We start from the raw sequence: 144,179 nt of genomic DNA, 5'->3' as shown, positions 1-144,179 counted from the left end.
GGTGTTTTCCAAAGCCTGGCAGCAAGGGAATGCTGGGAGTTGAGCTGGAAAGCGGAGCAGAAGAGTACCACCCCATGGTAACTGGAGGTTATAAGACGAAATCTACAACTCTTAGAACACCTGTACACCCAGGACCATGCCTGGTGTGTGTTTTCCTACTCCATCACACATACAAACTATTGTTATGTTATCCTGAGTATGGGGAGTTTCCTACAACTGTCAGCAGGGCCTGGGTTCTAATGGCACCCCTAGATACTTTTCCCTGTGTGTCTTCCAAGACCGGGCTGCGAGTGAATGCTGGGGTTTGGGCTGGAAAGCCAAGAAGCAGCGAGTGCCTCCCCATGGGCTGTGGAGGTAATATTCCGACCTCCCACTACCTACGAACACCTGTACCACATTAAACATGCGTGGAGTTTGTTTACCGATCTCCATCAGACACACAAATTTGTGTTCTGTTATCCTGGATGTGTGGAGGTTCCTGCATTGGTCCACAGTGCCTGGCTTCTTATAAGAACACTAGCTTATTATCCCTGAGTGTTTTCCGAGTCCAGGCTCCGAAGGAATGCTGGGGTTTAGGCTGGAAAGCCAAGTAGCAATGAGTGCCCCTAGATGGACTGTGGAGTTAATCAGCGGAGTTATCCCTAACAGGGTAAACCTGTGCCCCCAACCTTCTGTGTGGAGTGGGGCTCCTCACATCCCCCCAAGCAAAGCCGTGTTCTGCAATCCTGAGTGTTTGGGGGTTCCTAGAACAGACAGCTGCACCCGGGTTCTCATAGAATCACTTATTTTTTAATCCCTGGGTTTTTTTCTAGGCCGGACTGCAAGGGAAAGCTGGGAGTAAGGCTGGATAGTGAAGAAAGGAGTGCCTCTACGTGGGCATTGGAGGTATTAGCAGACATCTCCCACCCTGAGAAATCCTGTACCCCCATGAACATACATGTATTGTGTTTTCTTACTCCATCCCACTCACAAAGTATTGTTCTCTTATCCTCAGCGTGGGGAGGTTTCTACAACTGTTAGCAGCACCTGGGTTCTAATAGCACAAGTAGCTTCTTTTCCCTGTGAGTTTTTCCATGCCCGGCTTCGAGGGAAACATTGGTTTAGCCTGGAAAGCCAAGTAGCAACTAGTGACCCGAGATGGACAATGCAGGTAATTAGCAAACTTCTCCCTAACAGGGAAAATCTTGTGCCCCCAGCCATCTATGTTGAGTGGGGCTCCTGAACTCCCCCCAAACAAAGCTGTGTTCGTGAATCCTGTGTGTGTGGGGTTTTCTCCATCAGACAGCCACGCTTGTTTCTGATAGAATCAGTTTGTTGGTCATCCCGGTTTTTTTACTAGGCCGGGAAGGAAGGGAAACCTGGGACAAGGCCTGGTAAGAGAAGAAGAAGAGAGTGCCTCCTCATGGGAAGTGGAGGTAATTAGCCCACATCTCCAATATGGGAACACTTGTACTCCCATAAATATACCTGGAATGTTTTTTCTTACACCTTCACACACAAAAAGAAGTGTTTAGTTATCGTGGGTGTGGGGTGGTTCCTAGAAACTTCTTCAGTGCCTGGGTTCCAATAGAACCACTTGCTTATTTTCCCTGAGTGTTTTACCAGGCCGGGCTGTGAGGGAAATCTTGGGATTGCTCTGGAAAGCCATGTACCAGCGAGTGATCCAAGATGGACTGTGGAGGTAATTAGCGGACTTCTCCGTAACATGGCAATTCCTGTTCCCCAGGCATCTGTGTAGGGTGGTGTTCCACACCTCACCCCAAGCAAAGCCCTGATCCGGAATCCTGAGTATTTATATGTTCCTCCAAAAGAGAACGGCGCCTTGGTTCGGATAGAAACAGGTAGTTTGTTATCCATGGGTGTTTTCCTAGCCCGGGCTGCTAGGGAATGCTGGGAGTTGGGTTGGAAAGAGAGGAAGAAGAAGAGAGTGCCTTCCAATGGGCAGTGGAAGTAATTAGCCGACATCTCCCACCCTGGGAATACCTGTGCCCAATGAAACATGGCAGGAGTGTGTTTTCTTACTCCATCACACACACAATGAAATGTTCTGTTATCCTGAGTGTGGGGAGGTTCTACATATTTCAGCCACCTTGGTTTTATTAGCTCCATTAGCTCCTATTCCCTGAGTGTTTTCCCATGCTGGGCTGCGAGGGAATCCTGGGGAATTTGCTGGAAAGCCAAGGAGCAGCGAGTGCCTACCAATGGGCATAAGAGGAAATTATCTGAACTCCCACAGCCTAGGAACACCTGTACATACTGAAACATGCGTGTAGTTGTTTACGCAACTGCCTCAGACACACAAAAGACTGCTCTGTTATTCTGGGTGTGGGGAGGTTCCTACAAATTCTGCAGCACCTGGGTTAAAATACAACCACTTGCTTATAATCCCTGAGTGCTTTCATAAGCCGGGCTGCTATGTTAACCTGCGAGTTGGGCTGGAAATCCAAGTAGCAGCGAGTGCCCTGAGATTATCTGTGGAGGTAATTAGCGGACTTCTCCGTAAAAGGGAAAAACCTGTGCCCCCAGTCATGTGTGTGCAATGGGGCTCCACATCTCCCACAAGCAAAGCTGTGTTCCAGAATCCTGAGTGTGTATAAGTTCCTCCAACAGAAAGCAATGCATGTGTTCACATAGAATCACTTAGCTTGTCATCCCTGTTTGTTTTCTTAAGCCCGGAAGCAAGGGAAAGCTGGGAGTTGGGCTGGAAATCGAAGAAGAGAGTGCCTCCCCATGGGCAGTGGAGTTAATTATCCGAGCTCTAACAACCTAGCAACACCTGTACCCCTTGAAACAACAGTGCAGTTTGTTTACCCAACTCCATCTGACACACCAAGAAGTGCTCTGTTATCCTGGCTCTGGTGAGGTTCCTACAAATGTCTGCAGCACCTGGATTCCAATAGAAGCACTAGCTTATTATCCCTGAGTGTTTTCCGAGGCCGGGTTCCGAGGGAAAGCTGGGGGTTGGGCTGGAAATCCAAGTAGCATCGAGTGCCCCGAGAAGGACTGTGGAGGTATTTAGCAGACTTCTCCCTAAAAGAGAAAAACCTGTGCCCCCAGCCATCTGCGTGTAGTGGGCCTCCACACCTCCCCCCAAGCAAAGCGGTGTTCCAGAATCCTGAGTGAGTGGAGGTTCCTCCAACAGACAGCAGTGCCCCCGTTCTCATAGAATCATTTAGTTTGTCATTCCTTGGTGTTTTCCTAGTCTGGGCAGCAAAGGAAAGCTGGGAGTTGGGCTGGAAAGTGAAGAAGAAGAGAGTGCCTCCCCATGAGCAGTGGAGGTGTTTAGCCGACTTCTCCCACCATTGGAACACCTGTACCCCATGAATCATGCCTGGAGTGTTTTTTCCTTCTCCATCACACAAACAAAAATTTTACTGTTATCCTGAACATGGGGAGGTTTTTACAACTCTCATCATTGCTTTGGTTCTAATAGCACCATAGGTTCTTTTCCCTGAATGTTTTCCCAGGCCGGGCTGCGAGGGAAAGCTGTGGTTTGGGCTGGAAAGCCATATAGCTGCGAGTGCCCCGAGATGGACTTTGGAGGTCATTTACAGACTTCTCCCTAACAGGGAAAATCCTGTTCCCCTTCCATCTATGTGGAGTTGGGCTCCAAACCTCCCCACCAGCAAACCTTGTTCTGGAATCCTGAGTGTGTGGAGTTTCCTCCAACTGACAGCAGCGCCGTGGTTCTGAGAGAATCACTTAGTTTGTCATCCCTGGGTGTTTTACTACGCCAGGCAGCAAGAGAAAGCTGGGAGTTAGGCTGAATGGCAAAGAAGAAGTGACTGCCTCCCCATGGGCAGTGGAGTTAAGTAGCTGACATCTCCGAACCTTGTAAATCCTGTACCCCCAGAATCATGCCTAGTGTGTGTTTTCCTACTCCATCACACACACAAAGAATTGTTCTGTTATTCTGAGTGTTGGGAGGTTCCTACAACTTTCAGCATGACCTGGGATCTAATAGCACCACTAGCATTTTTCCCTGTGTGTTTTCCCATGCCAGGCTGTGAGTGAAAACTGGGGCTTGTTCTGGAAAACCAACGGGCAGCGAGTGCATCCCCATGAGCTTTGGAGTTAATTAGCCAACACCCCAGATCCTAGGAACTCCTGTACCCCATGACACATGCTTTGAGATACTTTACCCCACTCCATCAGACACACAAAGAAGTGTTCTGTTATCCTGGGTGTGGGGAGGTACCTACAATGTTCTGCAGCACCTGGATTTAAATAGAACCACTAACTTATTATCCCTGAGTGTTTTACGAGGCTGGGCTCCGAGGGAAAGCTGGGGGTTGGGCTTGAATTCCAAATAGCAGCAAGTGCCCGGAGAGTGACTGTGGATGTAATTAGCGGACTTCTCCTTAACAGGGACAATCCTGTTTCCCCAGCCATCTGTGTGTAGTGGGGCTCCACACCTCCCCCCAAACAATGAAGTGTTCCGGAATCCTGAGTGTGTGGGGGTTCCTCCAAAAAACAGCAGAGCACGTGTTGTCATAGAATCACATATTTTGTCATCACTGGGTGTTTTCCTAGGCCAGGCTACAAGGGAAAGCTGGGAGTATGGCTGGAAGGTGAAGAAGAAGAGAGTGCCTCCCCATCGGCAGTGGAGGTAGTTAGCCGAAATCTCCCACCCTGGGAACACCTGTGCCAACTGAAACATGCCAGGAGTGTGTTTTTTTACTCCATCACACACACAATGTAATGTTCTGTTATCCTGGGTGTGGGGAGGTTCTACATATTTCAGCAGCGCCTGGGTTTTAATTGCTCCATTAGCTCCTATTCCCTGAGTGTTTTCCCATGCTGGGCTGCAAGGGAATCCTGGGGAATTTGCTGGAAAACCAAGGAGCAGCGAGTGCCTACCAATGGGCATAGGAGGAAATTATCCGAACTCCCACAGCTTAGGAATACCTGTTCATCCTGAAACATGCATGGAGTTTGTTTACACAACTGCCTCAGACACACAAAGGACTGCTCTGTTATCCTGGGTGTGGGGAGGTTCCTACAAAAGTCTGCAGCACCTGGGTTCCAAAAGAACCACTTGCTTATAATCCCTGAGTGTTTTCATGAGCCGGGATGCTAGGTTAACCTGTGGGTTGGGCTGGAACTCCAAGTAGCAGCGAGTGCCCTGAGATGGACTGTGGAGGTAATTAGTGGACTTCTCCGTAAAAGGGAAAAGCCTGTGCCCCCAGCCATGTGTGCGGAATGGGGCTTCAGAACTCCCCACAAGCAAAGCCATGTTCCGGAATCCTGAGTGTGTATAGGTTCCTCCAACAGAGAGCAATGCTTGGGTCTGCATAGAATCACTTAGCTTGTCATCCCTGGTTGTTTTCCTAAGCCCAGAGGCAACGGAAAGCTGAGAGTTGGCCTGAAAAGCGAAGAAGAAGAGAGTGCCTCTGCATGGGCAGGGGAGGTAGTTAGCCGACATCTCCCACCATGGGAACACCTGTACACCCAGAAAATTTCATAGAGTGTGTTTTCATACACCATCACACACACAAAGAATTGTTCCGCTTTACTGAGTGTGGGGAGGTTTCTACAACTTTCAGCAGTGCCTGGGTTCTAATAGCAGAAGTAGCATCTTTTCCCTGAGTGTTTTCTGTGGCCGGGCTCCGAGGGAAAGCTTGGGTTTTGGCTGGAAAGCCAACTAGCTTCCAGTGCCCCGAGATGGACTGTGGAGGTAATTAGCGGACTTCTCCCTGACCGGATAAAACATGTGCCCCCAGACATCTGTTTGGAGTGGGGCTCCACACATCCCCGAAAACAAAGCCGTGTTCTGTAATCCTGAATGTGTGAAGGTTCCTCCAAAAGACAGGAGCGACTGGGTTCTGATAGAATGACTTAGTTTGTCATCACTGGGTGTTTTCCTATTCCGGGCAGCAAACAAATGCTGGAAGTTGTGCTGGAAAGCGAAAAAGAAGTGAGTGCCTCCCCATGGGCGGTGGAGGTTATTAGCAGACATCTACCACCCTGGGAACACCTGTACCCCCAAAACATGCCTGGACTGTGTTTTCATACTCCATCACACACACAAATATGTGTTCTGGTATCCTGAGGGTGGGGAGGTTTCTACAACTGTCAGCAGGGCCTGGGTTATAATAGAACCAGTACCTTCTTTTCCCTGAGTGTTTTCCCAGGCCGGGATGCAAGGGAAAGATGGGGGTTGGTCTGGAAAATCAAGGAATAGCGAGTGCCACCCCATGGGCATTGGAGGTAATTAGCCGACCTCACACAGCCTAGGAAACCACTGTACCCCCTGAAACATGCGTGGAGTTTCTTTACCCAACTCCATCAGACACACAATGAAGTGTTCTGTTATTCTGGGTGTGGGAAGGTTCCTACAATACTCTTCAGCTTCTGGGTTCCAATAGAAATACTAGCTTATTTTCCATGAGTGTTTTCACAGGCTAGGCTGCGAGGGAAGGCTGGGGGTTGGGCTGGAAATCCTAGTAGCAGCGAGTGTCCTGAGATGGACTGTGGAGGTAATTAGCAGACTTCTCCCTTACCCTGAAAAACCTGTGCCCCCAGCCATCTGTGTGGAGTGGGGCTCCACACGTCCCCTAAAGCAGAGCCGTGTACAAGAATCCAGAGTTTCGGAGGACCCGCCAACAGACAGCAGCGCCTGGGTACTGACAGAATCACATAGTTTGTCATCCCTGTGTGTTTTGCTACGCCTGGCTGCAAGCAAAAGCTGAGACGTGGGCTGGAAAGCAAAAAAGAAGAGAGTGCCTACCCATGGACAGTGGAGTTAATTAGTCGACATCTCCCACCCTTGGAACCCCTGTACCAGCAGAAACATGCCTGGAGTGTGTTTTCCTAGTAAATCACACACAAAAAGAAGTGTTCTGTTATCCTGAGTGTGTGGAGGTTTCCACAACTGTCAGCAGCGCCTGGGTTCTAATAGCACCAGTAGTATTTTTCCCTGAGTGTTTTCCCAGGCCGGAATGCGAGTGAAAGCTGGGGATTGGCCTGGAAAGCCAAGTAGCAGCGAGTGCCCCGAGATGGTCTGTGGAGGTAATTAGCAGACTTCTCCCTAACAGGGAAAAACCTGTGACCCCAGCCATCTGTGTGGAGTGGGGATCCACAACTCCCCCCAAGCAAAGCTGTGTTCTGGAAACCTGAGTGTGTGGAGGTTCCTCCAACAGATAGCAGTGCCGGAGTTCTGATAGAATGACTTAGTTTGTCATCACTGGGTATTTTCCTAGGCCGGGCAACAAGGGAAAGCTGGGAGTTGGGCTGGAAAGGGAAGAAGAAGAGAGTGCCACCCCATGGGCAGTGGAGTTAATTAGCAGTCACCTCCCATGCTCGGAACACCTGTACCCCCAGAAACATGCCTGGAGTGTGTTTTCCTACTCCATCACTCACACAAAGAAGTGTTCTGTTATCCTGAGTGTTGGGAGATACCTACAACAGTCTGCAGCACGTGGGTTACAAAAGAACCACTAGCTTATTATCCCTGAGTGTTTTCCCAAGCCGGGCTGTGAGGGAATCCTGTGGGTTTGGCTGGAAAGCCAAGCAGCAGAGAGTGCCTCCCCATGGGCAGTGGAGGTAATTAGCCGACATCTTCCACCCTTGGAACACCTGTACACCCAGAAACATGCCTGGAGTGTGTTTTCCTACACCATAACACACACAAAAATGTGTTCTGTTTTCCTTAGCGTGGGGAGTTTTCTACAATTGTCAGCAGCGCCTGGGTTGTCATAGAACCAGAATCTTCTTTTCCCTAAGTGTTTTCACAGGCCGGGCTTCGAGAAAAAGCTGTGGGCGGGGCTGAAATCCCAAGCAGCTGCGAGTGCTTCCCCATGGGCATTGGAGGTAATTTTCCGACCTCCCACAGCCTAGGAACACCTGTGCCCCCTGAAACATGCATGGAGTTTGTTTCCACAAATCCATCAGAAACCGAAAGTTGTGATCTGTTATCCTGGGTGTGGGGAGGTTCCTACAATGGTCTGCAGCAGCTGGTTTCAATATGGACTACAAGATTATTATCCCTGAGTGATATAACAGGCCGGGCAGCGAGTGAAATCTGGGGGTTGGGCTGGAAAGCCAAATAGCATCGAGTGCCCCGAGATGGACAGTGGAGGTAATTAGCGGACTTCTCCCTAACATGGAAAACCTGTGCCCCCAGCTATCTGTGTGGAGTGGGGTTCCACACCTCCGTCCATGCAGAGCCGTGTTCCAGAATCCTGAATGTGTGGAGGTCCCTCCAACAGACAGCAGCACCAGTGTACTGATAGAATCACATTGTTTGGCATCCCTAGGTGTTTTCCTATGCCGGGCTGCAATGGAAAGATGGGAGTTGGGCTGGAAAGCGAAGAATAAGAGAGTGCCTCCCCATGGGCAGTGGAGGTAATTAGCTAACATCTCCCACCCTTGGAACACCTGTACCCACAGAAACATGCCTGGAGTGTGTTTTCTAATCCATAAAACACACAAATAATTTTTCTGTTATCCTGAGTGTGGGGAGGTTCCTAAAACTTCAGCAGTGCCTGGGTTCTTATAGCAGCAGTAGCTTCATTTCTCTGGGTGTTTTCCCAGGCCGGGCTGCAAGACAAAGCTTCGTGTTGGGTTGGAATGTCAAGTAGCTGTGAGTGCCCCTTGATGGAATGTGGAGGTAATTAATGGACTTCTCCCTAACAGGGAAAATCCCGTGCCCCCAGCCATCTGTGTGCAGTGGGGCTCCACACCTCCCCAAAAGCAAAGGTGTGTTCAGGAATCCTGAGTGTGTGGAGGTTCCTCCAACAGACAGCAGCGCCCGGGTTCTGATAGAATCACTTAGATTGTCATCCCTGGGAGTTTTCCTAGGCCGGAGTGCAAGGGAAAGCTGGGAGTAGGGCTGGAAAGTGAAGAAGAAGGGAGTGCCTACCCATTTGAAGTGGAGGTAATTAGCCAACATCTCCAACCCTGGGAAAACCTGTATCCCCAGATACATTCTTGGAGTGTGTTTTCCTGCTCCATCAAACACAAAAATTTGTGTTCTGTTATCCTGAGTGTTGGGAGGATTCTACACTTGTCAGCAGCGCCTGGTTTCTAATAGAACTGGTAGTGCCTTTCCCTGAGTTTTTTCCCAGGCCGGGCTGTGAGGGAAAGCTGGGGCTTGGGCTGGAATGCCAAGCAGAAGCGAGTGCCTCCCCATGGGCATTGGAGGCAATTATACGAACTCCCACAACCTAGGAACACCAGTGACAACTGAAACATGCGTGGAGGTTTTTTACCCATCTCCATCAGACACACAAGTATGTGTTCTCTTATCCTAGGTGTGGGGAGGTTCCTACAATGGTCTGCAGTGCCAGGGTTCCAATAGAACCACAAACTTATTATCACTGAGTGTTTTCCCAGGCCGAGCTGCGAGGGAAAGCTGGGGGATGGGCTCAAAATGTAAGTAACCGCTAGTGCCCTGAGATGGATTTTGCAGGTAATTAGCGGACTACTCCCTTAATGGGAGAAACCTGTGCCCCCAGCAATCTGTGTGGAGTGGGGATCCACACTTCTCCCCAAGCAAAGCTGTGTTCCGGAATCCTGAGAGTGTGGAGTTTCCTCCAAAAGACAGCAGCTCCGGGGTTCTGATAGAATCAGTTAGTTTGTCATCTCTTGGTGTTTTCCTAGGCAGAGCTGCAAGGGAATGCTGGGAGTTGGGCTGGAGAGCGAAGAAGAAGAGAGTGCCTCCCCATGGGCAGTGTAGGTTATTAGCTGACATCCCCCACCCTGGTAATATCTGTACCCCCAGAATCATGCATGGAGTGTGTTTTCCTAGTCTATCACACGCACAAAGAAGTGTTCTGTTATCCTGAGGTTGGGGTGGATTCTACAACTTTCAGCAGTGCCTGGGTTCTAATAGCACCAGTATCTTCAATTCCCTGAGTGTTTGCCCAGGCCGGGCTGCGAGGAAATGCTGGGTGTTGTGATGGAATGCCAAGCAGCAGCAAGTGCCTCCCCATGTGCATTGGAGGTAATTATCTGACCCCCCACAGCCTAGATACACCTGTAGACCCTGAAAAATGTGTGCAGTTTGTTTACCCAAATCCATCAGACACATAAAGAAATGCTCTGTTATCCTGGGTGTGGGGAGGTTCCTACAAAGGTCTGCAGCGCCTGGGTTCCATTAGAACTTCAAGCTTATTTTCACTGAGTGTTTTCCCAGGCCGGGGGGCGAGGGAAAGTTGAGGGTAGGGCTCGAAAACCAAGTAGAATCTAGTGACCCGATATGGACTGTGGAGGAAATTATCGGACTTCTCCCTTACATGGAAAACCTGTGCACCCAGCTATCTGTGTTGAGTGGGGCTCCATACCTCCGTCCAAGCAGGGCCGTGTTCCAGAATCCTGAATGTGTGGAGGTCCCTCCAACAGACAGCAGCGCCTGTGTACAGATAGAATCACTATGTTTGTCATCCGTGGGTGTTTTGCTATGCCAGGCTGCAATGGAAAGCTGAGAGTTGGGCTGGAAAGCGAAGAAGAAGAGAGTGCCTCCCCATTGGAAGTAGAGGTAATTAGCTGACATCTCCCACCCTTGTAACACCTGTATCCCCAAAAACATGCCTGGAGTGTTTTTGGATTCTCCATCACAAACACAAGGATGTGTTATTTTATTCTGAGTTTGGGAAGGTTTCTACAACTGTCAGCAGCACCTGGGTTATAATAGAACCAGTAGCTTCTTTTCCATGAGTGTTTTCCCAGGCCAGGTGGTGAGGGAAAGCTGGGGGTTAAGCTGGAAATCCAAGTAGCACCGGGTGTCCCGAGATGGACTGTGGAGGTAATTAGCGGACTTCTCCCTAACAGGGAAAAACCTGTGCCCCCAGACATCTGTGTGGAGTAGGGCTCCACTCCTCCCAACAATCAGAGCCGTGTTCAAGAATCCAGAGTGTCGGAGGTCCCTCCAAAAGAGAGCAGCGCCTGGGTACTGATAGAATCACATAGTTTGTTATCCCTCGGTGTTTTGCTATGCCTGGCTGCAAGGGAAAGCTGAGAAGTCGTCTGGTAAGCAGAAAAGAATAGAGTGCCTACCCATGGGCAGTGGAGTTAATTAGCCGTCACCTCCGACGCTGGGAACACCTGTACTCGCAGAAACATGCCTGGAGTGTGTTTTCCTACTACTTTACACATAAAAGGAAGTGTTCTGTTATCCTGAGTGTTGCGAGATTCCTACAACTGTCTGCAGCGTGTGGGTTACAATAAAACCACTAGCTTATTATCCCTGAGTGTTTTACCAAGCTGGGCTGCTAGGGAATGCTGGGGGTTGGGCTGGAAAGCCAATCAGCAGAGAGTGCCTCCCCATGGGCTGTGGAGGTCATTAACCGACCTCCCACAACCTAGGAAAACCTTTACCCCCGATACATGCGTGGAGTTTGTTTACACAACTCCATTAGACACACAAAGAATTGTTCTGTTATCCTCTGTGTGGGGAATTTCCTACAACGGTTTGCAGCCCCTGGATTCCAATAGAACTACAAGCTTATTATCCCTGAGTGTTTTCCCAGGCCGGGATGCGAGGGAAAGCTGGGGGTTGGGCTGGAAATCCAAGTAGCAGCGAGTGCCCTGATTTGGATTGTGGAGGTAATTAGCGAACTACCCCCTTATAGGGATAAACCTTTGCTCGAGCCATCTGTGTAGTGTGGGCTCCAAAAATCCCCCAATCAGAGCAGTATTCCAGAATCCTGAGTGTGTGGAGGATCCTCCAACAGATAGCAGCACCGTGGTTCTGATAGAATTACTTAGTTTGTCGTCCCTGGTTGTTTTCATAGGAAGTGCAGCAAGGGAAATCTGGAGGTTGGTCTGGAATGCGAAGAAGAAGAGAGTGCCTCCCCATGGGCAGTGGAGGTAATTAGCTAACATCTCCCACCCTTGGAACACCTGTACCCACAGAAGCAATCCTGGAGTGTGTTTTCCAAATCCATAACACACACAAAGAATTGTTCTGTTATCCTGAGAGTGGGGAGGTTTCTAAAACTGTTCAGCAGTGCCTGCGTTCTTATACCAGTGGTAGCTTCATTTCCAAGAGTGTTATCCCAGGCCGTGCTGCGAGGCAAACCTGGGGGTTCGGCTGGAATACCAAGTAGCAGCGAGTGCCCTGAGATGGACTGTGGAGGTAATTAGTGGACTTCTCCCTAACAGGGAAAAACCTGTGCCCTCAGCCATCTGTGTGGAGTGGTGCTCCAAACCTCCCCCGATCAAAGCCGTGTTCCGGAATCCTGAGTTTGTGGAGGTTTCTCCAACAGTGAGATGCACCGTGATTCTGACAGAATCACTTAGTTTGTCATCCCTGGGTGTTTCCCTAGGCCTGGCAGCAAGGGAAATCTGGAGGTTGGGCTGGAATGCGAAGAAGAAAAGGGTGCCTCCCCATGGGCAGTGGAGGTAATTAGCAAACCTCTCCCACCCTGGGAACACCTGAACCCTAGAAAAATTTCTGGATTTTGTTTTCCTACTCCATCACACACACAAAGATGTGTTGTGTTATCTTGAGCGTGGGGAGTTTTCTGCAACTATCAGCAGCACCTGGATTCTAATAGCACCAGTATTTTTTTTCCGTGAGTGTTTTCACAGGTCTGGCTGCGAGGTAAAGCTGTGGGTTGGGCTGTAACTCGTAGCAGCAGCGAGTCACTCCCCATGGGAATTTGAGGTAATTTTTCGACCTCCCACAGCCTAGGAACACCTGTGCCCCATGAAATATGTGTGGTGGTTATTTACACAAATCCATCAGAAACACAAGGAAGTGTTCTGTTTTCCTGGGTGTGGGGAGGATCCTACAACAGTCTGCAGCACCTGGGTTCCAATAGAACTAATAGATTATTATCCCTGAGTGTTTTACCAGGCCGGGATGCGAGGGAAAGATGGGGGTTGGGCTGGAAACCCAAGTAGCATCGAGTGCCCCGAGATGGATTGAGGAGGTAATTAGCGGACTTCTCCCTCACAGGGAAAAACCTGTGCTGCCAGCCATCTATGTGTAGTGGGGCTCCACACCTCCCCAAAAGCAAAGGCATTTTCCGGAATCCTGAGTGTGTGAAGGTTCCTCCAACACACAGCATCGCCTGGATTCTGATAGAATCACTTAGTTTGTAATCCCTGGGTGTTTTCCTATGCCGGGCTGCATGGGAAAGCTGGGAGATGGGCTGAAATGTGGAAGAAAATAAAGTGCCTCCCCATGGGCAGTAGAGGTAATTATCTGACATCCCCACCCTGGGAACACCTGTACCCCCAGGAACATGCCTGTAGTGTGCTTTCCTACTACATCACACACACAAAGAAGTGTTCTTTTATCATGAGCGTGGGGAGGTTTGTAAATTGTCAGGAGTGCCTGGATTATAATAGCACCAGTAGCTTCATTTCCCTCAGTTATTTCCCAGGCCAGGCTGCGAGGGAATACTGGGGGTTTGGCTGGAAAGCTAAGAAGTAGCAAGTGCATCCCCATGGGGAGTGGAGTTAATTATCTGACCTACCACAGCCTACATACAGCTGTACACACTGAAACAAGCGTGTAGTATGTTAAACGAAATCCATCCTACACACGAATAAGTGTTCTGTTTCCTGGGTGTGGGGAGGTTCCTACAAAGGTCTGCAGCGTCTGGGTTCCAATAGAACTACTTGGTTATTATCCCAGAGTGTTTTCCCAGGCCGGGATGCTAGGGAAAATGGGAGTAGGTCTGGAAGTCCAAGTAGCAGCGAGTGCCCCGAGATGGAATGTGGAGGTAAACAGCGAACTTCTCCCTAAAAGGGATAAACATTTGCTCAAAAATTTGTGTAGAGTGGCGCTCCACAATTCCCCCATAAGAGCAGTATTCCAGAAACCTGAGTGTGGAGGTTCCTACAACGGAGAGTAGCACCGTGGTTCTGACAGAATTAATTAGTTTGTCATCCATGGGTGTTTTCCAAGGCAGGGCTGCAAGGGAAAGCTGGGAGATGGTCTGCAAAGCAAAGAAGTAGAGAGTGCCTCACCGTGGGCAGTGGAGGTAGTTACCCGGCATCTCCAAACCTGCCAAGAGCTGTAACCAAGAAACATGCCTGGAGTGTGTTTTCCTACTCCATCACACACAGAAAGATGTGTTCTGTTATCCTGAGATTGGGGAGGTTTCTACGTCTGTCAACAGCGCCTGGGTTCTAATAACACCGGTTGCTTGTTTCCCCTGAGTGTTTTCCCAGGTGGGGCTGCGAGGGAAAGCTGGAGTTTGGGCTGGTAAGCCAAGCAGCAGAGAGTGCCTCCCCATGGGCAGTGGAGGTAATTATCCGAACTCCCACTACCTAGGAACACCTTAACCCCCTGAAACAAGTGTGGAGACTGTTTACAAAACTGCATGAGACACACAAAAAGAGGTCTCTTATCCTGGGAGTGGGAAGTTTCCTACAATGGTCTGCAGCACCTGGTTTCCAATAGAACCACTGGCTTATTATCCCTGATTGTATTCCCAGGCCGGGCTGCGAGGGAATTCTGCTCTTGCACTGGAAAGCCATGTAGCAGCGAGTGACCCGAGATGGACTGTGGGGTTAATTAGCGGATTTCTCCCTAACAGGGAAAAACCTGTGCCCCCAGCCATCTCTGTGGAGTGGGTCTCCACACCTCCCCCCAAGTATAGCTGTAATCCAGAATCCTGAGTGTTTGGAAGTTCCTAAATCAGACAGCAGTATCCGAGTTCTGATAGAATCAATTAGATTGTCATCCCTGGGTGTATTCCAAGGCTGGGATGCAAGAGAAAGCTTGCAGTTTGGCTGGAAAGTGAAGAAGAACAGAGTGCCTACCCATGGGCATTGGATTTAATTAACCGACATCTCCCAACCTGGGAACACCTGTACCCACAGAAAAATTCCTGGATTGTGTTTTCCTACACCATCACACACACAAAGATGTGTTCTGTTATCCTGAGTTTTGGGAGGTTTCCTCAACTGTCAGCAGCGCCTGGGTTCTAATAGAACAACTAACTTCTTTTCCCTGAGTGTTTTCCCAGGCCGGGCTGAGAGGCAATTCTGGGGTTTGGGCTGGAATGCCATGTAGCAGCGAGTGCCACGAGATAGACTGTGGAGGTAATTAGCGGACTTCTCCCTAACATTGTATATCCTGTGCCCCTAGCAATCTGTGTGGAGTATGCCCCCACACCTGACCCCAAGAATAGCAGTTTTTCAGAATGCTGATTGTGTGGAGGTTCCTCCAAGGGACAGCAGTGACTGGGTTCTGATAGCATCACATAGTTTGTAATCTCTGGGTGCATTCATAGGCCGGGCTGCAAGGGAAAGCTGGGAGCTGGGATGGAAAACGAAGAAGAAGAGAGTGCATCAAAATGGGCAATGGAGGTAATTTGCCGACATCTCCAACTCTGGGAACACATGTACTACCAGAAAAATGCCGGGAGTGTGTTTTCCTACATCATCAAACGCACAAAGAATTGTTGTGTTATCCTGAGCATGGGGAGGGTTCTACAACTGTCATCACTTCATGGGTTCTAATACAAACTGTAGCTTTTTTTTCCTGAGTGTTTTCCCAGGCCGTGCTGTGAGTGAAACCTAGGGGATGGGCTGGAATGCCAAGCAGCTGCAAGTGCCTCCACATGGGCAGTGGAGTTAACTATCCAAACGCCCAAAACCTAGGAAAATCTGAAACCCATGAAACATGCGTGGAGTTTGTTTACACATCTCCATCAGACACACAAATATTTCTTCTGTTATCCTAGGTGTGGAAGGTTCCTACAAGGGTAGGTAGCGACTGGGTTCCAATACAACCAATAGCATAATATCACTGAGTGTTTTCCCAGGCCGGGCTGCGAGGGAATGCTCGGGGTTGGGCTGGAAAGCCAAGTAGCAGCGAGTGCCACGAGATGGAATATGGAGGTAATTAGTGGACTTCTCCCTAACAGGGAAAATCTTGTGCCCCCATCCATGTGTGTGGAGTTGGGCTTCAAAACTCCCACAAGCAAAGCCGTGTTTGGGAATCATGTGTGTGTGGAGGTTCCTCCAACAGACAGCAGCGACGGGGTTCTGATGGAATCACTTAGTTTGTCATCCCTGGGTGTTTTCCTAACCCGGGCTACAAGGGAAAGCTGGGAAGTAACGCTGGAAAATGAAGAAAAACAGAGTGCCTCCCCATGGGCTGTGGAGATAATTAGCCAACGTCTCCCAACCTGGTAAAACCTGCACCCCAGAAACATTCATGGAGTGTTTTTTCCTACTCCATCAAACACACAAAGAAGTGTTCTGGTTACCTGTGTATGGGGAGGTTTCTACAACATTCAGCAGCGCCTGGGTTCTAATAGAACAAGTATTGTATTTTCCGTGAGTGTTTCACAGGCCTGGCTGCGAGGTAAATCTGTGGGTTGGGCTGTAATTCCTAGCAGCAGCGAGATGCTCCCCATGAGAATTTGAGTTAATTTTCGGACGTCCCACAGCCTTGGAACACCTGTGCCCAATGAAACATGCGTGGAGTTGGTTTTCATATAAACATCAGACACACAAAAATTTCTTCTGTTATCCTAGGTGTGGGAATGTACCTAGAAAGGTAGGTAGAGACTGGGTTCCAATAAAATCAATACCATATTATCCCTGAGTGTTTTCCCAGGCTGGGCTGCGAGGGAAATCTGGGGGTTGGACTGGAAACCAAGTAGCATCCAGTGCCCCGAGATGGACTATGTAGGTAATTAGAGGACATCTAGCTAACAGGGAAAATCATGTGCCCCCAGCAATGAGTGTGCAGTGGGGTTCAAAACTCCACACAAGCAAAGACATGTTCCAGAATCCTGAGTGTGTGGAAGTACTCCAACAGACAGCAGCGCCCTTGTTCTGATACAATCACTTAGTTTGTCATCACTGGGGATTTTCCTAACCCGGGCTGCAAGGGAAAGCTGGAAGTAAGGCTGGAAAACGAAGAAAAACAGAGTGCCTCCCCATGGGCTGTGGAGATAATTAGCCAACGTCTCCCAACCTGGTAAAACCTGCACCCCAGTAACATTCATGGAGTGAGTTTTCCTACTCCATCACACACACAAAGAAGTGTTCTGTTACCCTGTGTATGGGGAGGTTTCAACAAAATTCAGCAGTGCCTGGGTACTAATAGAAACTTTAGCTTCATTTCCTGAGTGTTTTCTCAGGCTGGGATGCAAGGGAAACTGGGGGATGGCCTGGAAATCCAAGTAGGAGCGAGTACATCCGCATGGGCAGTAGTGGGAATTATCTGACCTCCCACAACCTAGGAACACCTGTACCACCTGAAACAGGCGTGGAGTTTTTACCATCTCTATCAGACACAAAAAGTGTGTTCTGTTATCCTGCGTGTGCAGAGGTTCCTAAAAAGGTCTGCAGTGCCTTGGTTCCAATAGAACCACTAGCTTATTAACACTGTGTGTTTTCCAGGGCGGGCTGCGAGGAAAAGCTGGGGGTTCGGCTGGTAAGCCAAGTAGGAACGAGTGCCCAGAGATTTATTTTAGAGGTAATTAGTGGACCTTTCCCAAACAGGGAATCCTGTGCACCCAGGCATCTGTGTGGTTTGGGGCCCCACAACACACCCAAAGCAAAGCTTTGTTCCTGAATTTTGAGTGTGTAGGGTACCTCCAAAACACAGCAACCCCGGGGTTCTGATAGAATCAATAGTATTGTCATCCCTAGGGGCTTTCTTAGGCCGGGCTGCAAGGGAATGCTGCGAGTTGGTCTGGAAAGTGAAGTAGTAGAGAGTGCCTCCCCATTGGCAGTGGAGGTAATTAGGCGACATCTCCAAACCTGGGAACAGCTGTACCCCGAGAAACATGCCTGGAGTGTATTTTCCTACACCATCACACACACAAAGATGAGTTCTGCTATCCTGAGTGTGGGGAGGGTTCTACATCTCTCAGCAGCGCCTGGGTCTTAATAGCACCAGTATTTTCTTTTCCAGTCAGAGTTTTCACAAGCCTGGCTGCGAGGTAAAGCTGTGGGTTGGGCTGTAATTCATAGCAGCAGCGAGTTACTCCCCATGAGAATTAGAGTTAATTTTCCGAAGTCCCAAATCCTTGGAACACCTGTGCCCCATGGAACATGCTTGGAGATTGTTTACCCAATTCCATCAGAAACACAAAGAATTGTACTGTTTTCTTGGATGTGCGGAGGTTCCTACAAAGGATGGAGGCGTCTGGGTTAAAATAGTACAACTTGGTTATTATCCCAGAGTGTTTTCCCCGGCCGGGATGCGAGGGAATGCTGGGGTTTGGGCTGGAAATCCAAGTAGCAGCGAGTGCCCAGAGATGGACTGTAGAGGTAATTAGCGGACTTCTCCTTAACAGAGAAAAACTTGTGCACCAGGCTTGTGTGTGGAGTGGGGCTTCACAACTCCCCCAAGCAAAGCCGTGTTTGGGAATCCTGTGTGTGTGTAGATTCCTCCAACAGACAGTAGCGCCTGGTTTCTGATACAATCACTAATATTGTCATCAATAGGTGTTTTCTTAGGCCAGGGTGCAAGGGAAAGCTGGTAGTTTGTCTTCAAAGCGTAGAAGTAGATTGTGCTTGACAATGGGAATTGGAAGTAATTAGTCGACATCTTCAAACCTGGGAACAGCTGTACCCCAGAAACATGCCTGGAGTGTGTTTTCATTCTCCATCACACACATAAAGATGTGTTCTGTTATCCTGAGTGTTGGGAGGTTTCTACAAATTTCAGCACCGCCTGGGTATAAAATAGCACCATTTGCTTGATTTCCCTGAGTGTTTCACCAAGTGGGACTGCGAGGGAAGCTGGGGTTTGCGCTGGAAAGCCAAGCAGCAGTGAGTGCCTCCCCATGGGCAGTGGAGGTTATTATCCGAACTCCCACAACCTAGGAACACCTTAACCCCATTAATCATGCGTGGAGTTTGTTTACAAAAATGCATGAGACACACAAAGAAGTGTTCTCTTATCTGTGTGTTGGGAGTTTCCTACAATTGTCTGCCGCATCTGGGTTCCAATAGAATCTCTGGCTTATTATCCGTATTTGTTTTCCCAGGTTGGGCAGCAAGGGAGTGCTGCACTTGCGCTGGAATGCCATGTAGCAGCGAGTGACCTGAGATGGACTGTGGAGGTAATTAGCGGATTTCTCCCTAAACAGGGAAAAACCTGTGCCCAAGCCACCTCTGTGGAATGGGTCTCCAAACCTCCCACCAAGCATAGCCGTGATCCAGAATCCTGAGTGTGTGCAAGTTCCTAAATCAGACAGCATCATCCGATTTCTGATAGAATCAATTAGATTGTCATCCCTCGGTGTATTCCAAGACCGGGATGGAAGAGAAAGCTTGCAGTTTGGCTGGAAAGCGAAGAAGAACAGAGAGCCTCCCCAACGGCATTGGAGGTAATTAGCCGGCTCTCCCACCCTGGGAACACATGAACTCCCAGAAAAATACCTGGAGTGTGTTTTCCTACATCATCAAACACATAAAAGATTGTTGTGTTATCCTCAGCGTGGGGAGGTTTCTACACTGTCATTAACTTCCTGGGTTCTAATACCACCTGTAGCTTCTTTTCCCTGAGTGTTTTCGCAGGCCATGCTGTGAGGGAAACCTGGGGGATGGGCTGGAATGCCAAGAAGCAGCGAGTGCCTCGCCATGGGCAATGGAGTTAACTATCCAAACGCCCACAAGCTAGAAAATCCTGAACCCCATGAAATATACGTGGAGTTTGTTTACCCATCACCATCAGACACTCAATGATTCCTTCTGTTATCCTAGTTGTGGGAAAGTTCCTACAATGATAGGTAGCGACTCAGTTCCAATACACCCAATAGCATAGTATCCTTGAGTGCTTTCCCAGACCGGGCTGTGAGGGAAACCTGGGGGTTTGGCTGGAAATCCAAGTAGCAGCGAGTGCCCCGAGATGGACTATGGAGGTAATTAGCGGACTTCTCCCTAACAGGGAAAATCATGTGCTCCCAGCAATGAGTGTGAGTTGGGGCTTCACATCTCCCCACAATCAAAGCCGTGTTCCGGAATCCTGAGTGTGTGGAGGTTCCTCCAACAGATAGCAGTGCACTGGTTCTGATAGAATGACTTAGTCAGTCATCCCTGGGTGTTTTCCTAACCCGAGATGCAAGGGATAGCTGGGAGTAGTTCTGGAAAAAGAAGAAATGCAGAGTTCCTCCACATGGCCTGTGGAGATAATGAGCCAACGTCTCCGAACCTGGTAACACCTGCACCCCAGAAACATGCCTTTAGAGTGTTTTCCTACTCCATCACACACACAAAGAAGTGTTCTGTTTTCCTTAGTGTGGGGAGGTTTCTACAACAGTCAGCAGCGCCTGGGTTGTAGTAGAAAATTTGGCTTCATTTCCTGAGTGTTTCCTCAGGCTGGGTTGCAAGGGAAACTGGGGGATGGCCTGGAAATCCAAGCAAGAGCGAGTACATCCGCATGGGCAGTAGTGGGAATTATCTGACCTCCCACAACCTAGGAATACCTGTACGACCTGAAACATGCGTGGAGATTTTAACATCTCTATCAGACACAAATAGTGTGTTCTGTTATACTGCGTGTGCGGAAGTTCCTACAATGGTCTGCAGTGCCTGCATTCCATTAGAACCACTAGCTTATTATCTCTGAGTGTTTTCCAGGGCGGGCTGCAGTGGGAAAGCTGGGGGTTCGAATGGTAAGCCAAAAAGCAATGTGTGCCCAGAGTTTGAATGTAGAGGTAATTAGCGGCCTTCTCCCAAACAGGGAAAACCTGTGCCCCCAGGCATCTGTGTAGTTTGGGGCCCCACAAGAACCCCGAAGCAAAGCCTTGTTACTGAATTTTGAGTGTGTATGGTACCTCCAACACACAGCAATGCAGTAGTTTTTATATAATCAATAGTATTGTCATCCCTATGTGTTTTCTTATTCCGGGCTGCAGAGGAATGCTGGGAGGTGGTCTGGAAAGTGAAGAAGTAGAGAGTGCATCCGCATTGGCAGTGGAGGTAATTAGGCGACATCTCCAAACCTGGGAACAGCTGTACTCCGAGAAACATGCCTGGAGTGTATTTTCCTACACCATCACCCACACAAAGACGTGTTCTGCTATCCTGAGTTTGGGGAGGTTTCTACAACCGTCAGCAGTGCCTGGGTTCTAATAGCACCAGTATTTTCTTTTCCGTGAGATTTTTCACAAGCCTGGATGCGAGGTAAACTGTGGGTTGGTCTGTAATTCGTAGCAGCAGCGATTTACTCCCCTTGAGAATTTAAGTTAGTATTCCGACGTCCCAAAACCTTGCAACACCTGTGCCCCCTGAAACATTCGTGGAGTTTGTTTACCCAATTCCATGAGACACACAAAGTAGTGTACTATTTTCCTGGGTGTGGGGATGTTCCTACAACTGTCTGAGGAGTCTGGGTTCCAATTGTACTACTTGGGAATTATCCCTGAGTGGTTTCCCAGGCTGGGATGCGAGGGAATGCTGGGGTTTGGGCTGGAAATCAAAGTAGCAGCGACTGCCCCGAGATGGACTCTGTAGGTAAATAGCAAACTTCTCCTCACAGGGATAAACCTTTGCTCAAGCCATCTGTGTATTTTGGGGCTCCAAAAATCCCCCAAGCCGACCAGTATTCCAGAATCCTGAGTGTTTGGAAATTCCTCCATCAGATAGCAGCACCGTGGTCCTGACAGTATTACTTAGTTTGACATCCCTGGTTTTTTTCTAACCCCGGCTGAAAGGGAAAACTGGGAGTTGTGCTGGAATGCGAAGAAGAAGAGTGCCTCCCCATGGGATTTGGAGTAAATTATCCGACCTATCACAGCATAGGAATACTTGTACCGCTTGAAATATTTGTGGAGATTTTTTATATATCTCCTTCAGACACACTAATAAGTGTCCTGTTACCCTGTTTATGGGGATGTTTCTACAACTGTCAGCAGCGCCTGGGTTCTAATAGAATATTTAGCTACATTTCCTGAGTGTTTACTCAGGCTGGGATGCAAGGGAAATTGGGGGATGGGCTGGAAAGCCAAGCAGGAGCGAGTAAATCCCCATGGGCAGTAGTGGGAATTATCTGAACTCCCACAACCTAGGAACACCTGTACCCTATGAATCATGCGTGCATTTTTAGCATCTCAATCAGACACAAAATAAGTGTGCTGTTATCCTAGGTGTGCGGAGGATCCTACAACGGTCTGCAGTGCCTGGGTTCCAATAGAACCACTAGCTTATTATCTCAGTGTTATCCAGGGCGGGCTTTGTGGGAAAGCCGGGGGTTCGTCTGGAAAGCCAAATAGCAACGAGTGCCCAGAGATTGACTGTAGATGTTATTAGTGGACTTCTCCCAAACAGGGAAAACCTGTGCCCCCAGGCATCTGTGTGGTTTGGGGCCCCACAACTCCCCCCAAGCAAACCCATGTTCCAGAATTTTGAGTGTGTGTGGTTCCTCAAACAGACAGCAACAACGGGGTTCTGACAGAATCACTTATTAGTCATCCCTGGGTGTTTCAGTAGTTCATGCTGCAAGGTAAAGCTGGGATTTGGGCTTGAAAACGAAGAAGAATACAGTGCCTCCCCATGGGCATTGAAGGAATCTAGCCGACATCTCCCAACCTGGGAAAACCTGGATCCCCAGAAAAATGCCTGGAGTGTGTTTTCCTACTCCATCACACACAGGAAGATGTGTTCTGTTATCCTGAGTGTTCGAAGGTTTCCACAATTGTCAGCAGCACATGGGTTCTAATAGCACCAGTAGCTTCTTTTCCCTGTGTGTTTCCCAAGGCCGGGCTGCAAGGGAAACCTGGGGGATGGGCTGTAAATCCAAGTAGCAGCAAGTGCCTCGAGATGGACTGTAGAGGTAATTAGTGGACTTCTCCTTAACAGGGAAAAACTTGTGCCCCAGACTTGTGTGTGGAATGGGGCTTCACAACTCCTCCAAGCAAAGCCGTGTTTGAGAATCCTGTCTGTGTGTAGATTCCTCCAACAGACAGCAGCGCCAGGTTTCTGATAGGATCACTAATATTGTCATCCCTAGGTGTTTTCTTATGCCGGGCTTCCAGGGAATGCTGGGAGTTGGTCTGGAAAGCGAAGAAGTAGAGAGTGCATCCCCATTGGCAGTGGAGGTAATTAGGCGACATCTCCAAACCTGGGAACAGCTGTACCCCCAGAAACATGCCTGGAGTGTATTTTCCTACACCATCACACACACAAAGATGTGTTCTGCTATCCTGTGTGTGGGGAGGTTTCTACAACTGTCAGCAGCCCCTCAGTTCTAATAGAAACAGTATTTACATTTCCGTGAGAGTTTTCACAGGTCTGGCAATGAGGTAATGCTGTGGGTTGGTCTGTAATTCATAGCAGCAGCGAGATACACCCCATGAGAATTTGAGGTAATTTTCTGAAGTCCCAAAGCGTTGGAAAAACTGTGCCCCCTGAAACATGCTTGGAGTTTGTTTTCCCAGATCCATCAAACACACCAAGATTTGTACTGTTTTCCTGGGTGTGGGGAGGATCCTATAACGGTCTGCAGTGTCTGGGTTCCAATAGTAATACTTGGCTATTATCCCTGAGTGATTTCCCAGGCAGTGTTGCGAGGGATATGTAGGGTTTGTGATGGAAAACCAAGTAGCAGCGACTGCCCCTAAATAGAATTTGGATGTAAATAGCAAACTTCTCCCTAGCAGGGATAAACCTTTGCTCCAGACCTCTGTGTAGTGTGGGGCTTCAAAAATCCCCCAAGCAGAGCAGTATTCCAGAATCCTGAGTGTGTGGAGGTTCCTCCAATAAATAGCAGCCCCGTGGTTCTGATAGAATTATTTAGTTTGTCATCCATGGGTGTTTTCCAAGGCAGGGCTGCAAGGGAAAGCTGGGAGTTGGTCTGCAAAGCAAAGAAGTAGAGAGTGCCTCACCGTGGGCAGTGGAGGTAGTTACCCGGCATCTCCAAACCTGCCAAGAGCTGTAACCAAGAAACATGCCTGGAGTGTGTTTTCCTACTCCATCACACACAGAAAGATGTGTTCTGTTATCCTGAGTTTGGGGAGGTTTCTACGTCTTTCAACAGCGCCTGGGTTCTAATAACACCGGTTGCTTGTTTCCCCTGAGTGTTTTCCCAGGTGGGGCTGCGAGGGGAAGCTGGAGTTTGGGCTGGTAAGCCAAGCAGCAGAGAGTGCCTCCTCATGGGCAGTGGAGGTAATTATCCGAACTCCCACTACCTAGGAACACCTTAACCCCCTGAAACATGTGTGGAGTCTGTTTACCCAACTGCATGAGACACACAAAGAAGTGTTCTCTTATCCTGGGTGTGGGAAGTTTCCTACAATGGTCTGCAGCACCTGGGTTCCAATAGAACCAGTGGCTTCTTATCCCTGATTGCTTTCCCAGGCCGGGCTGCGAGGGAATGCTGCGCTTCCGCTGGAAAGCCATGTAGCAGCGAGTGACCCGAGATGGACTGTGGAGGTAATTAGCGGACTTCTCCCTAACAGGGTATATCCTGTGCCCCCAGCAATCTGTGTGGAGTATGGCTCCACACCTGCCCCCAAGCATAGCCATGTTTCCGAATCCTAATTGTGTGGAGGTTCCTCCAAGAGACAGCAATGACGGTGTTCTGATAGGATCACATAGTTTGTAATCACTGGGTGCATTCCTAGACCAGGCTGCAAGGGAAAGCTGGGAGCTTGGATAGATAGTGAAGAAGAAAAGAATGCATCCCCATGGGCAATGGAGGTAATTTGCCTACATCTCCCACCCTGGGAACACATGTACTCCCCGAAAAATGCCTGGAGTGTGTTTTCCTACACCATCAAACGCACAAAGAATTGTTGTGTTATCCTGAGCATGGGGAGGTTTCTACAACTCTTATCAGTGCCTGGATTCTAATACCAACTGTAGCTTCTTTTCCCTGAGTGTTTTCCCATGCTGGGCTGTGAGGTAAAGCTGGGGGATGAGCTGGAATGCCAAGCAGCAGCGATTGCCTCCCCATGGGCATTGGAGGTAATTATCCAAACTCCCTCATCCTACAAAAACCTGAACAGTATGAAACATGCTTGGAGTTTGTTTACACATCTCCATCAGACACACAAATATTTCTTCTGTTATCCTAGGTGTGGAAAATTTCCTACAAGTGTAGGTAGCTACTGGGTTCCAATACAACCAAAAGCATATTATCCCTGAGTGTTTTCCCAACCCGGGCTGCGAGGGAAAGCTGGGAGTTGGGCTGGAAAGCGAAGAAGAAGAGAGTTCCACCCCTTGGCCAGTGGAGGTAATTAGGCGCCATCTCCAACCCTGGGAACACCTGTATCCCCAGAAACATGCCTGGAGTGTGTTTTCTTGCTGCATCAAACACACAAATAAGTGTTCTGTTATCCGGAGTGTGGGTAGGATTCTACAATTGTCAGCAGCACCTGGGTTCTAATAGTACCAGTAGCTGCCTTTCCCCGAGTTATTTCCCAAACCAGGCTGCTAGGAAAAGCTGGGGCTTGGGCTGGAATTCCATGCAGAAGTGAGTGCCTTCCCATGGGCATAGGAGGTAATTATCCGACCTCCCACAACTAGGAACACAAGTAACACTTGAAACATGCGTGGAGTTTGTTTACACAACTCCATCAGACACACAAAGAAGTGTTCTCTTATTTTAATGAGGGTAGGTTCCTACAACCTTCTACAGTGCCTAGGTCCCAATAGAACCACTAGCTTATTATCACTGAGTGTTTTCCCAGGCCGAGCTGCAAGGGAAAGCAGGGGGATGGGCTGGAATGCTAAGTAGCCACGAGTGCCCTGAGATGGATTTTGGAGGTAATTAGCAGACTTCTCCCTTAAAGGGAAAAATATGTGCCCCCAGCCATCTGTGTTCATTGGAGCTCCACACTTCCCCTGAAGCAAAGCCGTGTTCCGGAATTCTGAGCATGTGGAGGTTCCTCCAACAGACAGCAGCTCCGGGGTTCTGATAGAATCAATTAGTTTGGCATCCCTGGGTGTTTTCCTAGGCCGGCAACAAGGGAATGATGGGAGTTGGGCTGCAAAGACTAGAAGAAGAGGGTGCCACCCCATGGGCATTGGAGGTAATTAGCCGACATCTCCCACTCTGGGAACACCTGTACCCCCAGAACCATGCCTGGAGTGTATTTTCCTAGTCCATCACACACACAAAGATTTGTTCTGTTATCCTGAGCGTGGGGAGATTCCTACAACGTTCTGCAGCGCCTTGATTCCAATAGAAATTCTAGCTTAATTTCCCAGAGTGTTTTCCCAGGACGTGCTGCGAGGGAATGCTGGGGGTTGGGCTGGAAATCCAAGTAGCAGCGCCTGACCCGAGATGGACTGTGGAGATAAACAGAGAACTTATTTCTAACAAGGAAAAACCTTTGCCATAGCCATCTGTGTGGAGTGGGGCTCCACAAATCCCCCAAGCAGTGCCGTATTCTGAATCCTGAGTGTGTGGAGGTTCCTCCAACAGACAGCAATACCTGGGTTCTGATAAAATCACTTAGTTTGTCATCACTGGGTGTTTTCCTAAGCAAGCTGCAAGTGAAAGCTGGGAGTTGGGCTGGAATATGAAGAAGAAGAGAGTGCCTCCCCATGGGGAGTGGAGGTAATTATCCAACATCTCCCACCCTGGGAAAACCTGTATCCCCAGAAACATGCCTGGAGTGTGTTTTCCTTCTCCATCTAACACACAAAGAAGTGTTCCCTTATCCTGAGTGTGGGGAAGTTTCTAAAATTTTCAGCAGTGCCTGGGTTCAAATAGCACCAGTAGCTTCTTTACTTGAGTGTTCTCACAGGCCTTGCTTCGAGGGAATGCTGGGGGATGGGCTAAAATTCCAAGCAGCTGCGAGTGCCTCCCCATTGGCATTGGAGTAATTTTTCCAACCTCCCACAGCCTAGAAACACCTGTGCCCCCTGAACCATGCGTGGAGTTTGCACATATCCATCAGAAACAGAAAGAAGTGTTCTGTTATCCTGGGTGTGGGGAGGTTCCTACAATGGTCTGCAGCACCTGGGTCCCAATAGAAATACTGGATTATTATCACTGAGTGTTTTGCAAGGCCGGGCTGAGAGTGAAAGATGGGGGTTTGGCTGGAAAGCCAAGTAGCATCGAGTGCCCCGAGATGGACTGTGGAGGTAATTAGCGGACTTCTCCCTAACAGGGAAAAACCTGTGCCCCCCGCCATCTGTGTGGAGTGGATGTCCACACCTCCCCAAAAGCAAAGGCGTGTTCCGGAATCCTGAGTGTGTGGAGGTTCCTCCAACAGACAGCAGCAACTGTGTTCTGATAGAATCATTTAGTTGGTCGTCCCTGGGAGTTTTCCTTGGCCGGACTGCAAGGGAAAGCTGGGAGTTGGGCTGGAAAGCGAAGAAGAAGAGAGTTCCACCCCTTGGCTAGTGGAGGTAATTAGCCGACATCTCCAACCTTCAGAACACCTGTATCCGCAGAAACATTCCTGTAGTGTGTTTTCCTACTCCATCAAACACACAAAGAAGTGTTCTGTTATCCTGAGGGTGGGGAGTTTTCTACAACTGTCTGCAGCGCCTGGGTGTTTATAGCACCAGTATCTTCTTTTCCCTGAGTTTTTGCCCAGGCCGGGCTGTGAGGGAAAGCTGTGGGTTGGGCTGTAATTCCACACAGCAGCGAGTGCCTCCCCATGGGCATTGGACGTAATTTTCTGACCTCCCAAGCCTAGGAACACCTGTGCCCCCTGAAACATATGTGGAGTTTGTTTACCCAACTCCATCAGACACAAAAAGAATTGTTCTGTAATCATGGGTGTGGGGAGGTTCCTACAACGTTCTGCATCTCCTGGGTTCCAATAGGACCACTAGCTTAAATTCCTTGATTGTTTTCCCAGGCCGGGCTCGGAGGGTAAGATTGGCTTTTGGCTGGAAGGCAAGTAAGAGCGAGTGACCCGAGATGGACTGTGGAGGTAACTAGCGGACTTCTTCCTAACAGTGTAAAACCTGTGCCCCCAGCCATCTGTGTGGAGTGGGTCTCCACACATCTCCCAAACAAAGCCATGACTCAGAATCCTGAGGGTGTGGATGATCCTCCAAGAGACAGTAGCCTCTGGGTTCTGGTAGAATCACTTAGTTTGTAATCCCTGGGTGCATTACTAGGCCGGGCTGCAAGGGAAAGATGGGAGATTGGCTGGAAAGTGAATAAGAAGAGAGTGCCTCCCCATGGTCATTGTAGGTAATGAGCCGACATCTCCCACCCTGGGAACACCTGTACCCCCAGAAACATGCCTGGAGAATGTTTACCCAACTCCATCAGACACACAAAGAAGAGTTCTGTTATCCCGGGTGTGGGGAGGATTCTACAACGGTATGCAGCACCTCAATTTCAGTACAACCACTAGCTTATTATCGCTGAGTGTCCTCCCAGGCCGGGCTGCGAGGTAAAGCTGGGGGTTGGGCTGGAAAGCCAAGTAGCAGCGAGTGCCCCGAGATGGACTGTGGAGGTAAGTAGTGGACTTCTCCTTAAGAGGGAAAATCCTCAGCCCCAGCCATCTGTGTGGAGTGGTGCTCCACACCTCCCCCAAACAAAGACGTGACTCGGAATCCTGAGTTTCTGGAGGTTCCTCCAAAAGACAGCAGCAAATGTGTTCTGATAGAATTACTTAGTTTGTCATCCCTAGGTGTTTTCCTAGCCCAGGCTGCAAGGGAAAGCTAGGAGTTGGGCTGGAAAGCGCAGAAGTACAGAGTGCCTCCCCATGGGAAGTGGAGGTAATTATCCGACATCTCCCACCATTGGAAAACCTGTACCCCCAGGAAAATGCCTGGAGTGTGCTTCCCTACACCATCACAAACACAAAGAAATGTTCTGTTATCATGAGCCTTGGGAGGACTCAACAAATTTCAGTAGCACCTGGGTTTTAATAGCACCAGTAGCTCCTTTTCACTGAGAGATTTTCCAGGCTGGGCTGCGAGGAAAAGATGGGGGATTGGCTGGAAAGCCAAGCAGCAGCGAGTGCCTCCCCATGGGCAGTGTAGCTAATTATCCGACCTACCACAAACTAGATACACGTGTACCCCCTGAAAAATGCGTGGAGATTGTTTAACAAAATCCATCAGACACACACAGAATTGCTCTGTTTTCCAGGGTTTTGGGAGGTTCCTACAAAGGTCTGCAGGGTCTGGGTTCAAATAGAACTACTAGGTTATTATCCCAGAGTGTTTTCCCAGGCCGGGATGCGAGGGAAAGCTGGGGGTTGGGCTGGAAATCCAAGTAGCAGCGAGTGCCCCAAGATGGACTGTGGAGGTAAATAGCAATCTTCGCCCTAACAGGGATAAACCTTTGCTCCAGAACTCTGTGTAGTGTGGGGCTCCAAAAATCCCCCAAGCAGAGCAGTATTCCGGAATCCTGAGTGTGTGGAGGTTCCTCCAACAGATAGCAGCCCCGTGGTTCTGATAGAATTACTTAGTTTGTCATCCCTGGTTGTTTTCCTAGGCCAGACTGCAAGGGAAAGCTGAGAGTTGGTCTGGAATGTGGAGAAGAAGAGACTGCCTCCCCATGGGCAGTGGAGTAAATTATCCGACCTCCCACAACATAGGAACACCTCTATCCCCTGAAACATTCGTGGAGTTTCTTTACTCAGCTCCATAAGACACACAAAGAAGTTTTCTGTTATCCTATGTGTGGGGAGGTTCCTATAACGGTCTGCAGCGCCTGGGTTCCAATAGAACCACTAGCTTATTATCCCCGAGTGTTTTCCCAGGCCAGGCTGTGAGGGAAAGCTGGGGGTTGTGCTGAAAGCCAAGCAGCAGCGAGCGCATCCCCATGGCCAGTGGGGGTAATTTTCCAACCTCTCACAATCTAGGAACACCTGTACCCCCTAAAACATTAGTGGAGTTTGTTTACCCAACACCATCAAACACACAAAGAAGTGTAATGTTATCCTGGGTGTGGAGAGGTTCCTACAACGGTCTGCACAGCCTTGGTTCCAATAGAACCACTACCATTTTATCCCTGTGTGTTTTCCCAGGCCGTAATTAGAGGGATAATCTGGGGGATGTGCTGCAAAACCAAGCAGCAGTGAGTGCCTACACATGGGCAGTGGAGTTAATTATCCAACATCCCACAACCTAGGAACACCTGTACCCACTGAAACATGCGTGGAGTTTGTTTACCCAAATACATCAGACACACAAAGAAATGTTCTGTTATCATGTTTCAGGGGAGGTTCCTACAATGGTCTGCAGGGCCTGGGTATTAATAGAAGCAACAGCTTATTATCCCTCAGTGTTTTCCCAGGCCAGGCTCAGAGGGCAAACTGGGGGTAGGGCTGGAAATCCAAGTAGAAGCGAGTGCCCCGAAATTGACTGTGGAGGTAATTAGCGGACTTCCCCCTAAAAGGGAAAAAAATGTACCACCAGGCATCTGTGTGGAGAGGGTCTCCCACCTCCCCCAAAGCAAAGCAGAGTTCCGGAATCTTGAGTGTGTGGAGGATCCTCCAACAGAGAGCAGCTCCGGTTTTCTGATAGAAAAAGTTAGTTTGTCATCCCAGGGTGTTTTCCTAGGACAGGCTGCAAGGGAAAGCTGGGAGTAGTCCTGGAAAGCGAAGAAAAATCGAGTGCTTCACCATGGTCAGTGGAGGTAATTAGCCAACATCTCCCAACTTGGGAACAACTGCACTCCAGAAAAATGCCTGGAGTGTTTTTTCCTACTCCATCACACACACAAAGAAGTGTCCTGTTATCTTTAGTGTGGGGAGTTTTATAAAAATGTAGGCAGAGCCTGAGTATTAAAAGCACCAGTAGCTTCTTTTCCCTGAGTGTTTTCCCAGGCCGAGCTGAGAGAGAAATCTGGGGGTTGTGCTGGAAAGCCAAGCTGCATCGAGTGCATCCCAATGGGCATTGGAGGTAATTATCTGAACTTCCACAACCTAGGAACACCTGTACGCCCTGAAAAACGCGTAGAGTATGTTTACACAAAACCATCAGACACACAAAGAAGTGTTCTGTTATCCTGGGTGTGGGGAGGTTCCTACAACATTCTGCAGCCCCTGGGTTCCAATAGAACTTCTAGCTTATATTCACTGAGTGTTTCCCAGGCAGGGCAGCGAGGCAAACCTGGGGGTTGGACTGGAATGCCAAGTAGAAGCGAGTGCCCCTGAGATGGACTGTGTAGGTAATTAGCGGACTTCTCCCTAACAGGGAAAACCTGTGCCCTCAGCCATCTGTGTGGAGTGGTGTTCCAACATCCCAACATAAATGTCATGTTCCGGAATCCTGAGTTTCTGGAGGTATTTCCAACAGTGAGATGCGTTGTGATTCTTATAGAATAACACAGTTTGTCATCCCTGGGTGTTCCCATAGGCCGAGCAGCAAGGGAAATCTGGGAGTAGGGCTGGAAAGCCAATTAGCAACGAGTGCCCAGAGATTCACTGTAGAGGTAATTAGCGGAATTCTCCCAAACAGGGAAAACCTGTGCCCCCAGGCATCTGTGTGGTGTGGGGCCCAAAAACTCCCACCAAGCAAAGCCATGTTCCAGAACATTGAGTGTGTGGGTTTCCTCCAAAACAAAGCAATCCCGGGGTTCTGATACAATCAATAATATTGTCATCCCTAGGTGTTTCCTTAGGCCGGGCTGCAAGGGAAAGCAGGGAGTTGGTCTGGAAAGAGAAGAATTAGAGTGCCTCACCATGGGCAGTGGAGGTAATTACCCGACATCTCCAAACCTGGGAACAGCTGTACCCCAGAGACATGCCTGTAGTGTGTTTTCCTACTCCATCAAACACATAAAGATGTGTTCTGTTATCCTGAGTGTTGGGAGGTTTCTACAAGTTTCAGCAGTGCCTGGGTACAAATAGTACCAGTTGCTTCTTTTCCCTGAGTGTTTTCCCAGGTGGGTCTGCGAGGGAAATCTGGGGATTGGGCTTGAAAGCCAAGCAGCAGCGAGTGCCTCCCCATGGGCAGTGGAGGTAATTATCCAAACTCCCACTACCTAGGAACACCTTAAATCCCTGAAACATTCGTTTGTTTACCCAACTGCATGAGACACACAAAGAAGAGGTCTCTTATACTGCGTGTGGGGAGATTCCTACCATGGTCTGCAGCACCTGGTTTCCAATAGAACCACTGGCTTATTATCCCTGATTGTTTTCCCAGGCCGGGCTGCGAGGGAATGCTGCACTTGCGCTGGAAAGCCATGTAGCAGCGAGTGACCTGAGATGGACTGTGGAGTTAATTAGCGGATTTCTCCCTAACAGGGAAAAACCTGTGCCCCCAGCCATCTCTGTGGAGTGGGTCTCCACACCTCCCCCCAAGTATAGCTGTAATCCAGAATCCTGAGTGTTTGGAAGTTCCTAAATCAGACAGCAGTATCCGAGTTCTGATAGAATCAATTAGATTGTCATCCCTGGGTATATTCCAAGGCCGGGATGCAAGGGAAAGCTTGCAGTTTGGCTGGAAAGCGAAGAAGAACAGAGTGCCTACCCATGGGCATTGGATTTAATTAACCGACATCTCCCAACCTGGGAACACCTGTACCCACAGAAAAATTCCTGGATTGTGTTTTCCTACACCATCACACACACAAAGATGTGTTCTGTTATCCTGAGTTTTGGGAGGTTTCTTCAACTATCAGCAGTGCCTGGGTTCTAATAGAACAACTAACTTCTTTTCCCTGAGTGTTTTCCCAGGCTGGGCTGAGAGGCAATTCTGGGGTTTGGGCTGGAATGCCATGTAGCAGCAAGTGCCACGAGATGTACTGAGGACGTATTTAGAGGACTTCTCCCTAACATTGTATATCCTGTGCCCCTAGCAATCTGTGTGGAGTATGCCCCACACCTGACCCCAAGAATAGCAGTTTTTCAGAATGCTGATTGTGTGGAGGTTCCTCCAAGAGACAGCAGTGACTGGGTTCTGATAGCATCACATAGTATGTAATCTCTGGGTGCATTCATAGGCCGGGCTGCAAGGGAAAGCTGGGAGCTGGGATGGAAAGCGAAGAAGAAGAGAGTGCATCAAAATGGGCAATGGAGGTAATTTGCCGACATCTCCCACCCAGGGAACACATGTACTCCCCGAAAAATGCCTGGAGTGTGTTTTCCTACATCATCAAACGCACAAAGAATTGTTGTGTTATCCTGAGCATGGGGAGGGTTCTACAACTGTCATCACTTCATGGGTTCTAATACAAACTGTAGCTTTTTTTTCCTGAGTGTTTTCCCAGGCCGTGCTGTGAGTGAAACCTAGGGGATGGGCTGGAATGCCAAGCAGCTGCAAGTGCCTCCACATGGGCAGTGGAGTTAACTATCCAAACGCCCAAAACCTAGGAAAATCTGAAACCCATGAAACATGCTTGGAGTTTGTTTACACATCTCCATCAGACACAAAAAATATTTCTTCTGTTATCCTAGGTGTGGAAGGTTCCTACAAGTGTAGGTAGCTACTGGGTTCCAATACAACCAAAAGCATATTATCCCTGAGTGTTTTCCCAGGCCGGGCTGCGAGGGAATGCTGGGGGTTGGGCTGGAAAGCGAAGAAGAAGAGAGTTCCACCCCTTGGCCAGTGGAGGTAATTAGGCGCCATCTCCAACCCTGGGAACACCTGTATCCCCAGAAACATGCCTGGAGTGTGTTTTCTTGCTGCATCAAACACACAAATAAGTGTTCTGTTATCCGGAGTGTGGGTAGGATTCTACAATTGTCAGCAGCACCTGGGTTCTAATAGTACCAGTAGCTGCCTTTCCCCGAGTTATTTCCCAAACCAGGCTGCTAGGAAAAGCTGGGGCTTGGGCTGGAATTCCATGCAGAAGTGAGTGCCTTCCCATGGGCATAGGAGGTAATTATCCGACCTCCCACAACTAGGAACACAAGTAACACTTGAAACATGCGTGGAGTTTGTTTACACAACTCCATCAGACACACAAAGAAGTGTTCTCTTATTTTAACGAGGGTAGGTTCCTACAACCTTCTACAGTGCCTAGGTCCCAATAGAACCACTAGCTTATTATCACTGAGTGTTTTCCCAGGCCGAGCTGCAAGGGAAAGCAGGGGGATGGGCTGGAATGCTAAGTAGCCACGAGTGCCCTGAGATGGATTTTGGAGGTAATTAGCAGACTTCTCCCTTAAAGGGAAAAATATGTGCCCCCAGCCATCTGTGTTCATTGGAGCTCCACACTTCCCCTGAAGCAAAGCCGTGTTCCGGAATTCTGAGCATGTGGAGGTTCCTCCAACAGACAGCAGCTCCGGGGTTCTGATAGAATCAATTAGTTTGGCATCCCTGGGTGTTTTCCTAGGCCGGCAACAAGGGAATGATGGGAGTTGGGCTGCAAAGACTAGAAGAAGAGGGTGCCACCCCATGGGCATTGGAGGTAATTAGCCGACATCTCCCACTCTGGGAACACCTGTACCCCCAGAACCATGCCTGGAGTGTATTTTCCTAGTCCATCACACACACAAAGATTTGTTCTGTTATCCTGAGCGTGGGGAGATTCCTACAACGTTCTGCAGCGCCTTGATTCCAATAGAAATTCTAGCTTAATTTCCCAGAGTGTTTTCCCAGGACGTGCTGCGAGGGAATGCTGGGGGTTGGGCTGGAAATCCAAGTAGCAGCGCCTGACCCGAGATGGACTGTGGAGATAAACAGAGAACTTATTTCTAACAAGGAAAAACCTTTGCCATAGCCATCTGTGTGGAGTGGGGCTCCACAAATCCCCCAAGCAGTGCCGTATTCTGAATCCTGAGTGTGTGGAGGTTCCTCCAACAGACAGCAATACCTGGGTTCTGATAAAATCACTAAGTTTGTCATCACTGGGTGTTTTCCTAAGCAAGCTGCAAGTGAAAGCTGGGAGTTGGGCTGGAATATGAAGAAGAAGAGAGTGCCTCCCCATGGGGAGTGGAGGTAATTATCCAACATCTCCCACCCTGGGAAAACCTGTATCCCCAGAAACATGCCTGGAGTGTGTTTTCCTTCTCCATCTAACACACAAAGAAGTGTTCCCTTATCCTGAGTGTGGGGAAGTTTCTAAAATTTTCAGCAGTGCCTGGGTTCAAATAGCACCAGTAGCTTCTTTACTTGAGTGTTCTCACAGGCCTTGCTTCGAGGGAATGCTGGGGGATGGGCTAAAATTCCAAGCAGCTGCGAGTGCCTCCCCATTGGCATTGGAGTAATTTTTCCAACCTCCCACAGCCTAGAAACACCTGTGCCCCCTGAACCATGCGTGGAGTTTGCACATATCCATCAGAAACAGAAAGAAGTGTTCTGTTATCCTGGGTGTGGGGAGGTTCCTACAATGGTCTGCAGCACCTGGGTCCCAATAGAAATACTGGATTATTATCACTGAGTGTTTTGCAAGGCCGGGCTGAGAGTGAAAGATGGGGGTTTGGCTGGAAAGCCAAGTAGCATCGAGTGCCCCGAGATGGACTGTGGAGGTAATTAGCGGACTTCTCCCTAACAGGGAAAAACCTGTGCCCCCCGCCATCTGTGTGGAGTGGATGTCCACACCTCCCCAAAAGCAAAGGCGTGTTCCGGAATCCTGAGTGTGTGGAGGTTCCTCCAACAGACAGCAGCAACTGTGTTCTGATAGAATCATTTAGTTGGTCGTCCCTGGGAGTTTTCCTTGGCCGGACTGCAAGGGAAAGCTGGGAGTTGGGCTGGAAAGCGAAGAAGAAGAGAGTTCCACCCCTTGGCTAGTGGAGGTAATTAGCCGACATCTCCAACCTTCAGAACACCTGTATCCGCAGAAACATTCCTGTAGTGTGTTTTCCTACTCCATCAAACACACAAAGAAGTGTTCTGTTATCCTGAGGGTGGGGAGTTTTCTACAACTGTCTGCAGCGCCTGGGTCCTAATAGCACCAGTATCTTCTTTTCCCTGAGTTTTTGCCCAGGCCGGGCTGTGAGGGAAAGCTGTGGGTTGGGCTGTAATTCCACACAGCAGCGAGTGCCTCCCCATGGGCATTGGACGTAATTTTCTGACCTCCCAAGCCTAGGAACACCTGTGCCCCCTGAAACATATGTGGAGTTTGTTTACCCAACTCCATCAGACACAAAAAGAATTGTTCTGTAATCATGGGTGTGGGGAGGTTCCTACAACGTTCTGCATCTCCTGGGTTCCAATAGGACCACTAGCTTAAATTCCTTGATTGTTTTCCCAGGCCGGGCTCGGAGGGTAAGATTGGCTTTTGGCTGGAAGGCAAGTAAGAGCGAGTGACCCGAGATGGACTGTGGAGGTAACTAGCGGACTTCTTCCTAACAGTGTAAAACCTGTGCCCCCAGCCATCTGTGTGGAGTGGGTCTCCACACATCTCCCAAACAAAGCCATGACTCAGAATCCTGAGGGTGTGGATGATCCTCCAAGAGACAGTAGCCTCTGGGTTCTGGTAGAATCACTTAGTTTGTAATCCCTGGGTGCATTACTAGGCCGGGCTGCAAGGGAAAGATGGGAGATTGGCTGGAAAGTGAATAAGAAGAGAGTGCCTCCCCATGGTCATTGTAGGTAATGAGCCGACATCTCCCACCCTGGGAACACCTGTACCCCCAGAAACATGCCTGGAGAATGTTTGCCCAACTCCATCAGACACACAAAGAAGAGTTCTGTTATCCCGGGTGTGGGGAGGATTCTACAACGGTATGCAGCACCTCAATTTCAGTACAACCACTAGCTTATTATCGCTGAGTGTCCTCCCAGGCCGGGCTGCGAGGTAAAGCTGGGGGTTGGGCTGGAAAGCCAAGTAGCAGCGAGTGCCCCGAGATGGACTGTGGAGGTAAGTAGTGGACTTCTCCTTAAGAGGGAAAATCCTCAGCCCCAGCCATCTGTGTGGAGTGGTGCTCCACACCTCCCCCAAACAAAGACGTGACTCGGAATCCTGAGTTTCTGGAGGTTCCTCCAAAAGACAGCAGCAAATGTGTTCTGATAGAATTACTTAGTTTGTCATCCCTAGGTGTTTTCCTAGCCCAGGCTGCAAGGGAAAGCTAGGAGTTGGGCTGGAAAGCGCAGAAGTACAGAGTGCCTCCCCATGGGAAGTGGAGGTAATTATCCGACATCTCCCACCATTGGAAAACCTGTACCCCCAGGAAAATGCCTGGAGTGTGCTTCCCTACACCATCACAAACACAAAGAAATGTTCTGTTATCATGAGCCTTGGGAGGACTCAACAAATTTCAGTAGCACCTGGGTTTTAATAGCACCAGTAGCTCCTTTTCACTGAGAGATTTTCCAGGCTGGGCTGCGAGGAAAAGATGGGGGATTGGCTGGAAAGCCAAGCAGCAGCGAGTGCCTCCCCATGGGCAGTGTAGCTAATTATCCGACCTACCACAAACTAGATACACGTGTACCCCCTGAAAAATGCGTGGAGATTGTTTAACAAAATCCATCAGACACACACAGAATTGCTCTGTTTTCCAGGGTTTTGGGAGGTTCCTACAAAGGTCTGCAGGGTCTGGGTTCAAATAGAACTACTAGGTTATTATCCCAGAGTGTTTTCCCAGGCCGGGATGCGAGGGAAAGCTGGGGGTTGGGCTGGAAATCCAAGTAGCAGCGAGTGCCCCAAGATGGACTGTGGAGGTAAATAGCAATCTTCGCCCTAACAGGGATAAACCTTTGCTCCAGAACTCTGTGTAGTGTGGGGCTCCAAAAATCCCCCAAGCAGAGCAGTATTCCGGAATCCTGAGTGTGTGGAGGTTCCTCCAACAGATAGCAGCCCCGTGGTTCTGATAGAATTACTTAGTTTGTCATCCCTGGTTGTTTTCCTAGGCCAGACTGCAAGGGAAAGCTGAGAGTTGGTCTGGAATGTGGAGAAGAAGAGACTGCCTCCCCATGGGCAGTGGAGTAAATTATCCGACCTCCCACAACATAGGAACACCTCTATCCCCTGAAACATTCGTGGAGTTTCTTTACTCAGCTCCATAAGACACACAAAGAAGTTTTCTGTTATCCTATGTGTGGGGAGGTTCCTATAACGGTCTGCAGCGCCTGGGTTCCAATAGAACCACTAGCTTATTATCCCCGAGTGTTTTCCCAGGCCAGGCTGTGAGGGAAAGCTGGGGGTTGTGCTGAAAGCCAAGCAGCAGCGAGCGCATCCCCATGGCCAGTGGGGGTAATTTTCCAACCTCTCACAATCTAGGAACACCTGTACCCCCTAAAACATTAGTGGAGTTTGTTTACCCAACACCATCAAACACACAAAGAAGTGTAATGTTATCCTGGGTGTGGAGAGGTTCCTACAACGGTCTGCACAGCCTTGGTTCCAATAGAACCACTACCATTTTATCCCTGTGTGTTTTCCCAGGCCGTAATTAGAGGGATAATCTGGGGGATGTGCTGCAAAACCAAGCAGCAGTGAGTGCCTACACATGGGCAGTGGAGTTAATTATCCAACATCCCACAACCTAGGAACACCTGTACCCACTGAAACATGCGTGGAGTTTGTTTACCCAACTACATCAGACACACAAAGAAATGTTCTGTTATCATGTTTCAGGGGAGGTTCCTACAATGGTCTGCAGGGCCTGGGTATTAATAGAAGCAACAGCTTATTATCCCTCAGTGTTTTCCCAGGCCAGGCTCGGAGGGCAAACTGGGGGTAGGGCTGGAAATCCAAGTAGAAGCGAGTGCCCCGAAATTGACTGTGGAGGTAATTAGCGGACTTCCCCCTAAAAGGGAAAAAAATGTACCACCAGGCATCTGTGTGGAGAGGGTCTCCCACCTCCCCCAAAGCAAAGCAGAGTTCCGGAATCTTGAGTGTGTGGAGGATCCTCCAACAGAGAGCAGCTCCGGTTTTCTGATAGAAAAAGTTAGTTTGTCATCCCAGGGTGTTTTCCTAGGACAGGCTGCAAGGGAAAGCTGGGAGTAGTCCTGGAAAGCGAAGAAAAATCGAGTGCTTCACCATGGTCAGTGGAGGTAATTAGCCAACATCTCCCAACTTGGGAACAACTGCACTCCAGAAAAATGCCTGGAGTGTTTTTTCCTACTCCATCACACACACAAAGAAGTGTCCTGTTATCTTTAGTGTGGGGAGTTTTATAAAAATGTAGGCAGAGCCTGAGTATTAAAAGCACCAGTAGCTTCTTTTCCCTGAGTGTTTTCCCAGGCCGAGCTGAGAGAGAAATCTGGGGGTTGTGCTGGAAAGCCAAGCTGCATCGAGTGCATCCCAATGGGCATTGGAGGTAATTATCTGAACTTCCACAACCTAGGAACACCTGTACGCCCTGAAAAACGCGTAGAGTATGTTTACACAAAACCATCAGACACACAAAGAAGTGTTCTGTTATCCTGGGTGTGGGGAGGTTCCTACAACATTCTGCAGCCCCTGGGTTCCAATAGAACTTCTAGCTTATATTCACTGAGTGTTTCCCAGGCAGGGCAGCGAGGCAAACCTGGGGGTTGGACTGGAATGCCAAGTAGAAGCGAGTGCCCCGAGATGGACTGTGTAGGTAATTAGCGGACTTCTCCCTAACAGGGAAAACCTGTGCCCTCAGCCATCTGTGTGGAGTGGTGTTCCAACATCCCAACATAAATGTCATGTTCCGGAATCCTGAGTTTCTGGAGGTATTTCCAACAGTGAGATGCGTTGTGATTCTTATAGAATAACACAGTTTGTCATCCCTGGGTGTTCCCATAGGCCGAGCAGCAAGGGAAATCTGGGAGTAGGGCTGGAAAGCCAATTAGCAACGAGTGCCCAGAGATTCACTGTAGAGGTAATTAGCGGAATTCTCCCAAACAGGGAAAACCTGTGCCCCCAGGCATCTGTGTGGTGTGGGGCCCAAAAACTCCCACCAAGCAAAGCCATGTTCCAGAACATTGAGTGTGTGGGTTTCCTCCAAAACAAAGCAATCCCGGGGTTCTGATACAATCAATAATATTGTCATCCCTAGGTGTTTCCTTAGGCCGGGCTGCAAGGGAAAGCAGGGAGTTGGTCTGGAAAGAGAAGAATTAGAGTGCCTCACCATGGGCAGTGGAGGTAATTACCCGACATCTCCAAACCTGGGAACAGCTGTACCCCAGAGACATGCCTGTAGTGTGTTTTCCTACTCCATCAAACACATAAAGATGTGTTCTGTTATCCTGAGTGTTGGGAGGTTTCTACAAGTTTCAGCAGTGCCTGGGTACAAATAGTACCAGTTGCTTCTTTTCCCTGAGTGTTTTCCCAGGTGGGTCTGCGAGGGAAATCTGGGGATTGGGCTTGAAAGCCAAGCAGCAGCGAGTGCCTCCCCATGGGCAGTGGAGGTAATTATCCAAACTCCCACTACCTAGGAACACCTTAAATCCCTGAAACATTCGTTTGTTTACCCAACTGCATGAGACACACAAAGAAGAGGTCTCTTATACTGCGTGTGGGGAGATTCCTACCATGGTCTGCAGCACCTGGTTTCCAATAGAACCACTGGCTTATTATCCCTGATTGTTTTCCCAGGCCGGGCTGCGAGGGAATGCTGCACTTGCGCTGGAAAGCCATGTAGCAGCGAGTGACCTGAGATGGACTGTGGAGTTAATTAGCGGATTTCTCCCTAACAGGGAAAAACCTGTGCCCCCAGCCATCTCTGTGGAGTGGGTCTCCACACCTCCCCCCAAGTATAGCTGTAATCCAGAATCCTGAGTGTTTGGAAGTTCCTAAATCAGACAGCAGTATCCGAGTTCTGATAGAATCAATTAGATTGTCATCCCTGGGTATATTCCAAGGCCGGGATGCAAGGGAAAGCTTGCAGTTTGGCTGGAAAGCGAAGAAGAACAGAGTGCCTACCCATGGGCATTGGATTTAATTAACCGACATCTCCCAACCTGGGAACACCTGTACCCACAGAAAAATTCCTGGATTGTGTTTTCCTACACCATCACACACACAAAGATGTGTTCTGTTATCCTGAGTTTGGGAGGTTTCTTCAACTATCAGCAGTGCCTGGGTTCTAATAGAACAACTAACTTCTTTTCCCTGAGTGTTTTCCCAGGCTGGGCTGAGAGGCAATTCTGGGGTTTGGGCTGGAATGCCATGTAGCAGCAAGTGCCACGAGATGTACTGAGGACGTATTTAGAGGACTTCTCCCTAACATTGTATATCCTGTGCCCCTAGCAATCTGTGTGGAGTATGCCCCACACCTGACCCCAAGAATAGCAGTTTTTCAGAATGCTGATTGTGTGGAGGTTCCTCCAAGAGACAGCAGTGACTGGGTTCTGATAGCATCACATAGTATGTAATCTCTGGGTGCATTCATAGGCCGGGCTGCAAGGGAAAGCTGGGAGCTGGGATGGAAAGCGAAGAAGAAGAGAGTGCATCAAAATGGGCAATGGAGGTAATTTGCCGACATCTCCCACCCAGGGAACACATGTACTCCCCGAAAAATGCCTGGAGTGTGTTTTCCTACATCATCAAACGCACAAAGAATTGTTGTGTTATCCTGAGCATGGGGAGGGTTCTACAACTGTCATCACTTCATGGGTTCTAATACAAACTGTAGCTTTTTTTTCCTGAGTGTTTTCCCAGGCCGTGCTGTGAGTGAAACCTAGGGGATGGGCTGGAATGCCAAGCAGCTGCAAGTGCCTCCACATGGGCAGTGGAGTTAACTATCCAAACGCCCAAAACCTAGGAAAATCTGAAACCCATGAAACATGCTTGGAGTTTGTTTACACATCTCCATCAGACACAAAAAATATTTCTTCTGTTATCCTAGGTGTGGAAGGTTCCTACAAGTGTAGGTAGCTACTGGGTTCCAATACAACCAAAAGCATATTATCCCTGAGTGTTTTCCCAGGCCGGGCTGCGAGGGAATGCTGGGGGTTGGGCTGGAAAGCGAAGAAGAAGAGAGTTCCACCCCTTGGCCAGTGGAGGTAATTAGGCGCCATCTCCAACCCTGGGAACACCTGTATCCCCAGAAACATGCCTGGAGTGTGTTTTCTTGCTGCATCAAACACACAAATAAGTGTTCTGTTATCCGGAGTGTGGGTAGGATTCTACAATTGTCAGCAGCACCTGGGTTCTAATAGTACCAGTAGCTGCCTTTCCCCGAGTTATTTCCCAAACCAGGCTGCTAGGAAAAGCTGGGGCTTGGGCTGGAATTCCATGCAGAAGTGAGTGCCTTCCCATGGGCATAGGAGGTAATTATCCGACCTCCCACAACTAGGAACACAAGTAACACTTGAAACATGCGTGGAGTTTGTTTACACAACTCCATCAGACACACAAAGAAGTGTTCTCTTATTTTAACGAGGGTAGGTTCCTACAACCTTCTACAGTGCCTAGGTCCCAATAGAACCACTAGCTTATTATCACTGAGTGTTTTCCCAGGCCGAGCTGCAAGGGAAAGCAGGGGGATGGGCTGGAATGCTAAGTAGCCACGAGTGCCCTGAGATGGATTTTGGAGGTAATTAGCAGACTTCTCCCTTAAAGGGAAAAATATGTGCCCCCAGCCATCTGTGTTCATTGGAGCTCCACACTTCCCCTGAAGCAAAGCCGTGTTCCGGAATTCTGAGCATGTGGAGGTTCCTCCAACAGACAGCAGCTCCGGGGTTCTGATAGAATCAATTAGTTTGGCATCCCTGGGTGTTTTCCTAGGCCGGCAACAAGGGAATGATGGGAGTTGGGCTGCAAAGACTAGAAGAAGAGGGTGCCACCCCATGGGCATTGGAGGTAATTAGCCGACATCTCCCACTCTGGGAACACCTGTACCCCCAGAACCATGCCTGGAGTGTATTTTCCTAGTCCATCACACACACAAAGATTTGTTCTGTTATCCTGAGCGTGGGGAGATTCCTACAACGTTCTGCAGCGCCTTGATTCCAATAGAAATTCTAGCTTAATTTCCCAGAGTGTTTTCCCAGGACGTGCTGCGAGGGAATGCTGGGGGTTGGGCTGGAAATCCAAGTAGCAGCGCCTGACCCGAGATGGACTGTGGAGATAAACAGAGAACTTATTTCTAACAAGGAAAAACCTTTGCCATAGCCATCTGTGTGGAGTGGGGCTCCACAAATCCCCCAAGCAGTGCCGTATTCTGAATCCTGAGTGTGTGGAGGTTCCTCCAACAGACAGCAATACCTGGGTTCTGATAAAATCACTAAGTTTGTCATCACTGGGTGTTTTCCTAAGCAAGCTGCAAGTGAAAGCTGGGAGTTGGGCTGGAATATGAAGAAGAAGAGAGTGCCTCCCCATGGGGAGTGGAGGTAATTATCCAACATCTCCCACCCTGGGAAAACCTGTATCCCCAGAAACATGCCTGGAGTGTGTTTTCCTTCTCCATCTAACACACAAAGAAGTGTTCCCTTATCCTGAGTGTGGGGAAGTTTCTAAAATTTTCAGCAGTGCCTGGGTTCAAATAGCACCAGTAGCTTCTTTACTTGAGTGTTCTCACAGGCCTTGCTTCGAGGGAATGCTGGGGGATGGGCTAAAATTCCAAGCAGCTGCGAGTGCCTCCCCATTGGCATTGGAGTAATTTTTCCAACCTCCCACAGCCTAGAAACACCTGTGCCCCCTGAACCATGCGTGGAGTTTGCACATATCCATCAGAAACAGAAAGAAGTGTTCTGTTATCCTGGGTGTGGGGAGGTTCCTACAATGGTCTGCAGCACCTGGGTCCCAATAGAAATACTGGATTATTATCACTGAGTGTTTTGCAAGGCCGGGCTGAGAGTGAAAGATGGGGGTTTGGCTGGAAAGCCAAGTAGCATCGAGTGCCCCGAGATGGACTGTGGAGGTAATTAGCGGACTTCTCCCTAACAGGGAAAAACCTGTGCCCCCCGCCATCTGTGTGGAGTGGATGTCCACACCTCCCCAAAAGCAAAGGCGTGTTCCGGAATCCTGAGTGTGTGGAGGTTCCTCCAACAGACAGCAGCAACTGTGTTCTGATAGAATCATTTAGTTGGTCGTCCCTGGGAGTTTTCCTTGGCCGGACTGCAAGGGAAAGCTGGGAGTTGGGCTGGAAAGCGAAGAAGAAGAGAGTTCCACCCCTTGGCTAGTGGAGGTAATTAGCCGACATCTCCAACCTTCAGAACACCTGTATCCGCAGAAACATTCCTGTAGTGTGTTTTCCTACTCCATCAAACACACAAAGAAGTGTTCTGTTATCCTGAGGGTGGGGAGTTTTCTACAACTGTCTGCAGCGCCTGGGTCCTAATAGCACCAGTATCTTCTTTTCCCTGAGTTTTTGCCCAGGCCGGGCTGTGAGGGAAAGCTGTGGGTTGGGCTGTAATTCCACACAGCAGCGAGTGCCTCCCCATGGGCATTGGACGTAATTTTCTGACCTCCCAAGCCTAGGAACACCTGTGCCCCCTGAAACATATGTGGAGTTTGTTTACCCAACTCCATCAGACACAAAAAGAATTGTTCTGTAATCATGGGTGTGGGGAGGTTCCTACAACGTTCTGCATCTCCTGGGTTCCAATAGGACCACTAGCTTAAATTCCTTGATTGTTTTCCCAGGCCGGGCTCGGAGGGTAAGATTGGCTTTTGGCTGGAAGGCAAGTAAGAGCGAGTGACCCGAGATGGACTGTGGAGGTAACTAGCGGACTTCTTCCTAACAGTGTAAAACCTGTGCCCCCAGCCATCTGTGTGGAGTGGGTCTCCACACATCTCCCAAACAAAGCCATGACTCAGAATCCTGAGGGTGTGGATGATCCTCCAAGAGACAGTAGCCTCTGGGTTCTGGTAGAATCACTTAGTTTGTAATCCCTGGGTGCATTACTAGGCCGGGCTGCAAGGGAAAGATGGGAGATTGGCTGGAAAGTGAATAAGAAGAGAGTGCCTCCCCATGGTCATTGTAGGTAATGAGCCGACATCTCCCACCCTGGGAACACCTGTACCCCCAGAAACATGCCTGGAGAATGTTTGCCCAACTCCATCAGACACACAAAGAAGAGTTCTGTTATCCCGGGTGTGGGGAGGATTCTACAACGGTATGCAGCACCTCAATTTCAGTACAACCACTAGCTTATTATCGCTGAGTGTCCTCCCAGGCCGGGCTGCGAGGTAAAGCTGGGGGTTGGGCTGGAAAGCCAAGTAGCAGCGAGTGCCCCGAGATGGACTGTGGAGGTAAGTAGTGGACTTCTCCTTAAGAGGGAAAATCCTCAGCCCCAGCCATCTGTGTGGAGTGGTGCTCCACACCTCCCCCAAACAAAGACGTGACTCGGAATCCTGAGTTTCTGGAGGTTCCTCCAAAAGACAGCAGCAAATGTGTTCTGATAGAATTACTTAGTTTGTCATCCCTAGGTGTTTTCCTAGCCCAGGCTGCAAGGGAAAGCTAGGAGTTGGGCTGGAAAGCGCAGAAGTACAGAGTGCCTCCCCATGGGAAGTGGAGGTAATTATCCGACATCTCCCACCATTGGAAAACCTGTACCCCCAGGAAAATGCCTGGAGTGTGCTTCCCTACACCATCACAAACACAAAGAAATGTTCTGTTATCATGAGCCTTGGGAGGACTCAACAAATTTCAGTAGCACCTGGGTTTTAATAGCACCAGTAGCTCCTTTTCACTGAGAGATTTTCCAGGCTGGGCTGCGAGGAAAAGATGGGGGATTGGCTGGAAAGCCAAGCAGCAGCGAGTGCCTCCCCATGGGCAGTGTAGCTAATTATCCGACCTACCACAAACTAGATACACGTGTACCCCCTGAAAAATGCGTGGAGATTGTTTAACAAAATCCATCAGACACACACAGAATTGCTCTGTTTTCCAGGGTTTTGGGAGGTTCCTACAAAGGTCTGCAGGGTCTGGGTTCAAATAGAACTACTAGGTTATTATCCCAGAGTGTTTTCCCAGGCCGGGATGCGAGGGAAAGCTGGGGGTTGGGCTGGAAATCCAAGTAGCAGCGAGTGCCCCAAGATGGACTGTGGAGGTAAATAGCAATCTTCGCCCTAACAGGGATAAACCTTTGCTCCAGAACTCTGTGTAGTGTGGGGCTCCAAAAATCCCCCAAGCAGAGCAGTATTCCGGAATCCTGAGTGTGTGGAGGTTCCTCCAACAGATAGCAGCCCCGTGGTTCTGATAGAATTACTTAGTTTGTCATCCCTGGTTGTTTTCCTAGGCCAGACTGCAAGGGAAAGCTGAGAGTTGGTCTGGAATGTGGAGAAGAAGAGACTGCCTCCCCATGGGCAGTGGAGTAAATTATCCGACCTCCCACAACATAGGAACACCTCTATCCCCTGAAACATTCGTGGAGTTTCTTTACTCAGCTCCATAAGACACACAAAGAAGTTTTCTGTTATCCTATGTGTGGGGAGGTTCCTATAACGGTCTGCAGCGCCTGGGTTCCAATAGAACCACTAGCTTATTATCCCCGAGTGTTTTCCCAGGCCAGGCTGTGAGGGAAAGCTGGGGGTTGTGCTGAAAGCCAAGCAGCAGCGAGCGCATCCCCATGGCCAGTGGGGGTAATTTTCCAACCTCTCACAATCTAGGAACACCTGTACCCCCTAAAACATTAGTGGAGTTTGTTTACCCAACACCATCAAACACACAAAGAAGTGTAATGTTATCCTGGGTGTGGAGAGGTTCCTACAACGGTCTGCACAGCCTTGGTTCCAATAGAACCACTACCATTTTATCCCTGTGTGTTTTCCCAGGCCGTAATTAGAGGGATAATCTGGGGGATGTGCTGCAAAACCAAGCAGCAGTGAGTGCCTACACATGGGCAGTGGAGTTAATTATCCAACATCCCACAACCTAGGAACACCTGTACCCACTGAAACATGCGTGGAGTTTGTTTACCCAACTACATCAGACACACAAAGAAATGTTCTGTTATCATGTTTCAGGGGAGGTTCCTACAATGGTCTGCAGGGCCTGGGTATTAATAGAAGCAACAGCTTATTATCCCTCAGTGTTTTCCCAGGCCAGGCTCGGAGGGCAAACTGGGGGTAGGGCTGGAAATCCAAGTAGAAGCGAGTGCCCCGAAATTGACTGTGGAGGTAATTAGCGGACTTCCCCCTAAAAGGGAAAAAAATGTACCACCAGGCATCTGTGTGGAGAGGGTCTCCCACCTCCCCCAAAGCAAAGCAGAGTTCCGGAATCTTGAGTGTGTGGAGGATCCTCCAACAGAGAGCAGCTCCGGTTTTCTGATAGAAAAAGTTAGTTTGTCATCCCAGGGTGTTTTCCTAGGACAGGCTGCAAGGGAAAGCTGGGAGTAGTCCTGGAAAGCGAAGAAAAATCGAGTGCTTCACCATGGTCAGTGGAGGTAATTAGCCAACATCTCCCAACTTGGGAACAACTGCACTCCAGAAAAATGCCTGGAGTGTTTTTTCCTACTCCATCACACACACAAAGAAGTGTCCTGTTATCTTTAGTGTGGGGAGTTTTATAAAAATGTAGGCAGAGCCTGAGTATTAAAAGCACCAGTAGCTTCTTTTCCCTGAGTGTTTTCCCAGGCCGAGCTGAGAGAGAAATCTGGGGGTTGTGCTGGAAAGCCAAGCTGCATCGAGTGCATCCCAATGGGCATTGGAGGTAATTATCTGAACTTCCACAACCTAGGAACACCTGTACGCCCTGAAAAACGCGTAGAGTATGTTTACACAAAACCATCAGACACACAAAGAAGTGTTCTGTTATCCTGGGTGTGGGGAGGTTCCTACAACATTCTGCAGCCCCTGGGTTCCAATAGAACTTCTAGCTTATATTCACTGAGTGTTTCCCAGGCAGGGCAGCGAGGCAAACCTGGGGGTTGGACTGGAATGCCAAGTAGAAGCGAGTGCCCCGAGATGGACTGTGTAGGTAATTAGCGGACTTCTCCCTAACAGGGAAAACCTGTGCCCTCAGCCATCTGTGTGGAGTGGTGTTCCAACATCCCAACATAAATGTCATGTTCCGGAATCCTGAGTTTCTGGAGGTATTTCCAACAGTGAGATGCGTTGTGATTCTTATAGAATAACACAGTTTGTCATCCCTGGGTGTTCCCATAGGCCGAGCAGCAAGGGAAATCTGGGAGTAGGGCTGGAAAGCCAATTAGCAACGAGTGCCCAGAGATTCACTGTAGAGGTAATTAGCGGAATTCTCCCAAACAGGGAAAACCTGTGCCCCCAGGCATCTGTGTGGTGTGGGGCCCAAAAACTCCCACCAAGCAAAGCCATGTTCCAGAACATTGAGTGTGTGGGTTTCCTCCAAAACAAAGCAATCCCGGGGTTCTGATACAATCAATAATATTGTCATCCCTAGGTGTTTCCTTAGGCCGGGCTGCAAGGGAAAGCAGGGAGTTGGTCTGGAAAGAGAAGAATTAGAGTGCCTCACCATGGGCAGTGGAGGTAATTACCCGACATCTCCAAACCTGGGAACAGCTGTACCCCAGAGACATGCCTGTAGTGTGTTTTCCTACTCCATCAAACACATAAAGATGTGTTCTGTTATCCTGAGTGTTGGGAGGTTTCTACAAGTTTCAGCAGTGCCTGGGTACAAATAGTACCAGTTGCTTCTTTTCCCTGAGTGTTTTCCCAGGTGGGTCTGCGAGGGAAATCTGGGGATTGGGCTTGAAAGCCAAGCAGCAGCGAGTGCCTCCCCATGGGCAGTGGAGGTAATTATCCAAACTCCCACTACCTAGGAACACCTTAAATCCCTGAAACATTCGTTTGTTTACCCAACTGCATGAGACACACAAAGAAGAGGTCTCTTATACTGCGTGTGGGGAGATTCCTACCATGGTCTGCAGCACCTGGTTTCCAATAGAACCACTGGCTTATTATCCCTGATTGTTTTCCCAGGCCGGGCTGCGAGGGAATGCTGCACTTGCGCTGGAAAGCCATGTAGCAGCGAGTGACCTGAGATGGACTGTGGAGTTAATTAGCGGATTTCTCCCTAACAGGGAAAAACCTGTGCCCCCAGCCATCTCTGTGGAGTGGGTCTCCACACCTCCCCCCCAAGTATAGCTGTAATCCAGAATCCTGAGTGTTTGGAAGTTCCTAAATCAGACAGCAGTATCCGAGTTCTGATAGAATCAATTAGATTGTCATCCCTGGGTATATTCCAAGGCCGGGATGCAAGGGAAAGCTTGCAGTTTGGCTGGAAAGCGAAGAAGAACAGAGTGCCTACCCATGGGCATTGGATTTAATTAACCGACATCTCCCAACCTGGGAACACCTGTACCCACAGAAAAATTCCTGGATTGTGTTTTCCTACACCATCACACACACAAAGATGTGTTCTGTTATCCTGAGTTTGGGAGGTTTCTTCAACTATCAGCAGTGCCTGGGTTCTAATAGAACAACTAACTTCTTTTCCCTGAGTGTTTTCCCAGGCTGGGCTGAGAGGCAATTCTGGGGTTTGGGCTGGAATGCCATGTAGCAGCAAGTGCCACGAGATGTACTGAGGACGTATTTAGAGGACTTCTCCCTAACATTGTATATCCTGTGCCCCTAGCAATCTGTGTGGAGTATGCCCCACACCTGACCCAAGAATAGCAGTTTTCAGAATGCTGATTGTGTGGAGGTTCCTCCAAGAGACAGCAGTGACTGGGTTCTGATAGCATCACATAGTATGTAATCTCTGGGTGCATTCATAGGCCGGGCTGCAAGGGAAAGCTGGGAGCTGGGATGGAAAGCGAAGAAGAAGAGAGTGCATCAAAATGGGCAATGGAGGTAATTTGCCGACATCTCCCACCCAGGGAACACATGTACTCCCCGAAAAATGCCTGGAGTGTGTTTTCCTACATCATCAAACGCACAAAGAATTGTTGTGTTATCCTGAGCATGGGGAGGGTTCTACAACTGTCATCACTTCATGGGTTCTAATACAAACTGTAGCTTTTTTTCCTGAGTGTTTTCCCAGGCCGTGCTGTGAGTGAAACCTAGGGGATGGGCTGGAATGCCAAGCAGCTGCAAGTGCCTCCACATGGGCAGTGGAGTTAACTATCCAAACGCCCAAAACCTAGGAAAATCTGAAACCCATGAAACATGCTTGGAGTTTGTTTACACATCTCCATCAGACACAAAAAATATTTCTTCTGTTATCCTAGGTGTGGAAAGGTTCCTACAAGTGTAGGTAGCTACTGGGTTCCAATACAACCAAAAGCATATTATCCCTGAGTGTTTTCCCAGGCCGGGCTGCGAGGGAAATGCTGGGGGTTGGGCTGGAAAGCGAAGAAGAAGAGAGTTCCACCCCTTGGCCAGTGGAGGTAATTAGGCGCCATCTCCAACCCTGGGAACACCTGTATCCCCAGAAACATGCCTGGAGTGTGTTTTCTTGCTGCATCAAACACACAAATAAGTGTTCTGTTATCCGGAGTGTGGGTAGGATTCTACAATTGTCAGCAGCACCTGGGTTCTAATAGTACCAGTAGCTGCCTTTCCCCGAGTTATTTCCCAAACCAGGCTGCTAGGAAAAGCTGGGGCTTGGGCTGGAATTCCATGCAGAAGTGAGTGCCTTCCCATGGGCATAGGAGGTAATTATCCGACCTCCCACAACTAGGAACACAAGTAACACTTGAAACATGCGTGGAGTTTGTTTACACAACTCCATCAGACACACAAAGAAGTGTTCTCTTATTTTAACGAGGGTAGGTTCCTACAACCTTCTACAGTGCCTAGGTCCCAATAGAACCACTAGCTTATTATCACTGAGTGTTTTCCCAGGCCGAGCTGCAAGGGAAAGCAGGGGGATGGGCTGGAATGCTAAGTAGCCACGAGTGCCCTGAGATGGATTTTGGAGGTAATTAGCAGACTTCTCCCTTAAAGGGAAAAATATGTGCCCCCAGCCATCTGTGTTCATTGGAGCTCCACACTTCCCCTGAAGCAAAGCCGTGTTCCGGAATTCTGAGCATGTGGAGGTTCCTCCAACAGACAGCAGCTCCGGGGTTCTGATAGAATCAATTAGTTTGGCATCCCTGGGTGTTTTCCTAGGCCGGCAACAAGGGAATGATGGGAGTTGGGCTGCAAAGACTAGAAGAAGAGGGTGCCACCCCATGGGCATTGGAGGTAATTAGCCGACATCTCCCACTCTGGGAACACCTGTACCCCCAGAACCATGCCTGGAGTGTATTTTCCTAGTCCATCACACACACAAAGATTTGTTCTGTTATCCTGAGCGTGGGGAGATTCCTACAACGTTCTGCAGCGCCTTGATTCCAATAGAAATTCTAGCTTAATTTCCCAGAGTGTTTTCCCAGGACGTGCTGCGAGGGAATGCTGGGGGTTGGGCTGGAAATCCAAGTAGCAGCGCCTGACCCGAGATGGACTGTGGAGATAAACAGAGAACTTATTTCTAACAAGGAAAAACCTTTGCCATAGCCATCTGTGTGGAGTGGGGCTCCACAAATCCCCCAAGCAGTGCCGTATTCTGAATCCTGAGTGTGTGGAGGTTCCTCCAACAGACAGCAATACCTGGGTTCTGATAAAATCACTTAGTTTGTCATCACTGGGTGTTTTCCTAAGCAAGCTGCAAGTGAAAGCTGGGAGTTGGGCTGGAATATGAAGAAGAAGAGAGTGCCTCCCCATGGGGAGTGGAGGTAATTATCCAACATCTCCCACCCTGGGAAAACCTGTATCCCCAGAAACATGCCTGGAGTGTGTTTTCCTTCTCCATCTAACACACAAAGAAGTGTTCCCTTATCCTGAGTGTGGGGAAGTTTCTAAAATTTTCAGCAGTGCCTGGGTTCAAATAGCACCAGTAGCTTCTTTACTTGAGTGTTCTCACAGGCCTTGCTTCGAGGGAATGCTGGGGGATGGGCTAAAATTCCAAGCAGCTGCGAGTGCCTCCCCATTGGCATTGGAGTAATTTTTCCAACCTCCCACAGCCTAGAAACACCTGTGCCCCCTGAACCATGCGTGGAGTTTGCACATATCCATCAGAAACAGAAAGAAGTGTTCTGTTATCCTGGGTGTGGGGAGGTTCCTACAATGGTCTGCAGCACCTGGGTCCCAATAGAAATACTGGATTATTATCACTGAGTGTTTTGCAAGGCCGGGCTGAGAGTGAAAGATGGGGGTTTGGCTGGAAAGCCAAGTAGCATCGAGTGCCCCGAGATGGACTGTGGAGGTAATTAGCGGACTTCTCCCTAACAGGGAAAAACCTGTGCCCCCCGCCATCTGTGTGGAGTGGATGTCCACACCTCCCCAAAAGCAAAGGCGTGTTCCGGAATCCTGAGTGTGTGGAGGTTCCTCCAACAGACAGCAGCAACTGTGTTCTGATAGAATCATTTAGTTGGTCGTCCCTGGGAGTTTTCCTTGGCCGGACTGCAAGGGAAAGCTGGGAGTTGGGCTGGAAAGCGAAGAAGAAGAGAGTTCCACCCCTTGGCTAGTGGAGGTAATTAGCCGACATCTCCAACCTTCAGAACACCTGTATCCGCAGAAACATTCCTGTAGTGTGTTTTCCTACTCCATCAAACACACAAAGAAGTGTTCTGTTATCCTGAGGGTGGGGAGTTTTCTACAACTCTCTGCAGCGCCTGGGTGTTTATAGCACCAGTATCTTCTTTTCCCTGAGTTTTTGCCCAGGCCGGGCTGTGAGGGAAAGCTGTGGGTTGGGCTGTAATTCCACACAGCAGCGAGTGCCTCCCCATGGGCATTGGACGTAATTTTCTGACCTCCCAAGCCTAGGAACACCTGTGCCCCCTGAAACATATGTGGAGTTTGTTTACCCAACTCCATCAGACACAAAAAGAATTGTTCTGTAATCATGGGTGTGGGGAGGTTCCTACAACGTTCTGCATCTCCTGGGTTCCAATAGGACCACTAGCTTAAATTCCTTGATTGTTTTCCCAGGCCGGGCTCGGAGGGTAAGATTGGCTTTTGGCTGGAAGGCAAGTAAGAGCGAGTGACCCGAGATGGACTGTGGAGGTAACTAGCGGACTTCTTCCTAACAGTGTAAAACCTGTGCCCCCAGCCATCTGTGTGGAGTGGGTCTCCACACATCTCCCAAACAAAGCCATGACTCAGAATCCTGAGGGTGTGGATGATCCTCCAAGAGACAGTAGCCTCTGGGTTCTGGTAGAATCACTTAGTTTGTAATCCCTGGGTGCATTACTAGGCCGGGCTGCAAGGGAAAGATGGGAGATTGGCTGGAAAGTGAATAAGAAGAGAGTGCCTCCCCATGGTCATTGTAGGTAATGAGCCGACATCTCCCACCCTGGGAACACCTGTACCCCCAGAAACATGCCTGGAGAATGTTTGCCCAACTCCATCAGACACACAAAGAAGAGTTCTGTTATCCCGGGTGTGGGGAGGATTCTACAACGGTATGCAGCACCTCAATTTCAGTACAACCACTAGCTTATTATCGCTGAGTGTCCTCCCAGGCCGGGCTGCGAGGTAAAGCTGGGGGTTGGGCTGGAAAGCCAAGTAGCAGCGAGTGCCCCGAGATGGACTGTGGAGGTAAGTAGTGGACTTCTCCTTAAGAGGGAAAATCCTCAGCCCCAGCCATCTGTGTGGAGTGGTGCTCCACACCTCCCCCAAACAAAGACGTGACTCGGAATCCTGAGTTTCTGGAGGTTCCTCCAAAAGACAGCAGCAAATGTGTTCTGATAGAATTACTTAGTTTGTCATCCCTAGGTGTTTTCCTAGCCCAGGCTGCAAGGGAAAGCTAGGAGTTGGGCTGGAAAGCACAGAAGTACAGAGTGCCTCCCCATGGGAAGTGGAGGTAATTATCCGACATCTCCCACCATTGGAAAACCTGTACCCCCAGGAAAATGCCTGGAGTGTGCTTCCCTACACCATCACAAACACAAAGAAATGTTCTGTTATCATGAGCCTTGGGAGGACTCAACAAATTTCAGTAGCACCTGGGTTTTAATAGCACCAGTAGCTCCTTTTCACTGAGAGATTTTCCAGGCTGGGCTGCGAGGAAAAGATGGGGGATTGGCTGGAAAGCCAAGCAGCAGCGAGTGCCTCCCCATGGGCAGTGTAGCTAATTATCCGACCTACCACAAACTAGATACACGTGTACCCCCTGAAAAATGCGTGGAGATTGTTTAACAAAATCCATCAGACACACACAGAATTGCTCTGTTTTCCAGGGTTTTGGGAGGTTCCTACAAAGGTCTGCAGGGTCTGGGTTCAAATAGAACTACTAGGTTATTATCCCAGAGTGTTTTCCCAGGCCGGGATGCGAGGGAAAGCTGGGGGTTGGGCTGGAAATCCAAGTAGCAGCGAGTGCCCCAAGATGGACTGTGGAGGTAAATAGCAATCTTCGCCCTAACAGGGATAAACCTTTGCTCCAGAACTCTGTGTAGTGTGGGGCTCCAAAAATCCCCCAAGCAGAGCAGTATTCCGGAATCCTGAGTGTGTGGAGGTTCCTCCAACAGATAGCAGCCCCGTGGTTCTGATAGAATTACTTAGTTTGTCATCCCTGGTTGTTTTCCTAGGCCAGACTGCAAGGGAAAGCTGAGAGTTGGTCTGGAATGTGGAGAAGAAGAGACTGCCTCCCCATGGGCAGTGGAGTAAATTATCCGACCTCCCACAACATAGGAACACCTCTATCCCCTGAAACATTCGTGGAGTTTCTTTACTCAGCTCCATAAGACACACAAAGAAGTTTTCTGTTATCCTATGTGTGGGGAGGTTCCTATAACGGTCTGCAGCGCCTGGGTTCCAATAGAACCACTAGCTTATTATCCCCGAGTGTTTTCCCAGGCCAGGCTGTGAGGGAAAGCTGGGGGTTGTGCTGAAAGCCAAGCAGCAGCGAGCGCATCCCCATGGCCAGTGGGGGTAATTTTCCAACCTCTCACAATCTAGGAACACCTGTACCCCCTAAAACATTAGTGGAGTTTGTTTACCCAACACCATCAAACACACAAAGAAGTGTAATGTTATCCTGGGTGTGGAGAGGTTCCTACAACGGTCTGCACAGCCTTGGTTCCAATAGAACCACTACCATTTTATCCCTGTGTGTTTTCCCAGGCCGTAATTAGAGGGATAATCTGGGGGATGTGCTGCAAAACCAAGCAGCAGTGAGTGCCTACACATGGGCAGTGGAGTTAATTATCCAACATCCCACAACCTAGGAACACCTGTACCCACTGAAACATGCGTGGAGTTTGTTTACCCAACTACATCAGACACACAAAGAAATGTTCTGTTATCATGTTTCAGGGGAGGTTCCTACAATGGTCTGCAGGGCCTGGGTATTAATAGAAGCAACAGCTTATTATCCCTCAGTGTTTTCCCAGGCCAGGCTCGGAGGGCAAACTGGGGGTAGGGCTGGAAATCCAAGTAGAAGCGAGTGCCCCGAAATTGACTGTGGAGGTAATTAGCGGACTTCCCCCTAAAAGGGAAAAAAATGTACCACCAGGCATCTGTGTGGAGAGGGTCTCCCACCTCCCCCAAAGCAAAGCAGAGTTCCGGAATCTTGAGTGTGTGGAGGATCCTCCAACAGAGAGCAGCTCCGGTTTTCTGATAGAAAAAGTTAGTTTGTCATCCCAGGGTGTTTTCCTAGGACAGGCTGCAAGGGAAAGCTGGGAGTAGTCCTGGAAAGCGAAGAAAAATCGAGTGCTTCACCATGGTCAGTGGAGGTAATTAGCCAACATCTCCCAACTTGGGAACAACTGCACTCCAGAAAAATGCCTGGAGTGTTTTTTCCTACTCCATCACACACACAAAGAAGTGTCCTGTTATCTTTAGTGTGGGGAGTTTTATAAAAATGTAGGCAGAGCCTGAGTATTAAAAGCACCAGTAGCTTCTTTTCCCTGAGTGTTTTCCCAGGCCGAGCTGAGAGAGAAATCTGGGGGTTGTGCTGGAAAGCCAAGCTGCATCGAGTGCATCCCAATGGGCATTGGAGGTAATTATCTGAACTTCCACAACCTAGGAACACCTGTACGCCCTGAAAAACGCGTAGAGTATGTTTACACAAAACCATCAGACACACAAAGAAGTGTTCTGTTATCCTGGGTGTGGGGAGGTTCCTACAACATTCTGCAGCCCCTGGGTTCCAATAGAACTTCTAGCTTATATTCACTGAGTGTTTCCCAGGCAGGGCAGCGAGGCAAACCTGGGGGTTGGACTGGAATGCCAAGTAGAAGCGAGTGCCCCGAGATGGACTGTGTAGGTAATTAGCGGACTTCTCCCTAACAGGGAAAACCTGTGCCCTCAGCCATCTGTGTGGAGTGGTGTTCCAACATCCCAACATAAATGTCATGTTCCGGAATCCTGAGTTTCTGGAGGTATTTCCAACAGTGAGATGCGTTGTGATTCTTATAGAATAACACAGTTTGTCATCCCTGGGTGTTCCCATAGGCCGAGCAGCAAGGGAAATCTGGGAGTAGGGCTGGAAAGCCAATTAGCAACGAGTGCCCAGAGATTCACTGTAGAGGTAATTAGCGGAATTCTCCCAAACAGGGAAAACCTGTGCCCCCAGGCATCTGTGTGGTGTGGGGCCCAAAAACTCCCACCAAGCAAAGCCATGTTCCAGAACATTGAGTGTGTGGGTTTCCTCCAAAACAAAGCAATCCCGGGGTTCTGATACAATCAATAATATTGTCATCCCTAGGTGTTTCCTTAGGCCGGGCTGCAAGGGAAAGCAGGGAGTTGGTCTGGAAAGAGAAGAATTAGAGTGCCTCACCATGGGCAGTGGAGGTAATTACCCGACATCTCCAAACCTGGGAACAGCTGTACCCCAGAGACATGCCTGTAGTGTGTTTTCCTACTCCATCAAACACATAAAGATGTGTTCTGTTATCCTGAGTGTTGGGAGGTTTCTACAAGTTTCAGCAGTGCCTGGGTACAAATAGTACCAGTTGCTTCTTTTCCCTGAGTGTTTTCCCAGGTGGGTCTGCGAGGGAAATCTGGGGATTGGGCTTGAAAGCCAAGCAGCAGCGAGTGCCTCCCCATGGGCAGTGGAGGTAATTATCCAAACTCCCACTACCTAGGAACACCTTAAATCCCTGAAACATTCGTTTGTTTACCCAACTGCATGAGACACACAAAGAAGAGGTCTCTTATACTGGCGTGTGGGGAGATTCCTACCATGGTCTGCAGCACCTGGTTTCCAATAGAACCACTGGCTTATTATCCCTGATTGTTTTCCCAGGCCGGGCTGCGAGGGAATGCTGCACTTGCGCTGGAAAGCCATGTAGCAGCGAGTGACCTGAGATGGACTGTGGAGTTAATTAGCGGATTTCTCCCTAACAGGGAAAAACCTGTGCCCCCAGCCATCTCTGTGGAGTGGGTCTCCACACCTCCCCCCAAGTATAGCTGTAATCCAGAATCCTGAGTGTTTGGAAGTTCCTAAATCAGACAGCAGTATCCGAGTTCTGATAGAATCAATTAGATTGTCATCCCTGGGTATATTCCAAGGCCGGGATGCAAGGGAAAGCTTGCAGTTTGGCTGGAAAGCGAAGAAGAACAGAGTGCCTACCCATGGGCATTGGATTTAATTAACCGACATCTCCCAACCTGGGAACACCTGTACCCACAGAAAAATTCCTGGATTGTGTTTTCCTACACCATCACACACACAAAGATGTGTTCTGTTATCCTGAGTTTTGGGAGGTTTCTTCAACTATCAGCAGTGCCTGGGTTCTAATAGAACAACTAACTTCTTTTCCCTGAGTGTTTTCCCAGGCTGGGCTGAGAGGCAATTCTGGGGTTTGGGCTGGAATGCCATGTAGCAGCAAGTGCCACGAGATGTACTGAGGACGTATTTAGAGGACTTCTCCCTAACATTGTATATCCTGTGCCCCTAGCAATCTGTGTGGAGTATGCCCCACACCTGACCCCAAGAATAGCAGTTTTTCAGAATGCTGATTGTGTGGAGGTTCCTCCAAGAGACAGCAGTGACTGGGTTCTGATAGCATCACATAGTATGTAATCTCTGGGTGCATTCATAGGCCGGGCTGCAAGGGAAAGCTGGGAGCTGGGATGGAAAGCGAAGAAGAAGAGAGTGCATCAAAATGGGCAATGGAGGTAATTTGCCGACATCTCCCACCCAGGGAACACATGTACTCCCCGAAAAATGCCTGGAGTGTGTTTTCCTACATCATCAAACGCACAAAGAATTGTTGTGTTATCCTGAGCATGGGGAGGTTTCTACAACTCTTATCAGTGCCTGGATTCTAATACCAACTGTAGCTTCTTTTCCCTGAGTGTTTTCCCATGCTGGGCTGTGAGGTAAAGCTGGGGGATGAGCTGGAATGCCAAGCAGCAGCGATTGCCTCCCCATGGGCATTGGAGGTAATTATCCAAACTCCCTCATCCTACAAAAACCTGAACAGTATGAAACATGCTTGGAGTTTGTTTACACATCTCCATCAGACACACAAATATTTCTTCTGTTATCCTAGGTGTGGAAAATTTCCTACAAGTGTAGGTAGCTACTGGGTTCCAATACAACCAAAAGCATATTATCCCTGAGTGTTTTCCCAACCCGGGCTGCGAGGGAAAGCTGGGAGTTGGGCTGGAAAGCGAAGAAGAAGAGAGTTCCACCCCTTGGCCAGTGGAGGTAATTAGCTGACATCTCCAACCCTGGGAACACCTGTATCCCCAGAAACATGCCTGGAGTGTGTTTTCTTGCTGCATCAAACACACAAATAAGTGTTCTGTTATCCGGAGTGTGGGTAGGATTCTACAATTGTCAGCAGCACCTGGGTTCTAATAGTACCAGTAGCTGCCTTTCCCCGAGTTATTTCCCAAACCAGGCTGCTAGGAAAAGCTGGGGCTTGGGCTGGAATTCCATGCAGAAGTGAGTGCCTTCCCATGGGCATAGGAGGTAATTATCCGACCTCCCACAACTAGGAACACAAGTAACACTTGAAACATGCGTGGAGTTTGTTTACACAACTCCATCAGACACACAAAGAAGTGTTCTCTTATTTTAATGAGGGTAGGTTCCTACAACCTTCTACAGTGCCTAGGTCCCAATAGAACCACTAGCTTATTATCACTGAGTGTTTTCCCAGGCCGAGCTGCAAGGGAAAGCAGGGGGATGGGCTGGAATGCTAAGTAGCCACGAGTGCCCTGAGATGGATTTTGGAGGTAATTAGCAGACTTCTCCCTTAAAGGGAAAAATATGTGCCCCCAGCCATCTGTGTTCATTGGAGCTCCACACTTCCCCTGAAGCAAAGCCGTGTTCCGGAATTCTGAGCATGTGGAGGTTCCTCCAACAGACAGCAGCTCCGGGGTTCTGATAGAATCAATTAGTTTGGCATCCCTGGGTGTTTTCCTAGGCCGGCAACAAGGGAATGATGGGAGTTGGGCTGCAAAGACTAGAAGAAGAGGGTGCCACCCCATGGGCATTGGAGGTAATTAGCCGACATCTCCCACTCTGGGAACACCTGTACCCCCAGAACCATGCCTGGAGTGTATTTTCCTAGTCCATCACACACACAAAGATTTGTTCTGTTATCCTGAGCGTGGGGAGATTCCTACAACGTTCTGCAGCGCCTTGATTCCAATAGAAATTCTAGCTTAATTTCCCAGAGTGTTTTCCCAGGACGTGCTGCGAGGGAATGCTGGGGGTTGGGCTGGAAATCCAAGTAGCAGCGCCTGACCCGAGATGGACTGTGGAGATAAACAGAGAACTTATTTCTAACAAGGAAAAACCTTTGCCATAGCCATCTGTGTGGAGTGGGGCTCCACAAATCCCCCAAGCAGTGCCGTATTCTGAATCCTGAGTGTGTGGAGGTTCCTCCAACAGACAGCAATACCTGGGTTCTGATAAAATCACTTAGTTTGTCATCACTGGGTGTTTTCCTAAGCAAGCTGCAAGTGAAAGCTGGGAGTTGGGCTGGAATATGAAGAAGAAGAGAGTGCCTCCCCATGGGGAGTGGAGGTAATTATCCAACATCTCCCACCCTGGGAAAACCTGTATCCCCAGAAACATGCCTGGAGTGTGTTTTCCTTCTCCATCTAACACACAAAGAAGTGTTCCCTTATCCTGAGTGTGGGGAAGTTTCTAAAATTTTCAGCAGTGCCTGGGTTCAAATAGCACCAGTAGCTTCTTTACTTGAGTGTTCTCACAGGCCTTGCTTCGAGGGAATGCTGGGGGATGGGCTAAAATTCCAAGCAGCTGCGAGTGCCTCCCCATTGGCATTGGAGTAATTTTTCCAACCTCCCACAGCCTAGAAACACCTGTGCCCCCTGAACCATGCGTGGAGTTTGCACATATCCATCAGAAACAGAAAGAAGTGTTCTGTTATCCTGGGTGTGGGGAGGTTCCTACAATGGTCTGCAGCACCTGGGTCCCAATAGAAATACTGGATTATTATCACTGAGTGTTTTGCAAGGCCGGGCTGAGAGTGAAAGATGGGGGTTTGGCTGGAAAGCCAAGTAGCATCGAGTGCCCCGAGATGGACTGTGGAGGTAATTAGCGGACTTCTCCCTAACAGGGAAAAACCTGTGCCCCCCGCCATCTGTGTGGAGTGGATGTCCACACCTCCCCAAAAGCAAAGGCGTGTTCCGGAATCCTGAGTGTGTGGAGGTTCCTCCAACAGACAGCAGCAACTGTGTTCTGATAGAATCATTTAGTTGGTCGTCCCTGGGAGTTTTCCTTGGCCGGACTGCAAGGGAAAGCTGGGAGTTGGGCTGGAAAGCGAAGAAGAAGAGAGTTCCACCCCTTGGCTAGTGGAGGTAATTAGCCGACATCTCCAACCTTCAGAACACCTGTATCCGCAGAAACATTCCTGTAGTGTGTTTTCCTACTCCATCAAACACACAAAGAAGTGTTCTGTTATCCTGAGTGTGGGGAGGTTTCTACAACTGTCAGCAGCGCCTGGGTCCTAATAGCACCAGTATTTTCTTTTCCGTGAGAGTTTTCACAACCCTGGCTTCGAGGTAAACTGTGGGTTGGGCTGAAATTCGTAGCAGCAGCGATTTACTCCCCTTGAGAATTAAAGGTAATGTTCCGACGTCCCAAAACCTTGCAACACCTGTGCCCTCTTAAACATGCTTGGAGTTTGTTTACCCAATTCCATCAGGCACACAAAGTAGTGTACTATTTTCCTGGGTGTGGGGATGTTCCTACAACTGTCTGAGGCGTCTGGGTTCCAATAGTACTACTTGGTTATTATCCCTGAGTGTTTTCCCAGGCCGGGATGCGAGGGAATGCTGGGGTTTGGGCTGGAAATACAAGTAGCAGCGACTGCCCCGAGATGGACTCTGTAGGTAAATAGCAAACTTCTCCTCACAGGGATAAACCTTTGCTCCAGACATCTGTGTATTTTGGGGCTCCAAAATTCCCCCAAGCAGAGCAGTATTCCAGAATCCTGAGTGTTTGGAAATTCCTCCATCAGACAGCAGCACCGTGGTTCTGATAGAATTACTTAGTTTGACATCCCTGGTTTTTATCCAAACCCAACTGCAAGGGAAAGCTGGGATTTGCGCTGGAATGCGAAGAAGATGAGTGCCTACCCATGGGATTTGGAGTAAATTATCCGACCTATCACAGCATAGGAATACTTGTACCGCTTGAAATATTTGTGGAGATTTTTTACACATCTCCTTCAAACACACTAAGCTGTGTTCTGTTACCTGTGTATGGGTATGTTTCTACAACTGTCAGCAGCGCCTGGGTTCTAATAGAATATTTAGCTACATTTCCTGAGTGTTTACTCAGGCTGGGATGCAAGGGAAATTGGGGGATGGGCTGGAAAGCCAAGCAGGAGCGAGTAAATCCCCATGGGCAGTAGTGGGATTTATCTGACCTCCCACAACCTAGGAACACCTGTACCCTATGAATCATGTGTGGAGTTTTACCATCTCAATCAGACACAAAATAAGTGTGCTGTTATCCTGGGTGTGCGGAGGATCCTACAACGGTCTGCAGTGCCTGGGTTCCAATAGAACCACTAGCTTATTATCTCAGTGTTATCCAGGGCGGGCTTTGTGGGAAAGCCGGGGGTTCGTCTGGAAAGCCAAATAGCAACGAGTGCCCAGAGATTGACTGTAGATGTTATTAGTGGACTTCTCCCAAACAGGGAAAACCTGTGCCCCCAGGCATCTGTGTGGTTTGGGGCCCCACAACTCCCCCCAAGCAAACCCATGTTCCAGAATTTTGAGTGTGTGTGGTTCCTCAAACAGACAGCAACAACGGGGTTCTGACAGAATCACTTATTAGTCATCCCTGGGTGTTTCAGTAGTTCATGCTGCAAGGTAAAGCTGGGATTTGGGCTTGAAAACGAAGAAGAATACAGTGCCTCCCCATGGGCATTGAAGGAATCTAGCCGACATCTCCCAACCTGGGAAAACCTGGATCCCCAGAAAAATGCCTGGAGTGTGTTTTCCTACTCCATCACACACAGGAAGATGTGTTCTGTTATCCTGAGTGTTCGAAGGTTTCCACAATTGTCAGCAGCACATGGGTTCTAATAGCACCAGTAGCTTCTTTTCCCTGTGTGTTTCCCAAGGCCGGGCTGCAAGGGAAACCTGGGGGATGGGCTGTAAATCCAAGTAGCAGCAAGTGCCTCGAGATGGACTGTAGAGGTAATTAGTGGACTTCTCCTTAACAGGGAAAAACTTGTGCCCCAGACTTGTGTGTGGAATGGGGCTTCACAACTCCTCCAAGCAAAGCCGTGTTTGAGAATCCTGTCTGTGTGTAGATTCCTCCAACAGACAGCAGCGCCAGGTTTCTGATAGGATCACTAATATTGTCATCCCTAGGTGTTTTCTTATGCCGGGCTTCCAGGGAATGCTGGGAGTTGGTCTGGAAAGCGAAGAAGTAGAGAGTGCATCCCCATTGGCAGTGGAGGTAATTAGGCGACATCTCCAAACCTGGGAACAGCTGTACCCCCAGAAACATGCCTGGAGTGTATTTTCCTACACCATCACACACACAAAGATGTGTTCTGCTATCCTGTGTGTGGGGAGGTTTCTACAACTGTCAGCAGCCCCTCAGTTCTAATAGAAACAGTATTTACATTTCCGTGAGAGTTTTCACAGGTCTGGCAATGAGGTAATGCTGTGGGTTGGTCTGTAATTCATAGCAGCAGCGAGATACACCCCATGAGAATTTGAGGTAATTTTCTGAAGTCCCAAAGCGTTGGAAAAACTGTGCCCCCTGAAACATGCTTGGAGTTTGTTTTCCCAGATCCATCAAACACACCAAGATTTGTACTGTTTTCCTGGGTGTGGGGAGGATCCTATAACGGTCTGCAGTGTCTGGGTTCCAATAGTAATACTTGGCTATTATCCCTGAGTGATTTCCCAGGCAGTGTTGCGAGGGATATGTAGGGTTTGTGATGGAAAACCAAGTAGCAGCGACTGCCCCTAAATAGAATTTGGATGTAAATAGCAAACTTCTCCCTAGCAGGGATAAACCTTTGCTCCAGACCTCTGTGTAGTGTGGGGCTTCAAAAATCCCCCAAGCAGAGCTGTATTCCAGAATCCTGAGTGTGTGGAGGTTCCTCCAATAAATAGCAGCCCCGTGGTTCTGATAGAATTATTTAGTTTGTCATCCATGGGTGTTTTCCAAGGCAGGGCTGCAAGGGAAAGCTGGGAGTTGGTCTGCAAAGCAAAGAAGTAGAGAGTGCCTCACCGTGGGCAGTGGAGGTAGTTACCCGGCATCTCCAAACCTGCCAAGGAGCTGTAACCAAGAAACATGCCTGGAGTGTGTTTTCCTACTCCATCACACACAGAAAGATGTGTTCTGTTATCCTGAGTTTGGGGAGGTTTCTACGTCTTTCAACAGCGCCTGGGTTCTAATAACACCGGTTGCTTGTTTCCCCTGAGTGTTTTCCCAGGTGGGGCTGCGAGGGGAAGCTGGAGTTTGGGCTGGTAAGCCAAGCAGCAGAGAGTGCCTCCTCATGGGCAGTGGAGGTAATTATCCGAACTCCCACTACCTAGGAACACCTTAACCCCCTGAAACATGTGTGGAGTCTGTTTACCCAACTGCATGAGACACACAAAGAAGTGTTCTCTTATCCTGGGTGTGGGAAGTTTCCTACAATGGTCTGCAGCACCTGGGTTCCAATAGAACCAGTGGCTTCTTATCCCTGATTGCTTTCCCAGGCCGGGCTGCGAGGGAATGCTGCGCTTCCGCTGGAAAGCCATGTAGCAGCGAGTGACCCGAGATGGACTGTGGAGGTAATTAGCGGACTTCTCCCTAACAGGGTATATCCTGTGCCCCCAGCAATCTGTGTGGAGTATGGCTCCACACCTGCCCCCAAGCATAGCCATGTTTCCGAATCCTAATTGTGTGGAGGTTCCTCCAAGAGACAGCAATGACGGTGTTCTGATAGGATCACATAGTTTGTAATCACTGGGTGCATTCCTAGACCAGGCTGCAAGGGAAAGCTGGGAGCTTGGATAGATAGTGAAGAAGAAAAGAATGCATCCCCATGGGCAATGGAGGTAATTTGCCTACATCTCCCACCCTGGGAACACATGTACTCCCCGAAAAATGCCTGGAGTGTGTTTTCCTACACCATCAAACGCACAAAGAATTGTTGTGTTATCCTGAGCATGGGGAGGTTTCTACAACTCTTATCAGTGCCTGGATTCTAATACCAACTGTAGCTTCTTTTCCCTGAGTGTTTTCCCATGCTGGGCTGTGAGGTAAAGCTGGGGGATGAGCTGGAATGCCAAGCAGCAGCGATTGCCTCCCCATGGGCAGTGGAGGTTATTATCCGAACTCCCACAACCTAGGAACACCTTAACCCCATTAATCATGCGTGGAGTTTGTTTACAAAAATGCATGAGACACACAAAGAAGTGTTCTCTTATCTGTGTGTTGGGAGTTTCCTACAATTGTCTGCCGCATCTGGGTTCCAATAGAATCTCTGGCTTATTATCCGTATTTGTTTTCCCAGGTTGGGCAGCAAGGGAGTGCTGCACTTGCGCTGGAATGCCATGTAGCAGCGAGTGACCTGAGATGGACTGTGGAGGTAATTAGCGGATTTCTCCCTAAACAGGGAAAAACCTGTGCCCAAGCCACCTCTGTGGAATGGGTCTCCAAACCTCCCACCAAGCATAGCCGTGATCCAGAATCCTGAGTGTGTGCAAGTTCCTAAATCAGACAGCATCATCCTTTCTGATAGAATCAATTAGATTGTCATCCCTCGGTGTATTCCAAGACCGGGATGGAAGAGAAAGCTTGCAGTTTGGCTGGAAAGCGAAGAAGAACAGAGAGCCTCCCCAACGGCATTGGAGGTAATTAGCCGGCTCTCCCACCCTGGGAACACATGAACTCCCAGAAAAATACCTGGAGTGTGTTTTCCTACATCATCAAACACATAAAAGATTGTTGTGTTATCCTCAGCGTGGGGAGGTTTCTACACTGTCATTAACTTCCTGGGTTCTAATACCACCTGTAGCTTCTTTTCCCTGAGTGTTTTCGCAGGCCATGCTGTGAGGGAAACCTGGGGGATGGGCTGGAATGCCAAGAAGCAGCGAGTGCCTCGCCATGGGCAATGGAGTTAACTATCCAAACGCCCACAAGCTAGAAAATCCTGAACCCCATGAAATATACGTGGAGTTTGTTTACCCATCACCATCAGACACTCAATGATTCCTTCTGTTATCCTAGTTGTGGGAAAGTTCCTACAATGATAGGTAGCGACTCAGTTCCAATACACCCAATAGCATAGTATCCTTGAGTGCTTTCCCAGACCGTGCTGCGAGGGAATGCTGGGGGTTGGGCTGGAAATCCAAGTAGCAGCGCCTGACCCGAGATGGACTGTGGAGATAAACAGAGAACTTATTTCTAACAAGGAAAAACCTTTGCCATAGCCATCTGTGTGGAGTGGGGCTCCACAAATCCCCCAAGCAGTGCGTATTCTGAATCCTGAGTGTGTGGAGGTTCCTCCAACAGACAGCAATACCTGGGTTCTGATAAAATCACTTAGTTTGTCATCACTGGGTGTTTTCCTAAGCAAGCTGCAAGTGAAAGCTGGGAGTTGGGCTGGAATATGAAGAAGAAGAGAGTGCCTCCCCATGGGGAGTGGAGGTAATTATCCAACATCTCCCACCCTGGGAAAACCTGTATCCCCAGAAACATGCCTGGAGTGTGTTTTCCTTCTCCATCTAACACACAAAGAAGTGTTCCCTTATCCTGAGTGTGGGGAAGTTTCTAAAATTTTCAGCAGTGCCTGGGTTCAAATAGCACCAGTAGCTTCTTTACTTGAGTGTTCTCACAGGCCTTGCTTCGAGGGAATGCTGGGGGATGGGCTAAAATTCCAAGCAGCTGCGAGTGCCTCCCCATTGGCATTGGAGTAATTTTTCCAACCTCCCACAGCCTAGAAACACCTGTGCCCCCTGAACCATGCGTGGAGTTTGCACATATCCATCAGAAACAGAAAGAAGTGTTCTGTTATCCTGGGTGTGGGGAGGTTCCTACAATGGTCTGCAGCACCTGGGTCCCAATAGAAATACTGGATTATTATCACTGAGTGTTTTGCAAGGCCGGGCTGAGAGTGAAAGATGGGGGTTTGGCTGGAAAGCCAAGTAGCATCGAGTGCCCCGAGATGGACTGTGGAGGTAATTAGCGGACTTCTCCCTAACAGGGAAAAACCTGTGCCCCCCGCCATCTGTGTGGAGTGGATGTCCACACCTCCCCAAAAGCAAAGGCGTGTTCCGGAATCCTGAGTGTGTGGAGGTTCCTCCAACAGACAGCAGCAACTGTGTTCTGATAGAATCATTTAGTTGGTCGTCCCTGGGAGTTTTCCTTGGCCGGACTGCAAGGGAAAGCTGGGAGTTGGGCTGGAAAGCGAAGAAGAAGAGAGTTCCACCCCTTGGCTAGTGGAGGTAATTAGCCGACATCTCCAACCTTCAGAACACCTGTATCCGCAGAAACATTCCTGTAGTGTGTTTTCCTACTCCATCAAACACACAAAGAAGTGTTCTGTTATCCTGAGTGTGGGGAGGTTTCTACAACTGTCAGCAGCGCCTGGGTCCTAATAGCACCAGTATTTTCTTTTCCGTGAGAGTTTTCACAACCCTGGCTTCGAGGTAAACTGTGGGTTGGGCTGAAATTCGTAGCAGCAGCGATTTACTCCCCTTGAGAATTAAAGGTAATGTTCCGACGTCCCAAAACCTTGCAACACCTGTGCCCTCTTAAACATGCTTGGAGTTTGTTTACCCAATTCCATCAGGCACACAAAGTAGTGTACTATTTTCCTGGGTGTGGGGATGTTCCTACAACTGTCTGAGGCGTCTGGGTTCCAATAGTACTACTTGGTTATTATCCCTGAGTGTTTTCCCAGGCCGGGATGCGAGGGAATGCTGGGGTTTGGGCTGGAAATACAAGTAGCAGCGACTGCCCCGAGATGGACTCTGTAGGTAAATAGCAAACTTCTCCTCACAGGGATAAACCTTTGCTCCAGACATCTGTGTATTTTGGGGCTCCAAAATTCCCCCAAGCAGAGCAGTATTCCAGAATCCTGAGTGTTTGGAAATTCCTCCATCAGACAGCAGCACCGTGGTTCTGATAGAATTACTTAGTTTGACATCCCTGGTTTTTATCCAAACCCAACTGCAAGGGAAAGCTGGGATTTGCGCTGGAATGCGAAGAAGATGAGTGCCTACCCATGGGATTTGGAGTAAATTATCCGACCTATCACAGCATAGGAATACTTGTACCGCTTGAAATATTTGTGGAGATTTTTTACACATCTCCTTCAAACACACTAAGCTGTGTTCTGTTACCTGTGTATGGGTATGTTTCTACAACTGTCAGCAGCGCCTGGGTTCTAATAGAATATTTAGCTACATTTCCTGAGTGTTTACTCAGGCTGGGATGCAAGGGAAATTGGGGGATGGGCTGGAAAGCCAAGCAGGAGCGAGTAAATCCCCATGGGCAGTAGTGGGATTTATCTGACCTCCCACAACCTAGGAACACCTGTACCCTATGAATCATGTGTGGAGTTTTACCATCTCAATCAGACACAAAATAAGTGTGCTGTTATCCTGGGTGTGCGGAGGATCCTACAACGGTCTGCAGTGCCTGGGTTCCAATAGAACCACTAGCTTATTATCTCAGTGTTATCCAGGGCGGGCTTTGTGGGAAAGCCGGGGGTTCGTCTGGAAAGCCAAATAGCAACGAGTGCCCAGAGATTGACTGTAGATGTTATTAGTGGACTTCTCCCAAACAGGGAAAACCTGTGCCCCCAGGCATCTGTGTGGTTTGGGGCCCCACAACTCCCCCCAAGCAAACCCATGTTCCAGAATTTTGAGTGTGTGTGGTTCCTCAAACAGACAGCAACAACGGGGTTCTGACAGAATCACTTATTAGTCATCCCTGGGTGTTTCAGTAGTTCATGCTGCAAGGTAAAGCTGGGATTTGGGCTTGAAAACGAAGAAGAATACAGTGCCTCCCCATGGGCATTGAAGGAATCTAGCCGACATCTCCCAACCTGGGAAAACCTGGATCCCCAGAAAAATGCCTGGAGTGTGTTTTCCTACTCCATCACACACAGGAAGATGTGTTCTGTTATCCTGAGTGTTCGAAGGTTTCCACAATTGTCAGCAGCACATGGGTTCTAATAGCACCAGTAGCTTCTTTTCCCTGTGTGTTTCCCAAGGCCGGGCTGCAAGGGAAACCTGGGGGATGGGCTGTAAATCCAAGTAGCAGCAAGTGCCTCGAGATGGACTGTAGAGGTAATTAGTGGACTTCTCCTTAACAGGGAAAAACTTGTGCCCCAGACTTGTGTGTGGAATGGGGCTTCACAACTCCTCCAAGCAAAGCCGTGTTTGAGAATCCTGTCTGTGTGTAGATTCCTCCAACAGACAGCAGCGCCAGGTTTCTGATAGGATCACTAATATTGTCATCCCTAGGTGTTTTCTTATGCCGGGCTTCCAGGGAATGCTGGGAGTTGGTCTGGAAAGCGAAGAAGTAGAGAGTGCATCCCCATTGGCAGTGGAGGTAATTAGGCGACATCTCCAAACCTGGGAACAGCTGTACCCCCAGAAACATGCCTGGAGTGTATTTTCCTACACCATCACACACACAAAGATGTGTTCTGCTATCCTGTGTGTGGGGAGGTTTCTACAACTGTCAGCAGCCCCTCAGTTCTAATAGAAACAGTATTTACATTTCCGTGAGAGTTTTCACAGGTCTGGCAATGAGGTAATGCTGTGGGTTGGTCTGTAATTCATAGCAGCAGCGAGATACACCCCATGAGAATTTGAGGTAATTTTCTGAAGTCCCAAAGCGTTGGAAAAACTGTGCCCCCTGAAACATGCTTGGAGTTTGTTTTCCCAGATCCATCAAACACACCAAGATTTGTACTGTTTTCCTGGGTGTGGGGAGGATCCTATAACGGTCTGCAGTGTCTGGGTTCCAATAGTAATACTTGGCTATTATCCCTGAGTGATTTCCCAGGCAGTGTTGCGAGGGATATGTAGGGTTTGTGATGGAAAACCAAGTAGCAGCGACTGCCCCTAAATAGAATTTGGATGTAAATAGCAAACTTCTCCCTAGCAGGGATAAACCTTTGCTCCAGACCTCTGTGTAGTGTGGGGCTTCAAAAATCCCCCAAGCAGAGCTGTATTCCAGAATCCTGAGTGTGTGGAGGTTCCTCCAATAAATAGCAGCCCCGTGGTTCTGATAGAATTATTTAGTTTGTCATCCATGGGTGTTTTCCAAGGCAGGGCTGCAAGGGAAAGCTGGGAGTTGGTCTGCAAAGCAAAGAAGTAGAGAGTGCCTCACCGTGGGCAGTGGAGGTAGTTACCCGGCATCTCCAAACCTGCCAAGAGCTGTAACCAAGAAACATGCCTGGAGTGTGTTTTCCTACTCCATCACACACAGAAAGATGTGTTCTGTTATCCTGAGTTTGGGGAGGTTTCTACGTCTTTCAACAGCGCCTGGGTTCTAATAACACCGGTTGCTTGTTTCCCCTGAGTGTTTTCCCAGGTGGGGCTGCGAGGGGAAGCTGGAGTTTGGGCTGGTAAGCCAAGCAGCAGAGAGTGCCTCCTCATGGGCAGTGGAGGTAATTATCCGAACTCCCACTACCTAGGAACACCTTAACCCCCTGAAACATGTGTGGAGTCTGTTTACCCAACTGCATGAGACACACAAAGAAGTGTTCTCTTATCCTGGGTGTGGGAAGTTTCCTACAATGGTCTGCAGCACCTGGGTTCCAATAGAACCAGTGGCTTCTTATCCCTGATTGCTTTCCCAGGCCGGGCTGCGAGGGAATGCTGCGCTTCCGCTGGAAAGCCATGTAGCAGCGAGTGACCCGAGATGGACTGTGGAGGTAATTAGCGGACTTCTCCCTAACAGGGTATATCCTGTGCCCCCAGCAATCTGTGTGGAGTATGGCTCCACACCTGCCCCCAAGCATAGCCATGTTTCCGAATCCTAATTGTGTGGAGGTTCCTCCAAGAGACAGCAATGACGGTGTTCTGATAGGATCACATAGTTTGTAATCACTGGGTGCATTCCTAGACCAGGCTGCAAGGGAAAGCTGGGAGCTTGGATAGATAGTGAAGAAGAAAAGAATGCATCCCCATGGGCAATGGAGGTAATTTGCCTACATCTCCCACCCTGGGAACACATGTACTCCCCGAAAAATGCCTGGAGTGTGTTTTCCTACACCATCAAACGCACAAAGAATTGTTGTGTTATCCTGAGCATGGGGAGGTTTCTACAACTCTTATCAGTGCCTGGATTCTAATACCAACTGTAGCTTCTTTTCCCTGAGTGTTTTCCCATGCTGGGCTGTGAGGTAAAGCTGGGGGATGAGCTGGAATGCCAAGCAGCAGCGATTGCCTCCCCATGGGCATTGGAGGTAATTATCCAAACTCCCTCATCCTACAAAAACCTGAACAGTATGAAACATGCTTGGAGTTTGTTTACACATCTCCATCAGACACACAAATATTTCTTCTGTTATCCTAGGTGTGGAAAATTTCCTACAAGTGTAGGTAGCTACTGGGTTCCAATACAACCAAAAGCATATTATCCCTGAGTGTTTTCCCAACCCGGGCTGCGAGGGAAAGCTGGGAGTTGGGCTGGAAAGCGAAGAAGAAGAGAGTTCCACCCCTTGGCCAGTGGAGGTAATTAGGCGCCATCTCCAACCCTGGGAACACCTGTATCCCCAGAAACATGCCTGGAGTGTGTTTTCTTGCTGCATCAAACACACAAATAAGTGTTCTGTTATCCGGAGTGTGGGTAGGATTCTACAATTGTCAGCAGCACCTGGGTTCTAATAGTACCAGTAGCTGCCTTTCCCCGAGTTATTTCCCAAACCAGGCTGCTAGGAAAAGCTGGGGCTTGGGCTGGAATTCCATGCAGAAGTGAGTGCCTTCCCATGGGCATAGGAGGTAATTATCCGACCTCCCACAACTAGGAACACAAGTAACACTTGAAACATGCGTGGAGTTTGTTTACACAACTCCATCAGACACACAAAGAAGTGTTCTCTTATTTTAATGAGGGTAGGTTCCTACAACCTTCTACAGTGCCTAGGTCCCAATAGAACCACTAGCTTATTATCACTGAGTGTTTTCCCAGGCCGAGCTGCAAGGGAAAGCAGGGGGATGGGCTGGAATGCTAAGTAGCCACGAGTGCCCTGAGATGGATTTTGGAGGTAATTAGCAGACTTCTCCCTTAAAGGGAAAAATATGTGCCCCCAGCCATCTGTGTTCATTGGAGCTCCACACTTCCCCTGAAGCAAAGCCGTGTTCCGGAATTCTGAGCATGTGGAGGTTCCTCCAACAGACAGCAGCTCCGGGGTTCTGATAGAATCAATTAGTTTGGCATCCCTGGGTGTTTTCCTAGGCCGGCAACAAGGGAATGATGGGAGTTGGGCTGCAAAGACTAGAAGAAGAGGGTGCCACCCCATGGGCATTGGAGGTAATTAGCCGACATCTCCCACTCTGGGAACACCTGTACCCCCAGAACCATGCCTGGAGTGTATTTTCCTAGTCCATCACACACACAAAGATTTGTTCTGTTATCCTGAGCGTGGGGAGATTCCTACAACGTTCTGCAGCGCCTTGATTCCAATAGAAATTCTAGCTTAATTTCCCAGAGTGTTTTCCCAGGACGTGCTGCGAGGGAATGCTGGGGGTTGGGCTGGAAATCCAAGTAGCAGCGCCTGACCCGAGATGGACTGTGGAGATAAACAGAGAACTTATTTCTAACAAGGAAAAACCTTTGCCATAGCCATCTGTGTGGAGTGGGGCTCCACAAATCCCCCAAGCAGTGCCGTATTCTGAATCCTGAGTGTGTGGAGGTTCCTCCAACAGACAGCAATACCTGGGTTCTGATAAAATCACTTAGTTTGTCATCACTGGGTGTTTTCCTAAGCAAGCTGCAAGTGAAAGCTGGGAGTTGGGCTGGAATATGAAGAAGAAGAGAGTGCCTCCCCATGGGGAGTGGAGGTAATTATCCAACATCTCCCACCCTGGGAAAACCTGTATCCCCAGAAACATGCCTGGAGTGTGTTTTCCTTCTCCATCTAACACACAAAGAAGTGTTCCCTTATCCTGAGTGTGGGGAAGTTTCTAAAATTTTCAGCAGTGCCTGGGTTCAAATAGCACCAGTAGCTTCTTTACTTGAGTGTTCTCACAGGCCTTGCTTCGAGGGAATGCTGGGGGATGGGCTAAAATTCCAAGCAGCTGCGAGTGCCTCCCCATTGGCATTGGAGTAATTTTTCCAACCTCCCACAGCCTAGAAACACCTGTGCCCCCTGAACCATGCGTGGAGTTTGCACATATCCATCAGAAACAGAAAGAAGTGTTCTGTTATCCTGGGTGTGGGGAGGTTCCTACAATGGTCTGCAGCACCTGGGTCCCAATAGAAATACTGGATTATTATCACTGAGTGTTTTGCAAGGCCGGGCTGAGAGTGAAAGATGGGGGTTTGGCTGGAAAGCCAAGTAGCATCGAGTGCCCCGAGATGGACTGTGGAGGTAATTAGCGGACTTCTCCCTAACAGGGAAAAACCTGTGCCCCCCGCCATCTGTGTGGAGTGGATGTCCACACCTCCCCAAAAGCAAAGGCGTGTTCCGGAATCCTGAGTGTGTGGAGGTTCCTCCAACAGACAGCAGCAACTGTGTTCTGATAGAATCATTTAGTTGGTCGTCCCTGGGAGTTTTCCTTGGCCGGACTGCAAGGGAAAGCTGGGAGTTGGGCTGGAAAGCGAAGAAGAAGAGAGTTCCACCCCTTGGCTAGTGGAGGTAATTAGCCGACATCTCCAACCTTCAGAACACCTGTATCCGCAGAAACATTCCTGTAGTGTGTTTTCCTACTCCATCAAACACACAAAGAAGTGTTCTGTTATCCTGAGGGTGGGGAGTTTTCTACAACTGTCTGCAGCGCCTGGGTGTTTATAGCACCAGTATCTTCTTTTCCCTGAGTTTTTGCCCAGGCCGGGCTGTGAGGGAAAGCTGTGGGTTGGGCTGTAATTCCACACAGCAGCGAGTGCCTCCCCATGGGCATTGGACGTAATTTTCTGACCTCCCAAGCCTAGGAACACCTGTGCCCCCTGAAACATATGTGGAGTTTGTTTACCCAACTCCATCAGACACAAAAAGAATTGTTCTGTAATCATGGGTGTGGGGAGGTTCCTACAACGTTCTGCATCTCCTGGGTTCCAATAGGACCACTAGCTTAAATTCCTTGATTGTTTTCCCAGGCCGGGCTCGGAGGGTAAGATTGGCTTTTGGCTGGAAGGCAAGTAAGAGCGAGTGACCCGAGATGGACTGTGGAGGTAACTAGCGGACTTCTTCCTAACAGTGTAAAACCTGTGCCCCCAGCCATCTGTGTGGAGTGGGTCTCCACACATCTCCCAAACAAAGCCATGACTCAGAATCCTGAGGGTGTGGATGATCCTCCAAGAGACAGTAGCCTCTGGGTTCTGGTAGAATCACTTAGTTTGTAATCCCTGGGTGCATTACTAGGCCGGGCTGCAAGGGAAAGATGGGAGATTGGCTGGAAAGTGAATAAGAAGAGAGTGCCTCCCCATGGTCATTGTAGGTAATGAGCCGACATCTCCCACCCTGGGAACACCTGTACCCCCAGAAACATGCCTGGAGAATGTTTACCCAACTCCATCAGACACACAAAGAAGAGTTCTGTTATCCCGGGTGTGGGGAGGATTCTACAACGGTATGCAGCACCTCAATTTCAGTACAACCACTAGCTTATTATCGCTGAGTGTCCTCCCAGGCCGGGCTGCGAGGTAAAGCTGGGGGTTGGGCTGGAAAGCCAAGTAGCAGCGAGTGCCCCGAGATGGACTGTGGAGGTAAGTAGTGGACTTCTCCTTAAGAGGGAAAATCCTCAGCCCCAGCCATCTGTGTGGAGTGGTGCTCCACACCTCCCCCAAACAAAGACGTGACTCGGAATCCTGAGTTTCTGGAGGTTCCTCCAAAAGACAGCAGCAAATGTGTTCTGATAGAATTACTTAGTTTGTCATCCCTAGGTGTTTTCCTAGCCCAGGCTGCAAGGGAAAGCTAGGAGTTGGGCTGGAAAGCGCAGAAGTACAGAGTGCCTCCCCATGGGAAGTGGAGGTAATTATCCGACATCTCCCACCATTGGAAAACCTGTACCCCCAGGAAAATGCCTGGAGTGTGCTTCCCTACACCATCACAAACACAAAGAAATGTTCTGTTATCATGAGCCTTGGGAGGACTCAACAAATTTCAGTAGCACCTGGGTTTTAATAGCACCAGTAGCTCCTTTTCACTGAGAGATTTTCCAGGCTGGGCTGCGAGGAAAAGATGGGGGATTGGCTGGAAAGCCAAGCAGCAGCGAGTGCCTCCCCATGGGCAGTGTAGCTAATTATCCGACCTACCACAAACTAGATACACGTGTACCCCCTGAAAAATGCGTGGAGATTGTTTAACAAAATCCATCAGACACACACAGAATTGCTCTGTTTTCCAGGGTTTTGGGAGGTTCCTACAAAGGTCTGCAGGGTCTGGGTTCAAATAGAACTACTAGGTTATTATCCCAGAGTGTTTTCCCAGGCCGGGATGCGAGGGAAAGCTGGGGGTTGGGCTGGAAATCCAAGTAGCAGCGAGTGCCCCAAGATGGACTGTGGAGGTAAATAGCAATCTTCGCCCTAACAGGGATAAACCTTTGCTCCAGAACTCTGTGTAGTGTGGGGCTCCAAAAATCCCCCAAGCAGAGCAGTATTCCGGAATCCTGAGTGTGTGGAGGTTCCTCCAACAGATAGCAGCCCCGTGGTTCTGATAGAATTACTTAGTTTGTCATCCCTGGTTGTTTTCCTAGGCCAGACTGCAAGGGAAAGCTGAGAGTTGGTCTGGAATGTGGAGAAGAAGAGACTGCCTCCCCATGGGCAGTGGAGTAAATTATCCGACCTCCCACAACATAGGAAAACCTCTATCCCCTGAAACATTCATGGAGTTTCTTTACTCAGCTCCATAAGACACACAAAGAAGTTTTCTGTTATCCTATGTGTGGGGAGGTTCCTATAACGGTCTGCAGCGCCTGGGTTCCAATAGAACCACTAGCTTATTATCCCCGAGTGTTTTCCCAGGCCAGGCTGTGAGGGAAAGCTGGGGGTTGTGCTGAAAGCCAAGCAGCAGCGAGCGCATCCCCATGGCCAGTGGGGGTAATTTTCCAACCTCTCACAATCTAGGAACACCTGTACCCCCTAAAACATTAGTGGAGTTTGTTTACCCAACACCATCAAACACACAAAGAAGTGTAATGTTATCCTGGGTGTGGAGAGGTTCCTACAACGGTCTGCACAGCCTTGGTTCCAATAGAACCACTACCATTTTATCCCTGTGTGTTTTCCCAGGCCGTAATTAGAGGGATAATCTGGGGGATGTGCTGCAAAACCAAGCAGCAGTGAGTGCCTACACATGGGCAGTGGAGTTAATTATCCAACATCCCACAACCTAGGAACACCTGTACCCACTGAAACATGCGTGGAGTTTGTTTACCCAACTACATCAGACACACAAAGAAATGTTCTGTTATCATGTTTCAGGGGAGGTTCCTACAATGGTCTGCAGGGCCTGGGTGTTAATAGAAGCAACAGCTTATTATCCCTCAGTGTTTTCCCAGGCCAGGCTCGGAGGGCAAACTGGGGGTAGGGCTGGAAATCCAAGTAGAAGCGAGTGCCCCGAAATTGACTGTGGAGGTAATTAGCGGACTTCCCCCTAAAAGGGAAAAAATGTACCACCAGGCATCTGTGTGGAGAGGGTCTCCCACCTCCCCCAAAGCAAAGCAGAGTTCCGGAATCTTGAGTGTGTGGAGGATCCTCCAACAGAGAGCAGCTCCGGGTTTCTGATAGAAAAAGTTAGTTTGTCATCCCAGGGTGTTTTCCTAGGACAGGCTGCAAGGGAAAGCTGGGAGTAGTCCTGGAAAGCGAAGAAAAATCGAGTGCTTCACCATGGTCAGTGGAGGTAATTAGCCAACATCTCCCAACTTGGGAACAACTGCACTCCAGAAAAATGCCTGGAGTGTTTTTTCCTACTCCATCACACACACAAAGAAGTGTCCTGTTATCTTTAGTGTGGGGAGTTTTATAAAAATGTAGGCAGAGCCTGAGTATTAAAAGCACCAGTAGCTTCTTTTCCCTGAGTGTTTTCCCAGGCCGAGCTGAGAGAGAAATCTGGGGGTTGTGCTGGAAAGCCAAGCTGCATCGAGTGCATCCCAATGGGCATTGGAGGTAATTATCTGAACTTCCACAACCTAGGAACACCTGTACGCCCTGAAAAACGCGTAGAGTATGTTTACACAAAACCATCAGACACACAAAGAAGTGTTCTGTTATCCTGGGTGTGGGGAGGTTCCTACAACATTCTGCAGCCCCTGGGTTCCAATAGAACTTCTAGCTTATATTCACTGAGTGTTTCCCAGGCAGGGCAGCGAGGCAAACCTGGGGGTTGGACTGGAATGCCAAGTAGAAGCGAGTGCCCCGAGATGGACTGTGTAGGTAATTAGCGGACTTCTCCCTAACAGGGAAAACCTGTGCCCTCAGCCATCTGTGTGGAGTGGTGTTCCAACATCCCAACATAAATGTCATGTTCCGGAATCCTGAGTTTCTGGAGGTATTTCCAACAGTGAGATGCGTTGTGATTCTTATAGAATAACACAGTTTGTCATCCCTGGGTGTTCCCATAGGCCGAGCAGCAAGGGAAATCTGGGAGTAGGGCTGGAAAGCCAATTAGCAACGAGTGCCCAGAGATTCACTGTAGAGGTAATTAGCGGAATTCTCCCAAACAGGGAAAACCTGTGCCCCCAGGCATCTGTGTGGTGTGGGGCCCAAAAACTCCCACCAAGCAAAGCCATGTTCCAGAACATTGAGTGTGTGGGTTTCCTCCAAAACAAAGCAATCCCGGGGTTCTGATACAATCAATAATATTGTCATCCCTAGGTGTTTCCTTAGGCCGGGCTGCAAGGGAAAGCAGGGAGTTGGTCTGGAAAGAGAAGAATTAGAGTGCCTCACCATGGGCAGTGGAGGTAATTACCCGACATCTCCAAACCTGGGAACAGCTGTACCCCAGAGACATGCCTGTAGTGTGTTTTCCTACTCCATCAAACACATAAAGATGTGTTCTGTTATCCTGAGTGTTGGGAGGTTTCTACAAGTTTCAGCAGTGCCTGGGTACAAATAGTACCAGTTGCTTCTTTTCCCTGAGTGTTTTCCCAGGTGGGTCTGCGAGGGAAATCTGGGGATTGGGCTTGAAAGCCAAGCAGCAGCGAGTGCCTCCCCATGGGCAGTGGAGGTAATTATCCAAACTCCCACTACCTAGGAACACCTTAAATCCCTGAAACATTCGTTTGTTTACCCAACTGCATGAGACACACAAAGAAGAGGTCTCTTATACTGGGTGTGGGGAGTTTCCTACCATGGTCTGCAGCACCTGGTTTCCAATAGAACCACTGGCTTATTATCCCTGATTGTTTTCCCAGGCCGGGCTGCGAGGGAATGCTGCACTTGCGCTGGAAAGCCATGTAGCAGCGAGTGACCTGAGATGGACTGTGGAGTTAATTAGCGGATTTCTCCCTAACAGGGAAAAACCTGTGCCCCCAGCCATCTCTGTGGAGTGGGTCTCCACACCTCCCCCCAAGTATAGCTGTAATCCAGAATCCTGAGTGTTTGGAAGTTCCTAAATCAGACAGCAGTATCCGAGTTCTGATAGAATCAATTAGATTTTCATCCCTGGGTATATTCCAAGGCCAGGATGCAAGGGAAAGCTTGCAGTTTGGCTGGAAAGCGAAGAAGAACAGAGTGCCTACCCATGGGCATTGGATTTAATTAACCGACATCTCCCAACCTGGGAACACCTGTACCCACAGAAAAATTCCTGGATTGTGTTTTCCTACTCCATCAAACACACAAAGAAGTGTTCTGGTTCCCTGTGTATGGGGAGGTTTCTACAACATTCAGCATCGCCTGGGTTCTAATAGAACCAGTATTGTATTTTCCGTGAGTGTTTCACAGGCCTGGCTGCGAGGTAAATATGTGGGTTGGGCTGTAATTCCTAGCAGCAGCGAGATGCTCCCCATGAGAATTTGAGTTAATTTTCGGACGTCCCACAGCCTTGGAACACCTGTGCCCAAAGAAACATGCGTGGATTTTGTTTTCATTTCTACATCAGACACACAAAAATTTCTTCTGTTATCCTAGGTGTAGGGATGTTCCTAGAAAGGTAGGTAGAGACTGGGTTCCAATAAAATCAATAGCATATTATCCCTGAGTGTTTTCCCAGGCCGGGCTGCGAGGGAAATCTGGGGGTTGGACTTGAAACCAAGTAGCATCCAGTGCCCCGAGATGGACTATGTAGGTAATTAGCGGACATCTAGCTAACAGGGAAAATCATGTGCCCCCAGCAATGAGTGTGCAGTGGGGTTCAAAACTCCACACAAGCAAAGACATGTTCCAGAATCCTGAGTGTGTTGAAGTACTCCAACAGACAGCAGCGCCCTTGTTCTGATACAATCACTTAGTTAGCCATCACTGGGAGTTTTCCTAACCCGGGCTGCAAGGGATAGCTGGAAGCAAGGCTGGAAAATGAAGAAAAACAGAGTGACTCCCCATGGGCTGTGGAGATAATTAGCCAACGTCTCCCAACCTGTTAAAACCTGCACCCCAGTAACATTCATGGAGTGAGTTTTCCTACTCCATTACACACACAAAGAAGTGCTCTGTTACCCTGTGTATGGGGATGTTTCAACAACATTCAGCAGCGCCTGGGTACTAATTGAAATTTTAGCTTCATTTCCTGAGTGTTTTCTCAGGCTGGGTTGCAAGGGAAACTGGGGGATGGCCTGGAAATCCAAGCAGGAACGAGTACATCCGCATGGGCAGTAGTGGGAATTATCTGACCTCCCACAACCTAGGAACACCTGTACCACCTGAAACAGGCATGGAGTTTTTAACATCTCTATAAGACACAAAAAATGTGTTCTGTTATCCTGCGTGTGCGGAGGTTCCTAAAAAGGTCTGCAGTGCCTTGGTTCCAATAGAAACACTAGCTTATTAAGACTGTGTGTTTTCCAGGGAGGGCTGCGAGGGAAAGCTGGGGGTTCGGCTGGTAAGCCAAGTAGGAACGAATGCCCAGAGTTTGATTTTAGAGGTAATTAGCGGACTTTTCCCAAACAGGGAATCCTGTGCACCCAGGCATCTGTATGGTTTGGGGCCCCACAACACCCCAGAAGCAAAGCCTTGTTACTGAAATTTGAGTGTGTAGGGTACCTCCAACACACAGCAACGACGGGGTTTTGATAGAATCATAGTATTGTCTGGGGGTTGGCTGGAAAGTGAAGAAGTAGAGTGTGCCTCCCCATTGTCAGTGGAGGTAATTAGGCGCCATCTCCAAACCTTGGAACAGCTGTACCCCGAGAAACATGCCTGGAGTGTATTTTCCTACACCATCACACACACAAAGATGTGTTCTGCTATCCTGAGTGTGGGGAGGTTTCTACAACTGTCAGCAGCGCCTGGGTCCTAATAGCACCAGTATTTTCTTTTCCGTGAGAGTTTTCACAAGCCTTGCCGCGAGGTAAAGCTGTGGGTAGGTCTGTAATTTGTAGCAGCAGCGAGTTACTCCCCATGAGATTTTGAGGTAATTTTCCGAATTCCCAAATCCTCGGAACAATTGTGCCCCATGAAACATGCTTGGAGTTTGTTTTCCCAATTCCATCAGACTCACAAAGAATTGTACTGTTTTCCAGGGAGTGGGGAGGTTCCTACAATGCTCTGAGGCGTCTGGTTTCCAATAGTACTACTTGGGTAATATCTCTGAGTGTTTTCCCAGGCCGGGATGTGAGGGAATGCTGGGTTTTGGGCTGGAAATACAAGTAGCAGCGAGTGCCCCGAGATGGACTGTAGATGTAATTAGTGGACTTCTCCTTAACTGGGAAAAACTTGTGCCCCAGACTTGTGTGTGGATTGGGGCATCACAACTCCCCCAAGCAAAGCCGTGTTTGGGAATCCTGTGTGTGTGTAGATTCCTCCAACAGACAGCAGCGCCAAGTTTCTGATAGAATCACTAATATTGTCATCCCTAGGTGTTTTCTTAGGCCGGGCTTCAAGGGATAGCTGGTAGTTGGTCTTCAAAGCTTAGAAAAAGATTGTGCTTGACAATGGGAATTGGACGTATGTAGCCGACATCTCCAAACCTGGGAACAGCTGTACCCCAGAAACATGCCTGAAGTGTGTTTTCATTCTCCAACCCACACATAAAGATATGTTCTGTTATCCTGAGTGTTGGGAGGTTTCTACAAGTTTCAGCAACCCCTGGGTACAAATAGCACCATTTGCTTGTTTTCCCTGAGTGTTTTAACATGTGGGACAGCGAGGGAAGCTGGGGTTTGGGCTGGAAAGCCAAGCAGCAGTGAGTCCCTCCCCATGGGCAGTGGAAGTTATTATCCGAACTCCCACTACCTAGGAACACCTTAACCCCATGAAAAATGCGTGGAGATTGTTTAAACAAATGCATGACACACACAAAAAAGTGTTCTCTTATCCTGTGTATGGGGAGTTTCCTACAATGGTCTGCCGCATCTGGGTTCCAATAGAATCTCTGGGTTATTATCCTTATTTGTTTTCCCAGGTCGGGCAGCAAGGGAGTGCTGCACTTGCGCTGGAATGCCATGTAGCAGCGAGTGACCTGAGATGGACTGTGGAGGTTATTAGTGGATTTCTCCCTAAACAGGGAAAAACCTGGGCTCCAGCCATCTCTGTGGAGTGGTTCTCCAAACCTCCCACCAAGCATAGACGTGATCCAGAATCCTGAGTGTGTGCAAGTTCCTAAATCAGACAGCATCATCCGAGTTCTGATAGAATCAATTAGATTGTCATCACTGGGTGTATTCCATACCGTGATGCAAGAGATCGCTTGCAGTTTGGCTGGAAAGCGAAGAAGAACAGAGAGCCTCCCCATGGGCATTGGAGGTAATTAGCCGGCGTCTCCCACCCTGGGAAAACATGTACTCCCAGAAAAATACCTGGAGTGTGTTTTCCTACATCATCAAACACATAAAAGATTGTTGTGTTATCCTGAGCGTGGGTAGGTTTCTAAACTGTCATTAACCTCCTGGGTTCTAATACCACATGTAGCTTCTATTCCCTCAGTGTTTTCCCAGGCCATGCTGTGAGGGAAACCTGGGGGATGGGCTGGAATGCCAAGAAGCAGCGAGTGCCTCGCCATGGGCAGTGGAGTTAAGTATCCAAACGCCCACAAGCTAGGAAAACCTGAACCCCATGAAATATACGTGGAGTTTGTTTACCCATCACCATCAGACACACAATGATTTCTTCTGTTATCTTAGTTGTGGGAAATTTCCTACATTGATAAATAGCGACTCGGTTCCAATACACCCATTAGCATAGTATCGTTGAGTGTTTTCCCAAGCCGGGCTGCGAGGGAAACCTGGGGGTTTGGCTGGAAATCCAAGTAGCAGCGAGTGCCCCGGGATGGACTATGGAGGTAATTAGCGGACTTCTCCCTAACAGGGAAAATCATGTGCTCCCAGCAATGAGTGTGCTTTGGGGCTTCACATTTCCCCACATGCAAAGCCGTGTTCTGGAATCCTGAGTGTGTGGTGGTTCCTCCAATAGATAGCAGCGCCCTGGATCTGATAGAATGACTTAGTCAGTAATCCCTGGGTGTTCTCCTAACCCGAGATGCAAGGGATAGCTGGGAGTAGGGCTGGAAAATGAAGATAAACAGAGTTCCTCCCCATGGGCTGTGGAGATAATGAGCCAACGTCTCCCAACCTGGTAACACCTGCACCCCAGAAACATGCCTTTAGTGTGTTTTCCTACTCCATCACACACACAAAGAAGTGTTCTGTTTTCCTTAGTGTGGGGAGGTTTCTACAACAGTCAGCAGCGCCTGGATTCAAATAGAAACTTTAGCTTCATTTCCTGAGTGCTTTCTCAGGCTGGGTTGCAAGGGAAACTGGAGGATGGGCTGGAAAGCCAAGCAGGAGCGAGTACATCTGCATGGGCAGTAGTGGGAATTATCTGACCTCCCACAACCTAGGAACTCCTGTAACCGCATGAATCATGTGTGGAGATTTTAACATCTCTATCAGACACAAAAAGTGTGTTCTGTTATCCTGCGTGTGCGGAAGTTCCTACAATGGTCTGCAGTGCCTGCGTTCCAATGGAACCACTAGCTTATTATCTCTGAGTGTTTTCCAGGGCGGGCTGCGTGGGAAAGCTGGGGGTTCGGATGGTAAGCCAAATAGCAACCAGTGCCCAGAGTTTGAATGTAGAGGTAATTAGCGGACTTTTCCCAAACAGTGAAAACCTGTGCCCCCAGGCATCTGTGTGATTTTTGGCCCCACAACACCCCAGAAGCAAAGCCTTGTTACTGAAATTTGAGTGTGTAGGGTACCTCCAACACACAGCAAAGACGGGGTTTTGATATAATCAATATTATTGTCATCCCTAGGTGTTTTCTTATTCTGGGCAGCAAGGGAATGCTGGGAGTTTTTCTGGAAAGCGAAGAAGTAGAGAGTGCATCCCAATTGTCTGTGGAGGTAATTAGGAGACATCTCCAAACCTTGGAACAGCTGTACCCCAAGAAACATGCCTGGAGTGTATTTTCCTACACCATCACACACACAAAGATGTGTTCTGCTATCCTGAGTGTGGGGAGGTTTCTACAACTGTCAGCAGCGCCTGGGTCCTAATAGCACCAGTATTTTCTTTTCCGTGAGAGTTTTCACAACCCTGGCTTCGAGGTAAACTGTGGGTTGGGCTGAAATTCGTAGCAGCAGCGATTTACTCCCCTTGAGAATTAAAGGTAATGTTCCGACGTCCCAAAACCTTGCAACACCTGTGCCCTCTTAAACATGCTTGGAGTTTGTTTACCCAATTCCATCAGGCACACAAAGTAGTGTACTATTTTCCTGGGTGTGGGGATGTTCCTACAACTGTCTGAGGCGTCTGGGTTCCAATAGTACTACTTGGTTATTATCCCTGAGTGTTTTCCCAGGCCGGGATGCGAGGGAATGCTGGGGTTTGGGCTGGAAATACAAGTAGCAGCGACTGCCCCGAGATGGACTCTGTAGGTAAATAGCAAACTTCTCCTCACAGGGATAAACCTTTGCTCCAGACATCTGTGTATTTTGGGGCTCCAAAATTCCCCCAAGCAGAGCAGTATTCCAGAATCCTGAGTGTTTGGAAATTCCTCCATCAGACAGCAGCACCGTGGTTCTGATAGAATTACTTAGTTTGACATCCCTGGTTTTTATCCAAACCCAACTGCAAGGGAAAGCTGGGATTTGCGCTGGAATGCGAAGAAGATGAGTGCCTACCCATGGGATTTGGAGTAAATTATCCGACCTATCACAGCATAGGAATACTTGTACCGCTTGAAATATTTGTGGAGATTTTTTACACATCTCCTTCAAACACACTAAGCTGTGTTCTGTTACCTGTGTATGGGTATGTTTCTACAACTGTCAGCAGCGCCTGGGTTCTAATAGAATATTTAGCTACATTTCCTGAGTGTTTACTCAGGCTGGGATGCAAGGGAAATTGGGGGATGGGCTGGAAAGCCAAGCAGGAGCGAGTAAATCCCCATGGGCAGTAGTGGGATTTATCTGACCTCCCACAACCTAGGAACACCTGTACCCTATGAATCATGTGTGGAGTTTTACCATCTCAATCAGACACAAAATAAGTGTGCTGTTATCCTGGGTGTGCGGAGGATCCTACAACGGTCTGCAGTGCCTGGGTTCCAATAGAACCACTAGCTTATTATCTCAGTGTTATCCAGGGCGGGTTGTGTGGGAAAGAAGGGGGTTCGTCTGGAAAGCCAAATAGCAACGAGTGCCCAGAGATTGACTGTAGATGTAATTAGAGGATTTCTCCCAAACACGGAAAACCTGTGCCCCCAGGCATCTGTGTGGTTTGGGGCCCCTCAAATACCCCCAAGCAAAGCCATGTTCCAGAGTTTTGAGTGTGTGTGGTTCCTCAAAGAGAAAGCAACACCGGGGTTCTGATAGAATCACTTATAATTCATCCCTGGGTGTTTCAGTAGTTCATGCTGCAAGGTAAAGCTGGGAGTTTGGCTTGAAAACGAAGAAGAATACAGTGCCTCCCCATGGGCATTGAAGGAATCTAGCCGACGTCTCCCAACCTGGGAAAACCTGGATCCCCAGAAAAATGTCTGGAGTGTGTTTTCCTACTCCATCACACACAGGAAGATGTGTTCTGTTATCTTGAGTGTTCGAAGGTTTCCACAATTGTCAGCAGCACATGGGTTCTAATAGCACCAGTAGCTTCTTTTCCCTGTGTGTTTCCCTAGGCCGGACTGCAAGGGAAACCTGGGGGATGGGCTGTAAATCCAAGTAGCAGCAAGTGCCCCGAGATGGACGGTAGAGGTAATTAGCGGACTTCTCCTTAACAGGGAAAAACTTGTGCCCCAGGCTTGTGTGTGGAGTGGGGCTTCACAACTCCCCCAAGCAAAGCCTTGTTTGAGAATCCTGTGTGTGTGTAGATTCCTCCAACAGACAGCAGCGCCAGGTTTCTGATAGGATCACTAATATTGTCATCCCTAAGTGTTTTCTTAGGCCGGGATTCAAGGGAATGCTGGTAGTTGGTCTTCAAAGCGTAGAAATAGACACTGCAACCCCATTGGCAGTGGAGGTAATTAGGCGACATCTCCAAACCTGGGAACAGCTGTACCCCCAGAAACATGCCTGGAGTCTATTTTCCTACACCATCACTCACACAAAGATTTGTTCTGCTATCCTGAGTGTGGGGAGGTTTCTACAACTGTCAGCAGCGCCTCAGTTCTAATAGAACCAGTATTTACTTTTCCGTGAGAGTTTTCACAGGTCTCGCAGTGAGGTAATGCTGTGGGTTGGTCTGTAATTCATAGCAGCAGCGAGATACACCGCATGAGATTTTTAGGTAATTTTCTGAAGTCCCAAATCCTTGGAACAACTGTGCCCCCTGAAACATGCTTGGAGTTTGTTTACCCATTTCCATCATACACAGCAAGAATTGTACTGTTTTCCTGGGTGTGGGGAGGATCCTATAACTGTCTGCAGTGTCTTTGTTCCAATAGTACTACTTCAGTATTATACCTAAGTGATTTCCCAGGCAGGGTTGTGAGGGAAAGCTATGGTTTGGGATGGAAAACCTAGTAGCAGCGACTGCCCCTATATAGAATTGGATGTAAATAGCAAACTTCTCCCTAGCAGGGATAAACCTTTGCTCCAGACCTCTGTGTAGTGTGGGGCTCTAAAAATCCCCCAAGCAGAGCAGTATTCTGGAAACCAGAGTGTTTTGAGATTCCTCCAACAGACAACAGCACCGTGGTTCTGATAGAATTACTCAGTTTGACATACTCGGTTGTTTTCCTAACCAGGGCTGCAAGGGAAATCTGGGAGTTCTGCTGGAATGCGGAGAACAATAGAGTGCCTCCCCATGGGCATTGGAGTAAATTATCAGACCTCCCACAGCATAGGAAAACTTCAACATCTTGAAATATTCGTGGAGATTCTTTACCCATCTCCATCAGACACACAAAGAATTGTTTTGTTACCCTGTGTATGGGGAGGTTTCTAAAACTGTCAGCAGTGCCTGGGTTCTAATAGAATCTTTATCTATATTTCCTGAGTGTTTACTCAGGCTGGGTTGCAAGGGAAACTGGGGGATGGGCTGGAAAGCCAAGCATGAGCGAGTACCCCCCATGGGCAGTAGTGGGAATTATCTGACCTCACAAAAGCTAGGAACACCAGTACACCCTGAAACATGCGTGGAGTTTTACCATCTCAATCAGACACAAAAATTGTTCTGTTATCCTGCGTGTGTGGAGGTTCCTACAACGGTTTCCAATAGAAATTCTAGCTTTTTATCTCAGTGTTATACAGGGCGGGCTGCGAGGGAAAGCTGGGGGTTCAGCTGGAAAGCCAAGTAGCAACGAGTGCCCAGAGATTGACTGTAGAGGTAATTAGAGGTCTTCTCCCAAACAGGGAAATCCAGTGCCCCCAGGCATCTGTGTGGTTTGTGGCCCCAAAACTCCCCCCAAGCAAAGCCATGTTCCAGAAATTTGAGTGTGTGAGGTTCTTCAAACTCACAGCAACACCGGGGTTCTGATAGAATCAAAAATATTGTCATTCCTAGGTGTTTTCTTAGGCCGGGCTACAAGGGAAAGCTGGTAGTTGGTCTTCAAAGCGTAGAAGTACATTGTGCTTCAACATGGGAAGTGGAGGTAATTAGCCAACATCTCCAAACCTGGGAACAGCTGTACCCCAGAAACATGCCTGGAGTGTGTTTTCATTCTCCATCAAACACATAAAGATGTGTTCTGTTATCCTGAGTGTTGGGAGGTTTCTACATATTTCAGCACCGCCTGGGTACAAATAGCACCATTTGCTTTTTTTCCCTGGGTTTTTTCCCAAGTGGGACTGCGAGGGAAACTGGGGTTTGGGCTGGAAAGCCAAGCAGCAGTGAGTGCCTCCCCATGGGCAGTGGAGGTTATTATCCGAACTCCCTCTATTTAGGAACACCTTAACCCCATGAATCATGCATGGAGTTTGTTTACCCATATGCATGAGACACACAAAGAAGTGTTCTCTTATCCTGTGTGTGGGGAGTTTCCTACAGTGGTCTGCCACCTCTGGGTTCCAATAGAATCTCTGGCTTATTATCCCTATTTGTTTTCCCAGGCCGGGCTGAGAGGGAATGCTGCTCTTGCGCTGGAAAGCCATGTAGAATCGAGTGACCCGAGATGGACTGTGGAGGTAATTAGCGGATTTCTCCCTAAACAGGGAAAAACCTGGGCCCCAGCCATCTCTGTGTAGTGGGTCTCCAAACCTCCCACCAAGCATAGACGTGATCCAGAATCCTGAGTGTGTGCAATTTTCTAAATCAGACAGCATCATCTGAGTTCTGATAGAATCAATTAGTTTGTCATCCCGGGGTTTATTGCAAGACCGGGATGCAAGAGATCGCTTGCAGTTTGGCTGGAAAGTGAAGAGGAACAGAGAGCATCCCCATGGGCATTGGAGGTAATTAGCCGGCGTATCCCACCCTGGGAAAACATGTACTCCCAGAAAAATACCTGGAGTGTGTTTTCCTACATCATCAAACACATAAAAGATTGTTGTGTTATCCTGAGCGTGGGGAGCTTTCTACACTCTCATTCACCTCCTGGGTTCTAATACCACCTGTAGCTTCTTTTCCCTGAGTGTTTTCCCAGGCCATGCTGTGAGGGAAACCTGGGGGATGGGCTGGAATGCCAAGAAGCAGCTAGTGCCTCGCCAAGGGCAGTGGAATTAACTATCCAAACGCCCACAAGCTAGGAATACCTGAACCCCATGAAATATACGTGGAGTTTGTTTACCCATCACCTTCAGACCCACAATGATTCCTTCTGTTATCCTAGTTGTTGGAAGGTTCCTACAATGATTGTTAGCGACTCAGTTCCAATACACCCATTAGCGTATTATCACTGAGTGTTTTCCCAGACGGGGCTGCGAGGGAAAACTGGGGGTTTGGCTGGAAATCCAAGTAGCAGCGAATTCCCCGAGATGGACTATTGATGTAATTAGAGGGACTTCTCCCTAACAGGGAAAATCATGTGCCCCCACGATTGAGTGTGCAGTGGGGCTTCACATCTCCCAACAAGCAAAGCCAAGTTCTTGAATCCTGATTGTGTGGAGGTTCCTCCAACAGATAGCAGCGCCCTGGTTCTGATAGAATGACTTAGTCATCCCTGGGTGTTTTCCTAACCCGGGATGCAATGGATAGCTGGGATTAGGGCTGGAAAACGAAGAAAAACAGAGTTCCTCCTGATGGGCTGATTAAATAATGAGCCAACGTCTCCCAACCTAGTAACACCTGCACCCCAGAAACATGCCTTTAGTGTGTTTTCCTACTCCATCAAACACAAAAAGAATTGTTCTGTTTTCCTTAGTTTGGGGAGGTATGTATAACTGTCAGCAGCGCCTGGGTACTGATAGAAATTTTAGCTACATTTCCTGATTGTTTTTTCTGGCTGGGTTGCATAGGAATTTGGGGGATTGCCTGGAAAGCCAAGCAGCAGCGAGTACTTCCCCATGGGCTGTAGTGGGATATATGTGACTTCCCACAACCTAGGAAAACCAGTACAGCCTGAAACATGCGTGGAGCTTTTACCATTTCAATGAGACACAAAAAATTTTTCTGTTATCCTGCGTGTGCGGAGGTTCTTACAAAGGTCTGCAGTGCTTGTGTTCCAATAGAACCATTAATTTAGAATCTCTGAGTGTTTTCCAGGGCGGGCTGCGAGGGAAAGATGGGTGTTTGGCTGGAAAGCCAAGTAGAAACGAGTGCCCAGAGATTGACTGTAGAGGTAATTAGCAGACTTCTCATAAACAAGGAAAATCTGTGACCCCAGGCATCTGTGTGGTGTGGGGCTCCACACCTCCCCCAAGCAAATACTTGCTCCGGAACTTTGAGTCTGTGTTGTACCTCCAACAGACAGCAGCGCCGTTTTTCTCATAGAATCACTAATATTGTCATTCCTAGGATGTTTTCTGAGGCCGGGCTTTAAGGGATATTTGGGAGAGGGTCCGCAAAGTGAAGAAATATAGATTGCATCCCCATAGGAATTGGAGGTAATTAGGCAACATCTCCAAACCTGGGAATAGCTGTAACCCCAGAAAAATGCCTGGAGTGTATTTTTCTGCACCATCACACACACAAAGATTTTTTCTGCTATCCTGAGAGTGGGGAGGATACTGCAAATATCAGCAGTGCCTGGGTTCTAATAGAAACAGTCTTTTTTTTTTTCCGTGAGTGTTTTCACATGCCTAGCTGCGAGGTAAAGCTGTGGGTTTGGCTGTAATTTTAGCAGCAGTGAGATATTCCCCATGAGAATTTGAGGTAATTTTCCGACGTCCCACAGCCTTGGAACACCTGTGCCCCCTGAAACATGCGTGGAGTTTGTTTACCCATCTCCAACAGACACACAAAGATTTCTTCTGTTATCCCAGATGTGGGAAGGAGCCTACAACTGTAGGTAGCGACTGGGTTCCAATACAACCAATAGCATATTATCCCTAGTGTTTTCCCAGGACGGGCTGAGAGGGAAAGCTGGGGGTTGTGCTGGAAAGCCAAGCAGGATCGAGTGCCTCCCGATGGGCATTGGAGGGAATTACCAGAACTCCCACTATCTAGGAACACATTAACCCCCTGAAACATGCGTGGAGTTTGCTTACCAAACTGTATGAGGCACAAAAAAAGTGTTCTCTATTCCTGGGTGTTGGGAGTATCCTACAATATTCTGCAGCACCTGGGTTCCAATAGTACCACTGGCATATTATCCATGATTGTTTTCCCAGGCCGGCCTGCGAGGGAATGCTGCGCTTGCGCTGGAAAGCCATGTAGCAGCGAGTGACCCGAGATCGACTGTGGAGTTAATTATCGGACATCTCCCTAATAGGGAAAAACCTGTGCCCCCAGCCATCTCTGTGGTGTGGGTCTCCAAAGCTACCCCAGCATAGCCGTGATCCAGAATCCTAAGGGTCTGGAAGTTCCTAAAAAATACAGCAGCATCGTAGCTCTAATAAAATAATTTAGACTGTCATCCCTGGGTATAATCCAAGACCGGGATGCAAGGGAAAGTTGGGAGTTGGGCTTGAAAACGAAGAAAACAGAGTGCCTCCCCATGCGCTATGGAGATACTTAGCCAACGTCTCCCAACCTGGTTAAACCTGCACCCCAGGAACATGCATGGACAGTGTTTTCCTACTCCATCACACACACAAAATAGTGTTCTGTTACCCTGTGTATGGGGAGGTTTCTACAACTGTCAGCAGCGCCTGGGTTCTAATACAAATTTTAGCTAAATTTCATGACTGTTTTCTCTGACTGGTTTGCAAGGGAAACTGGGGGATGGGATGGAAATCCAAGCAGGAGCGATTACCTCCTCATGGGCATTAATTGGATTAATCTGACCTCCCCCAACCTAGGAAAAGCTGTACCCCCTGAAACATGTGTGGAGTTTTTAACATCTCAATCAGACACAAAAATATTGTTCTGTTATCCTTCGTGTGCAGGAGCTTCCTACAATGGTCTGCAGTGCCTGGGTTCCAATAGAAACACTAGCTTATAATTTCTGAGTGTTTTCCATGGAGGGCTGCGAGAGAAACTGGGGATTTGGCTGGAAAGCCAGGTAGCAAGGATTGCCCAGAAATTGAATGTAGAGGTAATTAGCGGACTTCTCCCAAACAGAGAGAAACTGTGCCCCCAGGCATCTTGTGGTGTTGGTCTCCAAACCTCCACCAAGTAAAGTCATGTTCCGGAATTTTGATTGTGTGTTGTACCTTCAACAGACAGCAGAGAGGGTGTTCTGATAGAATCACTAATATTGTCAACACTAGGTGAATTTTTGGCCGGGCTTCAAAGGAAAGCTAGGAGTTGGTCTGGAAAGCGAAGAAGTATAGAGTGCCTCCCCATTGGAAGTGGAGGTAATTAGGCGAAATCTCCAAACCTGGGAACAGCTGTACCCCCAGAAACATGCCTGGAGTGTATTTTCCTACACCATCACAAACCCAAAAATTTGTTCTGTTATCCTGAGTGTGGGGAGGATTCTACAACTTTCAGTAGCGCCTGGGTTCTAGAAGCAACAGTATTTTGTTTTCCGTGAGTGTTTTCACAGGCCTGGCTGCGAGGTAAAGCTGTGGGCTTGGCTGTAATTCGTAGCAGCAGCGAGCTACTCCCCATGAGAATTTGAGGTATTTTTCCGACGTCCCAAAGCCTTGGAACACTTAAGCCCCATGATAAAATCTTGGAGTTTGTTTACCCATCTCCATCAGACACACAAATGTTTCTTCTTATATCCTAATAGTGGGAAGTTTCCTACAAAGGTAGGTAGAGACTGGGTTCCATTACAACCAATAATATATTTTCCCTGTGTGTTTTACCAGGCCGGACTGTGAGGGAAAGCTTGGGTTTGGGCTGGAAATCCAAGTAGCAGCGAGTGCCCCGAGATAGACTATGGTGGTAATTAGCGGACTTGGAACTAAAAGGGAAAATCTTGGGCCCCAGTAATGAGTGTGCTTTGGGGATTCACAATTAGCAACAAGCAAATCCCTATTACGGAATCCTGAGTGTTTGGAGGTTCCTCCAACATACAGCAGTGCCCTGGTTCTGATAGAATGATTTAGTTTGTCATCCCTGGGTGTTTTCCATGGTCGGGCTGCCAGGGAATGCTAGGATTAGGGCTGGATATCGAAGAAGAAGAGAGTGCTTCCCTATGGGCAGTGGAGGTAATTAGCCAACATTTCCCATCCTGCGAACACCTGCACCCCAGAGACATGCCTTACTGTGTTTTCCTACTCCATCACACACACAAAGATGTGTTCTGTATTCCTTAGTGCAGGGAGGGTTCTACAACTGTCAGGAGCGCTTAGTACTTATAGAAACTGTAGCTTTTTTTCCCTGAGTGTTTTCACAGGCCGGGATGCGAGGGAACGCTGGGGGTTGGGCTGGAATCCAAGCAACTGCAAGGGACTCCACATGGACAGTGGATGTAAATATCCTAACTCCCACAACATAGGTACGCCTATACAAAATGAAACATGCGTGGATTTAGTTTACCCATCTAAATCAGACACTCAAAATATTGTTCTGTTATTCTGAGTGTGGGGAGGTTCCTACAATTGTCTGCAGCACCTGGGTTCCAATAGAAACCTAGCTTATTATCACTGAGTGTTTTAAAATGCCGGGCTGCGTGTGAAAACTGGGGTATAGACTGAAAATCGAAGAAGCAGCGAGTGCCCCAAGATGCACTGTGGAGGTAATTAGCGGACTTCTCCATAACAGGGACAAATCTGTGAGCCCATCCATCTGCGTGCATTGGGGTTCCACAACTCCCCACACTCAAAGACGTGTTCCAGAATCCTGAAGGTTTGGAGGTACCTCCAACAGACAGCAACGCCGGGGTTGTGACAGAATCATTATTTGTCATCCATGGGTGTTTCACTTGTCCGGGCTGCAAGGGAAATCTGGGAGTTGGGCTTGAAAATGAAGAAGAAAACAGTTCCTCTCCATGGGCACTGAAGGAATCTAGCCGACATCTCCCAACCTGGGAAAACCTGGATCCCCAGATAAATGCCTGGAGTGTGTTTTCCTACTCCATCACACACAGAAAGATATGTTCTGTTATCCTGAGTGTTCGAAGGTTTCCACAATTGTCAGCAGGGTATGGGTTTCGAATAGCACCAATAGTTCCTTTTCTCTCTGTTTTACACCAGGCCGGGCTGCAAGGGAAGTATGGGGGTTGGTCTGGAATTCCAAGTAGCAGCGGGTGCCCGAGATGGACTGTATAGCTAATTAGCGGACTTCTCCCTAACAGGGAATAACTTGTGCCTCCAGCCATGTGTGTGGATTGGAGCTTCAAATTTCTTCCAAGCAAGGCCATGTTTGGGAATCCTGTGTGTGTGGAATTTCCTACAACAGACTGCAGCACCGGGGTTCTGATAGAAACTTTAGCTACATTTCCTGATTGTTTTCTCAGGACTGGATTGCATTAGGAAACTGGGGGATGGGCTGGAAAGCCAAGCAGGAGCGAGTACTTCCCCATGGGCTGTAGTGGGATTGTCTGACCTCCCACAACCTAGGAACACCAGTACACCCTGAAACATGCGTGGAGCTTTTACCATCTCAATGAGACACAAAAAATTTTTCTGTTATCCTGCTGTGTGCGGAGGTTCCTACAACGGTCTGCAGTGCTTGTGTTCCAATAGAACCATTAACTTAGAATTTCTGAGTGTTTTCCAAGGCGAGCTGGGAGGGAAAGCTGGTGGTTCGGCTGGAAAGCCAAGTAGCAACGAGTGCCCAGAGATTGACTGTAGAGTTAATTAGCAGACTTCTCATAAACAAGGAAAATCTGTGACCCCAGGCATCTGTGTGGTGTGGGGCTCCACACCTCCCCCAAGCAAATACTTGCTCTGGAATATTGAGTCTGTGTTGTACCTCCAATAGAGAGCAGCGCCTGGTTTCTCATAGAATCACTAATATTGTCATCCCTATGTGTTTTCTTAGGCCGGGCTCTAGGGAAATTTGGGAGATTATCTGCAAAGCGAAGAAGTATAAATTGCCTCCCCATTGGCAGTGGAGGTAATTAGGCGACATCTCCAAACCTGGGAAAACTGTACCACCAGAAATATGCCTGGAGTGTATTTTTCTACACCATCACTCACACAAAGATTGTGTTCTGCTATCCTGAGATTGGGGAGGATTATACAAATATCAGCAGCGCCTGGGTTCTAATAGCATCAGTATTTTATTTCCAAGAGTGTTTTCACACGTCTAGCTGCGAGGTAAAGCTGTGGGTTTGGCTGTAATTCGTAGCAACAGTGAGATACTCCCCATGAGAATTTGAGGTAATTTTCCGACATCCCACAGCCTTGGAACACCTGTGCCCCCTGAAACATGCGTGGAGTATGTTTACCCATCTCCAACAGACACAGAAAGATTTCTTCTGTTATCCCAGATGTGGGAAGGAGCCTACAACAGTAGGTAGCGACTGGGTTCCAATACAACCAATAGCATATTATCCCTGAGAGTTTTCCCAGGCCAGGCTGAGATGGAAAGCTGGGGGTTGGGCTGGAAAGCCAAGCAGGAGCGAGTGCCTCCCCATGGGCATTGGAGGGAATTACCCGAACTCCCACTAACTAGGAACACCTTAAACCCCTGAAACACACGTGGAGTTTGTTTCCTAAACTGCATGAGACACACAAAAAGTGTTCTCATTTCCTGGGTGTGGGGAGTATCCTACAATGTTCTGCAGCACCTGGGTTCCAATAGAACCACTGGCTTATTATCCCTGATTGTTTTCCCAGGCCGGCCTGCGAGGGAATGATGCGCTTGCGCTGGAAAGCCATGTAGCAGCGAGTGACCCGAGATGGACCTTGGAGGTAATTAGCGGACATCTCCCTAACAGGGAAAAACCTGTGCCCCCAGCCATCTCTGTGGTGTGGGTCTCCAAAGCTACCCCCAAGCATAGCCGTGATCCAGAATCCTAAGAGTATGGAAGTTCCTAAAAATACAGCAGCATCGTAGCTCTGATATAATCACTTAGACTGTCATCCCTGGGTATAATCCAAGACCGGGATGCAAGGGGAAATTAGGAGTTGGGCTTGAAAACGAAGAAAAATTCAATGCATCCCCATGGAGAGTGAAGGAATCTAGTCGACATCTCCCAACCTGGGAAAAACTGGATCCCCAGAAAAATGCCTGGAGTGTGTTTTACTACTCCATCACACACAGTAAGATGTGCTCTGTTATCATGAGTGTTCGAAGTTGTCCATAATGGTCAGCAGCGCATTTGTTCTAATAGCACAAGTAGATTCATTTCCCTGTGTGTTCCCCAGGGACGGGCTGTGAGGGAAATATTGGTTTTGGGCTGGATATCCAAGTAGCAACGGTTGCCCCGAGATGGACTATGGAGGTAATTAGCGGAATTGGCCCTAAAAGGGAAAATCTTGGAACCCAGCAATGAGTGTGCTGTGGGGCTTCACAATTCGCACAAAGTAAATCCGTGTTCTGGAATTCTGAGTGTTTGGAGGTTCCTCCAACATACAGCAGCGCCCTGGTTCTGATAGAATGATTTAGTTTGTCATCCCTGGGTGTTTTCCACGGTCGGGCTGCCAGGGAATGCTAGGATTAAGGCTGGATATCGAAGAAGAATAGAGTGCTTCCCATGGGCAGTGGAGGTAATTAGCCAACATTTAACATCCTGCGAACACCTGCACCCCAGAGACATGCCTTACTGTGTTTTCCTACTCCATGTCACACACTAAGATGTGTTCTGTTTTCCTTAGTGTAGGGAGGTTTCTACAACTGTCAGGAGCGACTTAGTACTTATAGAAACTGCAGGATTTTTCCCGGAGTGTTTTCACAGGCCGGATGCGAGGGAACTCTGGGGGTTGGGCTGGAATCCAAGCAATGCAAGGGACTCCCCATGGACAGTGGATGTAAATATCCGAACTCCCACAACCTAGGTACGCCTATACAACCTGAAACATTCGTGGATTAAGTTTACCCATCTAAATCAGACACTCAAAGTATTGTTCTGTTATTCTGAGTGTGGGGAGGTTCCTACAATTGTCTGCAGCACCTGGGTTCCAATAGAAACCTAGCTTATTATCACTGAGTGTTTTACAAGCCCGGGCTTCGAGTGAATACTGGGGGATAGACTGAAAATCTAAGAAGCAGCGAGTGCCCCAAGATGCACTGTGGAGGTAATTAGCAGACTTCTCCCTAACAGGGACAAATCTGTGACCCCATCCATCTGCGTGCATTGGGGTTCCACAACTCCCCACACTCAAAGACGTGTTCCAGAATCCTGAAGGTTTGGAGGTTCCTCGAAGAGATAGCAACGCCGGGGTTCTGATAGTATCACTTATTTGTCATCCATGGGTGTTTCACTTGTCCGGGCTGCAAGGGCAAATCTGAGAGTTGGGCTTGAAAACGAAGAAGAAGACAGTGCCACCCCATAGGCACTGAAGTAATCTAGCCGACATCTCCCAACCTGGGAAAACCTGGATCCCCAGAAAATTGCCTGGAGTGTGTTTTCCTACTCCATCACACACAGAAAGATATGTTCTGTTATCCTGAGTGTTCGAAGGTTTCCACAATTGTCAGCAGGGCATGGGTATCGAATAGCACCTATAGCTTCATTTCCCTCTGTGTTAACCCAGGCCGGGCTGCAAGGGAAACATGTGGGTTGGTCTGGAATTCCAAGTAGCAGCGGGTGCCCGAGATGGACTGTAGAGCTAATTAGCGGACTTCTCCCTAACAGGGAATAACTTGTGCCCCCAGCCATGTGTGTGGATTGGAGCTTCAAAATTCCTTCCAAGCAATAGCCGTGTTTGGGAATCCTGTGTGTGTGGAAGTTCCTACAACAGACTGCAGCACCGGGTTCTGATGGAAACTTTAGCTACATTTTCTGATTGTTTTCTCAGGCTGGGTTGCTTAGGAAACTGGGGGATGGACTGCAAAGCCTAAGCAGGAGCGAGTACTTCCCCATGGGCTGTAGTGGGATGTATCTGACCTCCCACAACCTAGGAACACCAGTACACCCTGAAACATGCGTGGAGCTTTTACCATCTCAATGAGAAACAAAAAATTTTTCTGTTATCCTGCGTGTGCCGAGGTTCCTACAACGGTCTGCAGTGCTTGTGTTCCAATAGAACCATTAACTTAGAATATCTGAGTGTTTTCCAGGGCAGGCTGCGAGGGAAAGCTGGGGGTTCGCCTGGAAAGCCAAGTAGCAATGACTGCCCAGAGATTGACTGTAGAGTTAATTAGCAGACTTCTCATAAACAAGGAAAATCTGTGACCCCATGCATCTGTGTTGTGTGGGGCTCCACACCTCCCCCAAGCAAATCCTTTCTCTGGAATATTGAGTCTGTGTTGTACCTCCAATAGAGAGTAGCGCCTGGTTTCTCATAGAATCACTAATATTGTCATCCCTATGTGTTTTCTTAGGCCGGGCTCTAAGGGAACTTTGGGAGATGATCTGCAAAACGAAGAAGTATAAATTGCCTCCCCATTGGCAGTGGAGTTAATTAGGCGACATCTCCAAACCTGGGAAAACTATACCACCAGAAATATGCCTGGAGTGTATTTTTCTACACCATCAAACACACATAGTTGTGTTCTGTTATCCTGAGATTGGGGAGGATTATACAAATATCAGCAGCGCCTGGGTTCTAATAGCATCAGTATTTTATATTCCAAGAGTGTTTTCACACGTCTAGCTGCGAGGTAAAACTGTGGGTTTGGCTGTAATTCGTAGCAACAGTGAGATAATCCCCATGAGAATTTGAGGTAAATTTCCGACATCCCACAGCCTTGGAACACCTGTGCCCCATGAAACATGCGTAGAGTATGTTTACCCATCTCCAACAGACACAGAAAGATTTCTTCTGTTATCCCAGATGTGGGAAGAAGCCTATAACAGTAGGTAGCGACTGGGTTCCAATACAACCAATAGCATATTATCCCTGAGAGTTTTCCCAGGCCAGGCTGAGATGGAAAGCTGGGGTTGGCCTGGAAAGTCAAGCAGGAGCGAGTGCATTCCCCATGGGAATTTGAGGGAATTACCCGAACTCCCACTAACAAGGAACACCTTAAACCCCTGAAACACAAGTGGAGATTGTTTAATAAACTGCATGAGACACACAAAAAGTGTTCTCTTTTCCTGGGTGTGGGGAGTATCATACAATGTTCTGCAGCACCTTGGTTCCAATAGAACGACTGGCTTATTATACCTGATTGTTTTCCCAGGCCGGCCTGCGAGGGAATGATGCGCTTGCGCTGGAAAGCCATGTAGGAGCGAGTGACCCGGGATGGACCTTGGAGGTAATTAGCGGACATCTACATAACAGGGAAAAACATGTGCCCCCAGCCATCTCTGTGGTGTGGGTCTCCAAAGCTACCCCCAAGCATAGACGTGATCCAGAATCCTAAGAGTATGGAAGTTCCTAAAAAGACAGCAGCATGGTAGCTCTGATAAAATCATTTAGACTCTCATCCCTGGGTATAATCCAAGAGCGGGATGCAAGGGAAAGGTAGGAGTTGGGGTTGAAAACGAAGAAAAAGTCAATGCAACCCCATGGACAGTGAAGGAATCTAGTCGACATCTCCCAACCTGGGAAAAACTGGATCCCCAGAAAAATGCCTGGAGTGTGTTTTACTACTCCATCACACACAGTATGATGTGCTCTGTTATCATGAGTGTTTGAAGTTGTCCATAATGGTCAGCAGCGCATTTGTTCTAAAGCACCAGTAGATTCTTTCACTGTGTCTTCCCCAGGGACCGGCTGTGTGGGAAATTTTGGTTTTGGGATGGATATGCAAGTAGCAGCGTTTGCCCCGTGATGGACTATGGAGGTAATTAGTGGAATTGGCCCTAAAAAGGAAAATCATGGGCCCCAGCAGTGAGTGTGTTGTGGGGCTTCACAATTCGCACCAAGCAAATCTTTGTTCTGGAATCCTGAGTGTTTGGAGGTCCCTCCAACGTACAGCAGCGCCCTGGTTCTGATAGAAGTATTTAGTTTGTTATCCATGGGTGTTTTCCACTGTCGGGCTGCAAGGGAATGCTAGGATTAAGGCTGGATATCGAAGAAGAAGAGAGTGTTTCCCCATGGGCAGTGGAGGTAATTAGCCAACATTTCACATCCTGCGAAAACCTGCAACCCAGGGACATGCCTTACTGTGTTTTCCTACTCCATCACACACACTAAGTTGTGATCTGTTTTCCTTAGTGTAGGGAGGTTTGTACAACTGTCAGGAGCCCCTTAGATCTTATAGAAACTGTAGCATTTTTTCCCTGTTTTCACAGGCCGGGATGCGAGGGAACGCTGGGGGTTGGGATGGAATCCAAGCAACTGCAAGGGACTCCCCATGGACAGTGGATGTAAATATCCGAACTCCCACAACCTAGGTACGCCTTTACTACTTGAAACATTCGTGGATTAAGTTTACCAATCTAAATCAGACAAAGTATTGTTCTGTTATTCTGAGTGTGGGGAGGTTCCTACAATTTTCTGCAGCACCTGGTTACCAATAGAATCCTAGCTTATTATCACTGAGTGTTTTACAAGCCCGGGCTGCGAGTGAATACTGGGGGATATACTGAAAATTTAAGAAGCAGCGAGTGCCCCAAGATGCACTGTGGAGGTAATTAGCAGACTTCTCCCTAACAGGGATACATCTGTGACCCCATCCATCTGCGTGCATTGGGGTTACACAACTCCCCACTCTCAAAGACGTGTTCCAGAATCCTGAAGGTTTGGAGGTACCTCCAACAGACAGCAACCCCGGGGTTGTGACAGAATCACTGATTTGTCATCCATGGGTGTTTCACTTGTCCGGGCTGCAAGGGAAAGCTGGGAGTTGGGCTTGAAAATGAAGAAGAAGACAGTGCCACCCCATGGGCACTGAAGGAATCTAGCCGACATCTCCCAACCCGGGAAAACCTGGATCCCCAGAAAAATGCCTGGAGTGTGTTTTCCTACTCCATCACACACAGAAAGATATGTTCTGTTATCCTGAGTGTTCAAAGGTTTCCACAATTGTCATCAGGGCATGGGTTCGAATAGCACCTATAGCTTCTTTTCCTTCTGTGTTAACCCAGGCCGGGCTGCAAGGGAAAAATGTGGGTTGGTCTGGAATTCCAAGTAGCAGCGGGTGCCCGAGATGGAATATAGAGCTAATTAGCGGACTTCTCCCTAACAGGGAATAACTTGTGCCCCCAGCCATGTGTGTGGATTGGAGCTCAAAATTCTTCCAAGCAAAGCCGTGTTTGCGAATCCTGTGTGTGTGGAAGTTCCTAGAACAGACTGCAGCACTGGGGTTCTGATAGAAACTTTAGCTACATTTCCTGATTGTTTTCACAGGCTGGGTTGCTTAGGAAACTGGGGGATGGGCTGCAAATCAAAGCAGGAGCGAGTATTTCCCCATGGGCTGTAGTGGGATGTATGTGACCTCCCACAACCTAGGAACACCAGTACACCCTGAAACATGCATGGAACTTTTACCATCTCAATGAGACACAAAAAATTTTTCTGTTACCCTGTGTGTGCTTAGGTTCTTACAACGGTCTGCAGTGCTTGTGTTCCAATAGAACCATTAACTTAGAATCTCTGAGTGTTTTCCTGGGCGGGCTGCGAGGGAAAGCTGGGTGTTCGGCTGGAAAGCCAAGTAGCAACGAGTGCACAGAGATTGACTGTAGAGATAATTAGCAGACTTCTCATAAAAAGGAAAATCTGTGACCCCAGGCATCTGTGTGGTTTGGGGCTCCACACCTCCCCCACGCAAATACTTGCTCCGGAATTTTGAGTCTTTATTGTACCTCCAACAGACAGCAGCGCCTGGTTTCTCATAGAATCACTAATATTGCCATCACTTGGTGTTTTCTTAGGCCGGGCTGTAAGGGAAATTTGGGAGATGGTCTGCGAAGCGAAGAAGTATAGATTGCCTCCCCATTGGCAGTGGAGGTAATTTGGCGACATCTCGAAACCTAGGAACAGCTGTACCACCAAAAAAATGACTGCAGTGTATTTTTCTACAGCATCACACACACAAAAATGTGTTCTGATATCCTGAGAGTGGGGAGGATTCTACAAATATCAGCAGTGCCTGGGATCTAATAGCACCAGTCTATTCTTTTCCGTGAGTGTTTTCACATGCCTAGCTGCGAGGTAATCCTGTGGGCTTGGCTGTAATACGTAGCAGCAGTGAGATACTCCCCATTAAAATTTGAGGTAATTTTCCGACGTCCCACAGACTTGGAACTTCTGTACCCCCTGAAACATGCGTGGAGTTTGTTTACCCAACTCCATCAGACACACAAGATTTCTTCTGTTATCCCAGATGTGGGAAGGAGCCTACAACAGTAGGTAGAGCCTGGGTTCCAATACAACCAATAGCTTATTTCCCTGAGTGTTTTCCCAAGCCGGGCTGAGAGGGATAGCTGGTGGTTGGGCTGGAAAGACAAGCAGGAGTGAGTGCCTCCCCATGGGCATTGGAGGTAATTAACCGAAATCCCACTAACTAGGAACACCTTAACCCCCTGAAACACGTGTGGAGTTTGTTTACCAAACTGAATGAGACACACAAAGAAGTGTTCTCTTTTCCTGGGTGTGGGGAGTATCCTACAATGTTCTGCAGCACCTGGGTTCCAATAGAACCACTGGCTTATTATCCCTGATTGTTTTCCCAGGCCGGCCTGCGAGGGAATGCTGCGCTTGCGCTGGAAAGCCATGTAGCAGCGAGTGACCCGAGATGGAGTGTGGAGGTAATTAGAGGACATCTCCCTAACAGGGAAAAACCTGTGCCCCCAGCCATCTCTGTGGTGTGGGTCTCCAAAGCTACCCCCAAGCATAGCCGTGATCCAGAATCCTATGTGTATGGAAGTTCCTAAAAAATACAGCAGCATCCTAGCTCTGATAAAATCACTTAGACTGTCATCCCTCGGTATAATACAAGACCGGGATGCAAGGGAAAGTTGGGAGTTGGGCTTGAAAACGAAGAAGAATTCAATGCATCTACATGGGCATTGAAGGAATGTAGTCGACATTTCCCAACCTGGGAAAAACTGGATAACCAGAAAAATGCCTGGAGTGTGTTTTACTTCACCATCACACACAGAAAGATGTGCTCCGTTATCATGAGTGTTCGAAGATTTCCAAAATTGTCAGCAGAGCATTTGTTCTAATAGCACCAGTAGATTCTTTTCACTGTGTGTTTCCCAGGGACGGGCTGTGAGGGAAATGTAGGGTTTGGGCTGGAAATCCAAGTAGCTGTGGTTGCCCCGAGATGGACTATGGAGGTATTTAGCGGAATTGGCCCTAAAAGGGAAAATCTTGGAACCCAGCAATGAGTGTGCTTTGGGGATTCACAATTCGCACCAGGAAAAGACGTGTTTGTTAATCCTGAGTGTTTGGAGGTTCCTCCCACATAGAGCAGCGCCCTGGTTCTGATAGAATTATTTAGTTTGTCATCCCTGGGTGTTTTCCACGGTCCGGCTGCAAGGGAATGCTAGGATTAGGGCTGGATATCGAAGAAGAATAGAGTGCTTCCCCATGGGCAGTGGAGGTAATTAACCAACATTTCCCATCCTGCGAACACCTGCACCCCAGAGACATGCCTTACTGTGTTTTCCTACTCCATCACACACACAAAGATGTGTTCTGTTTTCCTTAGTGCAGGGAGGGTTCTACAACTGTCAGGAGCGCCTTAGATCTTATAGAAACTGTAGCATTTTTTCCCTGAGTGTTTTCACAGGCCGGGATGCGAGGGAACGCTGGGGGTTGGGATGGAATCCAAGCAACTGCAAGGGACTCCCCATGGACAGTGGATGTAAATATCCGAACTCCCACAACCTAGGTACGCCTTTACAACTTGAAACATTCGTGGATTAAGTTTACCAATCTAAATCAGACAAAGTATTGTCCTGTTATTCTGAGTGTGGGGAGGTTCCTACAATTTTCTGCAGCACCTGGTTACCAATAGAATCCTAGCTTATTATCACTGAGTGTTTTACAAGCCCGGGCTGCGAGTGAATACTGGGGGATATACTGAAAATTTAAGAAGCAGCGAGTGCCCCAAGATGCACTGTGGAGGTAATTAGCAGACTTCTCCCTAACAGGGACAAATCTGTGGCCCCATCCATCTGCGTGCATTGGGGTTACACAACTCCCCACTCTCAAAGACGTGTTCCAGAATCCTGAAGGTTTGGAGGTACCTCCAACAGACAGCAACCCCGGGGTTGTGACAGAATCACTGATTTGTCATCCATGGGTGTTTCACTTGTCCGGGCTGCAAGGGAAAGCTGGGAGTTGGGCTTGAAAACGAAGAAGAAGACAGTGCCACCCCATGGGCACTGAAGGAATCTAGCCGACATCTCCCAACCCGGGAAAACCTGGATCCCCAGAAAAATGCCTGGAGTGTGTTTTCCTACTCCATCACACACAGAAAGATATGTTCTGTTATCCTGAGTGTTCAAAGGTTTCCACAATTGTCATCAGGGCATGGGTTCGAATAGCACCTATAGCTTCTTTTCCTTCTGTGTTAACCCAGGCCGGGCTGCAAGGGAAAAATGTGGGTTGGTCTGGAATTCCAAGTAGCAGCGGGTGCCCGAGATGGAATATAGAGCTAATTAGCGGACTTCTCCCTAACAGGGAATAACTTGTGCCCCCAGCCATGTGTGTGGATTGGAGCTCAAAAATTCTTCCAAGCAAAGCCGTGTTTGCGAATCCTGTGTGTGTGGAAGTTCCTAGAACAGACTGCAGCACTGGGGTTCTGATAGAAACTTTAGCTACATTTCCTGATTGTTTTCACAGGCTGGGTTGCTTAGGAAACTGGGGGATGGGCTGCAAATCAAAGCAGGAGCGAGTATTACCCCATGGGCTGTAGTGGGATGTATGTGACCTCCCACAACCTAGGAACACCAGTACACCCTGAAACATGCATGGAACTTTTACCATCTCAATGAGACACAAAAAATTTTTCTGTTACCCTGTGTGTGCTTAGGTTCTTACAACGGTCTGCAGTGCTTGTGTTCCAATAGAACCATTAACTTAGAATCTCTGAGTGTTTTCCTTGGCGGGCTGCGAGGGAAAGCTGGGTGTTCGGCTGGAAAGCCAAGTAGCAACGAGTGCACAGAGATTGACTGTAGAGATAATTAGCAGACTTCTCATAAAAAGGAAAATCTGTGACCCCAGGCATCTGTGTGGTTTGGGGCTCCACACCTCCCCCACGCAAATACTTGCTCCGGAATTTTGAGTCTTTATTGTACCTCCAACAGACAGCAGCACCTGGTTTCTCATAGAATCACTAATATTGCCATCACTTGGTGTTTTCTTAGGCCGGGCTGTAAGGGAAATTTGGGAGATGGTCTGCGAAGCGAAGAAGTATAGATTGCCTCCCCATTGGCAGTGGAGGTAATTTGGCGACATCTCGAAACCTAGGAACAGCTGTACCACCAAAAAAATGACTGCAGTGTATTTTTCTACAGCATCACACACACAAAAATGTGTTCTGATATCCTGAGAGTGGGGAGGATTCTACAAATATCAGCAGTGCCTGGGATCTAATAGCACCAGTCTATTCTTTTCCGTGAGTGTTTTCACATGCCTAGCTGCGAGGTAATCCTGTGGGCTTGGCTGTAATACGTAGCAGCAGTGAGATACTCCCCATTAAAATTTGAGGTAATTTTCCGACGTCCCACAGACTTGGAACTTCTGTACCCCCTGAAACATGCGTGGAGTTTGTTTACCCAACTCCATCAGACACACAAGATTTCTTCTGTTATCCCAGATGTGGGAAGGAGCCTACAACAGTAGGTAGAGCCTGGGTTCCAATACAACCAATAGCTTATTTTCCCTGAGTGTTTTCCCAAGCCGGGCTGAGAGGGATAGCTGGTGGTTGGGCTGGAAAGACAAGCAGGAGTGAGTGCCTCCCCATGGGCATTGGAGGTAATTAACCGAAATCCCACTAACTAGGAACACCTTAACCCCCTGAAACACGTGTGGAGTTTGTTTACCAAACTGAATGAGACACACAAAGAAGTGTTCTCTTTTCCTGGGTGTGGGGAGTATCCTACAATGTTCTGCAGCACCTGGGTTCCAATTGAACCACCGGCTTATTATCCCTGATTGTTTTCCCAGGCCGGCCTGCGAGGGAATGCTGCGCTTGCGCTGGAAAGCCATGTAGCAGCGAGTGATCCGAGATGGAGTGTGGAGGTAATTAGAGGACATCTCCCTAACAGGGAAAAACCTGTGCCCCCAGCCATCTCTGTGGTGTGGGTCTCCAAAGCTACCCCCAAGCATAGCCGTGATCCAGAATCCTATGTGTATGGAAGTTCCTAAAAAATACAGCAGCATCGTAGCTCTGATAAAATCACTTAGACTGTCATCCCTCGGTATAATACAAGACCGGGATGCAAGGGAAAGTTGGGAGTTGGGCTTGAATACGAAGAAGAATTCAATGCATCTACATGGGCATTGAAGGAATGTAGTCGACATTTCCCAAACAGGGAAAAACTGGATAACCAGAAAAATGCCTGGAGTGCGTTTTACTTCACCATCACACACAGAAAGATGTGCTCCGTTATCATGAGTGTTCGAAGATTTCCAAAATTGTCAGCAGAGCATTTGTTCTAATAGCACCAGTAGATTCTTTTCACTGTGTGTTTCCCAGGGACGGGCTGTGAGGGAAATGTAGGGTTTGGGATGGAAATCCAAGTAGCAGTGGTTGCCCCGAGATGGACTATGGAGGTATTTTGCGGAATTGGCCCTAAAAGGGAAAATCTTGGAACCCAGCAATGAGTGTGCTTTGGGGATTCACAATTCGCACCAGGAAAAGACGTGTTTGTTAATCCTGAGTGTTTGGAGTTTCCTCCCACATAGAGCAGCGCCCTGGTTCTGATAGAATTATTTAGTTTGTCATCCCTGGGTGTTTCCCACGGTCCGGCTGCAAGGGAATGCTAGGATTAGGGCTGGATATCGAAGAAGAATAGAGTGCTTCCCCATGGGCAGTGGAGGTAATTAACCAACATTTCCCATCCTGCGAACACCTGCACCCCAGAGACATGCCTTACTGTGTTTTCCTACTCCATCACACACACAAAGATGTGTTCTGTTTTCCTTAGTGTAGGGAGGTTTCTACAACTGTCAGGAGTGCCTTAGATCTTATAGAAACTGTAGCATTTTTTCACTGAGTGTTTTCACAGGCCGGGATGTGAGGGAACGCTGGGGGTTGGGATGGAATCCAAGCAACTGCAAGGGACTCCCCATGGACAGTGGATGTAAATATCTGAACTCCCACAACCTAGGAACGCCTATACAACCTGAAACATGCGTGGATTTAGTTTACAGATCTAAATCAGACACTCAAAATATTGTTCTGTTATTCTGAGTGTGGGGAGGTTCTTACAATTGTCTGCAGCACCTGGGTTCCAATAGAAACCTAGCTTATTATCACTGAGTGTTTTACAAGGCTGGGCTGCGAGTGAAAACAGGGGGATAGACTGAAAATCTAAGAAGCAGTGAGTTCTCCAAGATGCACTGTGGAGGAAATAAGTGGACTTCTCCCTAACAGGGACTAATCTGTGACCCCATTCATCTGCGTGAATTGGGGTTCCACAACTCCCCACACTCATAGACGAGTTCCAGAATCCTGAAGGTTTGGAGGTTCCTCCAACAGACAGCAACGCCGGGGTTCTGATAGAATCACTTATTTGTCATCCATGGGTGTTTCACTTGTCCGGGCTGCAAGGGAAAGCTAGGAGTTGGGCTTGAAAATGAAGAAGAAGACAGTGCCACCCCATAGGCACTGAAGGAATCTAGCCGACATCTCCCAACCTGGGAAAACCTGGATCCCCAGAAAAATGCCTGGAGTGTGTTTTCCTACTCCATCACACACAGAAAGATATGTTCTGTTATCCTGAGTGTTCGAAGGTTTCCACAATTTTCAGCAGGGCATGGGTTCGAATAGCACTTATAGCTTCTTTTCCCTCTGTTTTACCCCAGGCCGGGCTGCAAGGGGACCATGTGGGTTGGTCTGGAATTCCAAGGAGCAGCGGGTGCCCGAGATGGACTGTAGAGCTAATTAGCGGACTTCTCCCTAACAGGGAATAACTTGTGCCCCCAGCCATGTGTGTGGATTGGGGCTTCAAAACTCTTCCAAGCAAAGCCGTGTTTGGGAATCCTGTGTGTGTGGAAGTTCCTACAACAGACTGCAGCACTGGGGTTCTGATAGAAACTTTAGCTACATTTCCTGATTGTTTTCTCAGGCTGGGTTGCATAGGAAACTGGGGGATGGGCTGCAAAGCCAAGCAGGAGCGAGTACTTCCCCATGGGCTGTAGTGGGATGTATCTGACCTCCCACAACCTAGGAACACCAGTACACCCTGAAACATGCGTGAAGCTTTTACCATCTCAATGAGACACAAAAAATTTTTCTGTTATCTTGCGTGTGCGGAGGTTCCTACCATGGTCTGCAGTGCTTGTGTTCAAATAGAACCATTAACTTGGAATCTCTGAGTGTTTTCCAGGGCGGGCTGCGAGGGATAGCTGTGTGTTCAGCTGGAAAGCCAAGTAGAAAAGAGTGCCCTTAGATTGACTGTAGATGTAATTAGCAGACTTCTCATAAACAAGGAAAATCTGTGATCCCATGCATCTGTGTGGTGTGGGGCTCAACACCTCCACCAAAAATAATCTTGCTCCGTAATTTTGAGTCTGTGTTGTACCTCCAACAGATAGCAGCGCCGGGTATCTCATAGAATCACTAATATTGTCATTCCTAGGTGTTTTCTGAGGCCGGGCTGTAAGGGATATTTGGGAGATGGTCCGCAAAGAAAGAAATATAAATTGCATCCCCATAGGAATTGGAGGTAATTAGGCAACATCTCCAAACCTGGGAATAGCTGTAACCCCAGAAAAATGCCTGGAGTGTATTTTTCTGCACCATCACACACACAAAGATTTTTTCTGCTATCCTGAGAGTGGGGAGGATGCTGCAAATATCAGCAGTGACTGCGTTCTAATAGAACCAGTCTTTTTTTTTTTCCGTGAGTGTTTTCACATGCCTAGCTGCGTGGTAAAGCTTTGTGTTTGGCTGTAATTCGTAGCAGCAGTGAGATATTCCCCATGAGAATTTGAGGAAATTTTCCGACGTCCCACACCCTTAGAACACCTGTGCCCCATGAAACATGCGTGGAGTTTGTTTACCCATCTCCATCAGACACACAAAGATTTCTTCTGTTATCCCAGATGTGGGAAGGAGCCTACAACGGTAGGTAGCGACTGGGTTCCAATACAACCAATAGCATATTATCCCTGAGTGTTTTCCCAGGACCGGCTGAGAGGGAATGCTGGGGGTTTGGCTGGAAAGCCAAGCAGGAGCGAGTGCCTCCCCATGGGCATTGGAGGGAATTACCAGAACTCCCACTATCTAGGAACAACTTAAACCCCTGAAACATGCGTGGAGTTTGTTTACCAAACTGCATGAGGCACACAAAAAGTGTTCTCTTTTCCTGGGTGTGGGGAGTATCCTACAATGTTCTGCAGCACCTGGGTTCCAATAGTACCACTGGCATATTATCCCTGATTGTTTTCCCAGGCCGGCCTGCGAGGGAATGCTGCGCTTGCGCTGGAAAGCCATGTAGCAGCGAGTGACCCGAGATCGAATGTGGAGTTAATTATCGGACATCTCCCTAATAGGGAAAGACATGTGCCCCCAGCCATCTCTGTGGTGTGGGTCTCCAAAGCTACCCCCAATCATAGCCGTGATCCAGAATCCTAAGGGTCTGGATGTTCCTAAAAAATACAGCAGCATCGTAGCTCTAATAAAATAATTTAGACTGTCATCCCTGGGTATAATCCAAGACCGGGATGCAAGGGAAAGTTGGGAGTTGGGCTTGAAAACGAAGAAGATGTCAATGCATCCCCATGGGCAATGAAGGAATCTAGCCGACATCTCCCAACCTGGGAAAAACTGGATCCACAGAAAAATGCCTGGAGTGTGTTTTACTACTGCATCACACACAGGAAGATGTGCCCTGTTACCATGAGTGTTCGAAGTTTTTCACAATTTTCAGCAGCGCATGTGTTCTAATAGCACCAGTAGATTCTTTTCCCTGTGTGTTTCCCCAGGCCGGGCTGCAAGGGAAACCTGGGGTTTGGGATGGAATTCCAAGTAGCAGCGAGTGCCCCACGATGGTCTGTAGAGGTAATTAGCGGACTTCTACCTAACAGGGAAAAACTTGTGACCCCAGCCATGTGTGTGGAGTGGGGCTTCACAATTCCCCCAACAAAGACCTGTTTGTTAATCCTGTGTGTGTGGAGGTTCCTCCAACATACAGCAGCGCCGGTGTACTGATAGAATCACTTAGTTTGTCATCCCTGGGTGTTTTCCTAACCCGGGCTGCAAGGGAAAACTGGGAGTAGGGCTGGAAAACGAAGAAAACAGAGTGCCTCCCCATGCGCTGTGGAGATACTTAGCCAACGTCTCCCAACCTGGTTAAACCTGCACCCCAGGAACATGCATGGACAGTGTTTTCCTACTCCATCACACACACAAAGTAGTGTTCTGTTACCCTGTGTATGGGGAGGTTTCTACAACTGTCAGCAGCGCCTGGGTTCTAATACAAATTTTAGCTAAATTTCATGACTGTTTTCTCTGACTGGTTTGCAAGGGAAACTGGGGGATGGGATGGAAATCCAAGCAGGAGCGATTACCTCCCCATGGGCATTAATTGGAATAATCTGACCTCCCCCAACCTAGGAAAAGCTGTACCCCCTGAAACATGCGTGGAGTTTTTAACATCTCAATGAGACACAAAATTATTTTTCTGTTATCCTGCGTGTGGCAAGGTTCCTACAAGGGTCTGCAGTTCTTCTCTTCCAATAGAACTATTAACTTATAATTTCTGAGTGTTTTCCAGGGCGGGCTACGAGGGAAAGCTGGGGGTTGGCCTGGAAAGCCAAGTAGCAATGACTGCCCAGAGATTGACTGTAGTGGTAATTAGCAAACTTCTCATAAACAAGGAAAATCTGTGACCCCAGGCATCTGTGTGGTGTGGGGCTCCACACCTCCCACCAGAAAATCCTTGCTCTGGAATATTGAGTCTGAGTTGTACCTCCAATAGAGAGCAGCGCCTGGTTTCTCATAGAATCACTAATATTGTCATACCTATGTGTTTTCTTAGGCCGGGCTCTAAGGGAACTTTGGGAGATGATCTGCAAAGCGAAGAATTATAAATTGCCTCCCCATTGGCAGTGGAGGTAATTAGGCGACATCTCCAAACCTGGGAAAATTGTACCACCAGAAATATGCCTGGAGTGTTTTTATCTACACCATCACACACACAAAGATGTGTTCTGCTATCCTGAGATTTGGGAGGATTATACAAATATCAGCCGCGCCTGGGTTCTAATAGCATCAGTATTTTATTTTCCGAGAGTGTTTTCACACGTCTAGCTGCGAGGTAAAGCTGTGGGTTTGGCTGTAATTCGTAGCAAAGGTTAGATAATCCCCATGAGATTTTGAGGTAATTTTCCGACATCCCACAGCCTTGGAACACCTGTGCCCCCTGAAACATGCATGGAGTATGTTTACCCATCTCCAACAGACACAGAAACATTTCTTCTGTTATCCCAGATGTGGGAAGGAGCCTACAACTGTAGGTAGCGACTGGGTTCCAATACAACCAATAGCATATTATCCCTGAGAGTTTTCCCAGGCCAGGCTGAGATGGAAAGCTGCGGGTTGGGCTGGAAAGACATGCAGGAGCGAGTGCCTCCCCTTGGGCATTGGAGGGAATTACCCGAACTCCCACTAACTAGGATCACCTTAAACCCCTGAAACACACGTGGAGTTTGTTTACTAAACTGCATGAGACACACAAAAAGTGTTCTATTTTCCTGGGTGTGGGGAGTATCCTACAATGTTCTGCAGCACCTTGGTTCCAATAGAACCACTGGCTTATTATCCCTGATTGTTTTCCCAGGCCGGGCTGCGAGGGAATGCTGCGCTTGCGCTGGAAAGCCATGTAGCAGCAAGTGACCCGAGCTGGACCTTGGAGGTAATTAGCGGACATCTCCCTAACAGGGAAAAACCTGTGCCCCCAGTCATCTCTGTTGTGTGGGTCTCCAAAGCTACCCCCAAGCATAGCCGTGATCCAGAATCCTAAGGTTATGGAAGTTACTAAAAAGACAGCAGCATCTTAGCTCTGATAAAATCAATTAGACTGTCATCCCTGGGTATAATCCAAGACCGTGATGCAAGGGAAATGTAGGAGTTGGGCTTGAAAACGAAGAAAAATTCAATGAATCCCCATGGACAGTGAAGTAATCTAGTCAACATCTCCCAACCTGGGAAAAACTGGATCCCCAAAAAAATGCCTGGAGTGTGTTTTACTACTCCATCACACACAGTAAGATGTGCTCTGTTATCATGAGTGTTCGAAGTTGTCCATAATTGTCAGCAGCGCATTTGTTCTCATAGCACCAGTAGATTCATTTCCCTGTGTGTTCCCCAGGGACGGCTGTGAGGGAAATGTTGGTTTTGTGCTGGATATCCAAGTAGCAGCGGTTGCCCCGAGATGGACTATGGAGGTAATTAGCGGAATTGGCCCTAAAAAGGAAAATCATGGGCCCCAGCAGTGAGTGTGCTGTGGGGCTTCACAATTCGCACCAAGCAAATCCGTGTTCTGGAATTCAGAGTGTTTGGAGGTTCCTCCAAAATACAGCAGCACCCTGGTTCTGATAGAATGATTTAGTTTGTAATCCCTGGGTGTTTTCCATGGTCGGGCTGCCAGGGAATGCTTGGATTAAGGCTGGATATCGAAGAAGAATAGAGTGCTTCCCCATGGGCAGTGGAGGTAATTACCCAACATTTCACATCCTGCGAACACCTGCACCCCAGGGACATGTCTTACTGTGTTTTCCTACTCGATCACACACACAAAGATGTGTTCTGTTTTCCTAAGTGTAGCGAGGTTTCTACAACTGTCAGGAGTGCCTTAGTTCTTATAGAAACTGCAGGTTTTTTCCCGGAGTGTTTTCACAGGCCGGGATGCGAGGGAACTCTGGGGGTTGGGCTGGAATCCAAGCAACTGCAAGGGACTCCCCATGGAGAGTGGATGTAAATATCCGAACTCCCACAACCTAGGAACGCCTATACAAACTGAAACATTCGTGGATTAAGTTTACCCATCTAAATCAGACACTCAAATTATTGTTCTGTTATTCTGAGTGTGGGGAGGTACCTACAATTGTCTGCAGCACCTGGGTTCCAATAGAAACCTAGCTTATTATCACTGAGTGATTTACAAGCCCGGGCTTCGAGTGAATACTGGGGGATAGACTGAAAATCTAAGAAGCAGTGAGTGCCCCAAGATGCACTGTGGATTTAATTAGCAGACTTCTCCCAAACAGGGACAAATCTGTGACCCCATCCATCTGCGTCCATTGGGGTTCCACAACTCCCCACACTCAAAGACGTGTTCCAGAATCCTGAAGGTTTGGAGGTTCCTCGAAGAGACAGCAACGCCGGGGTTCTGATAGTATCACTTATTTGTCATCCATGGGTGTCTCACTTGTCCGGGCTGCAAGGGAAAGCTGGGAGTTGGGCTTGAAAACGAAGAAGAAAGCAGTGCTACAACATAGGCACTGAAGGAAACTAGCCGACATCTCCCAACCTGGGAAAACCAGGATCCCCAAAAAATGCCTGGAGTGTGTTTTCCTACTCCATCACACACTGAAAGATATGTTCTGTTATCCTGAGTTTGCGAAGGTTTCCACAATATTCAGCAGGGCATGGGGTCGAATAGCACTTATCGCTTCTTTTCCCTCTGTGTTACCCCAGGCCGGGCTGCAAGGGAAACATGTGGGTTGGTCTGGAATTCCAAGGAGCAGCGGGTGCCCGAGATGGACTGTAGAGCTAATTAGCGGACTTCTCCCTAACAGGGAAAACTTGTGCCCCCAGCCATGTGTGTGGATTTGGGCTACAAAACTCTTCCAAGCAAAGCCGTGTTTGGGAATCCTGTGTGTGTGGAAGTTCCTAAAACAGACTTCAGCACCGGGGTTCTGATAGAAACTTTAGCTTCATTTCTGATTGTTTTCTCAGGCTGGGTTGCATAGGAAATTGGGGGATGGGCTGCAAAGCCAAGCAGGAGCGAGTACTTCACCATGGGCTCTAGTGGGATGTATCTGACCTCCCACAACCTAGGAACACGAGTACACCCTGAAACAAGCATGGAGCTTTTACCATCTCAATGAGACACAGAAAATTTACTGTTATCCTGCGTGTGCGGGGGTTCCTACAAAGGTCTGCAATGCTTGTGTTACAATAGAACCATTAACTTAGAATCTCTGTGTGTTTTCCTGGGCGGGCTGCTAGGGAAAGCTGGGGGTTCTGCTGGAAAGCCAATTAGCAACGAGTGCCCAGAGATTGACTGTAGAGTTAATTAGCATACTTCTCATAAACAAGGAAAATCTGTGACCCCAGGCATCTGTGTGGTGTGGGGCTCCACACCTCCGCCAAGGAAATCCTTGCTCCGGAATTTTGAGTCTTTCTTTTACCTCCAACAGACAGCAGCGCCGTGTTTCTCATAGAATCACTAATATTGCCATCACTTGCTGTTTTCTTAGGCCGGGCTCTAAGGGAAATTTGGGAGATGGTCTGCAAAGCGAAGAAGTATAGATTGCCTACCCATTGGCAGTGGAGGTAATTTGGCGACATCTCCAAACCTGGGAACAGCTGTACCACCAGAAATATGACTGCAGTGTATTTTTCTACACCATCACACACACAAAGATGTGTTCTGATATCCTGAGTGTGGGGAGGATTCTACAAATATCAGCAGCGCCTGGGTTCTAATAGCACTAGTCTATTCTTTTCCGTGAGTGTTTTCACACGCCTAGCTGCGAGGTAAACCTGTGGGCTTGGCTGTAATACGTAGCAGCAATGAGACACTCCCCATTAGAATTTGAGGTAATTTTTCGACGTCCCACAGCCTTGGAATATCTGTGCCCCCTGAAACATGCGTGGAGTTTGTTTACCCATCTCCATCAGACACACAAAAATTTCTTCTGTTACCCCAGATGTGGGAAGGAGCCTACAACTGTAGGTAGCGCCTGGGTTCCAATACAACCAATAGCATATTATCCCTGAGTGTTTTCCCAAGCCGGGCTGAGAGGGATAGCTGGTGGTTGGGCTGGAAAGACAAGCAGGAGCGAGTGCCTCCCCATGGGCATTGGAGGTAGTTACCCGTACTCCCACTAACTAGGAACACCTTAACCCCCTGAAACACGTGTGGAGTTTGTTTACCAAACTGCATGAGACACACAAAGAAGTGCTCTCTTTTCCTGGGTGTGGGGAGTATCCTACAATGTTCTGCAGCACCTGGGTTCCAATAGAACCACTGGCTTATTATCCCTGATTGTTTTCCCAGGCCGGCCTGCGAGGGAATGCTGCGCTTGCGCTGGAAAGCCATGTAGCAGCGAGTGACCCGAGATGAAGTGTGGAGGTAATTAGAGGATATCTCCCTAACAGGGAAAAACCTGTGCCCCCAGCCATCTCTGTAGTGTGGGTCTCCAAAGCTACCCCCAATCATAGCCGTGATCCAGAATCCTATGTGTATGGAAGTTCCTAAAAAATACAGCAGCATCGTAGCTCTGATAAAATCACTTAGACTGTCATCCCTCAGTATATTACAAGAGCGGGATGCAAGGGAAAGTTGGGAGTTGGGCTTGAAAACGAAGAAGAATTCAATGCATCTACATGGGCATTGAAGTAATGTAGTCGACATTTCCCAAACTGGGAAAAACTGGATAAACAGAAAAATGCCTGGAGTGTGTTTTACTACACCATCACACACAGAAAGATGTGCTCCGTTATCATGATTGTTCGAAGTTTTCCAAAATTGTCAGCAGAGCATTTGTTCTAATAGCACCAGTAGATTCTTTTCACTGTGTGTTGCCCAGGGACGGGCTGTGAGGGAAATCTAGGGTTTGGGCTGGAAATCCAAGTAGCAGCGGTTGCCCCGAGATGGACTGTGGAGGTATTTAGCGGAATTGGCCCTAAAAGGGAAAATCTTGGAACCCAGCAATGAGTGTGCTTTGGGGATTCACAATTCGCACCAAGAAAAGACGTGTTTGTTAATCCTGAGTTTTTGGAGGTTCCTCCAACATAGAGCAGAGCCCTGGTTCTGATAGAATGATTTAGTTTGTCATCCCTGGGTGTTTTCCACGGTCGGGCTGCAAGGGAATGCTAGGATTATGGCTGGATATCGAAGAAGATTAGAGTGCTTCCCCATGGGCATTGGAGGTAATTAACCAATATTCCTCATCCTGCGAACACCTGCACCCCAGAGACATGCCTTAATGTGTTTTCCTACTCGATCACACACACAAAGATGTGTTCTGTTTTCCTTAGCGTAGGGAGGTTTCTACAACTGTCAGGAGCGCCTTAGTTCTTATAGAAACTGTAGCTTTTTTTCCCTGAGTGTTTCCACAGGCCGGGATGGGATGGAACGCTGGGGGTTGGGATGGAATCCAAGCAACTGCAAGGGACTCCCCATGGACAGTGGATGTAAATACCCGAACACCCACAACCTAGGAACGCCTATACAACCTGAAACAGGCGTGGATTTAGTTTACACATCTAAATCAGACACTCAAAGTATTGTTCTGTTATTCTGAGTGTGGGGAGTTTCCTACAATTGTCTGCAGTACCTGGGTTCCAATAGAAACCTAGCTTATTATCACTGAGTGTTTTACAAGGCTGGGCTGCGAGTGAATACAGGGGGATAGACTGAAAATCTAAGAAGCAGTGAGTGCCCCAAGATGCACTGTGGAGGAAATAAGTGGACTTCTCCCTAAAAGGGACTAATCTGTGACCACATACATCTGCGTGAATTGGGGTTCCACAACTCCCCACACTCATAGACGAGTTCCAGAATCCTGAAGTTTTGGAGGTTCCTCCAACAGACAGCAACGCTGGGGTTCTGATAGAATCAATTATTTGTCATCCATGGGTGTTTCACTTGTCCGGGCTGCGAGGGAAAGTTGGGAGTTGGGCTTGAAAACGAAGAAGAAGACAGTGCCACCCCATAGGCACTGAAGGAATCTAGCCGACATCTCCCAACCTGGGAAAACCTGGATCCCCAGAAAAATGCCTGGAGTGTGTTTTCCTACTCCATCACACACAGAAAGATATGTTCTGTTATACTGAGTGTTCGAAGGTTTCCACAATTTTCAGCAGGGCATGGGTTCGAATAGAACTTATAGCTTCTTTTCCCTCTGTGTTACCCCAGGCCGGGCTGCAAGGGAAGCATGTGGGTTGGTCTGGAATTCCAAGGAGAATCGGGTGCCCGAGATGGACTGTAGAGCTAATTAGCGGACTTCTCCTTAACAGGGAAAAACTTGTGCCCCCAGCCATGTGTGTGGATTGGGGCTTCAAAACTCTTCCAAGCAAAGCCGTGTTTGGGAATCCTGTGTGTGTAGAAGTTCCTACAACAGACTGCAGCACTGCTGTTCTGATAGAAATTTTAGCTACATTTCCTGATTGTTTTCTCAGGCTGGGTTGCATAGGAAATTGGGGGATGGGCTGCATAGCCAAGCAGGAGCGAGTACTTCCCCATGGGCTCTAGTGGGATGTATCTGACCTCCCACAACCTAGGAACACCAGTACACCCTGAAACATGCGTGGAGCTTTTACCATATCTATGAGACACAAAAATTTTTCTGTTATCCTGCGTGTGCGGAGGTTCCTACTACGGTCTGCAGTGCTTGTGTTCCAATAGAACCATTAATTTAGGATCTCTGTGTGTTTTCCTGGGCGGGCTGCTAGGGAAAGCTGGGGGTTCTGCTGGAAAGCCAAGTAGCAACGAGTGCCCAGAGTTTGACTGTAGAGTTAATTAGCATACTTCTCATAAACAAGGAAAATCTGTGACCCTAGGCTTCTGTGTGGTGTGGGGCTCCACACCTCCCCCAAGCAAATCCTTGCTCCGGAATTTTGAGTCTTTATTTTACCTCCAACAGACAGCAGCGCCGTGTATCTCATAGAATCACTAATATTGCCATCACTAGCTGTTTTCGTAGGCCGGGATCTAGGGGAAATTTGGGAGATGGTCTACAAAGCGAAGAAGTATAGATTGCCTCCCCATTAGCAGTGGAGGTAATTTGGCGACATCTCCAAACCTGGGAACAGCTGTACCACCAGAAATATGACTGCAGTGTATTTTTCTACACCATCACACACACAAAGATGTGTTCTGATATCCTGAGTGTGGGGAGGATTCTACAAATATCAGCAGCGCCTGGGTTCTAATAGCACCAGTCTATTCTTTTCCGTGAGTGTTTTCACACGCCTAGCTGCGAGGTAAACCTGTGGGCTTGGCTGTAATACGTAGCAGCAATAAGATACTACCCATTAGAATTTGAGGTAATTTTTCGACGTCCCACAGCCTTGGAATATCTGTGCCCACTGAAACATACGTGGAGTTTGTTAACCCATTTCCATCAGACACACAAAGATTTCTTCTGTTACCCCAGATGTGGGAAGGAGCCTAAAACTGTAGGTAGCGCCTGGGTTCCAATACAACCAATAGCATAATATCCCTGAGTGTTTTCCCAAGCCGGGCTGAGAGGGATAGCTGGTGGTTGGGCTGGAAAGACAAGCAGGAGCGCGTGCCTCCCCATGGGCATTGGAGGTAATTACCCGAAATCCCACTAACTAGGAACACCTTAACCCCCTGAAACACGCGTGGAATATGTTTACCAAACTGCATGAGACACACAAAGAAGTGTTCTCTTTTCCTGGGTGTGGGGAGTATCCTACAATGTTCTGCAGCACCTGGGTTCCAATAGAACCACTGGCTTATTATCCCTGATTGTTTTCCCAGGCCGGCCTGCGAGGGAATGCTGCGCTTGCGCTGGAAAGCCATGTAGCAGCGAGTGACCCGAGATGAAGTGTGGAGGTAATTAGAGGATATCTCCCTAACAGGGAAAAACCTGTGCCCCCAGCCATCTCTGTAGTGTGGGTCTCCAAAGCTACCCCCAATCATAGCCGTGATCCAGAATCCTATGTGTATGGAAGTTCCTAAAAAATACAGCAGCATCGTAGCTCTGATAAAATCACTTAGACTGTCATCCCTCAGTATATTACAAGAGCGGGATGCAAGGGAAAGTTGGGAGTTGGGCTTGAAAACGAAGAAGAATTCAATGCATCTGCATGGGCATTGAAGGAATGTAGTCGACATTTCCCAAACTGGGAAAAACTGGATAAACAGAAAAATGCCTGGAGTGTGATTTACTACACCATCACACACAGAAAGTTGTGCTCCGTTATCATGATTGTTCGAAGTTTTCCAAAATTGTCAGCAGAGCATTTGTTCTAATAGCACCAGTAGATTCTTTTCACTGTGTGTTGCCCAGGGACGGGCTGTGAGGGAAATCTAGGGTTTGGGCTGGAAATCCAAGTAGCAGCGGTTGCCCCGAGATGGACTGTGGAGGTATTTAGCGGAATTGGCCCTAAAAGGGAAAATCTTGGAACCCAGCAATGAGTGTGCTTTGGGGATTCACAATTCGCACCAAGAAAAGACGTGTTTGTTAATCCTGAGTTTTTGGAGGTTCCTCCAACATAGAGCAGAGCCCTGGTTCTGATAGAATGATTTAGTTTGTCATCCCTGGGTGTTTTCCACGGTCGGGCTGCAAGGGAATGCTAGGATTATGGCTGGATATCGAAGAAGATTAGAGTGCTTCCCCATGGGCATTGGAGGTAATTAACCAATATTCCTCATCCTGCGAACACCTGCACCCCAGAGACATGCCTTAATGTGTTTTCCTACTCGATCACACACACAAAGATGTGTTCTGTTTTCCTTAGCGTAGGGAGGTTTCTACAACTGTCAGGAGCGCCTTAGTTCTTATAGAAACTGTAGCTTTTTTTCCCTGAGTGTTTCCACAGGCCGGGATGGGATGGAACGCTGGGGGTTGGGATGGAATCCAAGCAACTGCAAGGGACTCCCCATGGACAGTGGATGTAAATACCCGAACACCCACAACCTAGGAACGCCTATACAACCTGAAACATGCGTGGATTTAGTTTACACATCTAAATCAGACACTCAAAGTATTGTTCTGTTATTCTGAGTGTGGGGAGTTTCCTACAATTGTCTGCAGTACCTGGGTTCCAATAGAAACCTAGCTTATTATCACTGAGTGTTTTACAAGGCCGGGCTGCGAGTGAATACAGGGGGATAGACTGAAAATCTAAGAAGCAGTGAGTGCCCCAAGATGCACTGTGGAGGAAATAAGTGGACTTCTCCCTAAAAGGGACTAATCTGTGACCACATACATCTGCGTGAATTGGGGTTCCACAACTCCCCACACTCATAGACGAGTTCCAGAATCCTGAAGGTTTGGAGGTTCCTCCAACAGACAGCAACGCTGGGGTTCTGATAGAATCAATTATTTGTCATCCATGGGTGTTTCACTTGTCCGGGCTGCGAGGGAAAGTTGGGAGTTGGGCTTGAAAACGAAGAAGAAGACAGTGCCACCCCATAGGCACTGAAGGAATCTAGCCGACATCTCCCAACCTGGGAAAACCTGGATCCCCAGAAAAATGCCTGGAGTGTGTTTTCCTACTCCATCACACACAGAAAGATATGTTCTGTTATACTGAGTGTTCGAAGGTTTCCACAATTTTCAGCAGGGCATGGGTTCGAATAGAACTTATAGCTTCTTTTCCCTCTGTGTTACCCCAGGCCGGGCTGCAAGGGAAACATGTGGGTTGGTCTGGAATTCCAAGGAGAATCGGGTGCCCGAGATGGACTGTAGAGCTAATTAGCGGACTTCTCCTTAACAGGGAAAAACTTGTGCCCCCAGCCATGTGTGTGGATTGGGGCTTCAAATCTCTTCCAAGCAAAGCCGTGTTTGGGAATCCTGTGTGTGTAGAAGTTCCTACAACAGACTGCAGCACTGCTGTTCTGATAGAAATTTTAGCTACATTTCCTGATTGTTTTCTCAGGCTGGGTTGCATAGGAAACTGGGGGATGGGCTGCATAGCCAAGCAGGAGCGAGTACTTCCTCATGGGCTCTAGTGGGATGTATCTGACCTCCCACAACCTAGGAACACCAGTACACCCTGAAACATGCGTGGAGCTTTTACCATCTCTATGAGACACAAAAATTTTTCTGTTATCCTGCGTGTGCGGAGGTTCCTACTACGGTCTGCAGTGCTTGTGTTCCAATAGAACCATTAATTTAGGATCTCTGTGTGTTTTCCTGGGCGGGCTGCTAGGGAAAGCTGGGGGTTCTGCTGGAAAGCCAAGTAGCAACGAGTGCCCAGAGATTGACTGTAAAGTTAATTAGCATACTTCTCATAAACAAGGAAAATCTGTGACCCTAGGCTTCTGTGTGGTGTGGGGCTCCACACCTCCCCCAAGCAAATCCTTGCTCCGGAATTTTGAGTCTTTGTTTTACCTCCAACAGACAGCAGCGCCGTGTATCTCATAGAATCACTAATATTGCCATCACTAGCTGTTTTCGTAGGCCGGGATCTAGGGGAAATTTGGGAGATTGTCTACAAAGCGAAGAAGTATAGATTGCCTCCCCATTAGCAGTGGAGGTAATTTGGCGACATCTCCTAACCTGGGAACAGCTGTACCACCAGAAATATGACTGCAGTGTATTTTTCTACACCATCACACACACAAAGATGTGTTCTGATATCCTGAGTGTGGGGAGGATTCTACAAATATCAGCAGCGCCTGGGTTCTAATAGCACCAGTCTATTCTTTTCCGTGAGTGTTTTCACACGCCTAGCTGCGAGGTAAACCTGTGGGCTTGGCTGTAATACGTAGCAGCAATGAGATACTACCCATTAGAATTTGAGGTAATTTTTCGACGTCCCACAGCCTTGGAATATCTGTGCCCACTGAAACATACGTGGAGTTTGTTTACCCATTTCCATCAGACACACAAAGGTTTCTTCTGTTACCCCAGATGTGGGAAGGAGCCTAAAACTGTAGGTAGCGCCTGGGTTCCAATACAACCAATAGCATAATATCCCTGAGTGTTTTCCCAAGCCGGGCTGAGAGGGATAGCTGGTGGTTGGGCTGGAAAGACAAGCAGGAGCGCGTGCCTCCCCATGGGCATTGGAGGTAATTACCCGAAATCCCACTAACTAGGAACACCTTAACCCCCTGAAACACGTGTGGAGTTTGTTTACCAAACTGCATGAGACACACAAAGAAGTGTTCTCTTTTCCTGGGTGTGGGGAGTATCCTACAATGTTCTGCAGCACCTGAGTTCCAATAGAACCACTGGCTTATTATCCCTGATTGTTTTCCCAGGCCGGCCTGCGAGGGAATGCTGCGCTTGCGCTGGAAAGCCATGTAGCAGCGAGTGACCCGAGATGAAGTGTGAAGGTAATTAGAGGATATCTCCCTAACAGGGAAAAACCTGTGCCCCCAGCCATCTCTGTAGTGTGGGTCTCCAAAGCTACCCCCAATCATAGCAGTGATCCAGAATCCTATGTGTATGGAAGTTCCTAAAAAATACAGCAGCATCGTAGCTCTGATAAAATCACTTAGACTGTCATCCCTCAGTATATTACAAGAGCGGGATGCAAGGGAAAGTTGGGAGTTGGGCTTGAAAACGAAGAAGAATTCAATGCATCTGCATGGGCATTGAAGGAATGTAGTCGACATTTCCCAAACTGGGAAAAACTGGATAAACAGAAAAATGCCTGGAGTGTGATTTACTACACCATCACACACAGAAAGTTGTGCTCCGTTATCATGATTGTTCGAAGTTTTCCAAAATTGTCAGCAGAGCACTTGTTCTAATAGCACCAGTAGATTCTTTTCACTGTGTGTTGCCCAGGGACGGGCTGTGAGGGAAATCTAGGGTTTGGGCTGGAAATCCAAGTAGCAGCGGTTGCCCCGAGATGGACTGTGGAGGTATTTAGCGGAATTGGCCCTAAAAGGGAAAATCTTGGAACCCAGCAATGAGTGTGCTTTGGGGATTCACAATTCGCACCAAGAAAAGACGTGTTTGTTAATCCTGAGTTTTTGGAGGTTCCTCCAACATAGAGCAGAGCCCTGGTTCTGATAGAATGATTTAGTTTGTCATCCCTGGGTGTTTTCCACGGTCGGGCTGCAAGGGAATGCTAGGATTATGGCTGGATATCGAAGAAGATTAGAGTGCTTCCCCATGGGCATTGGAGGTAATTAACCAATATTCCTCATCCTGCGAACACCTGCACCCCAGAGACATGCCTTAATGTGTTTTCCTACTCGATCACACACACAAAGATGTGTTCTGTTTTCCTTAGCGTAGGGAGGTTTCTACAACTGTCAGGAGCGCCTTAGTTCTTATAGAAACTGTAGCTATTTTTCCCTGAGTGTTTCCACAGGCCGGGTTGGGATGGAACGCTGGGGGTTGGCATGGAATCCAAGCAACTGCAAGGGACTCCCCATGGACAGTGGATGTAAATACCCGAACACACACAACCTAGGAACGCCTATACAACCTGAAACATGCGTGGATTTAGTTTACACATCTAAATCAGACACTCAAATATTGTTCTGTTATTCTGAGTGTGGGGAGTTTCCTACAATTGTCTGCAGTACCTGGGTTCCAATAGAAACCTAGCTTATTATCACTGAGTGTTTTACAAGGCCGGGCTGCGAGTGAATACAGGGGGATAGACTGAAAATCTAAGAAGCAGTGAGTGCCCCAAGATGCACTGTGGAGGAAATAAGTGGACTTCTCCCTAAAAGGGACTAATCTGTGACCACATACATCTGCGTGAATTGGGGTTCCACAACTCCCCACACTCATAGACGAGTTCCAGAATCCTGAAGGTTTGGAGGTTCCTCCAACAGACAGCAAAGCTGGGGTTCTGATAGAATCAATTATTTGTCATCCATGGGTGTTTCACTTGTCCGGGCTGCGAGGGAAAGCTGTGAGTTGGGCTTGAAAACGAAGAAGAAGACAGTGCCACCCCATAGGCACTGAAGGAATCTAGCCGACATCTCCCAACCTGGGAAAACCTGGATCCCCAGAAAAATGCCTGGAGTGTGTTTTCCTACTACATCACACACAGAAAGATATGTTCTGTTATCCTGAGTGTTCGAAGGTTTCCACAATTTTCAGCTGGGCATGGGTTCGAATAGAACTTATAGCTTCTTTTCCCTCTGTGTTACCCCAGGCCGGGCTGCAAGGGAAACATGTGGGTTGGTCTGGATTTCCAAGGAGCAGCGGGTGCCCGAGATGGACTGTAGAGCTAATTAGCGGACTTCTCCTTAACAGGGAAAAACTTGTGCCCCCAGCCATGTGTGTGGATTGGGGCTTCAAAACTCTTCCAAGCAAAGCCGTGTTTGGGAATCCTGTGTGTGTAGAAGTTCCTACAACAGACTGCAGCACTAGGGTTCTGATAGAAATTTTAGCTACATTTCCTGATTGTTTTCTCAGGCTGGGTTGCATAGGAAACTGGGGGATGGGCTGCATAGCCAAGCAGGAGCGAGTACTTCCCCATGGGCTCTAGTGGGATGTATCTGACCTCCCACAACCTAGGAACACCAGTGCACCCTGAAACATGCGTGGAGCTTTTACCATCTCTATGAGACACAAAAAGTTTTCTGTTATCCTGCGTGTGCGGATGTTCCTACAATGGTCTGCAATGCTTGTATGCCAATAGAAACATTAACTTAGAATCTCTGTGTGTTTTCCTGGGCGGGCTGCTAGGGAAAGCTGGGGGTTCTGCTGGAAAGCCAAGTAGCAACGTGTGCCCAGAGATTGACTGTAGAGTTAATTAGCATACTTCTCATAAACAAGGAAAATCTGTGACCCCAGGCATCTGTGTGGTGTGGGGCTCCACACCTCCCCCAAGCAAATCCTTGCTCCTGAATTTTGAGTCTTTATTGTACCTCCAACAGACAGCAGCGCCGTGTTTCTCATAGAATCACTAATATTGCCATCACTAGCTCTTTTCTTAGGCCGGGCTCTAAGGGAAATTTGAGAGATTGTCTGCAAAGCGAAGAAGTATAGATTGCCTCCCCATTGGCAGTGGAGGTAATTTGGCGACATCTCCAAACCTGGGAACAGCTGTACCACCAGAAATATGACTGCAGTGTATTTTTCTACACCATCACACACACAAAGATGTGTTCTGATATCCTGAGTGTGGGGAGGATTCTACAAATATCAGCAGCGACTGGGTTCTAATAGCACCAGTTTATTCTTTTCCGTGAGTGTTTTCACACGCCTAGATGCGAGGTAAACCTGTGAGCTTGGCTGTAATACGTAGCAGCAGTGAGACACTCCCCATTATAATTTGAGGTAATTTTCCGACGTCCCACAACCTTGGAACATCTGTGCCCCCTGAAACATGCGTGGAGTTTGTTTACACATCTCCATCAGACACACAAAGATTTCTTCTGTTAGCCCAGATGTGGGAAGGAGCCTACAACTGTAGGTGGCGCCTGGGTTCCAATACAACCAATAGCATAATATCCCTGAGTGTTTTCCCAAGCCAGGCTGAGAGGTATAGCAGATGTTTGGGCTGGAAAGACAAGCAGGAGCGCGTGCCTCCCCATGAGCTTTGGAGGAAATTACCCGAAATCCCACTAATTAGGAACACCTTAACCCCCTGAAACACATGTGGAGTTTGTTTACCAAACTGCATGAGACACACAAAGAAGTGTTTTTTTTTCCTGGGTGTGAGGAGTATCCTACAATGTTCTGCAGCACCTGGGTTCCAATAGAACCACTGGCTAATTATCCCTGATTGTTTTCCCAGGCCGGCCTGCGAGGGAATGCTGCGCTTGTGCTGGAAACCATGTAGCAGCGAGTGACCCGAGATGGAGTGTGAAGGTAATTAGAGGACATCTCCCTAACAGGGAAAAACCTGTGCCCCCAGCCATCTCTGTGGTGTGGGTCTCCAAAGCTACCCCCAAGCATAGCCGTGATCCAGAATCCTAAGGATTTGGAAGTTCCTAAAAAATACAGCAACATCTTAGCTCTGATAAAATCAATTAGACTATCATCCCTCGGTATAATACAAGAGCGGGATGGAAGGGAAAGCTGGGAGTTGGGCTTGAAAACAAAGAAGAATTCAATGCATCTACATGGGCATTGAAGGAATCTAGTCGACATTTCCCAACCTGGGAAAAACTGGATACCCAGAAAAATGCCTGGACTGTGTTTTACTACAGCATCACACACAGAAAATTGTGCTCCGTTATCATGAGTGTTCGAAGTTTTCCAAAATTGTCAGCAGAGCATTTGTTCTAATAGCACCAGTACATTCTTTTCTCTGTGTGTTTCCCAGGGACGGTCTGTTAGGGAAATTTAGGGTTTGGTCTGGAATTCCAAGTAGCAGCGGTTTCCCCGAGATGGACTGTGGAGGTATTTAGCGGAATTGGCCCTAAAAGGGAAAATCTTTTAACCCAGCAATGAGTGAGCTTTGGGGATTCACAATTAGCACCAAGAAAAAACGTGTTTGTTAATCCTGAGTGTTTGGAGCTTCCTCCAACATAGTGCAGCGCCCTGGTTCTGATAGAATGATTTAGTTTGTCATCCCTGGGTGTTTTCCACGGTCGTGCTGCAAGGGAATGCTAGGATTAGGGCTGGATATCCAAGATGTATAGAGTGCTTCCCCATGGGCAGTGGAGTTAATTAGCCAACATTTCCCATCCTGCGAACACCTGCACCCCAGAAACATGCCTTAATGTGTTTTCCTACTCCATCACACACACAAAGATGTGTTCTGTTTTCCTTAGTTTAGGAAGGTTTCTACAACTGTCAGGAGCGCCTTAGTTCTTATAGAAACTGTAGCTTTTTTTCCCTGATTCTTTTCACAGGCCGGGATGGGATGGAACGCTGGGGGTTGGGATGGAATCCAAGCAACTGCAAGGGACTCCCCATGGAGAGTGGATGTAAATATCCGAACTCCCACAACCTGGGAACGCCTATACAACCTGAAACATGCGTGGATTTAGTTTACACATCTAAATCAGACACTCAAAGTATTGTTCTCTTATTCTGAGTGTGGGGAGGTTCCTACAATTGTCTGCAGCACCTGGGTTCCAATAGAAACCTAGCTTATTATCACTGAGTGTTTTACAAGGCTGGGCTGCGAGTGAAAACAGGGGGATAGACTGAAAATCTAAGAAGCATTGAGTACCCCAAGATGCACTGTGGAGGAAATAAGTGGACTTCTCCCTAACAGGGACTAATCTGTGACCCCATTCGTCTGTGTGGATTGGAGTTCCACAACTTCCCACACTCATAGACGAGTTCCAGAATCCTGAAGGTTTGGAGGTTCCTCCAACTGACAGCAACGCCGGGGTTCTGACAGAATCACTTATTTGTCATCCATGGGTGTTTCACTTGTTCGGGCTGCAAGGGAAAGCTTGGAGTTTGGCTTGAAAACGAAGAAGAAGACAGTGCCACCCCATAGGCACTGAAGGAATCTAGCCGACATCTCCCAACCTGGGAAAACCTGGATCCCCAGAAAAATGCCTGGAGTGTGTTTTCCTAATCCATCACACACAGAAAGATATGTTCTGTTATCCTGACTGTTCGAAAGTTTCCACAATTTTCAGCAGGGCATGGGTTCTAATAGCACTTACAGCTCCTTTTCCCTCTGTGTTACACCAGGCCGGGCTGCAAGGGATCCATGTGGGTTGTTCTGGAATTCCAAGGAGCAGCGGATGCCCGAGATGGACTGTAGAGCTAATTAGCGGACTTCTCCCTAACAGGGAAAAACTTGTGCCCCCAGCCATGTGTGTGGATTGGGGCTTCAAAACTCTTCCAATCATAGCCATGTTTGGGAATCCTGGGTGTGTGGAAGTTCCTACAACAGACTGCAGCACCGGGGTTCTGATAGAAACCTTAGCTATATTTCCTGATTGTTTTCTCACTCTGGGTTTCATAGGAAACTGGGGGAAGGGCTGCAATGCCAAGCAGGAGCGAGTACTTCCCCATGGGCTCTAGTGGATGGTATCTGACTTCACACAACTTAGGAACACCAGTACACCCTGAAACATGCGTGGAGCTTTTACCATCTCAATGAGACACAAAAAATTTTTCTGTTATCCTGCGTGTGCGGAGGTTCTTACAAATGTCTGCAGTGCTTGTGTTCCAATAGAACCATTAACTTAGAATTTCTTAGTGTTTTCCTGGGCGGGCTGCGAGTTAAAGCAGGGGGTTCGGCTGGAAATCCAAGTAGCAACGAATGCCCAGAGATTGACTGTAGAGTTAATTAGCAGACTTCTCATAAACAAGAAAAATCTGTGACCACAGGCATCTGTGTGGTGTGGGGCTCCACACCTCCCCAAAGGAAATACTTACTCTTAAATTTTGAGTCTGTGTTGTACTTCCAAAAGACAGCAGCGCCGGTTTTCTCATAGAATCAGTAATATTGCCATAACTAGGTGTTTTCTTAGGCCGGGCTGTAAGGGAAATTTGGGAGATGGTCTGCAAAGCGAAGAAGTATAGATTGCCTCCCCATTTTCATTGCAGGTAATTTGGCGAAATCTCCAAACCTTGAAACAGCTGTACCACGAGAAAAATATCTTCAGTGTATTTTTCTACACCATCACACACACAAAGATGTGTTCTGATATCCTGAGTGTGGGGAGGATTCTACAAATATCAGCAGTGCCTGGGATCTAATAGCACCAGTCTATTCTTTTCTGTGAGTGTTTTCACACGCCTATCTGCGAGGTAATCCTGTGGGCTTGGCTGTAATACGTAGCAGCAGTGAGATACTCCCCATTAGAATTTGAGGTTATTTTCCGACGTCCCACAGCCTTGGAATATCTGTGCCCCCTGAAACATGCGTGGAGTTTGTTTACCCATCTCCATCAGACACACAAAGATTTCTTCTGTTATCCCAGTTGTGGGAAGGAGCCTACAACTGTAGGTAGCGCCTGGGTTCCAATACAACCAATAACATATTATCCCTGATTGTTTTCCCAGGCCGGGCAGTGAGGGAAAGCTGGGGGTTTGGCTGGAAAGACAAGCAGGAGCGAGTGCCTGCCCATGGGCATTGGAGGGAATTACCCGTACTCCCACTAACTAGGAACACCTTAACCCCCTGAAACACGCGTGGAATATGTTTACCAAACTGCATGAGACACACAAAGAAGTGTTTTCTTTTCCTGGGTGTGCGGAGTATCCTACAATGTTCTGCAGCACCTGGATTCCAATAGAACCACTGGCTTATTATTCCTGATTGTTTTCCCAGGCCGGCCTGTGAGGGAATGTTTCGCTTGCGCTGGAAAGCCATGTAGCAGCGAGTGACCCGAGATGGACTGTGGAGGTAATTAGCAGACATCTCCCTAACAGGGAAAAACCTGTGCCCCCAGCCATCTCTGTAGTGTGGGTCGCCAAATCTACCCCCAAGCATAGACGTGATCCAGAATCCTAAGGATTTGAATGTTCCTAAAAAATACAGCAGCATCGTAGCTCTGATAAAATCACTTAGACTGTCATCCCTCGGTATAATACAAGACCGGGATGCAAGGGAAATTTGGGAGTTGGGCTTGAAAACGAAGAAGAATTCAATGCATCCACATGGGCAGTGAAGTAATCTAGCCAATATCTCCCAACCTGGGGAAAACTGGATCCCCAAAAAATGACTGGAATGTGTTTTACTACTCCATCACACACAGAAAGATGTGCTCTGTTATCATGAGTGTTCGAAGTTTTCCAAAATTGTCAGCAGAGCATTTGTTCTAATAGCACAAGCAGATTCTTTTCACTGTGTGTTTCACAGGGAAGGGTTGTGAGGGAAATCTAGGGTTTGGGCTGGAAATCCAAGTAGCAGCGGTTGTCCCGAGATGGACTATGGAGGTATTTAGTGGAATTGGCCCTAAAAGGGAAAATCTTGGAACCCAGCAATGAGTGTGCTTTGGGGATTCACAATTCACACAAAGAAAAGACGTGTTTGTTAATCCTGAGTGTTTGGAGCTTCCTCCAACACACAGCTGCGCCCTGGTTCTGATAGAATGATTTAGTTTGTCATCCCTGGGTGTTTTCCACGGTCGGGCTGCAAGAGAATGCTAGGATTAGGGCTGGATATCGAAGTATAAGAGAGTGCTTCCCCATGGGCAGTGGAGGTAATTAGCCAACATTTCCCATCCTGCGAACACCTGCACCCCAGAGACATGCCTTACTGTGTTTTCCTACTCCATCACACACACAAAGCTATGTTCTGTTTTCCTTAGTTTAGGGAGGATTCTACAAATGTCAAGAGAGCCTTAGTTCTTATAGAAATTGTAGCTTTTTTCCCTGAGTGTTTTCACAGGCCGGGATGCGAGGGAACTCTGGGGGTTGGGCTGGAATCCAAGCAACTGCAAGGGACTCCCCATGGACAGTGGATGTAATTATCTGAACTCCCACATCCTAAGTACGCCTATACAACTTGAAACAAGCGTGGATATAGTTTACCCATTTAAATCAGTCTCTCAAATTATTGTTCTGTTATTCTGAGAGTGGGGAAGTTCCTACATTTTTCTGCAGCACCTGGGTTCCAATAGAAACCTAGCTTATTATCACTGAGTGTTTTACAAGGCTGGGCTGCGAGTGAAAACTGGGGGATAGACTGAAAATCTAAGAAGAAGCGAGTGCCCCAAAATGCACTGTGGAGGTAATTAGCTGACTTCTCCCTAACAGGGACAATTCTGTGACCCCATCCTTCTGCGTGGGTTGGGGTTCCACAACTCCCCACACTCAAAACGTGTTCCAGAATCCTGAAGGTTTGGAGGTTCCTCCAACAGACAGCAACGCCTTGGTTGTGACAGAATCACTTATTTGTCATCCATGGGTGTTTCACTGGTCCGGGCTGCAAGGGAAAGCTGGGAGTTAGGCTTGAAAACGAAGAAGAAGACAGTGCAACCACATGGGCACTGATGGAATCTAGCCGACATCTCCCAACCTGGGAAATCCTGGATCCCCAAGAATATGTCTGGAGTGTGTTTTCCTACTCCATCACACACAGAAAGATATGTTCTCTTATCCTGAGTGTTCGAAGGTTTCCACAATTGTCAGCATGGCATGGGTTAGAATAGCACCAATAGCTTCTTTCCCTTCTGTGTTTCACCAGGACGGGCTGCAAGTGAAACATGGTGGTTGGGCTGGAATTCCAAGTAGCAGCGGGTGCCCGAGATGGACTGTGGAGGTAATTAGCGGACATCTCCCTAACAGGGAATAACCTGTGCCCCCAGCCATCTCTGTGGTGTGGGTCTCCAAAGCTACCCCCAAGCATCGCCGTGATCCAGAATCATAAGTGTATGGAAGTTCCTAAAAAAGACAGCAGCATCTTAGCTCTGATAAAATCACTTAGACTGTCATCCGTGGGTATAATCCAAGACCGGGATGCAAGGGAAAGTTGGGAGTTGGGCTTGAATACGAAGAAGAAGTCAGTGCATCACCATGGGCAGTGAATGAATCTAGCCGACGTCTCCGAACCTGGGACAAACTGGATCCCCAGAAAAATGCCTGGAGTGTGTTTTACTACTGCATCACACACAGAAAGATGTGCTCTGTTACCATGAGTGTTCGAAGTTTTCCACAATTTTCAGCAGCGCATGTGTTCTAATTGCACCAGTAGATTCTTTTCCCTTTTTGCTTCCGCAGGCCGGGCTGCAAGGGAAACCTGAGGGTTGGGATGGAATTCCAAGTAGCAGCGAGTGCCCCACGATGGTCTGTAGATGTAATTAGCGGACTTCAAGGTAACAGTGATAAACTTGTGTCCCCAGCCTTGTGTGTGGAGTGGGGCTTCACAATTCCCCCAAGCAAAGACGTGTTTGTTAATCCTGTGTGTGTGGAGCTTCCTCCAAAAGACAGCAGCGCCGGGGTACTGATAGAATCACTTAGTTTTTCATCCCTGGGTGTTTCACTTGTCCGGGCTGCAAGGGAAAGCTGGAAGTTGGGCTTGAAAACGAAGAAAACTGAGTGCCTTCACATGCGCTGCGGATATACTTAGCCAACGTCTCCCAACCTGGTTACACCTGCACCCCGGGAACATGCATGGACAGTGTTTTCCTACTCCTATCCACACACAAAAAAGTGTTCTGTTACCCTGTGTATGGGGAGGTCTCTACAACTGTCAGCAGCGCCTGGGTTCTAATAGAAAGTTTAGCTAAATTTCATGACTGTTTTCTCTGACTGGTTTGCAAGGGAAACTGGGGGATGGGATGGAAATCCAAGCAGGAGCGATTACCTCCACATGGGCATTAATGGGAATAATCTGACCTCCCCCTATCTAGGAAAACCTGTAACCCCTGAAACATGCGTGGAGTTTTTACCATCTCAATCAGACACAAAAAAGTGTTCTGTTATCCTTCGTGTGCGGAGCTTCCTACAACGGTCTGCAGTACCTTGGTTCCAATAGAACCACTAGCTTATAATCTCTGAGTGTTTTCCAGGGCAGGCTGCGAGGGAAAATGGGGGTTCGGCTGGAAAGCCAAGTAGCAAGGATTGCCCAGAAATTGACTGTAGAGTTAATTAGCGGACTTCTCCAAAACAGAGAGAAACTGTGCCCCCAGTCATCTTGTGGAGTTGGTCTCCACACCTCCACCAAGCAAAGCCATGTTCCGGAATTTTGAGTGTGTGTTGTACCTCCAACTGGCAGCAGAGCGGGGGATCTGATAGAATCACTAATATTGTCATCACTAGGTGAATTCTTAGGCCGGGCTTCAAAGGTAAGCTAGGAGTTGGTCTGGAAAGCGAAGAAGTATAGAGTGCCTCCCCATTGGAAGTGGAGGTAATTAGGCGACATCTCCAAACCTGGGAACAGCTGTACCCCCAGAAACATGCCTGGAGTGTATTTTCCTACACCATCACACACACAAAAATTTGTTCTGCTATCCTGAGTGTGGGGAGGATTCTACATCTTTCAGCAGCGCCTGGGTTCTAGTAGCACCAGTATTTTGTTTTCCGTCAGTGTTTTCACAGGCCTGGCTGCGAGGTAAAACTGTGGGATTGGCTGTAATTCGTAGCAGCAGCGAGTTACTCCCCATTAGAATTTGAGGTAATTTTCTGACGTCCCCCAACCTTGGAACACCTAAGCCCCCTGATATATGCTTGGAGTTTGTTTACCCATCTCCATCAGACACACAAATGTTTTTTCTTTATCCTAGTTGTGGGAAGGTACTTACAATTGTAGATAGAGACTGGGTTCCATTACAATCAATAACAAATTTTCCCTGTGTGTTTTCCCAGGCCGGACTGCGAGGGAAAGATTGGGTTTGGGCTGGAAATCCAAGTAGCAGTGAGTGCCCCGAGATAGACTATGGTGGTAATTAGCGGACTTGGCCCTAAATGGAAAATCTTGGACCCCAGTATTGAGTGTGCTGTGGGGCTTCACAATTCGCACGAAGCAAATCCGTGTTCCCTAATCCTGAGAGTTTGGAGGTTCCTCCAACATACAGCAGCACCCTGGTTCTGATAGAATGATTTAGATTGTCATCCCTGGGTGTTTTCCACTGTTGGGCTGCAAGGGAATGCTAGGATTAGGGCTGGATATGGAAGAAGAATAGAGTGCTTCCAAATGGGCAGTGGAGGTAATTAGCCAACATTTCCCATCCTGCGAACACCTGCACCCCAGAGACATGCCTTACTGTGTTTTTTAAACTCCATCACACCCACAAAGCTGTGTTCTGTTTTCCTTAGTTTAGGGAGGTTTCTAAAACTGTCAGGAGCGCCTTAGTACTTATAGAAACTGTAGCTTTTATTCCCTGAGTGTTTTCACATGCCGGGATGCAAGGGAAATCTGGGGGTTGGGCTGGAATCCAAGAAAATGCAAGGGACTCCCCATGGACAGTGGATGTAAATATCCGACCTCCCACAACCTAGGAACGCCTATACAAACTGAAACATGCGTGGATTTAGTTTACCCTTCTAAATCATACAATCAAATTATTGTTCTGTTATTCTGAGTGTGGGGAGTTTCCTACAATTGTCTGTAGAACCTGGGTTCCAATAGAACCCTAGATTATTATCACTGAATGTTTTCCAAGCCCGGGCTGCGAGTGAATACTGAGGGATAGACTGAAAATCGAAGAAGCAGCGAGTGCCCCAAGATGCACTGTGGAGGTAATTAGCAGACTTCTACCTAACAGGGACAAATCTGTGACCCCATCCATCTGCATGTATTGGGGTTCCACAATTCCCCAAACTCAAAGGCATGTTCCAGAATCCTGAAGGTTTGGAGGTTCCTTGAAGAGACAGCAACGCCGGGGTTCTGATAGTATCACTTATTAGTCATCCATGTGTGTTTCAATTGTCCGTGCTGCAAGGGAAAGCTGGGAGTTGGGCTTGAAAACGAAGAAGAAGACAGTGCCACCCCATGGGCACTGAAGTAATCTAGAAGACATCTCCAAACCTGGGAAAATCTGGATCCCCAGAAAAATGCCTGGAGTGTGTTTTCCTACTCCATCACACACAGAAAGATATGTTCTGTTATCCTGAGTGTTCGAAGGTTTCCACAATTTTCAGCTGGGCATGGGTTCGAATAGAACTTATAGCTTCTTTTCCCTCTGTGTTACCCCAGGCCGGGCTGCAAGGGAACCATGTGTGTTGGTCTGGAATTCCAAGGAGCAGCGGGTGCCCGAGATGGACTGTAGAGCTAATAAGCGGACTTCTCCCTAATAGGGAAAAACTTGTGCCCCCAGCCATGTGTGTGGATTGGGGCTTCAAAACACTTTCAAGCAAAGCCGTGTTTGGGAATCCTGTGTGTGTGGAAGTTCATACAACAGACTGCAGCACTGGGGTTCTGATAGAAACTTTAGCTAAATTTCCTGATTGTTTTCTCAGGCTGGGTTGCATAGGAAACTGGGGGATGTGCTGCAAAGTCAAGCAGGAGCGAGTACTTCCCCATGGGCTCTAGTGGGATGTATCTGACCACCCACAACCTTGGAACACCAGTACACCCTGAAACATGCGTGGAGCTTTTACCATCTCAATGAGACACAAAATGTTTTCTGTTATCCTGCGTGTGCGGAGGTTCCTACAAAAGTCTGCAGTGCTTGTGTTCCAATAGAAACATTAACTTAAAATCTCTGAGTGTATTCCAGGGCGGGCTGCGAGGGAAAGATGGGGGTTCGGCTGGAAAGCCATGTAGCAACGAGTGCCCAGAGATTGACTGTAGAGTTAATTAGCAGACTTCTCATAAACAAGGAAAATCTGTGACCCCATGCATCTGTGTGGTGTGGGGATCCACACGTCCCCCAAGCAAATACTTGCTCCGGAACTTTGAGTCTGTATTGTACCTCCAACAGACAGCAGCGCCGGGTATCTCATAGATACAATAATATTGATATAACTAGGTGTTTTCTTATGCCGGGCTGTAAGGGAAATTTGGGAGATGGTCTGCAAAGCGAAGAAGTATAGATTGCCTCCCCATTGGCAGTGGAGGTAATTTGGCGACATCTCCAAACCTGGGAACAGCTGTACCACCAAAAAAATGACTGCAGTGTATTTTTCTACACCATCACACACACAAAGATTTGTTCTGATATCCTGAGTGTGGGGAGGATTCTACAAATATCAGCAGCGCCTGGGTTCTAATAGCACCAGTCTATTCTATTCCTTGAGTGTTATCACATGCCTAGCTGCGAGGTAAACCTGTGGGCTTGGCTGTTATACGTAGCAGCAGTGAGATACTCCCCATTAGAATTTGAGGTAATTTTCTGACATCCCACAGCCTTGGAACATCTGTGCCCCCTGAAACATGCGTGGAGTTTGTTTACCCATCTCCGTCAGACACACAAAGTTTTCTTCTGTTATCCCAGATGTGGGAAGGAACCTACAACTGTAGGTGGCGCCTGGGTTCCAATACAACCAATAGCATATTATCCCTGAGTGTTTTCCCAAGCCGGGCTGAGAGGGATAGCTGGTGTTTGGGCTGGAAAGACAAGCAGGAGCGAGTGCCTCCCCATGGGCATTGGAGGTAATTACCCGAAATCCCACTAACTAGGAACACCTTAACCCCCTGAAACACGTGTGGAGATTGTTTACCAAACTGCATGAGACACACAAAGAAGTGTTTTTTTTTCCTGGGTGTGGGAAGTATCCTACAATGTTCTGCAGCACTTGGGTTCCAATAGAACCACTGGCTTATTATCCCTGAATGTTTTCCCAGGCCAGCCTGTGAGGGAACGCTGCGCTTGCGCTGGAAAGCCATGTAGAAGCGAGTGACCTGAGATGGAGTGTGGAGGTAATTAGAGGTCATCTCCCTAAAAGGGAAAAACCTGTGCCCCCAGCCATCTCTGCGGTTTGGGTCTCCAAAGCAACCCCCAAGCATAGCCGTGATCCAGAATCATATGTGTATGGAAGTTCCTAAAAAAATACAGCAGCATCGTAGCTCTGATAAAATCACTTCGATTGTCATCCCTCTGTATAATACAAGACCGGGATGCAAGGGAAAGTTGGGAGTTGGGCTTGAAAACAAAGAAGAATTCAATGCATCTACATGGGCATTGAAGGAATCTAGTCGACATTTCCAAACCTGGGAAAAACTGGATACCCAGAAAAATGCCTGGAGTGTGTTTTACTACAGCATCACATACAGAAAGATGTGCTCCGTTATCATGAGTGTTCGAAGTTTTCCAAAATTTTCTGCAGAGCATTTGTTCTAATAGCACAAGTAGATTCTTTTCACTGTGTGTTTCACAGGGACGGGCTGTGAGGGAAATCTAGGGTTTGTCCTGGAATTCCAAGTAGCAGCGGTTGCCCCGAGATGGACTATGGAGGTATTTAGCGGAATTGGCCCTAAAAGGGAAAATCTTGGAACCCAGCAATGAGTGTGCTTTGGGGATTCACAATTCGCACCAAGAAAAGACGTGATTGTTAATCCTGAGTGTTTGGAGGTTCCTCCAACATAGAGCAGCGCCCTGGTTCTGATAGAATTAATTAGTTTGTCATCCCTGGGTGTTTTCCACGGTCCGGCTGCAAGGGAATGCTAGGATTAGGGCTGGATATCGAAGTATAAGAGAGTGCTTCCCCATGGGCAGTGGAGGTAATTAACCAACATTTCCCATCCTGCGAACACCTGCACCCCAAAGACATGCCTTACTGTGTTTTCCTACTTCATCACACACACAAAGATGTGTTCTGTTTTCCTTAGTGTAGGGAGGTTTCTACTACTCTCAGGATCGTCTTAGTTCTTATAGAAACTGTAGCTTTTTTTTCCTGAGTGTTTTCACAGGCCGGGATGCGAGGGAACACTGGGGGTTGGGCTGGAATCCAAGCAACTGCAAGGGACTCCCCATGGACAGTGGATGTAAATATCCGAACTCCCACAACCTAGGAACGCCTATACAACCTGAAACATGCGTGGATTTAGTTTACACATCTAAATCAGACACTCAAATTATTGTTCTGATATTCTGAGTGTGGGGAGGTTCCTACAATTGTCTGCAGCACCTGGGTTCCAATAGAAACCTAGCTTATTATCACTGAGTGTTTTACAAGGCTGGGCTGCGAGTGAAAACAGGGGGATAGACTGAAAATCTAAGAAATAGTGAGTGCCCCAAGATGCACTGTGGAGGAAATAAGTGGACTTCTCCCTAACAGGTACTAATCTGTGACCCCATTCATCTGCGTGGATTGGGGTTTCACAACTCCCCACAATCATAGTCGATTTCCAGAATCCTGAAGGTTTGGAGGTTCCTCTAACAGACAGCAAAGCATGGGTTCTGATAGAATCACTTATTTGTCATCCATGGGTGTTTCACTTGTCCGGGCTGCGAGGGAAAGCTGGGAGTTGGGCTTGAAAATGAAGAAGAAGACAGTGCCTCCCCATAGGCACTGAAGGAATCAAGCCGACATCTCCCAACCTGGGAAAACCTGGATTCCCAGAAAAATGCCTGGAGTGTGTTTCCTCCTCCATCACACACAGAAAGATTTGTTCTGTTATCCTGAGTGTTCGAAGGTTTCCTCAATTTTCAGCAGGGCATTGTTTCGAATAGAACTTATAGCTTCTTTTCCCTCTGTGTTAACCCAGGCCGGGCTGCAAGGGAACCATTTGGGTTGTTCTGGAATTCCAAGGAGCAGCGGGTTCCCGAGATGGACTGTAGAGCTAATTAGCGGACTTCTCCCTAACAGGGAAAAACTTGTGCCCCCAGCCATGTGTGTGGATTGGGGCTTCATAACTCTTCCAAGCAAAGCCGTGTTTGGGAATCCTGTGTGTGTGGAAGTTCCTACAACAGACTGCAGCACCGGGGTTGTGATAGAAACTTTAGCTATATTTCCTGATTGTTTTCTCAGTCTTGGTTTCATATGAACCTGGGGGATGGGCTGCAAAGCCAAGCAGGAGCGAGTACTTCCCCATGGGCTCTAGTGGGATGTATCTGACCTCACACAACCTAGGAATACCAGTACACCCTGAAACATGCGTGGATATTTTACCATCTCAATAAGACACAAAAATTTTTCTGTTATCCTGTGTGTGCGGAGGTTTTTACAACTGTCTGCAGTGCTTGTGTTCCAATAGAACAATTAACTTAGAATTTCTGAGTGTTTTCCAGGGCGGGCTGCGAGTTAAAGCAGGGGGTTCGGCTGGAAAGCCAAGTAGCAACGAGTGCCCAGAGATTGACTGTAGAGTTAATTAGCAGACTTCTCATAAACAAGGAAAATATGTGACCCCATGCATCTGTGTGGTGTGGGGATCCAGACCTCCTCCAAGCAAATACTTACTCTGGAATTTTGAGTCTGTGTTGTACCTCCAAAGGACAGCAGCGCCGGGTTTCTCATAGAATCACTAATATTGCCATAACTAGGTGTTTTCATAGGCCGGGCTGTAAGGGAAATTTGGGAGATGGTCTGCAAAGCGAAGAAGTATAGATTGCCTCCCCATTGGCAGTGGAGGTAATTTGGCGAAATCTCCAAACCTGGGAACAGCTGTACCACGAGGATAATGTCTGCAGTGTATTTTTCTGCACCATCAAACACACAGAGATGTGTTCTGATATCCTGAGTTTGGGGAGGATTCTATAAATATCAGCAGTGCCTGGGTTCTAATAGCTCCAGTTTATTCTTTTCCGTGAGTTTTTTCACACGCCTAACTGCGAGGTAAACCTGTGGGCTTGGCTGTAATACGTAGCAGCAGTGAGATACTCCCTATTAGAATTTGAGGTAATTTTCCGACGTCCCACAGCCTTGGAATATCTGTGCCCCCTGAAACATGCGTGGAGTTTGTTTACCCATCTCCATCAGACACACAAAGATTTCTTCTCTTATCCCAGATGTGGGAAGGAGCCTACAACAGTAGGTAGCGCCTGGGTTCCAATACAACCAATAACATATTATCCCTGAGTGTTTTCCCAGGCCGGGCTGAAAGGGAAAGCTGGGGGTTTGGCTGGAAAGACAAGCAGGAGCGAGTGCCTCCCCATGGGCATTGGAGGGAATTACCCGTACTCCCACTATCTAGGAACAACTTAACCCCTTGAAACATGCGTGGAATTTGTTTACCAAACTGCATGAGATACACAAAAAGTGTTTTCTTTTCCTGGGTGTGGGGAGTATCCTACAATGTTCTGCAGCACCTGGGTTCCAATAGAACCACTGGCTTATTATCCCTGATTGTTTTCCCAGGCCGGCCTGCGTGGGAATGCTGCGCTTGCGCTGGAAAGCCATGTAGCAGCGAGTGACCCGAGATGGACTGTGGAGGTAATTAGCGGACATCTCCCTAACAGGGAAAAACCTGTGCCCCCAGCCATCTCTGTAGTGTGGTTCTCCAAATCTACCCCCAAGCATAGCCGTGATCCAGAATCCTAAGGATTTGGAAGTTCCTAAAAAGACAGCAGCATCGTAGCTCTGATAAAATCACTTAGACTGTCATCCCTCGGTATAATACAAGAGCGGGATGCAAGGGAAAGTTGGGAGTTGGGCTTGAAAACGAAGAAAAAGTCAATGCATCCACATGGGCAGTGAAGGAATCTAGCCAACATCTCCCAACCTGGGAAAAACTGGATCCCCAAAAAAATGACTTGAGTGTGTTTTACTACTCCATCACACACAGAAAGATGTGCTCTGTTATCATGAGTGTTTGAAGTTTTCCAAATTTGTCAGCAGAGCATTTGTTCTAATAGCACCTGTAGATTCTTTTCCCTGTGTGTTTCCCAGGGAAGGGCTGTGAGGGAAATCTAGGGTTTGGGCTGGAAATCCAAGTAGCAGCGGTTTTCCCGAGATGGACTATGGAGGTATTTAGCGGAATAGGCCCTAAAAGGGAAAATCTTGGAACCCAGAAATGAGTGTGCTTTGGGGATTCACAATTCGCACCAAGAAAAGACGTGTTTGTTAATCCTGAGGGTTTGGAAATTCCTCCAACATACAGCAGCGCCCCGGTTCAGATAGAAGTATATAGTTTGTCATCCCTGGGTGTTTTCCAAGTTCGGGCTGCAAGGGAATGCTTGGATTAGGGCTGGATATTGAAGAAGAAGAAGAGTGTGCTTCCCCATGGGATTTGGAGGTATTTAGACATCATTTCCCATTCTGCGAACACCTGAAACAAAGAGACACGCCTTAGAGTGTTTTCCTACTTCATCATACACAAAAAGCTGTGTTCTGGTTTCCTTATGTAGGGAGGTATTTCAAATGTCAGGAGCGCCTTAGTTATTATAGAAACTGTAGCTTCTTTTCCCTGAGTGTTTTCACAGGCCGGGATGCGAGGGAACGCTGGGGGTTTGGCTGGAATCCAAGCAACTGCAAGGGACTCCCCATGGACATTGGATGTAAATATCCGTACTCCCACAACCTAGGAACACCTATAAAATTTAAACATGCATGGATTTAGTTTACCCATCTAAATCAGACTCTCAAATTATTGTTCTGTTATTCTGAGTTTGGGGATTTTCCTACAACTGTCTACAGCACCTGGGTTAAAATAGAAACCTAGATTAATATCACTAAGTGTTTTACAAGGCCGGGCTGTGAGTGAAAACTGGGGGATAGACTGAAAATCTAAGAAGCAGTGAGTGCCCCAAGATGCACTGTGGAGGTAATTAGCGGACTTCTCCCTAACAGGGAAAAATCTGTGACCGAATCCATCTGCGTGGATTGGCGTTCCACAACTCCCCACACTTAAAGACGTGTTCCAGAATCCTGAAAGTTTGGAGGTTCCTCAAAAATACAGCAACGCTGGAGTTATGATACTATCACTTATTTGTCATCCATGGGTGTTTCACTTGTCCGGGCTTCAAGGGAAACCTGGGAGTTGGGCTTGAAAACGAAGAAGAATACAGTGACACCCCATGGGCACTGAAGTTATCTAGACGACATCTCCCAAACTGGGACAAACTGGATCCCCAGAAAAATGCCTGGAGTGAGTTTTCCTACTCCATCACACACAGAAAGATGTGCTCTGATATCATGAGTGTTCAAAGTTTTCCACAATTGTCAGCAGCGCATGTGTTATAATAGCACCAGTAGATTCTTTTCACTGTGGGTTACCCCAGGCCAGGCTGCAAGGGAATCATGGGGGTTGGGATGGAAATCCAAGTAGCAGCGAGTGCCCCATGATGGTCTGTAGAGGTAATTAGCGGACTTCTACCTAACAGGGAAAACTTGTGCTCTCAGCCATGTGTGTGGAGTGGGGCTTCACAATTCCCCCAAGCAAAGAAGTGTTTGTTAATCCTGAGTGTTTGGATGTTCCTCCAACATACAGCAGCGCCCTGGTTCTGATAGAATGATTTAGTTTGTCATCCCTGGGTGTTTTCCACGGTCGGGCTGCAATGGAATGCTAGGATTAGTGCTGGATATCGAAGAAGAAGTGAGTGTTTCCCCATGGGCAGTGGAGGTAATTAGCCAACATTTCCCATCCTGCGAACACCTGCACCCAAGGGACATGCCTTACAGTTTTTCCTACTCCATCACACATACAAAACTGTGTTCTGTTTTCCTTAGTGTAGGGAGGTTTCTGCAACTGTCAGGATCTCCTTAGTTCTTATAGAGATTGTAGCTTTTTCCCCTGAGTGTTTTCAATGGCCGGGATCGAGGGAACGCTGGGGGTTGGGCTGGAATCCAAGCAACTGCAAGGGACTCTCCATGGACAGTGGATGTAAATATCCGACCTCCCAAAACCTAGGAATTCCTATACAAATTGAAACATGCGTGGATTTAGTTTACCCATCTAAATCAGACCCTCAAAGTATTGTTCTGCTATTTTGAGTGTGGGGAGGTTCCTACAATTGTCTGCAGCACCTGGGTTCCAATAGAAACCTAACTTATTATAACTGAGTGTTTTACAAGGCCGGGCTGCGAGTGAAAACTGGGGGATAGACTGAAAATCTAAGAAGCAGCGAGTGCCCCAAGATGCACAGTGGAGGTAATTAGCAGACTTCTCCCTAACAGGGACAAATCTGTGACCCCATCCTTCTGCGTGAATTGGGGTTCCACAACTCCACACACTCAAACTCGTGTTCTAGAATCCTGAAGTTTTGGAGGTTCCTCCAAAAGACAGCAACGCCGGGGATCTGATAGAATCATTTATTTGTCATTCATGGGTGTTTCATTGTGCTGGCTGCAAGGGAAATCTGGGAGTTGGGCTTGAAAACTAAGAAGAAGACAGTGCCACCACATGGGCACTGAAGGAATCTAGGCGACATATCCCAACTTGGGAAAACCTGGATCCCCAGAAAAATGCCTGGGGTGTGTTTTCCTACTACATCACACACAGAAAGATAAGTTCTGTTATACTGAGTGTTCGAAGGTTTCCACAATTGTCAGCAGGGCATGGGTTCGAATAGCACCAATAGATTCGTTTCACTCTGTGTTACACCAGGGCAGGCTACAAGGGAATCATGTGGGTTGGTCTGGAATTCCAAGTAGCAGTGGGTGCCCGAGATGGACTGTAGAGCTAATTAGCGGACTTCTCCCTAACAGGGAAAACTTTTGCCCCCAGGCATGTGTGTGGTTTGGGGTTTCAAAACTCTTCCAAGCAAACCGTGTTTGGGAATCCTGTGTGTGTGGAAGTTCCTAAAACAGACTGCAGCCCCGGGGTTCTGATAGAATCTTTAGCTATATTTCCTGATTGTTTTCTCAGGCTGGGTTGCATAAGAAACTGGGGGATGGCCTGGAAATCCAAGCAGGAGCAATTAATTCCCCATGGGCTGTAGTGGGATATATCTGACTTCAAACAACCTAGGAACACCAGTACACCCTGAAACATGTGTGGAGCTTTTACCATCTCAATGAGACACAAAAAAATTTTTCTGTTATACTGCGTGTGCCGAGGTTCCTTCAACGGTCTCTAGTGTTGTGTTCCAATAAAAAATTTAACTTATAATCTCTGAATGTTTTCCAGGGCGTGCAGCGGGGGAAAGCTGGGGGTTCGGCTGGAAAGCCAAGTAGCAACGAGTGCCCAGAGATTGACTATAGAGGTAATTAGCTGACTTGTCATAAACAAGGAAAATCTGTGACCCCAAGCATCTGTGTGGTGTGGGGCTCCACACCTCCCCCAAGCCAATCCTTGCTCCGGAATTTTGAGTCTGTGTTGTACCTCCAAAGGACAGCAGCGCCGGTTTTCTTATAGAATCACTAATATTGTCATTGCTAGGTGTTTTCTTAGGCCGGGCTTTAAGGGAAATTTGGGAGATGGTCTGCAAAGCGAAGAATTATAGATTACCTCCCCATTGGCAGTGGAGGTAATTAGGCGACATCTCCAAACCTGGGAACAGCTGTACCCCCAGAAAAATGCCTGGAGTTTATTTTTCTACACCATCATACACACAAAGATGTGTTCTGCTATCCTGAGTGTGGGGAAAATTCTACAAATATCAGCAGCACCTGGGTTCTAGTAGCACCAGTATTTGGTTTTCCATGAGTTTTTTCACAGGCCTGGCTGCCAGGTAAAGCTGTGGGCTTGGCTGTATTTCGTAGCAGCAGCGAGTTACTCCCCATGAGAATTTGAGGTAATTTTCGGACGTCCCACAGCCTTGGAAACCCTAAGCATCCTGATACATGCTTGGAGTGTGTTAACCCATCTCCATCAGACACACAAATATTTCTTCTTTTATCCTAGTTGTGGGAAGTTTCCTACAACTGTAAGTAGAGACTGGGTTCCGTTACAACCAATAACATATTTTCCCTCTGTGCTTTCCCAGGCCGTTCTGCATGGGAAAGCTTGGGTTTGGGCTTTAAATTCAAGTAAAAGTGAATGCACCGAGATGGACTATGGAGGTAATTAGCGGACTTAGCCTTAAAAGTGAAAATCTTGGGCCTCAGCAATGAGTGTGTTTTGGGGCTTCAAAATTCGCAACAAGCAAATCCGTGTTCCGTAATCCTGAGTGTTTGGAGTTTCCTCCAACATACAGCAGCACCCTGGTTCTGATAGAATGATTTAGTTTGTCATTCCTGGGTGTATTCCATGGTCGGGCTTCAAGGGAATGCTATGATTAATGCTGGATATCGAAGAAGAAGAGAGTAATTCCCCATGGGAAGTGGAGGTAATTAGCCAACATTTCACAACCTGCGAACACCTGAACCCCAGAGACATGCCTTACTGAGTTTTCCTACTCCATTACACACACAAAGCTGTGTTCTGTTTTCCTTAGTTTAGGGAGGTTTCTACAAATGTCAGGAGCGCCTTAGTTCTAATAGAAACTGTAGCTTTTTTCCCTGAGTGTTTTCACAGGCCGGGATGCGAGGGAATGTTGGGGGTTGGGCTGGAATCCAAGCAACTTCAAGGGACTCCCCATGGACAGTGGATGTAATTATCCGAACTCCCACAACCTAGGAATGCCTATACAAAATGAAACATGCGTGGATTTAGTTTACCCATCTAAATCACACACTCAAAATATTGTTCTGTTATTCTGAGTGTGGGGAGGTACCTACAATTTTCTGCAGCACCTGGGTTCCAAAAGAAACCTAGCTTATTATCACTGAGTGTTTTAAAAGGATGGGCTGTAAGTGAAAACTGGGGGATAGACTGAAAATCTAAGAAGCAGTGAGTGCCCCAGGAAGCCCTGTGGAGTTAATTAACAGACTTCTCCCTAACAGGGACAAATCTATGTCCCCATCCGTCTGCGTGGATTGGGGTTACACAACTCCCCACACTCAAACACGTGTTCCAGATTCCTGAAGGTTTGTAGGTTCCTCCATCAGACAGCAACGCCGTGGTTCTGATAGAATCACTTATTTGTCATACATGGGTGTTTCACTTGTCCGGGCTGCAAGGGAAAGCTGGGAGTTGGGCTTGAAAATGAAGAAGAAGACAGTGCCACCCCATGGGCACTGAAGGAATCTAGCCGACATCTCCAAACCTGGGAAATCATGGATCCCCATAAAAATGCCTGGAGTGTGTTTTCCTACACCATCACACACAGAAATATAGGTTCTGTTATCCTGAGTGTTCGAAGGTTTCCACAATTTTCAGCAGGGCATGGGTTCGAATAGCACCAATATTTTCTTTTCCATCTGTGTTACCCCTGGCCGGGCTTCATGGGAAACATAGGGGTTTGGCTGGATTTCCAAGTAGCATCGGGTGCCCGAGATGGACTTTGGAGCTAATTAGCGGACTTCTCCCTAACAGGGAAAAACTTGAGCCCCAGGCAATTGTGTGTATTTGGGCTTTAAAACTCTTTCAAGCAAAGCCGTGTTTGGGAATCCTGTGTGTGTGGAGGTTCCTCCAACAGACAGCAGCGCCGGGGTTCTGATAGAATCACTTAGTTTGTCATCCCTGGGTGTTCTCCTAACCCGGGCTGCAAGGGAAAGATGGGAGTAGGGCTGGAAAACGAAGAAAAACAGAGTGCCTCCCCACGGGCTGTGGAGATACTTAGCCAACGTCTCAAAGCCTGGTTACACCTGCACCCCAGAAACATGCATGGAGTGTGTTTTCCTACTCAATCACACACACAAAGAAGTGTTCTGTATCCCTGTGTATGGGGAAGATTCTACAACTCTCAGCAGCTTCTGGGTTCTAATAGAAATTTAGCTAAATTTCCTGACAGATTCTCTGACTATGTTACAAGGGGAACTGGGGGATGGGATGGAAATCCAAGCAGGAGAGATTACCTCCCCATGGGCATTAATGGGAATAATCTGATCTCCCCCATCCTAGGAAAACCTGTACCCCCTGAAACATGGGTGGAGTTTTTACCATCTCAATCATACACAAAATAAGTGTTCTGTTATCCTGCGTGTGCGGAGCTTCCTA

The sequence above is a fragment of the Camelus ferus genome, chromosome 30, assembly GCF_009834535.1.
Source record: "Camelus ferus isolate YT-003-E chromosome 30, BCGSAC_Cfer_1.0, whole genome shotgun sequence".
Lineage (NCBI taxonomy): Eukaryota > Metazoa > Chordata > Mammalia > Artiodactyla > Camelidae > Camelus > Camelus ferus.
The sequence above is the reverse complement of the archived record's forward strand: the minus strand, read 5'-3'. Positions refer to the sequence as shown.